Raw genomic sequence first — 129526 nt, forward strand, 5'->3', positions numbered from 1 at the left:
ATAACATTTCGACGTTCTCTCAATAGCCTGACTATGTTCTAGTGGCAAAGGTCCCAGAGTGGTTCCCTGGTGCTGGCTTCAAACGCCTAGCCCGTGAGTGCCGCGAGACCGCCGAAGAGGCGGCTGCTGCACCCTACATCTTTGTAAAAGATCAGATAGTAACTAAGATTTTTAGTTTTCCCGCTACGCCCTATTGATCGAAATCTACAGGCTGCTGGCATTGCCCCGAAATCTTTTGTCTCAGATTTGTTCAAGGACCATACTTTGACTGCGGAAGAGGATTACGTTGTGAAGTGGTCTGCTGGATCTCTATTCAGCGGTGGTTCCGACACAGTTCGTGTAGTCGAAACTATCACGTTTTTAAGCTAACACTTGTTTGCTCAGACTGTTTCTGCGAACTACTCTTTTTTTCTGGCTATGACACTTTTCCCTGATGTGCAGAAGAAGGTTCAGGCTGAAATTGATGCTGTTATTGGCCCTGATCATCTTCCCTCCTTCGCCGATCATGCCTCCCTCCCCTACATCGAGGCACTTACCAAGGAGGTCCTCCGCTGGAATGCCGTCGTACCTATTGGTATGTGTATCTCATTTGTCGCAATCTGACTTGACCCACGGTGCGCGATGTCAGTTGAACACAGCGTCACCGAGGACGACATCCACGATGGGTATTACATTCCAAAAGGTTCTTTGATACTCCCTAATATATGGTTTGTACCTTCCTCATTGCATATCCACTGTATCAACGCTTTGAATTGTGACAGGTTCATGCTCAATGATCCGCAGACATATACCAACCCCTCGGAATTCAATCCTGAGCGCTTTTTGACCAAGGATGGAAAAGAGCCTGAGGCAGATCCTCGCAAGGCATGCTTCGGTTTTGGTAGACGGTAATGATTAAGTCGCTGTTATATTTCTCAGTGAAATGCTAAGGTTCTGTTCCTCAGGCTCTGCCCAGGTATGCGCAACTGACAGGGCGCTGACTGACAAGACATTTTTCTGACCTTGGTTGCTTTTGACTGCACAGGTCTGCATCTCGCTGATGCATCCATCTGGATATGCGCCGCGATGTCACTTGCGGTGTTTGACGTTTCCAAGGTTGTCGAAAATGGCGTTGAAATCACCCCTGAAATTGACCCCTCATCCGGGTCGATCAGGTATGTTGTGTATCTTAATATGACCGTGACCACGGTGCTCTGAACATACGTACTCGCAGCCACCCCAAGCCCTTTAAGTGCTCGATCAAGGCTCGCTCTGAAAAAGCCTTGGCGCTCATTCAAGAAGATACTTACTAAGTATTGCTAACCACCGGTCAAACCAAATATTAAATGTGTAAATCTAGTAGTCAAGTAAACCGCTATGTACCATTTTGGCCCGAGCCGAGGTAGTGCGAAAGTTATATAAAACACAGCAACACAGTGCCGATTGCAGCCTTGCCACACAAGTAATAAATTTAACCTACGCCACACTTTAAGCGTTTTTTCTCACTGTTAGTGAGCTCGCATGAGAAAACCTTTAAATAACGCCAAAACCATGTGCGCAACACATGGCTCTTAGATGCGCAAACCACACGAGCTTGCGAGACCCTCCTCCCCCGTCCTCCTTTACTTTATAGGTGAAACAAATTTCCCGAGGTAAGTATGTGACACATGCTTATATTTAGCGGGAGCAGAATTAGATCCGTCTCAATTGCCACAGCTACAATGCCGAGAACTCATAGGTTCACTGATGCGGTGCCCTAGGTGTCTATGAAAATAAGGCATGCTGGCAGCATAAAATGCACAATACAGGCATCTCAAAAATACCCTTGATTCCTCCAAAGTCCACCTGGACCGCGCCCGACCCCATCAACCTCCGGCAAAATGCCGAAGCTCATTGAAATCACTACACCTTTGCGAAAGTTTAAAGCCCATGGAGATGGCATAAGGGCAGTCGCGGTGTTCCCCGATGGACAACGGATGGTTACGGGATCGTACGATAGGACACTTCGTCTGTGGGACTTGAAGACAGGCGTTATGTTGAAGAAGATGGAGGGACATCACAGTGAGGTGTGGGGATTGGCAGTATCACGAGATGGGCGATTGATAGCAAGCGGTGATTTTAACGGAGAGGTCATTATCTGGCACGGAGAAACTGGCGAGTCACTCACCCAAATGATCGAAGCCCACTCCGATTGGATCTCCTCGCTAGATTTTTCTCCTGGTGGATCAGTGCTGGCCACTGGTTCATGTGACGGGATGATGAAGTTGTGGGACACCAAAACCTGGCAGTTGCAAGGAAATAGTAGTAGTGAAGTCCGTTGCGTACGGTATTCGCCGTCCGGAGAACTTCTTGCCATCGCAGCAAAAGACATTATCCACATTTATAATCCAGGCACGAGAGAATGTATCGCATCCTTCAAGGCTCACACAAAATCCAACTTGTCACTTGCATGGACACCAGATGGCACACGCCTTCTCACAGGTGGCGGTAGTTCTGATCCCACCATACGCGAATGGGATACAACAACCTGGCAGCAGGTCGGTGATCCCTGGATGGGCCATTCTAGCCAAATCAATGCCATTGCCGTTAATCCTGCTGGAAAACTCGTCGCATCCGCATCTCATGACAATCATGTTGGTCTCTGGCGGCTCTCTGATCGACGAACCGTTGCTACCTTCAAGCACGCATCCTTCACGAGTTGCATCACTTTCTCAGTGGACGGTAGTCACATCCTCAGTGGAGGTGGCGATTGGATGGTCTCGGAGTGGGCAGTACCTCAGGGTATCAATCCGAAGGCATGTTTTCGTCTTTGACGTATATACCGTAATTCGAGCATGTTTCGTACAGATCCTAGCCATCACAACAGCCCGTGATGCATGCATAGATGGGCACCTATCTACCGCTGAAGAACTGCTCACGCAAGATATCAACACTGATGCCAACCACCATACTTCCTACGCCCATCGCTCATTCGTGATGGCCCGACAACACAACTGGGACTGCGCCCTTCAGGACGCAATCAAGGTGAGTTATATGCACTGATCATGCCCCCCTTACAAAAGGCTAACTCGATGGTGACATAGTCCATCAGCATTCAGCCCTCATTGACAGGCTACATCTCCAAGGGTATTGCCCTCTGCGGAGAAGGTCGCGTCCCGGATGCGAGGGCAGCATTTGATGTTGCATCAATGTACACGGACCAGGACTCACAAATCCTCCATTTCCTGCTCTTGATCAAAGTATGTTACATTTACCTCCTTATACTTTCTACTTCATCGTGTATTTCAGGCCATTGCCCTTTTCAATGCAGACCAACATGACGAAGCAAACCTGCTCCTCAAAGAACTCGCTGCTGGCTGTCCAAGTGCCGATACTCTCGCATGTTGCGTCGTGCAAGTAAGTATCATCTGTAGGTCACCAACACTAATCTTTGCAACTCGACTGACATGTTAGGCATATATGCGTCTTCAACTCGGAATCAAGGCCTTGGATGGCGTACGTCACGAAGAAGCCGCTGACCATTTCACTGCCGTTCTCAACTCCAGCGCTCTCTCATGGAGTTCACCCATTCATCTTATGTACGAGGACTTGGTAGTGGTAGGTGAATACAGATCCGACATTCTTTTCATAACTGAGTCCCTTGTCCAGCTATTTGGCTGGGATCTCAAATCGTTGCGGCTTACTGCATACCAGAAACAGTGCCAGGCTTTCCTTTACGCAGGCAGAGTCGATGAAGCACTCGAATCACACAAATTTATGATGGACAACGTTGACGAAATAACAAAGGCCAGCTGCCTTGACTGGTCCGCTGGCAAGTCTTCAGTGTTATCACCGGAGGTTATAGTCCTCACCCACATTTCACTCAGCTTTCAAGCAAGAATATAGCACCCTCTTTCTTACCAACGGAGATACTGCCCTCGCTGCAAGCGACTATGACAGGGCTATTGACCTCTACTCGGCAGTGATTGACATGAATTCTGCATCTTATGCCATCTTTGTAAAGCGCAGTGAGGCAAGGTTGGGAAAGATGCTATGGACGGAAGCACTTCTTGATGCGCAGAAGGTGCGATCGCATTTATCGCTCTTAACCTATACTTATCATGGTTACACCTAGGTCACCGAGCTCAACTCTTTATCTCATGTCAGATACAGTTTGGAGTATGCAGCGCTTCATGGTGCACAACGCTATGATGAAGCGATGCAGGCATTCGAAGTCATGCTTTCAAAATTAGATAACGCTCCTGACAATGAGACACGAAGTAAGCCTCAGAGCTCGTGCATCGACACCCCTTGACTATTTCTGCAGAGTTGCGCCAGCAGTATCTCAGTCCATCCCAAGTAGACCGTGCTATTCAAAAGATCATCGATGCTCAACTTGACAATGCTCCGCTGCGTGTAATCGACACTACCAACGGTCTCTTATGCGATCGAGAGACGCAGATACTCACCTTCAAAACGAGCATAGAGTATAAGGAGCTTGTATCATCAACAATCGCGCATCGAGATGTCCAGATGAAGCATGTCGAAGAAGTGGTGACGACATACTTCCAATATGTCATGCTATCGCACAGATGGGAAGGCAATGAGCCGCTGCTGCAGGATATCCAGGGCAAGGACGTCTATAACTTAAATCCAGTTGGTGGCATCAAGAAGTTGCAGTCCTTCTGCCAAACTGTCCGTGATTTCGGGTGTCGCTGGGCATGGAGCGATACATGCTGTATCGACAAGAGCAACAGTGTTGAGCTTCAAGAATCGGTCAACTCTATGTTTGTCTGGTATCATCACTCCACGCTCACAATCGTATATCTCTTGGATGTTTCACCTTCGTCAAAGCCTGGCGCACTGAAAAAGAGCGCTTGGAACACCCGCGGATGGACAATTCAAGAATTCCTTGCCCCCAATGCCATTATATTTTACCAGCAGGATTGGACTCCTTATCTCGGCGATCGCACTCCCAACCACAAGGATTCCATCACGATCATGCAGGAGTTGGAGGATGCGACAGGGATAGATCAACGAGCTGTCGTGGCCTTCCGTCCCGGGATGAGAGATGCCTGAGAGAAACTTCAGTGGGCATCAACACGTGTTACTACATTCCAAGAAGACATTGCATACTCATTATCTGGCATCTTTGGTGTCCGCCTACGTGTTGATTATGGCGAGAAGAGGCAGAACGCGCTCGGGCGGCTCCTGCAGGGAATCATAGCTCAGTCTGGTGATATTACTGCCCTGGACTGGGTCGGAAAGTCGTCTGAATTCAATAGCTGTTTACCAGCCGACATCACTTCATATGAAGCTCCACCATGCAAACTACCATCTCTATCTGAAGATAAGATTCAGTCATTGGTCTCCTCACTGCAAGGTGTTGTGGCTCTACAGTCGGTTTCGGAATTATACCAGACCCTTGACTCCCTGAGCGCTCCCCGTTTCGCGCACCGCCGGTTGCATTTGCCTTGCATCGTATTCCCGGTCACAGAAGTCAAGCGGAGGCCAGCTCATGACCAGGATATATATACGTATGAACTCAAGTCAGATGGGCTTCGCAATCTGCAGGTCACCACAGAGGACAAGTTCACCCCTTTCTCACCGGCAAGGCTGCTGCCCACCTGGCAGACGATATTGCTCGTTCGTCCTTGGAGTCGCTATCTCCTCGGGCTGCATGACACTGCGGACAACACGCAGAGCGTGGACAACTGGCCTGTCTCTGAATCTTTGTTGTACAATCCACCCGCTGCACAAACTGGGCTGATTAATTCAGATTGCGACTCGCGAGCGTTGCGGTTGATTATTCACCTTGGACAGCCCTTTGGTGCATTTTTGTTAGTGCGACAGCGTGAAGGAGAATATAAGAGGATCACATCGAATGATGATATCATTGCACAGGTTAAAGACATCACTTCTATTAGCTACTTAATGAACATCAAGACACTAGAGGTACTGTAGCTGCTCAGCACATTACTTAATCTAAGAAGTAAAGTACGACGGTTTTCGGAAACGTTCGCGCGCTCGCGTGGCTTTCGCGTATTTCGCGTATTTCGCTTACCTCGCTTAAACCTGTTTTTGGAAATCTCGCGTGGTTTTCTCGCGTGGCTTTCGAGCGCCGACTCACTTGCCCATTAGAGCAGCGCACTACGCAATACAAGTATTTTCCTTATTGTAATGTAATTGTTTATGTTACATGCATACAGTAAATAATAAAATTGAAAATGGAACAACATGATATAATTTTGCAGACAGGGGGACAACAAATATATGTGGTGACAGGAAATGAATGAGAAAAGGTTGTGAAAAAATAAATAAAAAATAGAGAAAGTAGAGACTTGACAACTGGAGAACAGGAGATAGTGAGGAGACAGGAAAATTGGGAATGGGAAACAGGGAGAATGGGAGGAGATAGGAGAACAGAAGATGGGGAGGATGGGAAAATGGGAAACAGGGAAACAGGGAGATCGGGAGGATGGGAGATGGGAAACAGAGAGATCAGGAGGTCGGGAGATGGGAAACAGAGAGATCAGGAGGTCGGGAGATGGGAAACAGAGAGATTGGGAAGATGGGAGATGGGAGATGGGAGACGGGAGACAGGAGACAGGAGACGGGAGACAGGAGAAGGGAGATGGGAGATGGGAGACGGGAGACGGGAGACGGGAGACGCACAATTTATTAGGATGCAGCCTGAGGCCAGGAAGCCAAAGGAGGGCGTAGCCCTCCTTGGCTTCCTGTGACGAAGGAACAACACTCATTTTTCTCCCCTGAAGGAGCGCGTAGCGCTCCTTCGATTTGTGCCGAAGGCACAACGGGCGTGAGCTCATTTTATATCAAGGCATGCAATTTCAGTGACCGTTTCTGAATTATGTAAGCGACACTGTCACATGGAATAAGGCCGTTTGTATTGTGGGAAATATATTAGATGGATCAAATATTGTCAATGCAAATTACAAAATTGATGTTGCGTAAAATGTCGTCGAGATCACCTGTGACTCCCACATAAGGGCTGTAGTTACAGGTGATAATAAATAGGGTTCGCACCTCTAACACGAGGCAAATACAGCCAATCAGCACCTCCTGCAATATCTTTCCAATAATGGGGGACTTTTACATAGCGCTGTAGATCCATAGGCTCTTACTGGGACTGGGTGCCACCGGCATAACGGTAAATGCCGTGACGTTGCTAACGTCGTTTAAGGTCCGAGCTCGCTGTGCGACATGATGAGCTCGCGCATCTCGATATTGTCACAACCCCTTAAACGAATTAACGCAGGGCAGAGACTAGGACTCAAACAACAAGATAGTCACAAAGAGGATAAGGCAGCAGGTACGTCTTGGATTGCTCACTTGGAGATACAAGAGGTTTGAACTAAAGAACTACTGACTACGACGAGCTACCTATATACACATATTGAAACTGAGACTGAATCTGAGTATGAACTAACTAACCAATCAGAATAATTAAAGGTATCGTACGATTCTATATATAACTATGATGTCATAACATGTGCCGCAGCCGCAGTAAGACTCTGGAACATTCCAAGAGTGTCGCGAGGCATGACGTCAATGTCTTCGGCATTGTCCGATAGATCACGTGACTCTGGTAATTCTACAATAGACGCAATAATAGGAACTTCTTCAACAGTAAATACATTCTTAGGAACAGGCGCTGTGACTGGGCGTTTAAAGGACTTAGAATTTAGGAACGAATAATGGTTTGTATTTGGAACTCATGACATTACCCCCTCTCTAGGATGAGCGTCATCACGAATGAAACTAGGACGGATAAACTTCTTGCGCCATTCCAAAAACTCTTGGGTTTCGAACACCGATTTGTTAATTTTGCGGGGATTCAATGCCTTCGGATTTTGCCGGTGAAATTCTTGAACTTTCAACCGTGCATTCTCAAGGTTTTCCTCAGGTTTCCATGTCGCTTCTTCTATCGGATATCCTTCCCACTCTACTAGGTATTGGAGTTTTGATCTGTGCAGTCTCGAGTCTAGGACTTTTCGTACTGTCCATTCGGAATCGTCTTCTGATAAGATCTCTGGCGGCGGACGATGATGTGGAAGTCTTTGGATTAAGGTCGAGGGGGAATGCGGAGTGAGTAATTCTACGTGGAATACCGGATGAATCTGATATTTTGCTGGAAGGTTCAGGCGGTAATTTACATCACCCGTCTTCTCTAGCACTTCAAACGGACCAAGTCGTCGATCGGAGAGTTTCTTATTTGGTCTTTTCTGACGGATATTTTTGGCATTGAGCCAGACCAGATCTCCTTTCTTGAATTGTGATGCGTCTTTTACTCCTCTATCGTAGAATCTCTTCATCCGCTCATTCGCCATTCGCAGCATACTTTCTGCGTCTTCCTTCGCCTCTTTCATTACATCCACTCATTCATCAGCTGCAGGTACTTTAGAATTGGAAATTGGTGAAAAAGTGAACTCTGGATCGTATCCGTAGAGTACTTTGAATGGACTATGACCCGTTACAGTGACAGAGTTATTGTGAGCGAATTCTGCTATCGGAAGCCAGTCTACCCAATCATTTTGGCGGTAAGACGTGAACATTCTCAGATATTGCTCTACTTCTTGGTTGATTCTCTCTGTTTGTCCGTCTGTCTGAGGATGATAAGCCGTTGACATGTTCCATTTTATGCCTAGGCGTTTCGACACTTGTCCCATAAACTTGGAGACGAATTGTGTTCCTCTGTCCGATATCACCTGTTTCGGAGTTCCATGGTGTTTCCATACGTTATCTAGGAAAAGTTTCGCGATTCCTCGAGTGTCAACTTCCTTTTTCGTAGGCATGATGTGCGTTTGTTTTGTGTATCGATCAACGACAACAAAAATAGAGTCGAACCCTTCGCTTTTAGGCAAATCTACTATCAAATCACAAGTGATTGATTGCCAAGGTCCCACTGGTATTTCATTTGGTTTAAGCGGACCATGTGGTTGCGTTGGGTGAATCTTCGTTGCTCTGCATCTATCACAGCCATCTACGTAATCGTGGACATACTTCGTCATTGAAGGCCACCAATAATTTCTGGAAATCAATTCTAAGGTTTTGGCACGTCCAGGATGTCCAGCCGGTGGAGAGTCGTGAAACAACTCCAATATCTCTCGGCGGATCTCTTTATCGTTTGGAACGTAAACCAGTCCTCGGAATAACACCAATCCATCCTCCACATTCCATTCTTCAACTCCTCTACGCAATTGTACCGGTGCTGCTTTTAGCGTTTGTAGCGCTTTAGCGACTTCGGGTTCTCGTTCTGTGCATTGCCTTATCTTTCTCAGCAATTGTTTTTCTCCTTGCACTAGAACTTGACCTCTTTTAGCAGCTTTTACAGTAAAAAACTCCGGTTTTAACAAAATACGATCAGAATTGTCGTTTTCTACCCCCCCTCTGTGGTCTTCTCTCCGAGAAAGCTTATCGGCCTTATCGTTGACTACACCAGGCTTATGTTGGAGCGTAAATTCATACTCTGCCAGGAACAGACTCCATCTGGCTTGCCTTCTTGTCAACTTTTGGCTCGTCATAAAGTACTCGAGATTCTTATGATCCGTCCAGATCTCCACATGATGAGGTTTTCCCTGCACATAGTGCCTCCACTCTTCTAACGCTCGAATGATTGCGAGTAACTCTTTGTCATGGATGTCATAATTTCTTTCTGCATCGTTCATTGACTTAGAGTAATACGCCACGGGGTGCCATAGGTCATCTTCCATCAGTTGAGATAGAACCGCTCCAGTTGCGTAATCAGAAGCATCGGTTTCTATTTTCATTTTCTTCTCAACGTCAGGCATTACTAGGATCGGAGCTGATGTAAACCTTGACTTCAGTTCATCAAAAGCATCTTGCTGTTTCTCCGTCCAATCCCATTTGACATCTTTCCGTAGTAAATCATTCATTGGTCTAGCGATGTCTGAGAACCCGAAGATAAATCTTCTGTAGAAGTTGGCGAAGCCCATAAATGCTTGTATATCTTTAACGCATTTGGGTACAGGCCATTTCATTACTCCTTCTACTTTCACAGGGTCCATTCGAACACCACCCTTCTCCACTATCAACCCGAGGAACTCGACTTCTGTCTGTTCGAAGCTACACTTTTCAGGCTTCAGATACAGATCGTTCTCTTTTAGTCGTTTTAGTACCTCTCGTACAACTTTTCGGTGTTGCTCCCTATTGCCATTTGTGAACACGAGGATATCATCGATATAGACAACTACAGTCTTTCCATCAATTAAATCTCTGAATATCTCGTTCATCATGGTTTGAAACGTGGCAGGGGAGTTTGTTAAACCGAAGTACATCACGGTTGGTTCATGGTGACCAAACGGCGTTTTGAAGGCCGCCTTCCACTCATCTCCTTCTTTCATGCGAATATTATTGTATCCCCATCTTACATCCATCTTGGAGTACATCGTGGCACCGGTTAAAGCATCAATCAAATCTTGAGATCTCGGTAGCGGATATGCATTTTTAACCGTCTTCTCATTGAGCTTTCTATAGTCCATCACCGGTCTTAACTTGCCATCCTTTTTGGCCACAAAGAAGAAAGGTGCTGCCACTGGAGATTGTGAATTTCTTATACGTCCCAGTGCAGTCTCGGCTTTTAACCAATCTTTCAAAGTGTCCATCTCCTTGGGTGATAAGGGGTAGGGTTTCGCATTCGGCGGAAGATCGCCATCATCTTTAAGATCTATCGCATGATCCCATTTCTTTCTTTCAGGGAAGCGCTTAGATTCTTCTTCTGAGAAAACTCCCAGGTACTCGTGAAGCCAATCGGGAACCATCTCTTCAACCGATTTCTTCACCTTCGTTGCTTCTTCTGCAACCTTCTGCTCCGTGGCAACCGAGGCTTTATACTTGATCCATTCTCCAGGATACTCTTCATCTTCTATTTCCTCAACTGTCGCCCTCTTCATCGCCATGTCTTCTTCGTCATCCTCTTCTGTGGGAATCAGATCTGGCACTTCTTCTATCTTTTTTTGTTCTTTTCTTTTTTCTTTATTTTTTTGTCTTTGTTCTTTTTTAGTAATACATTTAACCGGGCAACGAGAAAGTGCAAAACGTCCAGCGTTCCAATCTATTTCTGGGTTGTGATATCTTAGCCAATCTATGCCAATAATAACATCATCGCTTCCTAAGTCCGTAACCATGAAGGCTGCTTGATCCTCAACATGGTCACCGATCTTTAGACCTAATTCAGCGTAATGAGTCATTGATCCAGCGGCATTTAACGAGCCATCGATATTTTTAACCGGAATGGGCCTTAATAATTTATGGCACCGGACTTCGTTCTTTTTCACAAACTTCTCGCTAATAAATAATGTCGATGCACCGCAATCTACCAGTGCTTTCACATCTGCTTGTCGGTTCTTTCCCTTCAACATGATCGGAATGTAAAAATGTTCAGATTTGGATCTAATATATACTTCTGATACATCCGAGAACGTAGATAGGATGGAGAAACAATTGTTCGGGTCTAAGTTCGCAGACTTTGACTTTGACCCCTCTAAAAACCCTTGCCTTCCTTGGAGCTGACCCAAGCTTTGAACCAACTCGGAATAGGGTCTTCTTCTTTTGGCACTGTAGTAGCCTTCACCTGCACCTTTGGTGCGACTGCGTCTTTGCAGTTTCTAGCCATATGGCCTTCGCCTCCACAGCGGTAGCATTTGAAGGATCCAGTCCTTCCTTGAGGTTTTGGAGCACCTCGCTGCTTGTTGGCGTCGACGTCCATAGCGTCGCTTTCCCTGCTTGGACCAGGTTTGTATTCAGGGGTCCTGGGGCCTTGTTTAGGGGTCCACCAGGTCGTCTTCTTCTTGTCCGTGTCTAGCTCCTCGAAGTTGCGTCCGATTTGGATCGCATGTTCCACCAGTTTCTTCATGGTGTTTTTGTCCTCGTAACGGACATGAGCGAGCTGTATTTTGACGCGATCTTGAAGTCCCAGTCTGAACTTCTGTCTCTGGTCATAATCGGAAAATGAAGTGTGTGCAGCCTTTTGTCTGAAAGCGGCTGCGTACTCTGGAACTGAGGAAGATCCTTGTCTAAGGGATTCCAGTTCTCGGATCGCTTTTCCTTCACGATCTTCTTGCCCCCACATGGCTTCTAAGTCTTCCAGGAATTTCTCCACGGTCAACTTCTCATCTCCGGTCTTTCCAAGTTTGGTGATGTAAGGTTGCGCCCATTTGGCTGCAGTACCTTTCATGAAGGAGAGCATTACTCCAATTCTTTGGCCTTCTTGGATGTTGGGCCATTGCGCAGTGTATAGCGCTACTTGGGATATCCAGACCATGAGTTCTATGGAGTCTTTTTCTCCAGTGAAGTCTTGGGGTTTGGAGTATTTGATGGAGGGGGAATGATTCGATGAAAGTAGACTAGCTCCTGCAGAGCCGAAGGATGGTTGTTGAGACTGTATTTTCACAGTCTCGTCTTCTTGCATTTCTAGGCGTACGCCCAGGAGTCTGTTTGCTTCTTCTAGAGCCGCATTCTTGGCTTCTAGTTCTGTGATTCTGACCCTGAAGCTTTCCGCTTGGTTTGCAAGTGACATGTGAATGTACTCGACAACCTCCTGTGGAGTGGATGGTAACACCACTGTCGGTGCAGACTGTGTAGGAGAGTTTGGTAATTCAGACATAGTGCCAGTTGTGTTCTGGAACCCGATTCACTGATGTCTGTTGAAGAGCTGCTCGTAAGGGCTCTTCCGGAAGGGAATGATGGTGAAAAGAAGAAAGTTATGTAATGGAAAACTGAAGCGGCCCCCGATATCTGATCGGATCTACCACGTACTTCAGGATCGAAGGGTTCTTTAATCAACCCAACCGATGCTTCCCTAATACTAACTAAAAAGGATATGTAACTATACTCGATCGAGTGGGAAAAACTAGGGACAATGCAATCTCCGTTCTGAGGGTACAAGCCTAGGACAAGTTATCACTCTTCCAGCCGAAGCTTACAAGTGCGAGTCTCACTAGGGTATGTCGCTAAATCCTCGTAGGTCGAAAGCACGGTTTGTCGTCTAGACAGTTCCGCTATTGACTCGAAACGAATGCCTACGTGCGTATGAAGAAAGGAGTAGGTAAAATGAAACTATAGTAACGTTGAGCAGGCAGGGTTTTGGGCCAGCACTCAAAGTTGCAGTGACACGCCTAATGTCGTGAACACCTCCGTATACTGGCGGCTGCGGTAAGACAGGGCCTGGTATAGGACTACTAACTAAGAAAGATTATAGGTAGGAAAATGCGCTCAAATGAGCAAAAGGATGAAACAAGGATCGCGGCGGTTAAGCCAGGCAAAAGTATAACGGTTCTGTTTCGGTTGATGGTGTGGTGGCTACCAACACGACCAGGCGAAAGAGAAAGAGATGCGAGAGTGTAACGCGAGAGTCGGAGTCTCCTATAGTTCAAACCTAATGTCACAACCCCTTAAACGAATTAACGCAGGGCAGAGACTAGGACTCAAACAACAAGATAGTCACAAAGAGGATAAGGCAGCAGGTACGTCTTGGATTGCTCACTTGGAGATACAAGAGGTTTGAACTAAAGAACTACTGACTACGACGAGCTACCTATATACACATATTGAAACTGAGACTGAATCTGAGTATGAACTAACTAACCAATCAGAATAATTAAAGGTATCGTACGATTCTATATATAACTATGATGTCATAACATGTGCCGCAGCCGCAGTAAGACTCTGGAACATTCCAAGAGTGTCGCGAGGCATGACGTCAATGTCTTCGGCATTGTCCGATAGATCACGTGACTCTGGTAATTCTACAATAGACGCAATAATAGGAACTTCTTCAACAGTAAATACATTCTTAGGAACAGGCGCTGTGACTGGGCGTTTAAAGGACTTAGAATTTAGGAACGAATAATGGTTTGTATTTGGAACTCGTGACAGATATCTCGCGCCCAGATGAACGTATTGACGACGGGTTTTGACGGCCCGTGCACAGGCAATGACTAAGATGCGCGACTGAGTTGTATTGGTCTGTAGACTAGACTAAGGTAATACAAACTACTACTAGTCGTCGTCACCCCCTTCATCAGACGACTGGACAAACTCAGCACTTTTTGGACCTCGAGGAAGCTGGGCAGAATTCCTTTTTGCTCTTTTCAACATCCGTTGGTTCTCCTTACTAGGACCTGTGCTAGTTGCAGCTTTACGTTTCCGAGGTACCCCAGCGTCCGAACGCTTTTTTCGCGGCTTGTGAACAACATCTCCAGCTGAACAGCGCGCTTCGAGTTCGGCAGTGTGAGCTTTGATTTCCGCCGGTGAGAGAACAGTCCAGTAGCACGTTCGCGCCTTCAGTGCATCTCGCAGCTTGCGAATGTCGCCCACAGTCCTGATGTTCGAGGGGCTAATGAAATTAACACCGTGGGGCCACCCCACCAGGCGTACACCATATGTCTCGACGATGGCTGTTTCATAGTTATGGTAATTCATGCCGATATCTTTTTTTCCAGTCACCTCAACTACAAACGACGTCAATCAAGGACAGCACGTACAAAACAAGATCTCACTCACCAAGACCACGGATGATCATTTTACGTACCTGCTTCCATACCATTTCCAAAGAGTCCCGTTCGTTAAGATCTGTAGGATATTGAATAGGCTGGTAGTATACAAAAATGTGAAATGCGCACTTTGATTCTGGGTGCACGCCCATTGCTCATATTGCCTGAGGAAATCAGCCATAGGATGCTCGTATACGTCCTCCCAGAAGTCTTCTGAGTTATCAGTCCCATGCATCGCACTTTGAACTGTGTCGTTAATGTGACCGCGAATGACAAATAACGTTGCATAGACGCCAGTCCGAACTCGCAGGTCGTCCAGCTTTGAAAGAGTAAAGTATGAGTTTCATTCATTGTAGTCCAGGTTCGGGCAAACTCACCTCTTTGACAATCCTATCCGTCGTAGCTACAACATCACGCGCAGCTGCTATATTGTTCGACCGAACACCAACCGACTTTTTTTCACGATGCTCGTCGAGTGCTGAAATGTAGGCGGCCTCTTGTTCCCTCGTCAAGTCTTTCATCTTGGGGTCACTTGCGACCATTTCGCGGAGCTCCGCCAACGAATATCGAGACCCTACAGGTAGGTCTAATTGACATGATATAAGCTTTGCGGTACCATCAAACAAATGTATTTTACGTACCTGCGTTCATCTCCTTTGACTTAGCGTGAACAAGCGCATTTTTCACCTGCATCTTGCGAGAATTGCGATAGTGTGTCTGACCCCCGATGATGTCATTGATTACCTTTGGAGTCACACTATGAGCTCGTGAGAGCGCTTCGATCTTCACTCGTTGTTCCTCCAGGTATTCAGCGACAGTGTTATGTAAGCACTTCCTTTTCTCCGTCGTTTGGTCCCTCTTGATCTTATGAGACGCCTTCTGGGCATCTTTCAGTCAAGGGGGCGGCGTCCGAGGACGGATGGTGGCTCACGTTGGGTTTCGTGCTGCCCATGTGGACGTGTTTGCTTCACGTTGGAGTAACTCTGGCACCTCTCGACTGGTGTCCGACACCTCTGACTGGGTGGGACTTACCAGGCCTTGATCATGGATTTCAGAGGGCTTAGGTGAGGGCGTGCAAGCAGAGGAGGTGCTCGCACCAGCAACATGTGTGGGGGGAGGCAACTCTGGAAGGGGGTGGTTTGTGGCCGCTATGTCGCGAGTGAGAGCTGCAATTTCATCATGGGTAAGCGGCATGGTGTACAACGAGGGATCGTTCCAGTCGATATTGTTAATCAAGGGAATATGTCTACCACCTTCACCGGGTGGCGTATCTTCACCTCTAGCTAGTGGATCCAAAAACCGGCCGGTTGAGATAAAGTTGCCGTTGGCATCAAAATCATCAGCTGAATATAGGTAGCTCATATTTGAAACTGTAAGCAGAAACTCTGTAAGTGTAGACGCGAAGTTTAAACCAACAAAAAACGTGCGCATTGACATGTGATGGACTCCATGGCAAATAAACAACGCGTGTCGCGTCGCAAAAATCCTATCATTGCCAGCCGGTTTCTGGGGGAGAAGATCCAGTGGAATCAGTGTAAGATCTTGAGGCTGATATTCATTTGAAACCGCGGTTAAGGTCACATGTGCATCTCAGAGGCAGTGCAGATCGGTACTGATCAGACCTACCACAAGCCGAAGGATCTATCGTCCTATGGAGGATGCAAACAGACCTTCCATGAGCCGAAGGGTCTACTGTCCTATGGAGGATGTGGACAGATGAAGGGTCTATCATCCTATGGAGGATGCGGACAGACCTTCCATGAGCCGAAGGGTCTATCGTCCTATGTGGGATGCGGACAGACCTTCCATAAGCCGAAGGGTCTATCGTCCTATAGCAGATGTAGACTCACCTTCCCAGTTGAAATGGAATGTGCCGCGCGCCACGTAGAGGCAGTGGGTGCCTTCTGGGTTGAAATGGAACATGCCATGCAGGCAGTGGAGGCAGAGGTATCCTCCTCGGTTGAAATGGAATGTGCTGTGCGCTTGGTGGAGGTAGGATTCTCCTCCCTGGTTGAAATGGAACGCACCGCATGCCAAGTAGAGGCAGTGGGTGCCTCCTGGGTTGAAATGGAACGCGCTGTGCGCTCCACCACTTGACTGTTTCACTGAGGTGCCAGGGCCTGGGCTTCCTGCGACATTGAAGGACTGACATGTACTTATACAACGTACTCTGGGGCTGGTGAGAATGGAGGGGAGGGACCAGGAAGATTACCATCTTGCTTGCAGGCAATCAGAACTGTTGAGTGCGGTAGTATACTTGGACCTATAACAGTCTACAACGGTTCCCTAATTTAGATGAATTAGTAATCAAGATGACTGTACAAGCGGCAATCCTACAGAATCCTACTCCGTGCCTTTCAATCAGATCTCGCAGCGTTGTCAACCATATTGCCTGGATATCAACCCTCATTTTATTGATGATCTTGACCATATACCTAGGGATGACCCCAGGTCATCTCTCCTTCCTTCATTTTTTTGACGACATGGTAAGTTCAAACTCACGTTAAAGGCTGGACTATCTAACATATTTTCCAAGGCTCGCCGAGGCAAGAGCAGATCCTGCAGTCCCGTGTCGAAGCAGCGGATAGCCACAGAGCGCTGGCTCGTGAAGCCAGGGTGAGTTCAACGTCCTTAGTCACTGGTGAATTCTGCTTACCTGCCCTCACTGCAGAGTGCGAGAAACTCGAAACGAGAAGGCTCGCATTCGAGCTGCTCGGTGAGTTCATACCTATCCTCAGTCTTATGTGCGCTATATAATTGATTTTAGGAATAGGGCAAGGTGAGAATGCCTAACTATAGGAGTGTGCTAGACTCACTAACCGACTTTTGCACAGGAAAAAAAGGGTTCTACCTTGCGACGCGCATGACACGCCTGTCACTGCCTCGGACCATGAAGACTATCATTCTCAGTATGATGCCACCGAAGCCATGCTCACCTTGGACCGTAACAATTCCGAGTGTGATGACGATCTACCTTATTTCGCAGACACCAACCTGCCTTCTCCTCGCAACTCTCCCTCGCTGCAAGCGATTGATGAAGAATACGATCGTTCATTCGATCCTGACGAATCTATCCTCACGATGGACAACAATTTATCGTGTGCATGTGACTCTCCGTCACTGCAAACGCTTGAGATCCTCGTCGGGCAGTGGCGAAAGGAGTGGGTGTCTGAAGAAATGTGGAATGAGGCATACGATGAAGCACTTCGTTGCGCCCTGAGCAAGGGGGAGCACACTGTATTTGTTGAGCAGTGTGCACAGCATGCTTCAGAGGGTAGATCACTGCTGGAAAGTATCAAGGACGTCATGCACACTCATTGCCCGTGTTGCAGGGAACGCCTGAAGTACAATACAATATTACTATATGATTTGCTGGTTAGTGTCACATCAGAGGTGAAATTTTTCGAAGTCAAATTAGTTGTAGACACCGTCTGTAACTAGTAGTATACATATTGTGAATGTAGCTCTGAGCATCTCATCATCAGACACAGTGTGAATGCCTAGTCATGTAGCGAACGTATAGTGAACAATAGCGACCGTATATGGAACAATAGCGAACTTATGGTGAACTTATGGTGAACTTATAGCAAACTTATAGTGAACTTATAGCAAACTTATAGCAAACTTTCATTCTCGGATGCTCGGGACTGTGAATAACACCCTATAGCAAAAATTTGAAGATGCAGAATGCTTCAGCCACTTGAACACGATATACATTATCAAGCCGAAGCTGGAAAAATGTGTGTTGAGTAGTGTAGAGCATTTATGATGTTTAGGATACTCGTTTGCAAATGTGATGCACTTGCCAATCGGAATACCCCTCTAAGGGCAGCAGCAACAACAACTTACTTCTGATCTGTTCTCAATCACGCTGGTTCCTTCTCACTCTCACTTCCCAGTACCGCAGGTTCCTTCTCACTCTCATATGGCCACCACACATAATATTTATCAGCCGCATCATAACAGTACGAGCCATCTACTCCTGATCCGTTCCCAGTACCGCAGGTTCCTTCTCACTCTCACTTCCCAGTACCGCAAGTTCCTTCTCACTCTCACATGGCCAACACATAATCTTTATCAGCCACATCTCATAGTATGAGTAAGGCAAATTCAATTTCTGTACTCTAATTATAAGTACCATTCGCAAACTAGACTACGTAGATTCAAATTTATATTGACTCATGGTGTCCGACAGGTCTTCTACTTGCGACCACAAATCATCCGAGTCTATAGACAATGTGGGAGATGTAGGGGGAGGGGGAGATGCTGGGGACACAGGTGAGTTCATAGGCCAGAATGGGCCACCCGGAATCGGAACTGCATGGACGCTGCATTCATTATACTTGACGGTGTATGCGTGAAGAGCTTGCTGGAAAGATGGGTATCGTTTCTGAATACTCCCGCTAACAAAATGTGTTCGTTCCGCAACATCAGCCCTAAGATAAACATTGTGATTATAAGTGAGATATAAGTAAAAGAGAGCGTGTAACACTGACCAACAGTAAAATACACCGACTTCTTGCCCAACGATGATGACCCAGAAGCCCTCAGGCTTGAGCCCAGCTTGTGGTGGGCGGATCTCATCTGGGGTTGGAGCAAGCGGAACATGGGAGGGGATTGACACCGGATGCGAGGGTGTTTGAGCTGTCGAAGTGGTAGGAAGAGGCACGATCCGTCCATCGGGAATGGTGTTGTGCGCGGATTGCGCGCATGAGTTTCTTGAGAGTGTGATAGACTCTTCTGTAGTCTTGCGCTTCCAAGTAACAGTACCGACCAATGAATCTATGATAAGTGATGTGAGTAGACAGTATTTTGTGGATGTTGAAAGAAATACATACCTGCTAGGCTCATACGATCGAGCAAATTCTGTAGATCTTGAATGTGATCACCTGCTTGGGAGTCAGATCAAGTTGATGGATGGCTGGACATAGCAGACGTGATGATGTATAGGGACCCTTTGCGACACTACTGATCATCAGTCACGTGAAACGAAAAGATATTCCTTACTAACATGAAGAATTTGTAGATAATGCAAAATACCATAGGACGCCAGCGAATTCGAAGTAAGCTCTCCCTGCGATCTATCCGGCACATTGGACCGTCGAAGAATAAAGATGGGCTGCCGGTCAACAGCAGTGTGTCGAAGGTGCTCAAGCACCGGGACTTGGTGGAGCAGGCAGCAAGGTCCAACGAGCGATGGAAAGCACGTCTGCAAGGTATCTAATGTTAATTGAAATACTCGACAAAAAAAACTCACCTCTTGTAAAGCCATGAGTTCGGATGAGCGTCGTGCTCTCTAAGCACTCAAAGAGGACAAAAATGCCACCATTGACGATTGGCAGGAAGGCTGCGATGATAGCTTTGGCGATGTCTGGAATGGGACTGAATCGATTGCCATCAGTCACGCTGGTGGCGAATTCACTGACCTTGCAAGAGAGGTGTTGGGAGATTTCTGGAAAATGTAAGTGTCAGTGAGTGTTGACTATTGATATGTGAGTCACATACCTTCGTGAACAGAAACAATCGTGTTCGACGCGTGGATAACCGCACTCATCGTGATCGTGTCCTCCGCAGAAACCAGGCATTTACAGAGCAGATGCCTGCGATGATCGACGCTTACCTTGCCTGGAGCCTGGCAAAATCCAAGGAAGAGTTCAAGAGTTTTTTTGAGAGATTGCGGAATGAGGAGCTGGAGAACAACTCGGACTATGGTGAATGGTCAATTAGTGTTATTGACGTGTTCTGTGAGTGATCTTGTTGTTGTTTGCTTACTTTTAATATTGATGTTGGCGTGACTCATTGTATTAGACGCTTCGAAAGTGACTCTTCGAATCTTACCAATCGACGCCACCATCTGCTCTGCAATGGTGCGTCAAGGTGTCATGCCCTGTTCGCCGATATCGCCAACTGTAGGAATCACTACAGAAGCTCTTGACTTATACCGTGTCGCCCATCTTAGAAGTCCTCATTTGTCTATTCAAGCTTTCGTGAAAACCGTGTGCGACTTGCATGGGGTAACTATCTTAATTTGTCTAGTTATTGTGCTAATCATATGCAGGTGGAATTTCATAGACATCTCTCGCGTCAATTTTCTATCGCGTTCGACTCGTATCTTCAAATTCGACGCTCTGTGGCAGCTCTCATAGCCGAATCGCTTCAGCGCAACTCACCTGACTGGCGCCTTAAACACGCATGCCCTACATGTACATATGAACTCACTGACGAAGAAGCACTAACGTTTAGATTGCTATATTCTATGGACGGTAACGACTCTCTAAAACGAGTCCTGCGGAGGTCTTTAGACCATGACACTGACGACTCTCTCGCTCCCTCATCTGAAGTTCCTACCAGCCAACAATTCACAAGTGACCGGTACCTACCTCGTGCATTTGTAGACCGGTATTCTTGAGAGTCCGAAACGACAACTACTGTAGGTGACGAGGAAGATGCAGCCGCTGAAGACTCTTGCGCAGGACGATGGAAAAATATGGACGACACTAAAACAAAGAAAGCGTGGGGGATATACGACGAAACAGGTATATTCGTGGCTGTTTGCCGTCACGGATTTGTGTTACTTGTCGCGGACATGGTACAGAGCGGTGAACTGTAAGTAGTGCCTATCGTTTTCTCAGCTATTAACGAGTGTTTGAATAGTGCAAAGTATCCCCTTGCTGTCGTTGCAAAGTTGCTGGACGTATTCGGGAAACGATTAGGGAGTGGGTATGACATTGGTTGCCAGTTTAAGATGACACTCGACAACAGCTCACTTGGACCGCTCGCTTCAACACACCTGCCTGGTTGGCGCCTTCCATGGACATGCTCACAGGCGCTTGTGCCAGCTGTTCTCACTCACAACGTACATCAAGGGTCTGGGCCTCGAGGATCTCGAAACGTGTGAACGAACATTCTCGAAATCGAATTCGCTGGCATCTGCGCTACGCTATGCAAGTGTGTTCCATTGGCAGCAGGCTATCGACTGTTATTTCGAGCACAACAACGATTTTGAGGTCTACGCTAATCTTTGTAAGTATAGCTAGTACATAAATCGAACATTAGCTGACATAATTATCGTATTAGCCAATTTTTTGTACTGCAACTACAAACAAGCACTGGACATCTTGAACGATGGCGACACAACTCTACCCAAGCTCATGCAAGATCTGGGACTCGCGGACGAGAGCATTTTTGAGCGCTGGCTAGAGGAAGAGAAGACCTACCTCCAAGGTCTAACGCGAGAACCCGAAGATGAGACCTTGCAGATGGAGTATTGGCAGAAGTTGGTAAATTTCACCGCAAGCGAGTGAGTGTAGCTTCCAAGGTATACGAGTCTTGTGTTAACTGACACTTCATTCGCTTAGAGAGGCTCTTAATGCTGCGATGGAAGCCTTTCAGGTCTATTCTCACCATGAGGCCGTGTCATATGACGTTCAGATGCGAGATACTCGCAAAGTGGAGACTGCACGACGTCACGCTGTCGAGGACCACGAGAGGAATTCGAAACTTGTTCAAGCACTCGAACGCAAACTCGAGATCACAATGCGCTGGACCCCTGAGGATGCAGATTGGCAGAGGGTGGGGAGGCTCGTTGCTCATAGGAAGTACCAACGTGCATTGGATTGCCTCGAAGGACTTATCGTTGCGCGCATATTTGAACTGACGAGGATGAACCGGGCAGCTACAGGTGAGTTTGTTTAGACGATGTCTTGCTTGCGTGTCGATTCTAATATCACTCAAGGCTACAAGCTACGTAAACACATCGCCAAGGCATTACAAACACGCTCCATCGCCATCCGAACTGCCCTCAACACATACAATGCCATCGCCGAGGCAATGCACCCTCCCCACAAAACACTTAAGTGGGACGAGGTCGTGGAGTACGCGTTTCTAGCCGACTTTGACCTCTTACGCGACACGCGTGCAGACGTGTCGCAATGGCCTTGGGCATCGCCTGTTGCTCGCAGGGCGATGGACCTGTATTTCAAGATGTGCCGGGCGCGGGAGGAAATTCAACAGTTGAACGTGGAGGTACGGCGCCTAGTGACGTACATCCAAGACGAAGAAAAATACCTGCGGGCGTGCGAGGGTCAGTTGAAGGCTGTCAGTCCAACTCTTGCCCATCAAGTCGCTATACATCGAAACGTCTGAGGACGGTTCAACTCACGCCACCTAAAGCGGGTCCATGAGATATCGACACTTCCTGGCTTCACCGGGACAATATCCCCAGGTATAAGCACTCATACAGGTCTCGGAGAAAGCTCCAGCGCGCCGAATGCGCAGATCCCATCACAATTAATATGCTGGTAGAACACTTACCTTTTGATAACATTAGACGACCTGCAGTGGCGCCGGATACTCCGGATGAGTTAGATGAGGAGGAGCAGGAAGAGGAGGTGGAAGAGGAGGCATCCAGAAGTTTGCAGGATGTGCTCCGTGTTGCTGATGATCTCTCGCGACTGGAACTTCATGATCATGCCGATGAGCAGTAGTATAGCTTAATTTACACATTCTATGGACACATAAGTCAGATCTACGTATGTTAATGGTCACTCGCGCATGGGCCGTCAAAACCCGCTGTCAATACATTCATCTGGGCGCGAGATATCGAGATGCGCGAGCTCATCGTGTCGCACAGCGAGCTCGGACCTTAAACGACGTTAGCAACACGTCACGGCATTTGCCGTTATGCCAGCGGCACCCAGTCCCGGTAAGAGCCTATGGATCTACAGCGCTATGTAAAAGTCCCTCATTATTGGAAAGATATTGCAGGAGGCGCTGATTGGCTGTATTTGCCTCGTGTTAGAGGTGCGAACCCTATTTATTATCACCTGTAACTACAGCCCTTATGTGGGAGTCACAGGTGGTCGAGATATCCTTTTAATTGAGGTCCGTCCCAATCCGCTTCTAAGTTTTAGTCAATCTTCACCGTGACCAGGATCGGACATTAATGCACTGAGTTTAAGCGACAACTTGGGTTTGTTGTCCAGCGACGTGCCAGCACCCTATTGCGTTAATCACGGATGGCATGAACGATACTCCATAACATCAAGGAAGATAAAGTGTGTCATTAAACCTTCGGTTTCGTACTGGTGACATTCAAATGCCAGCAGGATCCCAGTGCCTGACCTAATGCGTTGATAACAAATTGTCCATCCCAATCGGAGTGATAAATCAAGAAAGAGATATAAGATGTTCTTCCGGTTTACATATTCAACCCAGGCACTTCACTTGGCATCTCTTGCTTGATGACCACGCCGCCTTGCTCATCTCTTGCTCATTATCTGCTAATAGTTATCCATGTCGACACTCGCCGTTCTTATCTTGCAGTACCTTTGTCTTGCTAGCGTCGGAGTGTATCTGGTGAAGCAGGTAATATTCGCCAAGAAGAATCGTGCACCATATCCACCTGGTCCTCGAGGCCTGCCTCTAGTTGGGAACCTTCATGACATACCTCGTGACAAGTCCTGGCTCACCTTCACTGAATGGGGCAAGAAGTATGGTAGTAAAAGCTTCTCGTTTTTCCAAAACCATGCATTGTAATGCTCTTGCGCGCAGGTGATATCTCGCATATCAATGTTCTGGGTATGCATATCGTCGTGCTGAACTCCGTCGAAAGTGCGGTGGAAATGCTGGACAAGAAGAGCTCTATATACTCTGACCGTCCGGTTGTTCCTATGACTGGTGAACTGATGGGCTATGGGCAAACTCTGGCTTATCTCCGTTACGGCGAACGCTTTCGCCTGTTCCGCAAGAATTGCCACCGCATCTTTGGTAGTCGCGCTGCCTTGGTTGACTACCACCCCATCGAGGAGATGGAAGCCCAACGATTCCTGAAGCGTGTACTAGCGAAACCCGACCAACTGCAAGCATATGTTCGACTGTGTGTATTTTGTAGTACTACTGTTGGCTTGATTTTGATTTTGATTTTGATTTTTATAGCACCGCTGCCGCTGTCGTTCTGCGCCTTTGTTATGGGTATGAAGTCAAGGAGGATGACGATCCTCTCGTTGACATTGCAAAACGTACTTTAGACCAACTCTCGCGGTACAGCCTCACTGGTGAATTTATGGTCGACTTCCTGCCATTCCGTAAGAATATAACATTCGATGTTTTCTCTCAATAGCCTGACCGTATTCTAGTGGCAAAGGTCCCAGAGTGGTTCCCTGGTGCTGGCTTCAAACGCCTAGCTCGTGAGTGCCGTAAGAACACCGAAGAAATGGCTGCTGCGCCCTACAAGTTTGTCAAAGACCAAGTGGTGACTAAGCTTTGTAGTTTTCCCGCTATGTGCTATTGATTCAATTTCTACAGGCTGCTGGCATTGCCCCAAAGTCGTTCGCCTCAGATCTGTTAAAGGACCGTACTTTGACCCCGGAAGAAGATTATATTGTGAAGTGGTCTGCTGTATCCCTATTCAGCGGTGGTGCTGACACGGTTTGTCCGTTCGAAACTATCATATTTATGGATTAACGCTTGTTTTCTCAGACTGTTTCTGCGATCTACTCATTTTTCCTGGCTATGACACTTTTCCCTGATGTGCAGAAGAAGGCTCAGGCTGAAATTGATGCTGTTGTTGGCCCTGATCGTCTTCCCTCCTTCGCTGATCGTGCCTCCCTCCCCTACGTCGAGGCACTTACCAAGGAGGTCCTCCGCTGGAATATTGTCATATCTAGTAGTATGTGTATCTCGCTTGTCGCGCTCTTTAGTTGACCAACAGTGTTCGATGTCAGTTGATCGCAGCACTATTCAGGACGACATCCACGATGGGTATTACATTCCAAAAGGCTCCTTGATAATCATTAATGTATGGTTGGTACTTTCCTTGTTGTGTATCTGGTATATTGACGCTTTAGATCGTGACAGGTCCATGCTCAACGATCCGCAGACACATGCCAACCCCTTGGAATTCAATCCTGAGCGCTTTTTGGCCAAGGATGGAAAAAAGCCTGAGAGAGATCCTCGCACAGTGTGCTTCGGTTTTGGCAGACGGTAAGGATTGAATCACTGTTTTATTTTGAGTGAATGCTAAGGTTCTGTTCCACAGGCTCTGCCCAGGTATGCGCAGCCGACAGAGGGCGCTGACTGTCAAGGCAGTTTTCTAACCTTGGTTGCTTTCGACTGCATAGGTCTGCATCTCGCTGATGCATCCATCTGGATATCCGTCGCAATGTCACTTGCGGTGTTCAACGTTTCCAAGGTTGTCGAGAATGGCGTTGAAATCACCCCTGAAGTTGACTGCACATCTGGGGTGATCAGGTATGTCGCGTGTCTTTATGTGACCACGGTGTTCTGAATAACACTCGCAGCCACCCCAAGCCCTTCAAGTGCTCGATCGAGGCTCAATCTGAAAAAGCCTTGGCGCTCATTCAACAAGATGCTGACTGAGTATTCCTAACCAGCGGCTGTAAAGATAATATGAGGATAAACCAAATACACGTTGCGTAATCTCGTAGTTGATAGGTAGTACTTGTGTAGGATACTTGAGATCAAGGTTAAGTACAGTGGAAGAAATTCTTGAGCAACAATAATGTACATTGTCGTCTTAGGCCATCAGGGAAAGCCTCTGCCAGGAAATTCACCGAAATATTCAAACTCGAGCTTAAAACGGTTGAATTCCAGGAAATGTAGTATTTTCACAGAAATCATTGTATTTCAGATGAATGTAGTCGATTCTAGTACTAGTCAGATAATAGTTAAATAAGCATGCCTGTCGCTGAACGAGTTTATGAAGAAGGTAGAACAAAGCTCCAGAACGGTACTACTGGTCCATTCACGAGGTGCTACAGGGCCGAATTTTGGAATAAGATGTACACTCCTGCGAATATCAGAAATGTCAATGATGCTTGCCAGACGCTCTCCATTACGAATGAGGCGGGAAATTTTATACAAACCATGGTTTGCTTCAGGCTGCCCGAATGGCGTGAACCATTCCACATATGCAAAGTGGGTAGGCAAAATTCCAGGTGTGCGAAATAAGGCAGCTGTAGCCTGGCTTGTCAGCGTGAAGATGCGCACTTGTGCAACACGATACCCTGATATTGATGATCAAATATTAGCATGATGTTACAAGGGATTAGTACAAAAAACACGCACCATCAACACCTGTCGTCCCACCACCATCTTCGTTAACTAAAACCGTGTCGAAGCGCGCAGGAACTATCTGCCTTCTTTTGTCCTTTCGTGGTGGCTGACAGTGCACTGAATCCACGGTAACGGTTGAATCACGATGTCCGTGAGCATTGATTGCGTGGAACTTGACCCTATGGAATGCGGTGTAGAGAATCATGCCTCTCATGGCGTGATATGGTAGTTTTCACCAAGGAGTATACAGCACGAACTCATAGCATTACTCTGTGCGCTACCCGCAGCTATCTCTATATGAGGCGCAGCTTTCCCACGCAACGCGCGCCATGCGCGCACCATTCCCGCGCTTCACGATGTATACGCGCGCGCGCGTTCCCGCGCTTGCGCGCCCTATAGCGCCAGCCATCCAGATGCATCCATCCACTGTCCACCAAGCTCCCTAGTATGTATATTTCCATTTCCTTTATTAGCATAGTTCCACCTTTATTTTTATCATAGTTTCCCACTCATATATATTTTTACATACCTACTCGGTAGCGCTTCGGCTCCGCATGAGCGCGCTTAGGCACGCTATATAAGCGCCAGCAGTACATACTTTTCACCTGAACCTACTTTTCCTACTTTTCACTTACTAGTTACTACCCACTTACTACTTAGCAGAATATAGTAGAAAGCTATTCCTTTACATTTTGCACTCTTATATCTCTTATCTTGCTTTATATCACTACTTAAGCTTAGTTTCTCATTTCTGCATACGCACGCGCACTTTCCCGCGCTTCGCGCTAATACGCGCGCGCGTTCCCGCGCCTTTGTACCTTGCGCGCTCCTGCGCTTTCTCGCGCTTCGCTTAAGGGCACACTTCTAGATCCTTGCTGCACTCACTTCCCCTATAGGGTCGAACGCACTTGCTTCTCAAGTAACGCAGACTAGGCAGCGCGCGACCTTACAACTTTTACAGATACAGTCAGGAGCTTCTTTTGTTCCTCATTGTATTGTTGTTTCTACAGCGGCAACAGTCTGGAAGGGAAGGATGACATGGGAAGCTTCTTGTTCAAGTTGCGCTGGAGAAAGGCCAGGTTGATTTGTGCGAACGACATAACGAGCTAATGCTTCGGTGAAAAAAGTGGCGCCATAGTCGCGAACTACACTATCCAATGGAACACGTCTAATAGTTGGGTGTTTCGTCATCTTGATCGAGCGACGATAGTCCATGTCGGGCGGTAACCTGTCTTGTGGAGGAGGATCGCCAGCAAGGCGCCATTGGACAAAATTATTGTGCCATAACATCTTCTCGCGTCTTTCAAGCCAGAGTGTCATTTGCGTATATTCGTCTTTATGGTTAGTAGCTCTGTAAGCATCCTTTGCGAGATCAATATGTAAGCGTTTGGTGTACTCGGTGTTGTAGTTGTCAGTCGTGCCATATAGTTTGATCATATGCACATAATGACGGAAGAAATGGAGTTTTGGAAGGTTGAAATTCGCTCGAATGCCGAGATCGACAAAGATGCTTTTGTTGTCATGAAAGCGAGTCAGGGCTTCAGTGAGAAGCGCGAGAGTTTGATCGGTGTGGCAAGGGTACTGAGCGAGGTAAAGGAAGTCGAGGATGGCACGAACAGCACAAATAAGGCGACCACTGTCAAGATTTCCAGGCAATCGGATATCAATGATGATACCGAGCAAAAAGCGGCAGATTTGGTTGTGTTCTGTTCCACTGACACGAGAAAGGCCACTGAGATCATTCTGGTGGTAAAAAAACAAGGGCCATAACAAAGACAACCTACAGCCACAAACAAAGCTTCAAGCAAAGTTCAGCGGACTACGAACTTTGTCAACCCTGCCCCAGCGCAACCCTGCAACCCTGCCCATGCAAAGTTCAGCGGACTATGAACTTTTTTCTTTAACACTGCCCACCAACTTGACCGCTACATTCTTTTTACCCTCAGCGTCCTGTATCATTCAATTTCGTAGCAGTACACTCTTTGAAAAGAGAAAACACTCATTCACCTTTTAAAATGCCTCCCCGTCCATCTGAGATAGCTGCTCAGAAGCGGAATGCTAAAAAGAAAGAGAAAGTAGCAGCGAGACAAGTGTCTTCCGGCGCTGAGGTCGTAACCCCAGACATAGCTGATGACATCGCAGATAGCAGTGAGTACAGAGGCTGTCATAATCAGACCCAAAAAAACTCACATTCTCGCAAAGAGCTGCAATGGTCTTCAAAGAAAAAAGCACTGGAGCGCAAAGGTGAGCGCCTAAACCCATATTGTGCAAAAAAAATTATGCTACATACCTATGTCAGTCTGGAATGATACAACCAGCAATAATCGCAAGCGTGCACCAACGGTGACTGAGCTTCTGTCTGCGCCTGCAACAAAGTCAGTAAGGAAGACACTGAAAGCAGTCAAAAAGACACAGAAAGCAGTTGAAGGTGGTGGTCGTGAGAGAAGCAGTATGTGTGGCCTCTTTAAAACCGAGTCGAAGTGATACTCAACTTAAAATAGGTGTAGCTTCCACTCTCACAAGTCACAATGGTGTGTCAGTTGACACCGACGACTCTGCGAGTGAATATGGTATCAGCGACTCTGAATCCAATAAGTCAGATGTCAATGTGGAAGTTGAAGACGACAGTGATATCTCAGACTTACTGTCTAAAACCCCGGAGAATCTTCATGAGGTACTAATGAAAGAGGTGCATGAGATTTCAAATTTACTAGCTGATAGTCACTTACAAATTGGTACAATGTCAGATTCCGCGTTTTGTTCCACCCCGCCTTGCTTCACGTTACAGTGATAGTTCAGCCGCTGCATCAACGTGGGATGATGATGATCCGGCGGGCCAACTCGTCACGGTCACAGCTGACTCAGTCAAGGTCAAATGTGAGCCTGACGAGAAGAAGAAAAGGAGCAAGCTCGAAGGACGACAACAGATTGAGGTGACCTAACAATCCCTTTCACTGGCCCGATTCACGATTATTTCTGATTTTTGCTTTGTAGAGACCACAGTTTGCACAGCCGTCACATGACTTAGATGATTCCATCGCTGTCACAACCCCTGGACCGGAACCACGTGACACATCCAACACTTATGCGCCTTTCAAATGGCCTGAGTTCACTAATCTAGTTTACGAAGCAGACGGCCCCATCAACCTCAAGGCTCAGAACACACGCATACAGATGGTTTTGAAGACGGCTGTCTTTGAACTCAAGAAATCTGCTATCTTCGAGAATGCATTCCCTACTATCACCGAGAAATGAACCATGGCTATGCAAGCAGTCAGTAACGCTGCCTACAAGCATAAAGAAAGGGCTATATTGAAGAGGCTTAAACACGACACTGACTTTGCAGTTGCTCTTGCTAGTATTGTTCGTGTTTGTTTTTGGTATGAACTCGACGCTGATGCTCTTGCTTGAAGCCTGAGGGACGGCTTAGTGCTTTCCACACTGGTATCAAAAAGCTCGCTCATCAAATCGTTGTGTCTCGATTCGCACTTCGGAGAGGTTGTTCCAATGAGGTCGAAGAGCTCCTGAAAAGTCACAAGTATATTTTTCCGACTAACCAAAATGTGAGTGGTTAGTGTCATGTTTCATTGTCGATATTGATGTCACTGCCCAGGGTAAAGTCCTTGGTGATCAACCTTTCTGCGACGAGGCCATGATCGATACGCTACATCAGTCATTGTTCGACAGCAAGAACTCGATTGGAGTTCAATCACATGAAGATTTTGTGTCGGTCTTAGATGGCAATGATGAGCCGGAGCTCCCCATAGCTATGGTTGCCTTGATTGCAACTGTTGTACGTTTTTTATTTGTATTTTCTAGATGAATACTTACTAAATGTGATGGTTGTTGCAGATCTATGCCATACTGATGGACTGGAGGAGCGGCAATCCACCGTCGAGCTCTCAAGTCAAATCATTCAATGCTACTGTCTACATTAGTGTTTACAAAGCCCATGAAGCAACCCTCACTCGGATCTTTGAAGGCGGTAAAAAGAAGTATCATGCGCTGATGGCACGGCTTTACAAGGCTGTCTGGTGCGTTTCATCATCCTCTGATCGAATGCCTGCCATTAACATACTATGTTAGTGTGTCGGACAATGTGTTGCTGCCATCTGGTGCGCTGAGCAACTTCGACTACCTCGATCTCAGTGCAATGTCCGAGGATTGAACTAAGGTTGTTGTGCCATGTGCACCCGCGGATACCCATGTATTACTGATCTCACTTTGTACATTTTGATAGTCGTTCGTACATACTGACAGGCCATTCTGATCCAATATAATGTTGATTTTCGTGTATTTTGACAATGACCGACGAGTGAATTCGAACTAATTCATTAGTATTCAGAAGAAATCACTTGGAATTCGAACTAATTCATTGAAACTATGACCAGACTTAAATAAAACAGTAAAACATGATTTCACTGAAAATCAAAGGAAAACCAGGGATTTACTGGAAATTACCTTGATTTCAGGGGGAAGGCTTTCCCTGATGCACTAGTGATACTAACTAGTTAGCAATGCGACGCCTAATGTCGGACCTCTGACAACGACAGGAAGGAACTCGTGTGAGTTTAAGTCGTGTTCGCCCGAAAACCTAGACTGGTGACCAGCCCCTCTATGAGGCAAACCGTCGATAGAGGGACTGGTAAATCTGGGTTTGAATTTGGATAGTGCGTGCTTTGGAGTCGTCACATGACGGAAAACCCTGTTCGGGACTTAGACCTTGCTTAGATAAGTCTGCTAAGTTATTTGATCATACATTACAAGTACCGTTGTTCTATGTAACGTCGCTCGTCGTCTCCAGCAGTGATCAGCTTTCATTCCAACTGCTGCGGGGCAGCCTAACGTTTGAGATGTGCTCTATTTATGTATTCTGCCTCAAATCAATCTTTTTTCACTGTGTCTAGTGGTCCTAACTTTCAAGCTCTTCTTGACTTGGACTCAAGGATTCCAGGATGTCTCAAGGATGGCTCGAACGTGACGGAGACCTCTCGGTACTTGCTGAGACTGATCTAAATCGCTCCGTGGACTCTGGCTTTGTCGACATTACCATGGGATCTCCAGCATCAATCCCTACACCGAGTACCAGACGAAACCGGATGTCTACTCACGATCGGATCAACAGCGCACTCCAAACCGGTAGGGAGCCGTTCTTGTATCAGCAAACGAGCAAATGAATCTAGTCCTTCCATCGAGGCTTCCTGCACAGCTTGGATGATAGAGTTCACGTCCATTGGAGTTGTAGAGTAGATACATACATTAATGACGCGACCGTGTATACATCGCATCAATATGAATCAAACATTAATTTCAACATTTCAAATATTCACGTCGAAAATTTCAGTTTTCTTATTGGCTACAGGTCATGTGACGACTCCAAAGCGCGCACTATCCAAATTCAAACCCAGATTTACCAGTCCCTCTATCGACGGTTTGCCTCATAGAGGGGCTGGTCACCAGTCTACCGAAAACCCACCATGACAATATCATGACCTTGGCGATGCACACCTTCAATCTTAGATTGGGATGCATCTTAACCGCATTTTGGCAGCTGTCCTCTTTCTGGTGGGTACAGTAGAGCTGACACTCAGCCCGCTGCATCAATCGCTTGATAACTGTCTGTCTCATGTCCAATATTTTTTACCGTAAGACAAGAAAAGTTCTTGAACACAAGAGCGAGTAAGTGAACATTAAAAGACGCTAAGAGACCCGGTGTTTCCTGATGCTACATACAAGTCTAGTACTTCTAGTGACCACATTTGATTTGTTTGGTGAGATGAGGATGCAATATAAAATTACAAGGGACGGTTGATGAGAAAGAGAAATTTTGAAGAGAAATTTCAAAAAGGTATATAGGGTCATCTGCAGGGTATTGATATCATCATTGGTGTTCAAAAGAGCGCTCTGTGATGTGGCTGTAACTATGACCAATGCAAGAATATTTGACCAAGCACATGCGAAGAATGAGAATGAGTATCAATTGCCGAAAGATGCCTCATTATCTCTGCGCAGTAGTTGTAGGGTTACTGGCCTACTAATGGTGTAGGCGAATTATTACATGTGAAGAAGCGACGTGTGAGTGAGAGAAAATTAACATGAAATATCGACCGAGTACCTGTATATCGGAAATATCGACGAGAATGAGCATCAGTTTCTCAACTTTACCGCCACCCTGGCAATGTCAGTGCAGGTTCAAATGATGAAGCGATGAGTGAGAGATTGGGATGAGAGACTGGTGATTTGAGCGTGGTTGCGAAGGCGATCGTCGATGTCTGTATGCAGGTTATGATTCGATGTTCATAACCAAATGGATACGTTCCTGCGAGTTCTGCAGAGATTTATGCCATTTGACAGCAATAACGATTCAACGATTCTGCCAGATTGATCAGGATCATTCCCATAAGTGTATGCAGGATATAAAAGCTGGCCATCGTCCTACAGTGTTCCCTCATCCGAGATTCACCTCAGAAGATTCCATATCACCTCGCATAGAAAATGCGCGTTTCCCTCCTCGCCATTGTGGTTGCTTTGACAGCATCTATGTTTGTCAGTGCATGTTCGAACCTGGATGAAGGATGCAACGATACTCTCAATTGCTGCGAAGGCTATATTTGTTACAAAGGTGGTGTGAGTATGAGCAGTTCGCTGTGCAACCAGAATTCAACTACATAACTCATCTGCGCGCCTTAGTTCAATGGAGGCAAGATCTGTCAATAGTAGTCGATTGAAAATCGAGGTCGGCAGCCCGAGGGTCAGAATGTCACAAGTCTGTGAGCCCTGTTTTTGCTTTCGTGATATCATGGTTGACGTTGAAGCTTGAAGCCCAGTGAAATCGACAAGAAAGAGGTAGATACGTGTCGATATAGATCGAAGAAAATAGAACCTATAAATTACGAGTTCAGAAGAGCCTCTGTAAACCTTGCCGACGACGATGAGGGTAGAAAGAGTCCTTCCACTGTCAGTCGGTTGCATCTCCTGAATGTAATGAAGGATTTGTAAAGTTCTTGAACACAAGCGGGCGGGCCGCGCCAGCCATTGCCTTGACTTCAGATGACACCATTCACAAAGCAAATTGATGCACTGCCTGCTGTACAATCCGATGTGATGCTGAAACTGAGTCAAGACTGTCTTCCGCTTAACTGTTACGCCAAAAGACAGTGGTGTCGTTGAACGAGGACCTTGAAAGAACTTGGAATGATGTTGAAAGCACAGCCTGCAGGCTACACGTGAACTTGTTTGTTTCTCAGCAGCCCTGCAAAACTGCGGTTGGCACTCCATTCGTAAGGAGTCTTTATAGATTTGTGAGCCCAGCTGTGACTCGTGCAATTCGGTACTATCACGGTGTATTCGGATGACTGAGGTTGGAATGGAGGCTTGGATAGATCGCCTTCTCCCATTCCACCGATCAACAAAAACAGCTCCATATCAACAGAGTGCAAGAGTTGTTGCTCAGGAAAGCCTTTAAGTTGTAGACTTGGTTGCTGAGTGCTTCGAGCGTATGGGGCCAATGACTGTTTGTAGTTATTCGAAAATCGAAACGCAAAGTAGAGTGGCGCTGATCAAGTGCATGTGACTGAGAGTGGGGCATCGACTCGTCCGTGGTTATATAAGCCAAGCTGTTTTAGGTGTAAATGAAACCAACTTGAAAAGGTGCCAGTGACAGTATCACAAATTAGTCTACGTAATGAGTACTGAGTGCCTCCTGGTCATGTCTTGTACAGGTATTGTTGATACGAACATCTTGGATGGTAATCCTTCTATATACTGTAGAACCAATACTCATCCCGCTCCATCAATCGATTTCGGATGGTTCTAAATTGTCTCCCTTGCCAGTTTTTAACCAGTATTGTTTACCGTAGCACAAGAGAAGTTCGGATCCACGAGCCACTGCCTTGGCTTCAGATAATACAATTAGTAGAACGACTCGGTAAACCATCTGGAAACCTTACTGGTATAAAATCCGATGTGATGCTCCCCGTTGACAAGAAGAACTCGAGTGCATATCATTCAGCTGATGGGTATAAATAGGCTCCACGTCGAGACTCACCTTGTGCTACACAATTAGCCAGTTCCGCGTTGGAGCGGGGCGTCCCATCAGACCTGGGAAAGTCCGATTCCGATTCCGATTCCGTTTCGTTTTCAACGGGCGCGTGGTTTAGGAAACGAGTAGCATTTCCGACTGGCGCAGCATCAAGCATCTCATCCCCATTGGCGTTTGAAAATTCGAAAAAATAATTGCGACCGCTATATTCGGTAACATGACTGCATGAAGTGAGGATGTTTCAAGTTTCGTCGGTGTTCAATAATGCGAAGGCGTACTGTAGAATCTCAACATGGTCACTCGTCAAAATGCCGCCGACATAATCTAAGCAGAAACATAAGCTGTTAGACTCCAATGTCCCAAGAAACGCATCACCTCCGATGAAATCGCCAGGCTTCATATCTTCCGCCGCGAAAGCTCCTAGGCCATGTTTAGCCCGCCTGATCTCGACCGCCTGACCAGTAGTGAGTATAATTCGTGGACGACGGGCGTCTTTACCTTGGTATCATTTCGCTGAAGCCTCGTGTTTACGCATGGGTCGTCAGTTGCGCCTGATTAAAGTTCACTTGCACTGAGTCACGCGCGTAAACGTGTTAATATCGTAGTCTGACCTCTAAATTGGAATTCAGCCCACTTCACTGAATGTTTAAATGCTGTACCCTACCTTGCATCGCATTTATTACATATCCCGGGCAAACATTCTCGAAGGTTTTTAACGCACGGGCAATTTGAAAGGCAGCGTTTGCACTCGCAACCGCGATATTGACGATTGCCTGAAATGATTTAGAACCTAACCCGTATCACAAATTGAGTCATGACCATACGGACAATTTACACCACACCGGCAAGACAGCTGACAGTGTCGTTTCCGACGGTAGCATTCACACCGTTCTTTTTCACAGGGACCCTTATGCTTGCAAGGCTCGAGGCTGCATCATGAAGTATCCCATGATTTACATCTGTTTGATCATACAAAGGAACTTACGGGACAAATTCTGCATGATCAGGATCTTCTTCTGCGATTGATTGCGAGTCAGAAACCCATGGTCACCCAACAGAAACATTATTGGTGTACCAAAAATGGGACGAGGCTTTCGGCCCTTTTTCTTTGTTTTGTTCTTTGTATGACTTTCCACGTCGCCTGCAGGGTCATCATCATATAACATGTTATCAGGAAATATGTGAGATCGCTGAACAAAGACCTTGAGAGAAGTGAGATTGGCAGCATATGGTACATGTAGACGTGTTTACTTCTCGGCAAGGCTTGAAGCAGAGATCCGCAAGCTGACAAGGAAATAGATCGGGTGATATTGATAAGATTGTTTTCAATGTCTCTAGGTCGGATTCATTCTCCCAATAGACTTTGTCCTAAGGACCACACGGATCAGGAATGAATGTTGTGGGGTGCTCAGCGACAGCGGTTACCATGTAAGATTCGTCTGTTAGACGGAAACATTCTTCACCACAGGGCTCTCCTTCACTGAGTCGCATGCTTTGATTTGTCACCTTGGGCCTACCGCCTCCGAACGACCCGAACTGAGGATGCTCTAGCAGACCACATGAATAGAATAGATTGAAAATTTACAGTGGAACTTACTATGGGTTGTGCACAGAGTTCGCAAACAATTAAGGTTTGGACAAAATGTCGCAAGAACAGATGACAACCTCTCACGGAGATCATCAGGTGCGGGCTCGATGCAGGCCCCCTCCATATCATCCTCAGTTCCACCAGGCCAGCGAAGGAAATCGCTGCATAAAACAATGAGACCGTCCTCACGAGGACGTGAATCAAGCAAGCTGACCGCTGAAATCTTTGCCATAGAAGACCATCGTTGTACGATTCACGGAGTGGTTTGGGGAATACGCGTATCCGATCAATGTTCGTTATCGAGATATTCGAAGCGTTGTGTAGTCGGCGGACAGTTTCTATTTGGATCATTTCCGCTGGGGATGCAATCTCTAGTGGCGGTTTCAGCATGTTCAACTGATCGTGGCTTACAGTCTGGATCAAAATCTTCTTCCCATGCGAACGACTCAAAGTTGTCTAGATGTTCCATGACAGGGAATTTCTCCTCATCGCCATACGGAATGAATGCAGCTGCATCGTGCACTCTCAAGTTTTGAATGCTCTGATTGACTGGTGGACAAGACTCGTAAGAAGGGTGGGCCTCAAAAGCAGGATCGACCGAGATCTCCTCTATCTCTAATGGGTATGATATGCTTCGACCCTCGGCATCGAACTGGGTCACTACCAGCAAAGGTTGGTTTGGGTTCTCTGAGTCGATCCGCATCTCCGAATCTTGAAGAGTCCCGGGGTCAAGTAGCTGGTCTATCGTCTTATTATAGTTTTCCCTTTCTCCGGGGACCCGGCGGCCGGCCAAAGCGTGGATTATTTGTTGGCACTCCCTTGGTTCCCATTCGTAAAATTGTTTCCAGACTTCTTTGTAGATTCGCAAGCCCAGCTCGCGCAGTTCGGTATATGTGTATTCGGATGACTGAAGATTGTTGGATAGATCGCCCTCTTCTGTTCCATCGCTCAATAGAATCGACTCCATATCCAAAGAGTGCAAAAGTTTTGGCTTGGGGAGGTGTCAGAACTTCCAGTGTTACAGCCCTGCGGTGGATTTCGTCACGAACTTCATGATGTTTGTTGTTGTTTGAAATGTCAAGTATTAGTGCTGCCACCAAAGCACATTACGCCTCATTCCGCTACCATGGCAGAGAAGTCAAACGCCAATATGCTCTTCGCTAACTTCAACCAAGATTTCTCGTAAGTCTTAGACGTATAAAGGAGCGCTATCTCGAACCGCATTTTAGATGCATATCTGTTGGAACTCGGAAGGGGTACAGCATAACTAACTGTGATCCATTCGGGAGAGTCTACACGATGAGTGCGTATTTGTCATGTCTTGTACTGGTGTTGTGGACACTGAAGTGGCAGGAACATCTTATGCTTAGATGACGGCGCACGTGGCATCGTTGAAATGCTCTTCTGCACTTCGCTCATTGCGCTAGTCGGTGCCGCTGATCAACCCCAGTCTAGCCCACGAAAACTACAAATTGTCAATACAAAGGTGCATATTCCTCTAAGTGTTGATGTAAATCGGAATGTCATCTCTTCACACTGACAGCGACAATCCATGATCTGCGAACTGCTGTTCCCGTCCTCCATCCTTTCTGTCAAATTGAACAGGAAAACCCTCGTCATTGTGTTGGAAGTCGAAATATATATTTATGATATATCCAACATGCGTCTTCTGCACATCATAGAGACTACACCGAACCCAGAAGGTGAGCGCGCTACCTACCGCTCACCAACGATCTACAGCTGAGCTGTGCCAGCAACATGTGCCCTCTCACCATCCGCTGACAATTCCTACCTTGCTTATCCTTCTCCTGTCCCTTCCCCTACAACTCAATCGCCTAGTCAGGCTTCTACGTCACAGGCTCCATCATCCAGTCACCAATCTGGCGACGTTCTCCTCTTCTCCACACGCACATTGACAGTTGCTAATGTAATCCAGGCGCACAAATCGCCAATCTCTTTCCTTTCCATCAATTCAACAGGTACTATGCTTGCGACTGCATCCGACAAGGGCACTGTCATCCGTGTTTGGAGCATCCCTGGGGCAGAGAAATTGTACCAATTTCGTCGGGGGACACGCGAAGCACGAATATATTCGATTAACTTCAATGTGGTGTCATCTTTGCTTGCTGTCAGCTCGGCACATGACACGGTACACATCTTCAAACTTGGCTATCAAAAAGCTCCGTCGTCCTCGTCCAGTAAGAAGAATGATGCCCTGTCTAGCCCGCCGGAGTCCATTGATGGCAGGGAGGGGTCCGCAGGGATGGATGGAGGGTATGAAGCATTCGCAGACGAACGCAAGAAGAGCGGTGTTTCGTACGTTGATCGTATTCTTTCGCAGTGTAAAATTTATTTCTAATGTTGTCTAGCTTGAGTCTTCGTCGCAAGTCGATGCAAATGACCAAGAGTCTGTCGCATTCAGTTGGGGGCTATCTCCCTAATACATTGACCGAGATGTGGGAACCATCTCGTGACTTTGCGTTCCTGCGGCTACCGACAAGTGGAGCAAGATGCATTGTTGCGCTCAGCGGGTATGATCAAATTTGTTTCTTTGCTCCTGCCTCAGTTTTCTCATGTTTGGTGCAGAACGCTACCACAGGTCATGGTCATCTCGTCCGAGGGCTATTTCTACTCGTACAACATTGATCTGGAGAACGGTGGTGAGTGTTCCCTAATGAAACAGTATAGGTGAGCTTTTCATGTGCATTTCATTGGCAGAACTAACCCCAAGTAACAGCTTGCTCGACCCTGATTCGGCTGGTATGGAGTGATGTTTCTCTTCTGTTCTCTTCGCATGGATGGCTTGAAGTTTGAGTGTCGCCTTGTATAATTACTCACAGCTTAGTTGAATGAGAAGTACTTACTATACAAGAACAGCTGTACTTTTCTATTCGACTTATTTTGAAGTTAACTACTAGCAACGGCGGTATTCTCTTACCGTTTTGAATCAATAATTGAGGTCAAATTCAGCGTTGCACGTGTTTGTGCTTTTCTGAGCCTGTGGCAGGCCGGAGTTTGTTACGACTGTGACTACGACCTCTCGGCGGAACCTATTTGTTGACTTACACACATTGCGCTGGCGTTGTACCGGAAAATCATACCCTCACACACCGCAACTGTCTGGATCAAACTCATGGCTGTGGACAATTTCTCCTACAAGGACAGCATACGAGCTGCTTTGGCCTCGTGCATGCCATGCTTTAGTAGCATAGCGCCTGTCAACTCCAATGATAATGCCCATAGCGATGCCAGAACCCATAGGTTGCCATCAAACGAACTCGAAGGGCTCTTGCGTGACACAAACACAGAAATAGAAACGCTCTCTCTGCACTCAAACATCGGTGCTGGCCGGAGAAAGCCTCGAAAGCGTCCTGCATTCTCACTGACACTCTTTGGGTACACATTATTCGGCCGCCCGCCGATTTACCTTTCGGATGATGAAGAGGAACGAGGATGGAGGAGGAGAACACTTGGCACTGCATCATCATCCACGCTAGACTCGGATGCAGCACCACTGGATGCATCGACTATTGCTCGCCTGTCGTCTCCAGACCGCGCAGAAGCCGAGCAGCACAGACGTGATGAGGAAGCACAGCGGAAGGCAGAGAGGAAGGCACGGCGCAGGGAGCGCAAGGAGCGAGAGCGCATGTCTACTTTGCTCTCACTCAATGGTAACTCTGTTGTAAAAGAGAGTGGTTTCGAGGGGTTCCAGGGCAGTGGGGAATCCGCAATACCCTCGCTGCCAGCCAGTGAATTTGGGCCATTTATACGGGGGCAAGAAGAATTGTCAGCCATAGGGGGAGAGGGGGAAGGCTCTGAGGACGTCGACGATGCTGACCTTGGCGGGGAGTTATACACCCGCAAGAAACGGTATTCTATTTGGAGTGGTTCGGGTTCAGATTCTCGCTCTCGGACATCTGCTTCAGTCTCCAACGGAGATGCAAATTTAAATTACAACCATCATCAGCCTGAGCTGGCACAAGCTGTCCCACCGTCATACCCACAGACCGAAATGCAGCTGCCCAACTCAGCCAAAAAGTCAAAATACCGCACGTCAAAACGCTTCTCGCCACTCTCGTCTTCAACAGCATCACAGTCCACGGCACCTTATACTCCCGCACCGTCCATTTCTGTGTCTCCAGCCGTTGCTGCATTCCCTGTCCCCCATGAGCGCATGGGGCTCGCCATTGAGGGAGAGGTTGCACGGGGATTTCCAAGCGTTGGACTGTCGAGCGCAAGAGGGAAAACGAGAGAGATGGGTGTGTTCCTCGCTAGCCGAGAGGCTGCTCAGTCGTGATTGGGAGTGTAAACAACAGCATGCTTTATTTTTTGGTATGCACATCTACATTTATCATGTATGAATACTTATATTGTTCTGTGGATGGGATTTATGCTATGATATCAGTGTTTTTTTAGATGCTTTGAGCTTGCATCTTGGTCCGAGAGAACGCTTGACGACTCGCTAAACAAGTTGCGCGAGCGTTATCTACCTTCGTGAAGGGAAAATTGGGTTTGTGCTGTTTGTGCCAGTGGAGATCGCGCATGAATCTGACCGATGCACGTGCTAAGAACACTTGACATATGTCAAGGACCGGAACTCAGTTTAATGGACCATCTTCTCTAATTCCATCTCGTAATCACTACCATACAGTGCCCAGCGCAGATCTCGAAATGACTAGCTCAGTTTTGACACGTTTTGGGGTTCGTGCCCAAAGCTATAGGAGATCTGGGGCATAACCGCATACAGCAGCGAGGCAGTGACTTCTAAGGTACGTTGCAATGTGACGGACGCAACTTGATTCCAAACTAATATGTACTGGTCAGAGCTATCTGCGCAATATGCCGTCCCCAAAATATGTAACTCAGGGGTTCTGGATAAAGTTTCCAGCAGGCCCATTCGAAGCTCACCGCAATGAGCAAATCTTCGAAACTCAATGCGATGCTCAAGCGGTGCTGCAACACGGTACCAGGGGTTTAGGGTCATGGTTTGCACTACATACACAGGATCGCAGAAAACCTGTACTATATAACGAGGAGTGAAACCTCCTTCATCGACGTGACCATCATTCCCTTTTTTTCTTAGAACCTTCACCAGACCGCTCGCCTTAGTTCGACTGAAATGGGTAACTTCTTTGAAGACCTTGTGCACCAGGTAATGGATATCACCATGGAGGACAATGACCAAATGGCACTCAAGGTGAGGGGTAACGTTGCTGAAGTGGAAATTATACTGTCTTATGGAGAAATGTATTTTGAAAGGCAAAATTCCACAAGTTGAAGCGAGAGGTCATCGATGATGTCCGCGATATTTTTCCTCAGGGACAGATAACTGTACGAGGTTGTACCGGCTGGTGTTACATTTCTAACCTTCTGCTAGCCGCCCACGTTGGGCATTAAAGGCCTTAGAGTCAACCTTCCACCCAAAAACCCCAACGATAGGAGTGGCCCAGATCTCCCGGTTAGTGTTGCCTCTCACTTTGTTACACCTGGCTCATGGTTCATGATAGGACTCTTCCACTAAGTCTGCAATTCCCGAGGTTATGCGCATATTCAGTACATATGTGCAAAATGAACTGCCCACGTACCTCATTTACGTGCCAGACAAAAGACTTGTCGGCCGCAATGAAGTGAAGCAAATGTTCCGCAAAGAGGTCGCCTTGATCACGGAGGAGGTTATCCACAATCGTCTTGTCGATTTGAGGGAATCATGCCCTACAGCTGAGAGGGAGGACGCGATCAGAGATATCGTCAAGGATACTCTGAAATTCGCTGTCCTCTCGCACCGTTGGCTAGACACCGGCGAACCCACCTTCTCCGACATCTTGAAATCTTTTAGACCGTACGGTTATGAAAAACTCGTGAAGTTCTGCGAGAAAGCCAACGAGTTCGGGTGCCGACTGGCATGGTCCGATACATGCTGCATCAACAAGGACAGCAGTACCGAGCTCGAAGAGGCCATCCGGTCGATGTTTAAGTGGTATCGTGATGCCTATGTCTGCATCGCATACCTCGCTGATAGCACGTCGGTCGATGATCTCCACGACGATGTATGGTTCACCCGCGGGTGGACTCTGCAAGAGCTGCTTGCGCCATGGAGGATGAAGTTTTACGTCAGAAACTGGGAGCCGCTCACCAGTAACTTCAATGACAAGGAAAATTTAGAGGTCATGGCTGTGCTCTCGCGCGCCACGAGGATACCTCTCGACGACCTACGCCATTTCCAGCCAGGCACACGCAACGTCCATGAGAAGATGATGTGGGCCTCTACTCGGACAACTACGCGCATCGAAGATGTCGCTTACTCCCTCATCGGAATCTTTGACGTGAGCATGATGGTAGCATATGGAGAGGGGAAACGGGCGTTTTACAGGCTGATGGAGGCCATCATCCTCAAGTGCGATCAATGGCAGATCTTCGCTTGGGCAGGACCAAGTTCTTCCGACAGCCCTGCATTCCCAGAATCGCCGAGAGGTTACCGTCCCCTTAATCCTGTGGATAGCAACGACGTTCTTCTGCCATCCACAGTGTGGCGCGGCGATCGGAACATCGTCATGACCAAGCGCGGGTTACAAATTCAAGTGTTCCTTGTTGACTTGTCACAACAAGAGGTGGCCGTTTACGAGAAGATTGACACTGATGACGTCGAAACCGACGCGTACTCCAACTATTCTGCAGGGGTCGTGGACTACTGGTGCTACGATACTAGTGGAGATGGCATTCTTCAGCCGGAGCAGGAGCATCTTTGTGTGTTACTTCGCCCAGACCCTCGTAACCCATATGCTGGTTGGCGCAAGGTTACGACACCTAACCTTGTGACCATACGCACAAAGAGCAAGCTGCGGAGGACTCTGACGTCGGTTTGGCTATAGGGAAAAACCATGGCCTCACGGGGCGGATGATCAACTTCTTTCCTATGCTTTTGGGGGTGACTCGTGTATACGACATGACGGACGCTGGTAGTAAGACTTGACGTGCAGAAATTGAGTCCAAAGCTTTACTGGGTTGCGTCTTCACTAAATTCTACGGTCTACGTCATCAAAGTACATTATGGATACATTTCTTTCTAATTCTCTCTTTGATTTCGCCGATCATTTCGATCTAACCACTAACCATTTCTTCTCGTTGCGCGTATTAATGGTATCGTATAAGGGCTTCAGGTCGTCGTGTCTCATCGTCTCGCTACCACCCTGTATTGTAAAAACACTAGCTTCACTTAAGCGCTCTTGCCCAGCGCTTGTGTGCGACGAATATCGCAGCGTTACAGTCATCAGTCCGAACATAATACGTCAAACAATACAGGTCCCAATGCGGGTCCCAATGGTATTCGTGCGTACGTATTTTTTACAGAGAGGTGCGAGGTCATCATGAGACAGTACTAGTGAGAGAAATTGGATGATACACGGCAGCGGAAAAGAAAAGAAAAGACTCCGTCATTTGCTTCGAGGCGATTACATAAGTAGGTAAAGCAACAGTGTTCAAGAGAAGTACATCAAACTTGCCATGTTGGCATGTAAGGGCTTGAATCCACGTTTGTACGCCTCCAAGGCGCCCTCAGCCTGAGCTGTGTCAAGTTGAGTCGCAGAATCAGAGAAATCTACATTCCCTTGAGGGTCGTAGTGATTCTTGGCGCGCGAGCAGACAATATCTGCATCTGATGAATAGTTCAGTCACGTCGTTGCCGGCGAGCGCCTTGGACATGGACTTACAGTATACAGGAGCGGGTATCGAAACAGACCGAGTTGACCGTGCATATACATGGCACAAAGCGAAAGACAGAGATTGCAGACCATCGGCGCTAGATGCATAGCCATTGTCAGCATACAATCTACTACATAGGAGCATGGAGGTGAGGTCACCTAAATTCGTTCTCATCGTAGAGCACGTTGTAGTGCGCGGGGCGACTCGTACCAAGCAGACCGCCATGGCTCTGCAGATACCAGTCGAACTCCGTGGGGTGGGCGACGACCTGGTCGACAACAGTGCCTGCAAGGCAGTTGCCGCTCTTATCCTGTTCATTCGATCCTGAGCCGCTTGGGAAGAAGCGAACGTGGTGACGTTTCGCAACCACGATGATTGTAATCTTTGGGTTGATCTTCAACTCCGCGCAAGCGTCTGCATAGGTTGTCAGATTTCGACAGTCCCAAAAGTAACACGAACTTGCCTTTGATCGCCTTTAGTTCAGAATCGAGAACTTGCTTGAATTGACCTTCAGAAACACCATCTACGTTGTATGCTCAGCATATGGAAAGGGTATGAATGGCTTCTGCAACGAACCTCTGTAAAAGATGAGACGCGTAGGGGCAAGATTCCCTGTCTTCTTCTCCGCGAACTGGCGATACTTCATGTACATACTCAGGACGTGCTAAGAGTGCACAATTAGTACAAGCAAATTATACGGAAAAAATGCTCACCTTTGCCATGTCCTGGAGATCTTCGATGATCTCAACCCGAGAGGCCTGAACACGGCTTGTAGCGATGTATTTGGCGGTATCAGAATCAACATTGCCGACCAGTGCCGTGAATGAAGGACGGCCATCAGAGCCAGGCGCAGGATGAATCACGTCGGCACCTGGTGGACTGTTTCACTTCAATATAGAAAAAAGTAACAATGGGGCTTACCCATGACGATAGTAGGGTTGCGGGGGTCAGTGAGAACTGAGACCGACTGGGGATCTGGAATAGTGTTGATACCACCCAGCTTAACGTTGACCCTGTAAGGAGTAAAACATTAAAGCGAAATTTAGTGTTCGATTAACAATTACGTACTTAAGGCAGACGTTTGCGTAATATTGTGGTTTTGCACGGAAGCACTTCTGACTCTTCAGGCATTGGGTCGCAACACCGACCTAAAGTCATATTTTCAGAGGTCATATAACGGGTCCATCGAGCAGCCTTACTGTAATGTCCCCAAAACTATACAGAAGACCATGAGTCATTGATACAACACAATGCCAAGGAACTTACTGTTTAACCGCAGTGTAAATGTCATTGCCGTTCTCGGGAAGCACTACAACTATGAGTTGTGGGCGCTGTTTCGTCCTTTGGAAACACTCAGTGCCAGCGGCACGCAGTTGCTGAAGTAGGCGTTCGAGTCAGATTCAAACAGTCTTCGCAGAACACAACTTACGTCCGCAATCCGGCCTTGACCGTTTTGCCAGGTTACCATCGGCTTATCGTCGGTGATACGGATACCTGTTCGAATGTGTCAAAAATTTGACCTGATATAGTCATATGAGCCACTGACCAACGTCTTTGAAACTCCTCAGCATGCCATCGATCATGTCTTGTGCAGCCTGTGGGTTAAACCGCTGCTGCCTCTCGTAAACTACCACGATCCACCTGTCAATAGCTGCAGGTCTGAAGAATCGCTTATCGATCCTGGAAACCTATGAGCAACGAAGAGATATCGTATAACAACACTTACATATTCCACGCGCCGTTACTTGGTGTCTAAAGAACAGGAAAATATCAGTACGCAGCAATGCAAACAAACTATAATACTGACAATGGTCGGCTGCGCACTACCTGGGCCGTACTTCAATTTCGGCGGTTGCAAGACACGGGCCATTACGGTCAGTGGTCCGGTAGTATCTTCGACGTGCATGCCGAACTGGCGCACGTATTCCGACTGGCCGTATTGAAGGACCTAACAAGACTGCTGAGTATAGCGCGCTGTAAATGACGAAGGTCATACCGAAAGACCGTTTGTGATACTAGCAAGGCGGGCTTCAGGTCGCTTTGTAGCGAATTCCAGAACGTCCTTTGTTTTCTCAGGTGGAACCTGCTTCCGCATGATTTGACCTGGTGGAATCGTGCATAGTTCCACAGGGATCAAGGCACCACTGCCAACCTACAAATCCCGATAAGATGTTTCAAGACCCCCTGCGAACAGACTTACCTCAATGCAAAGATTGTTCGGGAACCTCAGAGGACGGTTTAGGATCGTTTGGAAATACTGAGCCACGGTCCTACTAGTTCCATCCCGCAAGGTGAAACTTAAATCTGCAGCGCCTGCACTGCTCAATTTCTTGACAACGCGAGGAGTTTTGTTTTCGCCGGCGTATGTTGTTTTAACTCGGATGCCTGAAATAAAACGTTGCAAACGGATTCGCTCACGATCGGGCAAACCGCTTCGCGGGCTGAGTAACGCGTGTTGCCCAGGTCTACCTAAGAACTCGAGACAGACATCCATCAGTGCTCCAGACTTATACATCGTTCCAGTCGAAATATCAACGTTGACGAGTAGTTGTCCGATTGCGGGCCTCACTGATTGAAAATATCCACGCCATAAGACAAGGCCGGAACCGATATCCTTAGTCTCCCGGTCGGTGAAGAAAGACCGAACATTAAAGGGATACTTCATTGTCGGTTCCATACGGACGACAACGTTCAATGCCTGTTGCGACGTCAACCATCAATTCAAGCGTCCCTTACAAAAACACCTACCGTCAAGGCGGTCAAAACACTGTTATCATGTGACTGCTGTCCAAGAATAAAGCGTTGTAGGACTCTAACGAAGACAAATTCAGTAACGTGACGTTTAGAAAGATAAAATAACCTACTCAGGGTTGATTTGTGCAACTTTCGTCAGTCTGATCTTGTACACCTTAGGACCGCGGCCCCCCGTGTTCTCCCCAGGGCTTCCGCGATTGGGGTCATCAGAGAGGCATACATCAAACTACATAGATGTAAGTGATGAGCATAGTAGCATATCAGATAAGCACACCTCTTGGCTGTTCTGCGGACCGAAAGGCAGTTCCCTGGGGGCGAAGAGGTTCTTTCGCCCATCGTAAACGGCCCGGGGAGTAAAGACATCGACGGCATCGATAGTTTGAAGGTGATGGATCAAGTCCATGTTTAAGCGTGCTGGAAGTACCTTCTCATCAGGCGAGATCACTGATCACATAGATTGACGCGATTATCAACAGCAAGTCACACAGAGAATCATGAACTTCAGCACTTACCCACTGTGTCGTAAAAAAAGAAAAATGAATGAAATCAGACAAAGGGACGAGATTTGAAAAGAGCCAATACCAACCGTCGTAGTGATGGATAACGCTTTCCGGGAGACTAATCTTGAAGAAGTTGGAGTATACGGTCACTGCTCTGCCTGCCGTTCCATATCCAGGTCGTTTTACCCCCACGGCCTGAACATGGCTTCCAGGCAGAGCGGCGGGACCAGTGGGAGTATGAACTGCTCTTCCCCCAGCTGGGCCGCCGCGAGGAGGTGGTCCACCGCGAGGGCCGCCGCGACCACCGCCACGACCACCTCTGCCGCCGCCGCCCCCCACACCGCCTCCACGAGGCTGACCAGGAGCTACTTTGGGTGGCATGATTGAAGTTCAAGTAAAAGAGAGAAACTGATAACTAAACAATAAAGCGTGAAACCTTGAAGGAGTGCCTTTTGTTTGTTCGACTTTAGTCGCATGGTTCGATACAAAGGCTCCGTTTCAAATATACATAATCATACATTAGCATCGGCATGGAACCTAGGGCGAACACGTTGCCTCGTGCCGACCTCATGATGCAACTCTCTCAGCGACTTCTATGTTATCGCCGACTATGAACCGGGACATGGGATAAGAACTACTTGATTTGAATCATGTACATCGGATCGAATAACTTCCTTTGTAGCAGGTCAGGTGGAGTTTGCTTTTGGAAACGACAATCTACCCTTCATAGACCTCAATCTTGAATTGTCGATGCCCGCAGCGCCGGTATAAGACATCGTATGTATGAGGACCTCGGACCGCTCAATGCAGGGGCGCAGCATTATGCGACTTCCGAAGACCATCTTGCACAGGATTCCATCGACTCTCCACACTTAAAAAAAGCTATATCGACATCTTGCCGTTATCCAGCAGCACGGCATTGGCAGGGCTAGATTCTTTGCCTAGCGGCCTGTCAAATCCTGAGGGTGCACGAACCTATGACCAAAGGTATGAATTATGATGGATAATGGTCGCGACGTTGAGATGTTGTCTCTGGAACTTACTGTGAAAGTGACGCATCCGTACACATAGAGACAGGTGAAGTATTCTTTCGAGATACCTCGGCTGTGCGATCAAGTAGCTGGGGCTCCAGACTCCAAAACTGCTGAGTGCATTTCTGAATTTGGCGTGGGCGACGGCCATGCGCGACGCTGGGCGTTTAGATGCCCATGGGAGTGTTCTTGCATACAGTGCTGCCGAACAGGTCCGCAGTCCGTTAATTCTGCTTTACGTCTGCAAAGAGAACTAGCTAGTACACAACCAAAATGTTGGACGACTGTTCGCGCAGCGATCGAATAGTTCTCCGCTATAAATTTCTCACGAGCAACTCGCCACTTAAGGCTCCTCCTAGCTCCTCCTTCAGGGATTGCTCCAGATGTCTTTCGAGGAAGACCGCAATGACGGAGACGCGTCTGTTACAGAGAAATTCAGGGAATCCATTTCCAAATTCACATTAATCTCAACCCCATGCCAACCACAGCTCGATTCCGCAGTCGCTACGGTCCATAGGTCCGAGCTACGACGTTCCTTCAGAGTTGCTGCGGCCGTGAAATCTCGAAAGCCAGAAGTCAAGTGCCACGTCGATGCCTTGAGTTCAACATCACCTGGAAAGGGTAAGCGAAAGGCACCCAACGCAAGTCTGTCCAAGAATACCGCCAAAAAGCTCAAGCGCGGATATGCTCCACCGGAAGCGTATGCCCATTTATCACCCCTCACAGATTATCTAGCCTACGGGCTCGACGGTGTGTAATAAACCCATCATTCCAAATTTTGCCTAAGGTGTTCTGTGTAGTCGTTTTCTGCGGAATTAAGTAGGTCGAGTATCTTTTGCATTATGCTTACTTCTGATAGGACCATTGTAACATCCATATCATTCTTAGTCCAGGTTATATGTCCGCCAAGAGAGGACACCACTTTGCCCACCCGTCGAATCATTTCTGGAAGTGTCTTCACCAATCTGGTATGTCGTCTCCATCGATGACCAGGAGAAGCTCTTGACTATAGACTTCTTAGGGTTTACACCTAGGCTACTGCCACCCTCGGAGGATTCTTCCTTACCAAAAACATTCAACATTGGTTTAGTCAGCTCAAAATATTCACTATGTTTACTACCTAAACTGACGTATATCAATCGTAGACAGATCTAGTTGACAGACCATCCTCGGAGGTTGGCACGGTACTCGTTTTTCAACTGCGTGCTAACGTGTTAATCTCAGGCATCAGAACTGTCCTGTTCAGAGCGTGTCTCGTCTGTACCTATCCTACTCGGCAAGCTCGCACTCCACCGCCCTAGATTTCTCTGTCTCGTCGGTATATCCAACTGGGAGATACTCCAAAAGGCGCTTTTGCAGATGACGACCGGACCATCCAAGGCCTCTGGATCGTCAGGCGCGTCAAAAGCATCCCGGGCGTCAGAGAAGAACGTTGGATTACAACCATTCAAGCTATGCTATCCGACTATCGCAGATCCTGTCAGCGATACCTCCTCGAACATAAGCGAAACGTTATTATTCGTGGTTCCTAGTACGTCAGGCCTTGTAACACAATATCAGGTCAGGATTACAACGTCATTTCATAAAATTTACTCGATTTTTGATACTTTGTACAGCTCCCTGCTAAAATCAAACTTTTTGCTCAGTTGAAGAGTTTGGTTGATCAGTCGCAATCGGAATTGGATACATCAGAAATGAAATGCATCGCCGTTTCCGCATGATCCATAATCTATGAAAGCCATCTCGATGCATCCGATCATCACCGTGTGCACCGCTTTTATTTTCAGAGGCAGCCAATCATCACTTACTACGATGGATGGCATATATTTATCGCCATCCATGGGCAGTATCCATGGACCCATATCTACCTGCACAATACTGTCCTCCAAATATAATACTGTCAGCGTCGCAGTTTTGCCGTGCCACCACACTTTGTGTACGAGAGACTTCGAGCGTAAACGGGTGCGCTAAGATCATCACGATGGCAATATCGGTATGATACGTGCACCAATAACAGCCTGAGGCTTATCGCCGAAGGAACAAACCAGCTCGCACGAGGAACCAGAAGATCCATCGATGTTGTCTTCCTTGAGTACGTGTTTCTAAATTTGAGCCTGGTTTGGAGCGACCCCATATTTACTGCGTTATCTGCTACGAAAGGGACCTTATGACGAACTTGTGAATGGTATCGATGCAAATTCAAGAACTAGAGCCGCCGCTGCCTGAAATGGAAGAATGGGCTGAAACCGACCTGTAACAAACATCTCGGATGTTATATTCACCAACCACCTTATCCGTAATTCCGCGGCAGGTAAGGACGCAAGACGCGTACTGAAGTTTCGAAGTTCAGCGTGGAACGTTAATGTCCATAACTTTGTTCTCGCAGATTGACATGTCATCATGCCGCATGCCAGGCATTGCCAGCGCCGTGCCAGCGATAATGATTCTGGAACGGCCCGAACTTGATTCCTTGCGTTTCAGCAATAAATAGCCTAATCAATGAATCATCTAGCTATGCGCTTGTGACTCACTGATCATTGATGTGACCGAGGAAGATCTATTCCTGTGTCTACGACCTTTCGAGCTAACTGCACGTGTTTGTCCCCTCCGGAGTTTGCATACATTAACGTGGTATATAATTCTGGATACTGCCCCAGACATCATCCACGCCCCTTCTTTGTTGCATAGCATGGATGCCACCGAAAAACAGCAACTGTAAGTGGTACACGTACGTATCCTGATCCTGACTTAACACATTACATTTCCAATTTACCAGGGTGAGGCACTTGTACGTCATCCTTGTGGCAAACAGTACTGGAGTTTTCCTATCTTTGTCCTCAGAATGATAACACGATGTTCTAGGTATCATGGTGTACGACCATATGGCAACCCTCACAGACGAAATCACTTTCATTTGGCGTCGTCCGAAAGCCCTGTCTGCAATGTCATTTCTTATCAGCCGCTATCTCGCGCTGGTTGGCAATATCTATGGCTTATATGTCGATTTCACGCTCATTCCAGATCAGGTTCGATCATCTCATTATATATGTGGCAGGCTCACAACTTAGTTCTGCAGAGGTTTGGTCTCCTAACTCTTGGATATTTGTTCTTTCGTTTAACAAACACTTAGCTGTCCGAAATACACGATGTCCAGACAGCTGTTTATTTTTCTGCAACAATTCGTCATTTGCGGCAAGTTCAACTTCTTTTACCAGTAGAATTCATAGACTGAAAAATTTCAGTCATATTAATCATCCGCACTTATGCTCTCTACAATCGTAACAAACGCCTGATTATTTGGGTTACATTCATCCTCATTGTTCTTGCGGGAGGCGCATCTGTACGTGTTCGATCTAATTTTGGACTCTTCCATTTGGAGTCTACTGATCGTTTCTAGGCGACAACCTTTGGACAGTATGAAGGGAATTTGATGATTTCGCCAGGAGTTGGCTGTTTCACAACATACACAGTAGAGATGTACGTCACGATCTTCCATTCTGCGAGTCTGCTCAAAAGTCTTTGCAGATCTGCCCGTTAGTGAATTCCAAGTCACGCAACTTGAGGTCATGACTCGATACATCTGCAGGTTCGGGGCTAGCATGGCTAGCCATACTGGCCTTCGAAGCACTCATCTTTGTCCTCACAGTTTATAGGATATGTAAATCTAGAGGTTTGTCGCGGTTACGTCTGGTCACCAGGAGAAATATCCTTGATGTCATGTTTCATGATGGTAAATGGTTTGTTACTTTCGTATTGTGAACACTGAATAAACTGAACATAGGTGTGATGTATTTTGGGTGAGGGCGTTAATGAACCCGTGATTCGAGTGGATCTATTGATACATTCCTTCAGAGCCATGACACTCTGTAATATACCGAACATTGTGATGTTCTACGTGAGTCGACATCCTACTAGTGGAGTTACAAAGCGCTCACAACTTGGACTTGACTCAGTATGGATCAGTGAGCATCTTGTGTGAAAGTTGAGTATTTCTTAACGGTTGGCCAGGCAGCTATTAGGGGCAATGTGGGTCTGGCTACATTCACTAGCTGGTGAGTGGTTGGTGCGATGAACGTTAATCGGGGTTTGACTATACCCCCCAGCATGTCCGTTACTCTCATTTCTCGGCTGATACTTAACCTGCACAAATCTGTGGACTCTGGCATTTTGTCTGTCCCTGCCCAGGACGACGACTACTGCCTCTCAGTCTTTACTACTAGTATCAGCATACAGTCTGCGATTGCCTAGATATCGCCATTGCGAAGGTGATGTCAGGCTCCATTTCTGTATGCCAAGATGTAGATATTCTTGTCATATGAACAACAAGTACATTATATCAGTTAATACGTATGTGTTAGACTAATAGACCGGTAGCCTGAAAAGCAGCAATGAACATGCTATATTATACGATGATGTTCATGAACTACTGTACGCTGCAAGACGCCTTCGTCATCCGTCGGTGGCCCTCCACTGTGGCTGAGCCTGCTGCCCGTAACATCTACACTCCGGCTCCGGCAGCCGGCTCTGACTACCCTCTATAGCGGTATGATTTCTGATTCGTTCTGACGATATATTTTGGGGCCTGGAAAATTTGCTACGCAAACCCAAATACACAGCCGGGGCGATAACGAGCGATACGATTATTGTGATCGACGAGGAATTCGAACAAACGTTGCTTTCATTTCCGCATAATACAAAAACATCTGACATCTTCGTGCTCCAGAAAAGATCCTAATAACATGATTGAAAAGCCCCTACTGTAAATCTCGAAGTGTACTTAGTTTTGCAAGGTATTGCGCACATACATGTCATTACAACCCAAGAACTTCCCCAATAGTCAACCAGCGATGTCCCTCCCACAGTGAATTGTCCTTGCTCGCCAATTCCGCGTCATCCATCTTTCTATCGGGATCCCAACCGCAACTTGCTGCTCCGACGTCAAAGCCCTGCTGGTAGCTCGTACGGACGTCCGCAGCAAGTACACCTTCTATAGGAAGGGCATCACAGTATACCACAGGCACACTGCCTTTGTATAGGGCACTGATCTCAGAGAGCGTTGCACGTTGTCCTTCGATGCGAACTTCAACATCAAGTAAACGAGATCGCGGTTGAGTAGTAAGAATATGAGCCACATATCCTGCAACATCGGATATCGCAGTGAAGGATCCCGGCATGTCTCCTTTGCTCGCGATATGAAACTTGCCAGTTTCAGTGAGTGCAGTGACCCAGGGAACAAAGTCATGAAATAACCCATTCTAATGGATCGTGTTCAGTGCGTCATGCTTGGAGCAATATCAACAAAGAAAAACTTACATAGACACGGAGAGTGGGCAATCCAATCGACTTCGCATAGACTGTGAACGGAGGATGAGTCTACATCTTAAAGTGCTACCATTGGCTGTAATCATTCACCTGCAAAGGCATGCTTCTCATGAGCCAGACCGGCTGCTGGCGGTGATACGCCGAACTCGCTGGGTACAAAGAGCTTCACGCCCGCCTCCTTTGCAGCGTCCGCAAGAACGTCCTGTACAACTACGCCTCCGAAAAAAAATGTAACGGTAGAAATGAGGACGTCCACTTTGTTTTCACGAAGGATTGCCGAAACCTCGGATGCAGATGTATAATCTGCGCGCACAACCTTCAGGTTGGGGTCATTGTCAGGGAGTGCAGAGGTGTTTTTGGAGGTCGGCCGGGCGATGACGAGAATGGGAGTGCCAATGGCCAGGAATGCCTGACAGAGATCATCGCTAAGGACGACACTCAAAGATAATACTATAATGAATGCTTGCCTTCACGATAGGAATCCCGATGTGAGGGCCTGCGCCGACGATAGCAAAGGACTTGAAAAGCGCTTCAGACATGCTGCAATGTGTTGTGTTACTGAATTTCGGATTTTGCAATTCTAAATGTCATCAGTTTATATATCTTTTGCCAGGTCCTGATTTCCAAAGCGTGCTGTAATCATACGGACCAGTTGCGCTGACTGAGTCCTATGGCATTTAATCGGGAGTTTACAAAGCTGTACGTTTATTAGTACATAGTATGTCATGCATTCATGGGCTATGACGATGCATGAGTAAAGTATTACGTGAACAAAAGGCAACCTGTCAGCTTACAAGTACCCTTCAAGAACGCTACTAGTATTGTTATTCTCTAAACGTTTTATAGGACGAGACTCGGAGACATTCCCGAAGATTGGGAGCAGGAACTTGAAGGGGATAGCACTCTGAGCTGATCACTATGTTGATATATCCCCTCGCCACCGACCGAAGTTGTAGATGCTGGACGAGTCATCACAGACTCGCAACAAGTATATCAAACTTGTCCTGAGTATATGAGAGTAGCGGGCGTGGTGCTTGGAAGTCATTCATGGATGCCATGAATTCGACTGAATCCAGCTGAATCAGCCAATGAATTCTAATACCTAATTCGCTTGCCTGCAGAGGGGGAAGTATTGTTCATATTCATAGCGAAGAGAAAATGATATTTGCTGTACCTTTTGCCTTATTCCTCGCTGACCACACCGTCCGAATGTCGTGACGTTTCCGCACTCGGTAGAGAAGTTGACTATGTGCATAATGCGTCTGTGCGCGAAGGTCGAGCACAGCGCGTTGGAGAGAGAGACCTTGTGAGGCACAAATACGACAATTTTCCAGAACTGCTTCCTATCAGCATAGATGCATTCAGAATTCCAATAATGCTGTGGAAAGAGCAAGAGGAGTCAGGACAATTTCCTGTGAAAGAGCCTAACTTACGGCACAGTACAGAATCCAAATCGTCGAAAACGCTTATGAATTGACCGCATAAGCAGTACCCCATGAAATGCTGACATCCCGGTGAAGCACGCCTCCCTTTCAGAGGGCGCAATGGCCTATCAGAGTAGTGGGGTGGATCATAACGAGAAGTAAGATCGACGAGTGTGGAAGGTCCTGAACGGGGTTGATGGTAGCGCCTTGGATTGTGTCCTCATGATCAAAAAACTAGATGTAATTATAGTTGTCTGAGACGAGTGCCCACTGATTTGACACCAGGTCAATAGCTCATCACTGTTTTAAACTATTACGCGATGCAATTGAAACTCATAGGGTGGTCCTAGCAGGACAAACATTGATCAACAACAAGGTCCTGCTGGATGTTCAAGTTGTTGCATCGTCCCGTCTTCTTTCTTTGTGAGTCAAACCTCCAAAATTACACATAGTAATCACCTTTCAGGTTACTGTTTATAACCATGACTAGGCGGTCCCGGTATGAACATCCCAGATATCGTGTTCACCGTATAGACCGTTCTTGGGGTCCTCATCGTTACACAGACATAACGGTAAGTTATATAGAAACTTAGATATTACCGAATGCTCACTAGCCCACAGAACCCCTTACCAGATGACGATTCCACCGTAAAGTTCACCATCTCCTCTGACATAACTGGGAGAATCATGGAATTGCGTGGACACCGCGTCCACACCCTGGAATTTCTACACAGCGACGGATCTCGCGCCACCAATAGTGATCTAAAATTACTCCAAAGAAGGAATGATGGATCCTCGGCGCCTATTTCACCTCATACCCAGTTGTTCCCTTCTTCCAACCACCTATACTTTATTTCCCCAGATGACCGAGTTTATGAAGTACATTTTGCTAACCACCTTATTTACACCCTTAGCTTTCCACGTCAAATTACTGTGGTCATGAAAGAAGTTGTCACCGTGACAGAGTGAAGCATCTACATATGTAGTGTCGATTTTTTAACATGTGAATTCTTGACCAATTGTCTTTGTGGAACTTCCCAGTGCTTGTCCTCCAAACCAGCCATGGATGTGAGCGTGCACTGATTCCTTCCAACATACGATAAATAATAGTAAGTACAAGCGCAGTCGCAAAGATTATGTTGTCCAAGGCCGCTGGTGTTTGTGTTATATACCATGTGCGCAGGACATTACCCTAGTATTCACGTAGTATGTATCCTCATTGTCATGCCCTACATATCCTGACGATCGCTGACAGACCGAAATACATTTATTTCATTACAAACACAATGGCTGGTACACAAAAAACGTGGGCACTCGGTAACAAACAACAAGAAATGCATGATATCAACATACCACCTCCGTTGACCAGAGCACGTGAGGCAGGCCTCCTTGTTCTCTAGCGAGCACATCATTTTGGCCTCTTCGAGCTTGCTCTCCCTTTGAAACCCAAGGGCAGCGGCGTACTCAGGGTCAACCTTGTTAGCTCCACTGGGGCCCGACGAACTTGGAGTAACACCGTTGTCATTGAAATTAGATGGCAGAGAGACTCGGTGAAGAGGGGAGGAGTAGGAATGCTAGTAGCAGCCTTGTCAGATTTCCCCTGTTAGCGCCTTAGCTACTTTGAGCAGGTTCTGGTCAATAGTGAACTGAACGGCTTGCGCCGCAGGACAAGTGCCCAAATAGTACATGCCGATCTCACTTCTAGCCATACTCGTCAACTGGCATACGGTAGGCGACTGCAAGTGAATGTTTAAGCTCTGACTGAATGCTCCACGGTCGGCAGTAAGGTCGATGACTTCCTCTGCGAGATCTCCCAGATAGTTTTGTAAATGGTTTTGGTATCATTTGGTATGCTGGAGATGTTGGTGACGGAGCCATTGTGAGCAATGATCATGTTCTTCATGTCGTCATTGCAGAGCCCACAGTCGACGAGGTTCCTGAGTAACCACGAGCATACAATCTGGAATTCACCAGCGAGGACACGGCGAGTGTAGATACTATTGATCGAACACGTCAGCTTGTACAGTGTGACAAGGAAGTCGAACGTACCGGATGTAGGGCCCAAAGCACCATTGAAACTGAGAATTTGACTAGTTGAGACAGTCGGCATGGGTGCAACCAACAACGAATTCCACAATCCAGTTTGTGCGATCTTTTTGTTGAGACTTGGTCCAGTTTGACTCTCAAAGATCCGAAGGGCGTAGATGCATTCAGAAATTCTAATAATACCGTGGAAAGAGCAAGAGGACGATTTCCCGTGAAAGAGGAGCTCACAGCACGGTACAGGGTCCGACTTTATTACAGGCTCGCAGCGCCAAGCATTAGATACCTTGTGGGCCACTTGAACGCTGAATAATGGCTGTCCCAAAAGCGGAGTCGGGATTATGAGTACCCGGTACCTGTTAACAGCTGAATCAGCTCAGCTAATGAAATGTTTCCGACAGAGGGTACTGTTGTTTCTTCTCTGTCGTATGAGCTTAGAATCTACTATGACTCTGAGGCTGAAGACCAGAATCGATCAAGTACCACCATTCCAGATGGGCCAGGAGTTAACAACGTTCAAGCCTCCCGGCCCCCGAACTCAAGTCGGCTTCTCGAGGATTCTCGTGGGTACCTTTCAAGTACATTCGTAAGGCTTATTCACATGGATGGTAAGCAAGACTGTTGATGAACTTCATAATATTGACGCAGATTTCAGTCAGCAACTGACTGAAGCGATGCGACAACAGATGTCACAGAGTCCTACCGTCTCACACATAAATATGAGCACCCCTTCGCCTGAAATCACCCAAAATTCTATTCAATCATCATCACCACAATGTCTGAACAGCTCACTCTATACCTCCACCCGGTGAGCAACGATACAATTTGAAGAGAAAGACTTGTCTGACCCATAACTCTTTAGCTCTCGCCCTATAGCCAAAAGGTGAAATGACTGCTGACATTTTTTCATGAGTCTCTGACACGATTTAACAGGCCGAATTAGCTCTCATCGAGGCCAACGCACCCTACACAGGCTACAAAATCGATGTATTCAATAAGCCAGAGTGGTTTGTTAGCAAAGTGAACCCCGTTGGCAAGGTATGCGTGATGATATCATGCGTCTATTATGGAAGATTGATGTAATATCACATAGGTGCCCACTGTAGCATATGGAGGACCCAGCGTTAACCCCGACGAACCTTCACCCGCTTCCAGCAAAATCACAGAATCGAATGTCATCCTCGAGTTCTTGGCGGATCTCTATCCAAACTCTGGCCTCCTGCCAAAGGATCCTGTTTCACGCTCCAAAGTCCGTTCGTTCCTCGATGCGAATAGTAAATCCATCGAGGAGCCGCTTTACGCCTTCCTCGGAGGGGTGGGGTCATATGAGAATGTCTTGAAGGGCATTGAAGCCATCCAAGGACTTCTTGAGGAGGACGCAGATTTCGCAGTTGGAGTTCATTACACCATTGCAGATGCCTCCATCTCGCCACACATCGCAAGGCTCAGGATCATCACCGAGACCGACGCAGGTAAAGTGCCCGCATTTGTATACTTTTCGAAGAAATTGACGCTGATTGATGGAAATAGGCCGATTCCCTGCCGGCATGGGGATCAAGCTGGGTGAGGAGCTAAAGGGACCCAAGTTTGCTAAATTCACGAAATACGCCGACCGAGTATTGCAGCGTGCAAGTTTCAAGCAAACCTTTGATCAGGTGTGTATTCCGCTGCCCTGTTAGTAGGTCAAAATGACTTATTACTACACTGCATTTAGGAGGGTGTGGCCACATTCTTCAAGACGTTTTATGCGCGCGCGCAGTGAACATATACCTGCTAAAATAGAATAGAATTAGCTTCGTACGATATAGCTTACTCAGTTTGCAGTATATCCAGACGAATATTAATAGACAAATCTTACAATTAACAATCGGCAAGGAAAGCTGTACGACAAAGACAGTAGAGATACATCGAAATCTTACATGAGCACACCAACTACTCCTCCATCTCATCTCCACTCTCATCATCGCTGTCGCTGTCCTCGCCCTCCGCAACATCAATAGGTTCCAAACTTAGATCATGATCTGCGCCAACGTACGCATCGCAGATGACATAGAGTTTTAAGGCGTGCTCGCCTTTCGGTAGCGTGAACTCCAATTTCACCGAGAGATTTTTGGTGACAGTGACGCGCTTGATTGATAGCAGTTGTTTTGTGCTCGGCTCCCCAACTACGAGCCACCAGTTTGCTATCTTTTTCGTCGGGTAGAAAGGTGCGACAACAGTTTGGTCATCGGAATCCTCATCATCTGCATCGCGGGCAAGAGAAACCTGCATGGTGATGGGTGCACCAGCAGTATATTCTCCCTTCTCGAGCTTGAAGGACACGTCAAGGGTCGGGTAAGAGTTGACAAATGTCGCTACATCACGCCTAGACATACTGTTAGAAACGGTTAAAATGGATACATACAATAGAACTCACATTTGACGACCATCCATTTGCAAAAGTTCGGTGCGTTTATCATCTTCCATCTCCATGACATCGTAAACAGACACAATGCCGGCATCCTTGCAACGTTTGATGGTCTGTTTTAAAATTTAATCAGTAACGAAGAGTACCGAGAGGAATGGACATACCTCGGGCTCAAAGTGGGGAATTTGCTTGAGGGGCGAATCAGTCTCCCACATCGCCTGTACACACATCTGTGACAAATCCATTGCTCCCAGTGCATTCAGCCATGCGTTCGAAGACATGACATCCACACATGCTGATAGTAGGTTCAAAACCTTCTCCAGAACTAAAACTTGGTCCGCCGCCAAGTCTGGTGGCAGCTGGATACGAGAGAAATGAGCCTGAAGTAGAAGGAAGGTCTTGAAGTGAGGTGCCTCGAAGTCTGCACGATCGAGCTTGACGGGAACACGGTCGTAGATGCGGCGGAGTATGGTGTCTTCGTGACGCCTGATGGGAATTGACTCGAACTCTGCAGAAGAGGCAACAACTTCCAGGAGACCTTTGAGTTTCGTCCGCTCCTTCAGCGACAGGGTGTACACCTCTACAGTGACGTATGAGATGTTATAGTACGCCGCTATCATCCCGAGGTTCAGTGCTGAAACATCCATTTCATCTTCTATCGAAATGCACTTTGAGTTAACCAAGTCTTGCAAGGTGTTCTCCACGAGTTCCGACAGGTGATCTGACAAATGCTGATGGCTGACATTGTGAAGATTGTAGTAGTTGGGGTTTTGAGTCATTCGGCGGTAGAAGTATGTCCATGTCAGGATATCCATCGCATCTTGCTTGTTTTCAATCGTCTTGACAGCGATCTCGGCAAGGAAATAGTCGTGCAATAGATGGGTAGGCAGGTGGGACTCGATGGGCAGACCCTCTGCAAGGAACTTCTTGTAAAAGTCCTTGCGCGTCTGCTGGCACATGAGGACACATCGGCTGCGATCATCTTCCATTGGCCTGCAGGCACGACCTATCATTTGTAGGACGTCCATGACTGGGTAGTCGACATATCGATGTTCTTTGCCCTCGTAGTATTGCACGCCCATTATGATCACCATATAGCTTGCAACAGGTAGACTCCATGCAGTGTCCTGCAGACGCTCAGTTGCTGGTCAATGGTAGGATCGTGGGTTACACACCTTAGATGCCACCAAAACCTGGACTGCTCCAGACTGGAATAAGCGTTCGACAATGCGCTTGTCTTGCTTATCGAGCGCCTCGTGATAATACCCAATCCCATGTTTCAGGCATTCAACAAGACCTTTGTCGCTGATGTGGTCGAGGTGAGGCTGCAAGTCAGCTTCTTCGATATTCAAGAAGCGATCGGGGTCGCTATCTGCTCCGCAATGGATCAACAAGTCGTCAACCGTCAGCCGGCACTGGCGTCTTGATGGAACAAATATGATGACAGGTTTGGTGGGTGAATGCTCAACGATAGAGAGATAGGCAGGCTTAGACATGGCGATCATCAGTGAAGGGAAATGAGGGATAGTAAAGCTTTGGAGATGTATATCCATATCCAGCGGCCTCGAGCTACAAAACATCATTTAGTAGGTTGAATATTGATTACAAGGTGCAAGATGTACCTAGGCGAGAAATTGAAAATTGCATGCGATGGCGCGCCCATCCATTCACCGAGATCTCTAGCATTAGCGAGCGAGACACCACAGGCGACGATACGAGTCTTAACCTCCGTCTGCGCAGCGACGTAGCGGGTCCTAGATATCACCACTTCGTACGTCGGACCGACTTCCCCACCTACAAGCTGGATTTCATCAGCAATCAATAGGCCGATGTTCTGCACATTCTTGCGCTGTCGCCATCTCCGAGACAGGATATCCCACTAGAAATATCGGTTGAGTGGAAGATTCACGACATGATTGAAGAAACTAACCTGCGATGGGGTGCAAACAACAACATCCCCCTTCTCAAGAAGTCGAAGGTCAGCGCTGGTGTCTCCTGTAAGGCTTACTATCTCTTTGCCGCCCTGCAGGCCGCTGAACTTCCGACGCCACTCTGCAACACGTTGATCAACCATCTCCTGGTAGGGCTCGATACAGACCGCCCTGGGCTGCTCGCGTTTGCTCCAAAGGCGGAGCAGAGCAAATTCAGCACAGATAGTCTTGCCGCTTCCAGTAGGCGCGCCAATAAAGACATTCTCATCAGATGTGTAGAGAGCCTGGAAAACCTGCGTCTGGATCTTGTTGAATGTTTGAATGGTGGATGAGTAGATGCTCTCGAATTCCTTGTTGTGTAGGGCAGACAGCGGGAGTGGCTGGAGTTCGAGAAGAGGAGTGGGAGGTGGGAACTTTTCTGGGAGAATCAAGTGTTTGAAGGAGATCGGTAGTCTGGTCTCGGCATGTAACCATCGGTCGGATACAACAGATATGTAGTAGTTCGGGGGGACGGGTTCAAACATCGGAACCGTGATGGTGACGTTATGTTCATCCTCTGCATAGCGCTGGCGTAAAACGAATGAGTCGTGAAAAAGAACAATCTCTCCATCGACGTCTTCAACCATGATGAGGAACGTTTCAGCTGTTCCGTGGGTCTTCTCATCCCATCGGAAGTCAGGAACAATAGACAAGTCGATACGAAGAAGAGAACGGGTGATAGGCTGCACTTGCGCTTGCAGCTGCAACTTGGGGAAGCTGTGCACCAATCGATGCACGAGCCTTCCGGCGTTTGGAATGCCGATAAGCTCACCAATTTCAGGAGGGTCGAGATCAAAGTAGCGATACCATGGCTAATGAAAATTATCTTAGCACGTCCCTTACTTGAACTGATGCAAACTTACGAATTGTTTGCCCTCTGCTTTTCGGATGACCTCCTGTGGAACACCCTTGAATTGGCGAAGCGGTGTCATGGAGCCCCACCTGAAAACCAAATAATCAGTTGATGATCAACGACCTTATTAGAAACTACCAACATTCGTCGCTCGACCATCTTACATAGGTCAAGACATGCACGCGCTGGCACTGCCCACCCTCGCTTCAGGCAAATCTCAAACATAGCACGAAGAATACTGTAACATGTGTGAGTTGGGTAAACTGACTTAAAACAACACATACCGGCCAGCAGATTGCTGAACAAAGACCATATCGGCCACGAGAGCAAAGCCTAATCATCCAATCAGCACAATATGGTAGACGGCTGAATTGTTACCAACCGTCAAGTTTGAGTTGCGATATATATGCTTGTAGGAGGACGTTGATCTTCGCTGCAGGTTCATCGACGCCTTCCTTCACAGGAATGGGCACACGTTCTAACAGTTTACCAAGTTCAAGCTTCTCCTCTTGACGCACCTACAAAAATGAATATAAATGTCGAGACTCATATTACAAACAGGAAATATGTGACATACCGGCAGAAGTTTGAACTCGTTTGAGAGCGCAAACACCCGGAAAAGTTCCAGTGTCGACATGGTTGGCCTAAGATGCTGGTTGTACGTAGCCATCGAATTGTATGTAACATAGTAGTGAGACGCAATACGACCAAGCTCGGTGCTCTGGAAACGACCAGATGCACGTTCGTACTTGATGAGATGACATTTCTCCAGCAGAACGGCGGCAGAATGGGCAATATCAGCACGCTTCTGGATAAGACCATTGTCGTCTTCCTGGTAATCCACCCCAACACCATACAGTCCTGGGGACTTCAGCATGCGGACATAACTGAGAGAAATGTCAGCACTTTTACCGCTTTGAGAACAAGTGAGCTTACAGATAAGTGTACCCCAACCACTGGACGGCCTCATCACGGTTGCGAACTGTTCCAAGAACAATCTCTGCGTTCAAGTTATCCGCCAGCTTCGACACGAACTGAGACTCGATCGGCAGTTGCTGGTTCAGCAAGCTGAGGTAGTACTGCAGCTCGGCGTGGTTCGTGATGATGATGCCCTCGCCATACGTGTCATATTGCGGACGACCAGCACGACCAAGCATCTGCAACACATCCTGGGAAGAGAGCTCAACCCAGCGGCCTTTCTCCGGGTTATAGATCTGCGTGCCCTTGATGATGACGGTGTGTGCCGGGAGGTTCACACCCCATGCGAGCGTTGCCGTGCAGACAAGAACCTGGACTGCACCATCTGCGAAAAGCTCCTCGACAAGATTCCTGTCTTCTCTAGTCATACCGGCGTGGTGAATAGCGAACCCAAACGGCAAGAGGTCGCGCAGATTGCTATCTTTGACATTGCCTGCTTCCTCCGTGAGGATCTCACGCGTCGCTGAGTCAGGACGGACGAACTGCGTTATCGTCTCTTTCTCCATGGCCATGTCGCGGATGAACTTGGCGGTCTTGGCGGTCTCCTTGCGAGAGTGCACGAATACAAGGGTCTGATTTTTTCCCGCTTGGTCAAGCACCTTCTCGTAGCAAACCTCATTCATGACCTGGAAACGCTTGATAGCCTTCTTCTCTGTGACACCAATGAATTGTTGCTGAAGCGCACATGGACGGTACGAGGCATCAAAATAGAATAGGCCTTTCGATTCGTCCACGCGGAGGAATGTCGCAACATCTTGGTAGTTTGGAAGTGTAGCTGAGAGACCGACCAGGCGAACGTACTCTCCCGTTTGCTCCATCCTCCGTATCGTACGTGCCACAACGCTCTCTAGCACGGGTCCACGCTCATCGTGCAACAGGTGAATTTCATCAATAATCACGAGCCGAACGAGGTTTGTATAGCTCGTATCGGTGCTCTTGCGCGTGATGACATCCCACTTCTCGGGTGTGGTAACAATGATCTGGGTCTCCGAGATCTGCTGTTTCGTCATTTGAGAGTCTCCTGTGAGCTCGCCAACCTTGATTCCGAAAACGTTCAGCCGCGCGTTAAAGTTTCCAACCATTTCTTGAACAAGAGCCTTCATGGGCGCGATATAAACAATTTTGAAATCGTCGAGGGCAAATTCGCCTGTAACCTCGTCGCGATATTTGGACAACTCATTAAGGATAGTAAGCATGGCGACGTTGGTCTGCAAGGTCAACTTAGTGCCTGAAAGATGAAAAGTATAACACAACACCGCTCACCTTACCAGCGCCGGTAGGCGCACAGAGTAAGAGGGGCTCATCCGTCCCGAAGGCAATTGGGTAAAGCTTGCTCTGAACTCGATTGAGCTTGGGCACAGTGAATGCCTTTCTTGCCCACTCTGGCAGTGCAGTAACAGGTACAAGCTCTTCCTCGCCACCTTGCTTTTTCTGGGGTGCAGGGACATGAATCTCCTCGTATCCCTTGCGTGCCCGCTTGAATGAGCCCTCAGGAAGCTTGCACTTTTTGTTGGACATCAGATGTCCCCCCTGGCTGAATGCCATGCTCTCTAGATCGACCGTGCGCTTTGGTTGCACTGTAGAGCCTGGCGCAAGAGTTGCTGTTTTTGGTACCGTTAGCTTCGTCTCGTCCACATCCATGGCATCATCCTGCGTCTTCTTGGCCTGGCGGTCTCCAGCAAGCTCCCGCGAGATCCAACCAACACCCTTCTCTCGCATAGCAACCTCGACATTGATCCGCTCGTCTGCGTCGCTCCGCATGAGTTTCGTACACCATACTACCACATCCCGATTTTTGAGGAACTTGGTGATCACGTGGAAGCTCTGGAACTCGAACAGCTCCATCAACTGGTTCTCACAATCGCGCAGGCCTGATTCCGAGCCGAGAATAGAGAGGACAGACGCTGCTTTATCCGCTGCAGTGACTGGATCCGGGTAAACTTCAGATATCTGACGTTGCACCCAGAAGCCATCGATCGCGTGCGGCGAGACAATGTCTTTATCTGTTTTGGCCTTTCCAGTTCCACGAGCTGACGAACCGCCGATGACAAGTTCCTCGTCACCTGCTTCCTCAGCCACTTGTGAGGTTTCATCTACTTCGTCCTCCTCTTCGTCACCTTCCTCGTCTGAACCGTCCCGAATTTCGTAGCCTTCTTCGTCTTCATCCTCCTGTTCTTCGTCGTCGAATACGACTGCAACTCCAACTTCATCATCAATTTCTGCATCCTTGCGCTCCATATCCGGATCTGCCATCGTCTCATCTTCAGCGCCATAGTCGGTGATTTTTTGCGCTCGGGCTACGAGCTGAGAAAACACGTCGCTGGAGATGGGACCCAGTACCTCCTGAACCTCTTTCTTCTTGTCAAAGTCCTTCATAGACTCATTCTTGAGTGTTTCAAGGACGGCGTCGGTTGCACTGCGAACAATGTCCTGTGCTTGGTCGCCCAGCACCTGGTGCACCGTGGATAGCATGACTTCATATACCTCACGTGTTTCGGCAGTACGGGGGCGGTATGAAAGTCCTTCAACATCTTGTGTCGCGTCGATAATGTCTGTGTACCCGAAACCAGCTTCTGCACGTCGTTTCACGACCTTTTCTGGAGCTTCCTGCTTGCCCGATTCTCCTGCTTTTTTCTTCTTCTTCTCAACATCTTTGGGCACTTGACGTTGAACGCGTGAACCCATCTCGCGAGGGTCAATTCGCCCTGCGAGGGAAGTAGGTGCGCCATCGGGCTCTCTGTCTCTCCTGGGCAGAGCGGACCTGTCAGCGGTCAAGACAAGGGATGAAATAGCACCATAGTTGTAGCCAGAAAGATCTGGCTTGCCTCCTGGCCTCACAGACATTGGTCAAATTTGGTGGGGATGGAAAAGGTTGAGAAAATCACGAACAACAATCGACTGTCGTCGTCGTTGACGCTGAAGACGAGCAGACTAAATTTCCAGTTTGTGTTGAGTAAGCAGTTGATTACGTGATCATGTGGCTGTGTCGACCAGAAAGCGCCTCATCAACTGCCAGCGCTTCAATTGAACGTTCTCAGCACTCCAGAGTCCATTCATATAAGCTTGGTGCTACCTGCGTACATATTCCCTACTACCCTTTCCAGCTTTAATAACTTTACTTAAATCTATGCAAGATCTCGATGATGCACCAACAATACACTCGAAGTTATCTTGTTTCTTCTGACCTGCGAAAAATCTTTCTGTTCAGTTCAATTCTCAAACGTCGCAATATTATGAGGTCGAACGTTCAACGAGGCACAAATAACCAACATCACAGGGCCCCATGCATACAAAATAACCAGCGATAAGTATACAAAGTGATTAAACGTATATCTAAAGCATCCTGATCAACAGTATGTTCTACCTTGTCACGCCGGTAGTGTTCTCGAAGTTCAGGCTCACAACTAACTCAAAACTGCTCAAGGACTCAAAGGGAGGGCAGGTGCACAAACCAACTGTGATTTGCTTTTGCGCTAAGAAATTGGCCCACAAGCCGAGGCGATGTCTTGCTGGTGGCTAAGTGGCCACTTTCCGAGTTGCAGCGTCCACAGGCTGGTTCCTTGATTCAAGTATCAAGTAGATGGTGAGACATAACAATGTCATTATAAATATCTCGTTAACTAATCATAATCCCACAGACTTAGAATACTTATGTGCAAGTGTGGAACACGCGAACAGGGCCAACGATGAGCGCTTGAGCAGAGGGGCGTGAAATTTTGGCCTAGCAGGGCTTTGCCCAGTGAGGCTAAGATCATTTGTGTTGGAATAGGAATAGAGTATTGTATGACGGCTCGATCGATCAAGAAAGCAGTCGGTGCTTCACCTACAGCCATCGGTCATTGGGCACAATCGGTCCTGGCATAGGGAACATCTATCAGATCGTAGGAAACTCGGGCGACTAGACCCTCAACGTCAGACACAACCAGCCTCTCGAAAACCGAAAGGACTGGCGAGGAAGTTTTATCGTCGGAACAGTCATCTGGGTGGAGTTCGGCGAAATGGAGAGAATCCTTGCGACAGTTAATATCACGCACGATGTTCCCAGTTGGAACAGCCATGATCTGGGTTATGTCCGCTACGGTCTCACTCTCGGGGTCGGGGCTACCAGACGTCATGGTCATGTCCCAAAGCAGGTTGCACGATCTGCATGACAACGCGTGCTGGCTGCTGGAAAGTTGGTCCAGGATTGAGAATATGGTGGAATATGTGGGCGGCGAAGATCTCACATGTATAGTGAGCAACAAGAAGACGCACAAATGGCACTGGAGCGCACCTGATCATGACTTATGTGGTGTACGCGGACTACGTACATAGAGTATGTACGTATATCACAAGATCACCAGCCCAGTCGTAGATGAGTCGAAAATCAAAAGCAAAAGCAAAAGAGTAGTACAGAAAGTCCTTCAAACCATCCATCATGATATCACCAAGCATAAGTCGGTAAGAAAGAAGCTGGTATCTTCAAGAAAACCGGGTAAATTGCCACGATCCACTCCCTGCGTGATCATCCTCTACCATGACTCCGATTGCGCTAGCCCGAAATTTCGTGTCATCATGCACAACAAGGCACAGGCACGTCCCTCTATGACTTGCAACTGGCAATCTATGCAGTCGCGCCTGTCCTGTTCCGCTGTGGGTGGGTACCACTGTTGTTCCACCCTGGGAGCGCATCACAACCAACTGTGTATTTTTCCAAACCTTTGCTGCCATGGATGCATAAGCCGTGAACCCGTATCCTCTCGTATATGGCTTGTTTCCAACCAAATCATCCTCTGAGTCCTCCAATCTGATCGTGCCGTCGATGTATCCAGTCGCCAGGTTGAGCAACGCCTGAGCTAACCCAGATCCTCCCACGGCTTTATCGACGTCGCACGCAAATCCGACGTGTAGGCCAAATAATAAGTTCCATATGTCTTCGGGGCCGTAAGACAGCTTTTGGAGCATGTTGATAACTCCCTTGATGTCTTCCGGTTCTGATTGCCATCTTATAACGCCAGTCGACCGATGCGGAATGCAAACACCAGCGGCTCCTCCACGGACAACTGACATCTGAGGAACTTCTACGGAACGCCACTCCGTGATAGCACTGGCAGGGGTTGCTAACACAGTTGCAGGTACGGGCACCATGGACATTCCTTCACATGCGGCGTCTCTGTCGACTACGTGGCTCCATCTAAGCCAGGAAAAGTCCCCTTTCGAGCTGGCTTTGTCCACAAGGTCAGCGAACACTTTCTCCACTGAAAGCCGATAGTCAGGCGTGATTGTCTCTAGACGACACACGCCAAGCAGAGAGTACGCCATGTCGTGAGTGACGGTAGATTGACGCCTCCATACGCTCGATATAGCTGTCCCGAGCGGCATGTATGCCTTCATCGCGTCCGACATGGAATGAACCGAGTCCCAAAAACTAGATGATTGCCCCAGCAAGTTGTCTTTCTTCTGTGTCGCTGCCCGTCGACTGATCGGGTGAGAGATTTTGAGGACGTCGGAAATGGGAAGAGTTTCCTCTTTCTCTCCCACCAAAAACGTTATGTGGTTAAGAACGGCCTCTTGAAACGTCCAGACACGCGTCCACCACCTGCTGCTGAATAGCTTGTACAACGCCTTGTTTGAGCCTTGGGAAGCGAACATGTACATCCCATGCGTGTCTCCAGCTTGTTCAAGTGCACGGAACCCATCTAAATCTATCATTCCGGTTCCATGCTCCACGACTCTTCTTGTCGTTTGGTCTATCTCCGGTACAAGGCATAACACTGCTGTGGCCCCGCGGTATATATCCGCCATCTTCGCAAGCTCAACCATCTTTACTGGTTCATTGTCCTGGTCAATGCAGATTGCATCGATCCACAGAGCATATGAGGTGTGTTTCGAGAGTCGGTCGGCGATGTGTAATGCTTGCTCTGTGACCCGCCTGCCTTCCCATTCTTTGAAAGAAGGACGGATGTCCCACGCATAACTGATTGCGATATAAGGTTCAGCAGAAGATGCAGAGTCGACCAGCTTTCCGTCCCGGATGCAGTTCTGGGGCCGCGCATAGGTCGTAGCGACCTTGACGTTGCTCCTAGGATTGTCTTCAACTTTGGTTAGCTTCACCATAGGTTTGTGCCATACTCAGCGTTTTTGATAATCTGATGCCATGTCAAGAATGATGTCTTTCGCTCTGTCACGTTCTTGTAGTCTCTCAAGTACGCTCTGCACCTGGGGATGGCGGCATTGTGCTCCATCATCTTCCCGCATTGATGGCGCTCGTTTTCGCACTTCCAAATGTTCATTTGAGATATTCCAGTGGGACAGGTTGGTATTTGCATGGTTTGTAATGATGCGAGTAGATACGGACGAAGCTGCGAGGGGCTGTGAGAGACAAATGAGGGACTCAGTCTGAGTATAATAGACTAAGGTGGAACGACGAGGGATGTCGATGGAGGATTATATACCTGTCTGCGTTAGCGATGATCCGTCTATGAGCTATGGCATGCTGGCACTTGATCCCTTAATAACAGCAGGCGGCTCGGTGGCTATGACTTCCACCACATGATGCTATGTTGCTACGCGTTTGTTTGCTGTTGGTCTGTAGCGCACATCTCTCTTCGTGTAGTAAGTGCGTGTATGAGTATCAGCGAGCAAATTACATAATTGTCATGCTTCTCGCATTCAACCCTCCAAATAATCCTCTGAGAGTGCTCAGAAAATGACATTCACTCAACCAAGACATTCACCGTCGATACATCTTGCATAGATGTCAGTAACTCCGAAATGCCTGCTGCCTCAGGTGCAACAGACGACGATGACTTTGCCAAGCCAGTGGCCACCCCTCGGACTCCCAACTCGGTTCCCTAATATACTCGCCTATGTTTCCTGCATCAACACCTGCCCGCCCGGACTCTATCATCCTCTCGCACGAGGTAGCACCCTAGGCACCAAAGCCATGCGGACGGAGTCGTTCACCAAAAGCTTTCCTACTCCTTTTTCTCCCTGCCCCGCCTTCAATGACCGTCCCACCCGTTCTACAGCTCCCAGTCTCTGCCTATGAATCGCGGCCATCACTATGTGACATGCCTGAACAAGCACAACCGCCATTATGAATGTATACTCTACAGACGCATACCATAGGCGATCATGATATGAAACAGTGTTTCCGTTCACATTGTGCTTATCTAGATCTTGTCGAACGTTTTCGGAAACAGTTAGAAAGTTAGAATCAGAAGTCGAAGTAGGGGGTTTCACAAGGGATCTAGGTGTGTTTTATCAGGCACAGATACTTATAATTATATGATCTACAGACTCATGTCCATTATGACGTTTCAGCAGGAGCAACAGTCACAGACGCTGCATCGTGGACTGATCTGTACGGAAATAATATTGTCCTCGCATGTCTTATCTACCAATCTCACAAAACATCACGACCACTCCACCTGACGATGCATCAAATCTACAAATTACTAGTAACTTGCACGTTAGTCATACTGCGCCGATGTGAAGGCAGAAACACGACCCACTGTACAGAAAGGAAACTTCTGTCATGCAAGTGAGTCACATTATCAAACCAGGGAAATCACTGATACTTACGCAAAGCCCCCAAGTGCAGTGCTCGCAATTTACGTTAATCCAGCAAAAGAGGGGACATTTCTGGGCACTATCTTCAATGGGCGTCGCAGAGATTGATGATGCTAAAGTAGCAGTGATGGCAAGGACAATTGCAAAGGAGAAACGCATCGTGTGTGAGGATGTGATATGAGATGAAATAAACCTTAATGGTTAGTACGAAGGAACCTCACTTTTATATGCTGAATAACATTTGAGGAAGAACTCGTCCACCATTGATACACTAGAATCCCCTCAATAACCCTATATTCGACCACATAATGTCTACAATGCCAGCAGAGTATCTTCTGGCAATTTGGTATGGATCCAGTGTTTGAAGCTTCCTCCGCCGGTCTCGAAATCTCGTACTCCTGTACATCATGCATCATGATTGAAACGAAGACATCTCGATCCCAGAATATCCACCTCCAACCCCATCCAAACATCCAAACTCCATTTGCATTAGCACAGTCATCGTTTCCATGCACTAATCTAAACACGCATTTCCAGCGGCTCGGTGTGTGCAACCATCTTCATATAACGCCAAGGGATATTGATACATGTGGAAAAGCTGGTACACTACTACATACTTGCCTCCCTACTGTTCCGCAGCCAATGATTGATCCACCCCCAACCTTCCTTCGCATCAGCCCGAGATGTCCACCCGATCCTATCTACAGTTCCCAAAACGAGATGTGACTCCTCCGCGCAAGCACCGACTCTGACGCCCCCCGGTCATCTCTTGACTAGTTTTTAAGCAGCTCCCACTCCTCCTTTTCATCCTCAAGCTCATCTGAAGAAAGCGCCGCGATCCCACCTTTCTCCCTCTCACGCCAAGACCTGAAACCCACCAATTTCGCAGTCGATGGAGCTATCCCACGGTATTCTGACTCGCTGCTGGTCCTCCATGCACGATTCTGAATTCGTTGCGTAGCGTGTCTGTGTCGAAATAGAAGTTGAAGTTGGAATTAGGATCAGGATCGGTGGCGCCTCTTCCACTTGCGATCATGTCTACACCCTCTTGTTCTTGTGCATCACCAACTTCACAAACGTGGACCAACACCCAGACCCGAACGCGCGTGCAGAGTCTGTACAAAATGCTTCTAGTACGAATGGTGATCCCACGACACCTCCCCACCTAGTGTACCCACGCCCAAATACATCCCCCGCCAGGACTCGCGCTTGTCGATGTCTTTGGGGTGGTCGTATAGTGGGAGCTGTCTGGGAGGTCGAGGAAGCCGATTCCTGTTGACACGTTTCCGAGGACTTGATGGGGGGCCGGGTTTCGATTTTCGTGTGTGCTGCTCTGAGTTTTTTTTGTGTTCTTGTTCTCACTTTTGTTGAATGTATGATGTCCCTTTGTTCTCGTTCATGACGACGACGGTTCGTGTTGTCTTTCCAGTCTCTCAGTCTCTGACACGCTTGCTCTGACACACCTTTTCATTCCGTCACGTTTCTGCTACACTACTAATCACTCTCGACGCTAGGCAATAAACCTATTTTAAGTCACTTCTCAATCGACAGAAAGTTACGCCAACTTCCGACGGTGCATCGATCAAAACTACAAAGTGTCACTAGAGTAATAGCGAGACTTGCCGCATGTTACGTCCAAATATCCAACATGTATTACTTGGCAGGTATTATCGAATCAAGCGCCAGCGGAGTGGTACACAAACAAGTATTCGAGGTCCTACAGAGGATCTCGTGATCAAGAAGAAGAAGCGTCAAAATTGAGCACAACTGTGAGCGCGACTGTCAGGGCCATACGAATAGACGTTTAGTACTAGGAATTGAATTCTATATTTGGCCATCTACGCTCACATAAGCATATATTGTATAAGTCACGTGTAAACATTGTTGCCCACTACTACTAACTAGCTTCAAAGTAGTGCGCCGGTTTCCCAATAACTTCCTTCATCACCCTACTCGAGCGCGCTCTGCGCGAGCGCACTTTCCGGAAGATTGTCACAATGGCAGTTCAGACCACCTCCGATCATCCCAGGAAACTCGCTGGGTACGACTTTTACCACCAGATCCTCGGTAGCCCAAAGCTCATCGTTGCGCCGATGGTAGATCAAAGTGAGCTGGTGAGTAGAACTCATGTGTATTATCCATTACTCTATGTTTACTTGACTCAGGCCTGGAGAATTTTATCACGCCGATATGGTGCCCAGGTACGTCTCCGATCGGCATCACTTTTTATCCTTGTCATTCACTTATTGCATCTGCTCAGCTTTGTTACACACCCATGATAAACGCCAAGATGTTTTCTCCCGCTTCTGCACACGCATATCGTGCTCAGGCGTTCAATACCTCCTGTCTCGAAGAAGGCTCAAGTACACACGACCGCCCGCTCATTGTTCAATTCTGTGCCAATAATCCCTCACAGCTCCTCACGAGCGCACTTGCTGTACAAGATCACTGTGATGCCATTGATATCAATCTTGGGTGTCCTCAGGATATCGCAAGGAAGGGGCACTACGGGAGCTTCTTGATGGACGAATGGGAGTTGATTCATGACTTGAGTGTGTTTTTATCATTGTTTGATATTAGAATTCTAATTTTCAAGGCTAATGACGTATCCGTCGGAACAGTCAACGTACTTCATGAAAACCTTTCCGTACCCGTTACCGCCAAGTTCCGAATATTTCCCTCCGTAGAAAACACAGTGGCTTACGCCAAAATGCTGGAATCCGCAGGGGCCCAGATCCTCACTTGCCATGGTCGCTTGCGCACACAACGCGGACAAAATACTGGGCTCGCAGATTGGTCACACATCAAAGCCGTGAAAGAGGCAGTACGGGTGCCTGTGTTCGCAAATGGTAATATTTTATTTCACGAAGATGTAGAGAAGTGTCTGAGAGAGACCGGCGTGGATGGGGTAATGAGCGCTGAGGGGCAGTTATATAACCCTGCCTTATTTGCTCCTGCACCATCTGGGAATCCATCATCAACTCTGACAGGTGCACACCCGCCCCATGCGGACCTCGCGCTTGAGTACTTGGCTATCGTCAAGAACCTCAAGACCCCAACATCGACGAGCGCGGTCAAAGGCCATTTGTTTAAAATCATGCATCCCGCTCTGAGCAGGGAGACCGACCTGAGGGAGAGATTAGGACGGATAAGAGGGTCGAATGTCGTTGAGGAATATATTGAGGTTGCGAAAGAGATGAAGCAGCGTATGGAGAGGGATGCTGCGGAGGCGATGAAGGAGGGACAACTGGTCGACGATTTGATCACGATCGAGCCTACGACAGGGCTCAGAGTCCTGCCACATTGGCTCTCTCAACCGTACTTCAGGCCGCTCAAGTCTCCCACAGAAGCTTTGAAACGAGCATCTTCACCGATACCCTCTCACGAGGACGTGAAGCGGGCGAGGCTTTCTGGGCAATCTGCCGTAGGCGATGCAGATATCTCTTTGTGATTACTGCATCTTTCAGCGTTCTTTGATAGAATAGATGTTTGCACACTGCGTAGGTCAAGTCTGGAGTGTCAGTACTTCAGTCCCTAAGATCCGGATGTCGTCGCATGAGCAGGTCACAGCGTGTGCGATTTACGGCTAGAACGCGCGGGATTGAAGGAGAAGATGCGCTTCGAATCTTTGGTGCAGAGCGGTGATGCGGACTGGGGCATTTCGTATTAATTCGTTTTCGACAGACATGTTTCGTTGTATTACGCATCATGGTGGTGAAAGAGTCGCATTCTGAATGCTAATAATACCGCGGAAAGAGCAAGGTAACGCCATATGTACGCCCCTGGAACCGCGGCGCCGCGCGTGCAAAAGTCTCAGAACACGGACCTCAAGTAAAGCGTGAAAAGAGCTCGAGTAGAGTGCACACGTGTGAAAGCGAATCAATGCCGCGGGATCTCGAGCCTATCGGCCACTCGATAGAAATCAGTCTGAAACGCTCAAATGATGGTTAATGGTGCGCAAACGTTGTATGTTACATATGACAATATCCACTTATGTGCTTATTTAGCCAAGCCGAACCTCTTCGTGAAAATCTCTGCCACAACGTCCTATCGGCAATTCATTATGATAGCAGCAATCATCGGCAGAGTAGCGGACGCACCTCGTGGAATGTGGACTTGAAGCTCTGCCTTGCTAGCAATCTTTGCACATAACCATTAAATTTCGCATACTTAGGGTCCTCCAGAGCTTTCAAGAAGCTCTTCCTTTCCTCATCTTTGTAGGCACCAATTCCCTTCTGCACCATCACGGTCAATCTTGCCCAAAACGGGGCCAATGCGATGTCTGCAATGGTGTACTGGTCGTTGACAGCATATTTTACCCCGTCAGGTAGAAGGTCCTGAATGGCATCCACGCCGGCCAAGAGAACAGTATGGGTGCCTTCCGGGTTACCGGATGCAAACTTCATGAAATTGGGACCGAACTTGGTGGACACGACCTCGATGAAGAAACGGGCCTGGGCGCGCTGCACGGGGTTCGCAGGTACGATACCGGAGGAGGGGTACAAATCGCCGATGAACTCGACAAGGATCAGCGACTCTGCCAATTTGGTAGACTCGGGAGAAGGATTTTCTGGGGGAACATCGGGACCACCATAAGCGATAGCTGGCACCTAGTACGACGAATCTACTTCAAGATGTGATCACTTCGCAAGCAATAGTGTAGCGCATACCTTGCTGGCAGGGTTCACCTTTGGGGCGTACCACTCTGGCTTATTCCCCAGATCGATCTCGTATCTTTTGAACGGGGCACCAACCTCAGCGAGGGCAATTTCAGTCTAGATTGGTTGAGTTATGACAGGTACAATTGTCAAGGCTGACAAGCACGTACCCTCTGAGCGTAGGGGCATATCTAGTATGTGCATGGGTTAATGTCAGTAGATGGATTCATAGCGTGATGCAAGTATACAGTACCTTCGCGGTGTAAAGGGTGATCTGTTCGTGAGGCATGTCGTCGAAGTGGGAGATTCGATGAGTTGGAAACACTAGCTGAGATGCTTATACATGGGTTGAGATGGTGCATGACTAACTGAATGATCTCGAGGACTGATCGGGATATCTATACATGAGGAATATGTGACGAGTCTGACGCAATCATGATTAGTTGCTTTATCAGCGAGCGCCACTGCTGCGGTATCTGCCGCGGCGTTCGGGCCAATTTAATCTCAGTGGTGTTCTTCTGAAGCGTAGTCGGGTACAATAGCATCGTTGGGGTCTTCTTGGAACATAGTAGGTACTAGATAGGATGCAAAACAGAGACCTAGAGGCTAGGACTTAGAGTGAACGACGATTGCGAGGTGGGCAGAAGCAAAACGCGCTGCGCCACCTCGCTTATTTTGCACGTAGATGTCCGAGTTTGTTTCAACTCAGTTGTCGTCACTCGAGAGTAAATTGCTTACCAGAAAACAATTTCAGTCTCTAGCCTGATGCTACCACTTGCCCCCGCTTGAGTACTGTCAGGTGAGTAGTGCGATAGGATACCGTAGAATACGACCTGTAGCAATGACATGCACTGCTTGCAATCCAAGATCCATGATGTACATGCTATCATATTATCAGTGTGATGTTACTTGGATATATAACCAGACAATTAACAGGCGATAACGGCTTCAGTAGTCGATTGAGGTGTCGAGGTGTGAAAATTCAATGGTACTACTTCATGTAGATGGTACCATTAGACAGGTGACCCATCGATTATGAATAGCTTCGAGCGTGTGTCATTAGTATGGCCGCTTCAACTGCAGTTCGAACGGCAGACTGTAACGGTCACTCAGTTGACACTGTCGTAACTTCACCCTTGTTTCTCATAAAGACAGTATATTTCATATTGACCATCTCCTTGTTAGCCAAATGCAATTAGTACCATTGGCTAGACAAAGGATAGACAATGCCAAGAACTCAATTGAATCAACATTTGACAAGTCGTACCTGCATCACCGATGAAATGAACCCCTCGCTCCTCCTCGCTGGAGGTTCTCTGAAACACATCGTGGCAGAATACTACCTACAACGAAACCCACCCTGAAAGGCCTTCGGTACCTTCTCCGAGTGGTGTCAAGGGTGCAAAGAGTACACCAGTCGCATTCCATGAAATTCTTCGTAGTTTGTCTTCTGTCAAAAGGCCTCCGACTATAAATGTCAGTCTAGAGTGTCAACTGTGGGAGAGCATGGAAGCCGCTTACACACCTGTGGGACTTCCCGTTGCCAGCAGCATACATGGCGGCCAACTCGTGGACATAATCAGCAAGAACAACGAGATGTCGTGAGACGACATGGTCAAATGCTCGAATGTATACCTCGTAAGCTAAGCAGTCCCACTGACCGAAAGGCACACAATTTCGAGGTCTACCTTCTGCGACAGATGGGACGAAACACACCGGTACGGAATGAGTGGCGCACTGGGGCACGATGATTAGTCGCGAGGTAAATTTTTGGGTGTTCCCTATCACGCGGGTCCAAGATTTTGTCTCACTCACCAATGTTTCCTGTAGTAGAAGCATACTGAGCGGTTTTATTTACTGTGGCTGGAGGATCCACATGGACATCACCTCGAGCCTATAGGGTCACTCGATAGAGAATCAGTTCGAAACACTCAAATGATGGTTGATAGTACGCAATCGTCGTTATGTTACATTATGATAATCATGTGCTTATTTAGCTAAGCCGAACTTGCTGCTGAAGACCTCTGCCACAACGTCCTATCGGCAAGTCATTATGATAGCAGCAATCACCGGGAGAGTAGCAGACGCACCTCGTGGAATGTGGATTTGAAGCTCTGCCTCGCTAGCAATCTTTGTATATAAGCGTTAAATTTCGCATACTTGGGGTCCTCCAGACCCTTCAAGAATTTCTTCTTTTCTTCGTCTTTGTAGGCACCAATTCCCTTCTGCACCAACACGTTCAATCTTGCCCAGAACGGCGCCAATGCGATGTCTGCGATGGTGTACTGGTCGTTGACAGCGTACTTTACCCCGTCAGGTAAAAGGTCCTGAATTGCATCCACGCCAGCTAAGAGAGCGGCATGGGTGCCTTCCGGGTTGCCGGATATAAACTTCATGAAATTGGGACTGAACTTGGTGGACACGACCTCGATGAAGAAACGGGCCTGGGCGCGCAGCACAGGGTCCGCAGGTACGATACCAGATGAGGGGTACAAATCGCCGATGAACTCGACCAGAATCAGCGACTCTGCCAATTTGATAGACTCGGGAGAAGCGTTTTCTGGGGAAACATCGGGACCACCATAAGCGATAGCCGGCACCTAGTAGGACGAATCTACTTCAAGATGTGATCACTTCGCAAGCAGGAGTGTAGCCCATACCTTACTGGCAGGGTTCACCTTTGGGGCGTACCACTCTGGCTTATTCCCCAAATCGATCTCGTATCTTTTGAACGGGGCACCAACCTCGGCGAGGGCAATTTCAGTCTGAATTAGTTGAGTTACGACAGGTACAATTGTCAAGGCTAACAAGCACATACCCTCTGGGCGTAGGGGCATGCCTAGTATGTGGATGGGTCAATGTCAATAGATGGGTTCATAGCGTGCTGCAAGTATACGGTACCTTCGCAGTGTAAAGGGTGATCTGTTCGTGAGGCATGTCGTTCAAGTGGGAGATTCGATGAGTTGGATATAGCTGAGATACTTATACATGGGTCGAGCTGGTGCATGACTAAATGGTCTCCGAGGACTGGTCGGGATATTAGAATATACGATGAATCTTCGGACGCAATCACGGTTGCTTTATATATCAGTGCTGACTGATCAAACTTGCAACTGCCAATGTGCGGGCTGCGGATGAATTCAGCTTATTAATTGTTTCAAGGATATCCCAGATCCAATATCTCACCTCGCAGGTTGCAGCGATTCAGATGTTGAGTGGTGCCACGGGTCGGTGAGTACTGAGAATCGAGACTTCAAGTTTGAATGATAAGAAGCGCTCCGAGCCTCCAGCCTAGACAAAGTCCGGGGACCCCAATTGATTTGATACAGCGTTGGAACTTGAAGCTAGTAGTTGTACATGTGTTCTTTGAGAGGTCTGCCTCACCGTGCCCTCACGTCGATGGGCATTGGGGACGTTTCTAAATTCTCAGGCACGGTGAAAGCTGGTGAGAGATACACCGTGAGACTCGTTTCAACATGCCATACTCATCTCCACTTCACGTCCACTTGCTCTTATCCAATAAAGTACTCTCGTCCATCGATATTTACTCTGTATGCCTGCCTGGACAATAATTTCGCCGAAAAACCCAGTGAACGATCCGGAGGGTCATCCAATGCGGATCAACGTATACCGGGTGATGAAAGCTGTCTATCATATCTTAGACCCATCAAACGAACCGAGTTCCACGATTGATGAAGTAAAGCACATCGCAACCCTCGAATACGCACTCTCGCAAGAAAAGGAGGGTCCTCCTGAAATATCAAGCCTCGTCATCCATCTGCGCCTTTCCGCACAGACTGATACACGCTTTGATGTTGTGCTGCATGACTCGGACATGCAGATCAAAGACAAGGTACAGAACACGTGCATTTCGCTCCCTGGAGAGCTTGCCCTGGTTCTGATGGACATCTCCTGGTTCATTCGCGAGTTCGTCATCAGAAGGTCAGCTATCGAGTGGACACCAGGTCCGGACTGCCGTAGGATATGGGAACAGATCCAAGAGGAGGTAAGCGTTGCTTTGTATTCATCCACTACCATAATACAAATCAAGTACTCTAGAAATACAATCAGCGTGTTTCACAGCAGGAGACTGCTGGTGGCACAGACACCAGTAGAATCGGATGCTCTTCATGCCCCACCGGTCGCTGCAAAAACTGTAAGGTCGTATCGTGTTGGTCGGCCAATTGCTGTGAATCTTCCGAACCCCCAATCGTACGGTGCGCTAAGCATGAAAACAATGTTTTATGCCTTCCGTGCCTCGAAGAGCAGGGGTCCAAGAGAGAGCTAGAGAAATGTCCTGCGTGCAAATCTTGGTGCTGTCCCAGGGATATGAGAAAGTGTATCGGTTATCCCGTTACCATCCCTTCGGTTTCTCATGCATCCTCTCCTAATCACTTCCAGCATATAATGACTATCTACCTCCAAACAGCTAAAGTCCACCCTCTCAAGTACGGTTCTTGTGGCCAATGCGAGCTTCCTGGCTGGCGGAGATGTCCAGGTAACTTCTGTTGGTCAAAGCACAATGCGATCTGCCCGGAATGCACCAGCGGTGGTATCATGTGTGCGTGCCAGGAAGTGTGGGCATGTGGTGTCTGTGCGGAGCACGATGGCAGCATCTTTATTCGTTGTCCGCGCTGTGACAGGCGGTTCTGCACCTCATGCACCTATATCGACCAATGCATGTCGTGCGCCCATGTTACCCTCTGCTATGACTGCGCTGAAGAAACGTCGGAGGTGGGTGATGGGGTAGTAGAAATGTTTGTTACACTCGCCGCAACATGCGACAGCTGCGGGAAGAAGGTGTGTAGTCGCTGCGCGCCACATATAGGCCGGTGGTCTTCATGCCTGGGGTGCTTGGCGATGGAGAACCGTCGTACTGGACGTGCAGATACCCAATACCACGTCCCACATCATACAACACGATTGTAATTCACAGGTCGCTCCATGCATATGAGAACAGAACGTCTGATTCCGCGGAAGCAATTCGCGTGACTCCCATGGATGTGCCCCAGTTGAGCTCCACTGTTCCCTGTTTGTGTTGTATAATTTGTGTATGATGCACCTCTTGTCATAGCTTGCTGCTGTGTTGCTGGTAGTACGCCTCTGCGGCAGTCAGCCCTTTCCATGCTGTCATCTCCTGTGTTGAAGCGCCCATCTTGTACATACCGTATTCTCAGGAAACCTATTCCCTCAAAATTAAACATTTGTTTGCTTCGACATAAGCACTTATCTTATGCTAATTATCAGGAGAGCTCAAAGTAGGCTGCCTTTCCGCTGTCGCTTTCGCTTTTGCCGCTGAGTGCAAACATACTTATAAGTAGCAGCAAAGCTCACACTTACGTTGAACACACCGCCTAGCAAGCCCAGATGCCTACCTACACAATCACGCTGGTCTGCGCCAAAGTAGGGCGGACACGAACACTTGCACATCTTAGTGCTTTTGCTTTTTGTCCGCTTTCTCTAGGAGTCGAAAGTAGGCCGGTGGTTTGTACAGACATCTCAGCGTGCTTATAGCTACCACGCGCATAATATTGCCAGCAGTGTATAATATATCGTTGACGAGTGCTCGCATGACTTTTCGTTCTTGATCGATATAATTTATCTGCAGTCGACTGATCGGTCGAAAATCAAACAAGAACTCGACAAAAAAGTATTATGATGAGGGACAGGAACACGCACACCAAGATATGAATCCCAAATATGATCCTAGTCTTCAGGCTTCAGGCACCGCTGCGAAATTGATAAGTAGAGACGAACAGAGCAGAGTCTCGAGTTCAATGATCCCGTCAGATGAGTCAGAATGAATCGATCAGCACGTTCTTATGTCTCTGTATGTACAAGGTTGCAGCCGCTTTATCAAATGCACTTTGATTGAGACAGACGGTGATGAGATTAAGAATACCGAAGCACCTGTTGCACATCAGCATAATGTCTTGAAGGGCATCTCTGATGAAATTAGTTTTCGCTACGAATCAGCAGTAACATTGCAGGTTCGCCAAGTCTGCTGGTCGGTGCATCGTTCAGTCGGACAACTATAAATTCGGGATCGGTGCTAGGTATAAGATAGGAAGGGAATCATAAAATCAAATGGTACACTCGATATTGCAGCAATAACATCATCGTTACGTGGAGCTGGAGGGATTGATGTTAGCGACTCCGAGGACGGATGGTAAAGACTAGGAACTCACGCGTCTCGGCAACTCGACCAGCACGGCCCATGTGCCATGACGCTCAAATCAAGCTCAACACCTCTGGGTATAACCAATGACGTCCAAGGAGTATAAAACGCGTGTCGGGAAGCGGGAGGTACCCAGAAAAGGAGCTCATGATTGGGTCCCATGATCCACCCATCAGGCTGCAGCACGAAAGGGGTTAGAATGATGACCAGAGGTGGGTTAGAGCAAGTGGGGGGGGGGGGGGGGGGGGTTGGGCAGGGCGTGTTTTAAGCAGGGCGAGAAGGAAATGGGGGGATAGTCAAAAGCATTGGTTGGCGTGATATGAGTCTCCTGAGTGGGAGGTGCGGTACAAATGGTTTATAGCGCATCTTGATTTTCAGTGAACCGAACCGAAGCGTATTATATATGAAAATTCACGTGATAAAGTAGAAAGGAAAATATACTATGGACAATGACGACGCAATAATTGCTTCCCAGTGACTACGCCTGCGCCCCCTGCATAAACCATGCCGCTGAGATCAAGTGTTTCACCTTTGAGCATATGAGTCAATGCAAAGACAAAAGCGTGTCAGACTCCTTACCCGTACGTTGGACGAAGACTGCCACATCTCGATCGACTTGGTCCCGGAATTGCTGCATAAGGTCGTCCAAAGTCTTGCTGTACTGTTTGATGACATTGTCAGTTTCCGACAGAACGTTTTTCCCGAGTCTCTTCCCTATGATAGTACTATAAGATTCATGCACGAAACGCGATAGCTTGGTGACCCACAAAAGTTCTTTGTTTCCGAGTAGTCCCTGATGAAACGGGCGCACTCATGAGTCTGCTGAACGATCTTTCCAACGATACCGCGCATCGATTCAATCTTGCTAAGGCTGTCATCTCGAGTCATGAAGCGATAAACTTCTGCCAATTTCTCGAGAAGACTATAGATCGATTTGTCCCGCTCTGCTTGAGCGACTATGATCTACAGAGTTATGACGTCTGAGCGGGAGATTGCACTCCGGGAGAAACTGCACATACTTTGAATGCAGCAGACAGCACACCCAGCGCCATCTTTGCGTATGGATGTATCTATCCGACTTGATTAGTTCGCTTCCAATAGACAAGAATAGCACTTACATCCCCGATCTTCTCGAGGGCACCATCGATAATCTTCAGGGGTTGAAGATACTTCGTCTCAAAAATATCTGCGGCAGCGGCAAGACCCCCTGGGTCATTATTGGCGGCCGATGCCATAGAAGTCGCATATTTCCCGAGTAATCCCATGTTTTGTGTACTATCACAGGCACCTTGAAGTTCAGCATCAACTAATTGGGGATCAGGACCTTCTTCCTCGCCAGAAGGAGTGGCCTGAACCTGCGGTACCACCAAAATTAGAGAGGAAAGTCAAAGCATGTGACGAAAATACCTGGGAAGCAGGCTCTTCGGACAGCCCACGGTTCACGGAGTCACTGGGAATCTCAGATGTGGCGGGATGCTTGTTGTTGTCGGATGACTAGAAACGCCTCTAAGAAAACCGAAGGATTAGAATAGTAAGTTCGAGCACTTACGTCAACTTTCTGACTTGATGAAGCCCCTTCCATTTCGACGTTCTGGACCACAGTGGTTGAAGCATCTCGAAGGTCTACGTTCTGGTTCGCAGGAATGCGGTTGCGGGAAGACTTGAAGGGTTTCTGCACAATGTCAGCCATATTCAGAATCAGGAAACCCAGTAGTCCACTCACAGAAAGTTTCTTGGCCACGCGTTTCACAAATTTCCGAATACCCTGCTTGACTCGAATACGAGGTTGGCTCTGAACGACGAAAGCGTCAGAAGCAGGCATGAAGGCTCATCCTCGTTGAGTAAGGCCTTGAGACCACATACCGAATTTTCACCAACGGGTGCCTCGTAGGTTTCTGGAGGATCTGGCCTGTGGTCTCTACTCATCACGAGTAGTTGATACTGTAAGTGAGGTGAGGGTACAGAACCTCAGACATGAGCTGAATACCCTTGACCAAAGCATGGCCAACACGTTGACTGGCTTCTTGAGGCGCTGATCATGATTAATCGGCAATAGCCCATTGCCGAAGGGAGTATAAAGCCTTGAGGGGGCAATGCCATCAATCTGCATAGTCGTTCAGCACACTTGCTGATTCACTGAGAGAAGCGAGAGAAATGGTTGGTTGTTGCGGGAGATAGCGTTGAGGTTGTGACTGAGTTCATTGGGGAATGCGTTGACGAAGAGTTTGAAGAGGGAGATGCAAAACTTTCGATAGGCTTTTCCGTGTAGGGCCGTTCAGGTTTTGTAGGCATTGAGCAATAAAAGGGTACATGGGCTTTACATACGGAAGTGAGCAGCAACTAGGCATACCAGTGGAGGGTGCATCGGCGCGAGTGTCATCGAATGGTTCAATTGTTGAAGGATGAAAGGAGTGGTGAAAATAACATTGAAGCAGGTACAAAGAGAGTAAGATGAGGGAGGCAGCGGTAGCAATGAGATATATACAAAGGTGGAGAGAAGTGAAATGTGAAAGAATGGAGTAGGAACGGAAAAGATGGACCGTCCAGTAGTGCGTACTATGTTGCGATGGTTGAAGTGTCAGTCCGAGCGAGGGTCCAGCGCCAGCGGCCACAGCCATAGGCTTCCTTACATAGTCGAGGAGGGGGAGAAACAGTTGTTGTAGAAGTCGAGAAGGGAACGAAATGGCCGTTGTTGTGGGATGTAGTCGAGCAGGAAGATAAATATCGTTGTGGTAGACAGTCAGAATTCACTGAAAGGGAAGGGCAACATCCTAGGCGCGAGTTGCAACGTTGAGTACTCAGCTTCATCAACGGGTTGGATCGTGCTACAGAATGCTACAGAGCGCTCTGTAGCACTCTGTAATCATGTGTAATGAATTATGTTTCCCCGATGCTTGTACCGCCGTGAGGGAATTCACCGGGTCCTACCTTTACTAAATAACGTTAGTCAAATGGTACAAACACATATGGGGAGGTCACTTGTTCACTAGCACTAGTAGCAGTGCACTCCATCAACACGATCCGTTCCAACTCAAAATTACAAATGTATAGAAGGTTCTACAGGCGGTTTACATAAATGCCGGTCTCCATCATGACATCCATCGAAGGCAGGGACATGATCTGTCAATACGTCATGCATTCATGGGCCATGGATGTCTCAAATCAATGCCTTTCTGGTACAACAACTCATCCCCTATAAGATATCCACGACTATGTCTCTGGGTGACGACGGTAACATTTCTCTATGAGGTCGAGAGAATCTGACACTACAAGACCCACTACACAATGCAGCGTTAACATTCATGCATTGTTACAAATGACCCGAGAAGCACGAACAAATTACTGGCAACAATCCTGCAGATGCTTACACGTGCCATTGGCGGAGTCATGCTCAATACCTATATTCGTATTGTCAACTCGTAAGTAAATTGGCTCAAGAAGGAGTGAGCTAGCCCGACGAGTTTCCCGAAGCCGATAAGGCTGAAATGAGACAGGCCTTTCCATGTCTTGCGAATCTGAGGGTCACGCGGCGCTCCAGCAGGCTTGTCTATCAAGACCCAATATTTGAAGATGATCACTGCAAGTGGTTCCGAACAGAAGGTGAACTTACGCTGATCACAGTACCGACTAGCGCTAACAGCCCAACTGGTACAACCTTCAGCTGCACAACGCTCAGCCATAGTGATTTGTATGATATGGTATGATGTTGAGAATAACAGTGATAACAAGATCAGTCTGCCTTCATGCATGTGGATTGATCACATTATTTATATGGCAGCGGAGTGGGGCACGCCACATCAGGGAAACGTAATTCATTACACATGGTTACAGAGTGCTACGGAGTGCTCCGTAGCACGATCTAACCCGCTGATGCATACCTCGATGGCGCATCAGTAAACCGGTGAGTTCTTGCTGGGGATTATGCTGATTATGGTGCTTTTACATGGTCATATATTGCTTTATATCACTTTATATTACAATGTGACGAAAACCTTTCCTATATATTATGATATATAACGATATATGACGATATCTTCTTCTCTGTAAGCACGCTGGCTTACCTACGACACCGATGACGCAGTGCTATGACGCAACGCTATGACGCACACTGTACGCCTTTGATGATTGGACACCGCAGATGTCTACTACGTATATATAGATACATACGTGCGCCCAGATACATTATCTCTTACTGTACTCTCGGAATCCCATACGCTCTTCCTTTCATCGCTGTCCGAAACACCGTTAGTGTTGTCGTCCACCGCGACGACCTTCCACTTTTTTTTTGAAATCAGCTGAGCGTATCAGATATCTGTGCGCACCTTCTGTTAAACTGTTCTGTTCCGCACTACCGCACTAGCCGTTCGGGTTGAACTTCGGTCAACCCACCGTATCAGTAACAAACTGCCTCGCTACTACCGTGCTGTCCCTCCTACGACTGTCCTCACACGCAGTCGTAGCAAGGTGTTGACTACGACCTCGACATCGAACGATAGCACCTTGACTTCCGTTAATACCACGACTCCAGACCTACCGTCGGATTCATCCTCACGAACTCCGGCTCCAACAACGCATACATCCACTCCTTCCGAGTCCTCGGATTCAGACGACGAGACCTGCACTATGGCAACTACGACTAAGAATGCACGCGTAGAACAGGCGTCGGCTAGTAAGCCACCCTTCCTTACGGCAGGACAGATCACGCCAGAGGCTCTACGTGGTTGGGAAATGGGTTGTATGCAGTTTTTCTTACATAAAGAGGTTAAGGACGACGAAAAGGTGAAGAAGGTAGCCTGGGGGATGCAAGACCCCATCGTGCAAGACTGGTACCTCAATAACCAAGAGGAACTGGACGGCCTGAGCTTTAGGGAATACATCACGGCGGTTCGTAGCTATTGGCTACCTACAGATTGGGCAGATACAGTATGCCGCAAGATGTTGGCGTCCGTCCAAGGAAACCGTCCCTTCAGTGAATGGGCTGTCGACATTCAGAGTCAGAACACGTTATTACGGGACACTACATCCCACCTTACCGACGTCAACATCCTATACCACTTGGAATCGCACATGCACCTGGACCTTGCGGCAGATTACCATGCGGAGGGTGTCACCGAAAGGGACCTCCGCAAGTGGATCGAAAAGGTTAGACTCTTGGACGAAAAACGCTTACGCTACCTCCTCAGGCAGAAAGAAGCGGTAGACACTGCATTACGTGCAGAGCGAGCTCGCAATGGTGGAGAGAAGAAACTGACCTCCAGCAGTCGCTACAATGCCAAAGCAGGTCAAACCGTCTCCGCTTCCACCACAAACAGCTCGAAGAGCTTCATTCGCCTGCCAGCATTGACCGAGAACGAGCGACAATTGCTTCGCGACAACGATGGTTGTTTTAAGTGCCGGGAACCATTCGCTGGTCACACATCAAGCAACTGCGTTAAAGGCTTCCCAGACGCTAACACCTACAAGACGCTGACTTCGGCAACGGTCACGTCAAAGAAATCCAGGAAGAATACTGGTGTAGTTGCGTCTGTAGAAGTGGAGAACACTGTCGCAGTTGTGATGCTGTCGGCTGTACTAGGTGACGGTACAGACTCTGAGGAGTGCGTGGCTCCATTACAGACTCCTCACTTACGTTGGGACTGTCTCGTTGATGGACCTGCCGTTTCATCTCCTATCCGTATATCTGCACTTATTGACCACGGATCTTCTTTAGTTCTGATTGACGAAGGCCTTAGTACGAAACTTGGACTATGCCGTCATCAGCTCTCAAAACCGCTGCCCATAACTCTCGCATTGTCTCAAGACCGAAAAGAATCTTTCCTCCTCTCGCATTATGTCAAACTTTCTTGTTCCTCGCTTGATCACGCATTTTCTTCGCGCACTGTTCGTGCTGTTGTCGCACCAAACCTCTGTACTCCCATACTTCTAGGAGGGCCGTTTCTCCTACATAATCGGATTATCATTGACCACGAGCTACGTACTTGTGTCGTGAAAGATACTAACTACGACCTTCTCAATCCAGCAGAAACCACTCGAACATCGACGAGATCCAACTCGTCGTGGGGACCTAAGAAGTGGAAGGTCGTCGCGGTGGACGACAACACTAACGGTGTTTCGGACAGCGATGAAAGGAAGAGCGTATGGGATTCCGAGAGTACAGTAAGAGATAATGTATCTGGGCGCACGTATGTATCTATATATACGTAGTAGACATCTGCGGTGTCCAATCATCAAAGGCGTACAGTGTGCGTCATAGCGTTGCGTCATAGCACTGCATCATCGGTGTCGTAGGTAAGCCAGCGTGCTTACACCCTTCCCCACTATGTTTTTGAAGCCCTTTTCTCCCAGACATCTAAAGCCTCGCAATCTTCCAGCTCCCGACGAGCAAGCCATTCGTCGTCTTCTTCACTGAAGCCCACCCATCGGACCAAGTATCGCTTTCCACGACCGACTTTCCACTCGTCCAGGATCTTCTCTATGAAGTTTTCAAGTTGGCCATCTTCTGTAACAACTGGGCCAGGCCGAGGATGTTTGCGGGAAGGGAATAGAGTTGCGTCGTTCGGATGATAGGCACGGAGCTGGCTGGTGTGGAATGTGGGGAAGATGTTGGGCGAGTTAGGGAGATCCAAGGTGTAGGTCGAGCTTTTTGGGTGCGCATCAATGATAGTGTACGGTCCGTCGTACCGTGGCATGAATTTAGCGACCCGTTTGTCCCCTTTTTGAATGTATTCTCGCCTTCGATGCTTTGTTGCGAGCATGACACGGTCCCCGACCTCCAGGTCTAGTGGTGGCGAGCGTTTCTTGTTAACAGATGAAGCTTGAGCCACTGTAGGGATTCATTTCTGGCTGGGCTTGTAGAGACTGTTTTTACCTTACCTTATGTTGGCACTTTTGTAGCTTACATAATCAATCAATCTTTTCACCAGTTACCAGTATGAGTCTGAGTGCTCAGCAGTTTTCTATGATATTTCCTCTCCTCTGAGCCTTAAGCCTAGTCCAGAAACCCTTTAGGGTCGAATAGCAGCTAGGTTCTGCAAGACCCAACATATTGTTCAGACTCACCATCTGAATTGTTGTACCTTCACCGCTTTAGCGGCGAGTAAGTTGTCCTGTGCTTCTAGTAAGTCGCAGTGTAGCTTTGAAAGTAGGTCCCGGGCGCGTGTTTCTTTGGAGTCTTCAGGACCTGTTTTTTGTGACACCAGCGGAGGCAGCATGCGAGGCGAGCGTCCCAGGTGCAACTGGAAGGGCGCGAAACCAGTACTCGCGTTCACACAACTCATGATGTGAAAACGTACGCGTGGAAGGCCCTTTACCCAGCCCTTATGGTTCCTGTCGACGTAGTAGCGTAGACATTGTGTCACAGTCTTGTTCGTCCGCTCGCTCGCGCCGTCTGTCTCTGGGTGGTAAGCCGACGACATTTTAACCTTAACACCAGTTAGCCTATGTAAACAACACCAGAACTTCGACATGAAAAGCTTATCATGGTCAGATATGATCTCTTTTGGCAATCCATTTTCACAGAACCAATGGTCGAAAAATAGGGCTGCAAGGCCCTCCGCCGAGATACTGTCTCTACACGGCACTAGTCTGACGTCAGCGTTCAGCCTATCCGTCATTGTGACGAGCATGTTGTATCCTGCGTCTTCCGGCAGCGGACCAACGAAATCAATCGCGACCGAATCACCACGAGCATCTGGAACAGGTAATGGATGTAGCGGTCCAGCCGCTGCGGTTGTCTTTGACTTGTTGCGCATGCATTCGGCGCAAGAGGGAATGTAAGAATTGACAAGGTCTCGTCGCATATTCGGCCAGTAGTATGATCCTCGTAGGAGGCTGTAAGCCTTGTCGGCGCCGAAATGCCCTGCGGCATCGTGTGCGGTGTGGAATAAGTGTTCACGCAATTCATCCACACGCGGAACAATCAACCGATTAGCAATGAAAAACAAACCATTGTCATCTTGAGAGAGACCGGGCAGGGAACCCAGGAGGTCCTTAAGTTTCCTGCACCAAGGATCATTAGCGTACCCAGTGACAATCCGTGTGCGAAGATCAGTGTCTGCGCCAATACTAAGTATTGCAGCGCAGGTCGCCGTGGTGGTTGCAAAGTCCGTTCGCCTGGAAAGAGCATCCGCAGCGCAATTGTCCTCTCCCTTGATATAGTTGATGGTGATGTCGTATTGGGACATGTACTCCGCCCATCTTGCTTGACGACATGAGAGGTCCCACTGAGTGTTGAAATTTTGTAGGGTCCTGTGGTTGGTGAATACATTTACGTGCATTCCTAATAGGTCCATCCGCCATTTCTTCAACGCCCGCACGATCGCCAGCAACTCCTTCTCGTGGACGGGGTAGTTGAGCTGCGCAGCCTGCAACTGTGTCGAGTCAAATGCGACCGGCCTAGCCGATTCTCTCGTGGGTCCCCATGAGAGGACTGCACCTGTAGCATAGTCAGATGCATCACAGGTGATAAATACCTTATTCTCTCCCGGGTTATCGTGGTCTATAGTAGTTAGACAATGTGGGCTGACGACAAGGTCCTTGATCGATTGGAAGGCTGCGCTGTGATCCGAAGTCCATGTTGGGAAACTCAATTCCGCCGATTTGGTAGTGAGGGGCATTAAGACACGCGTGTACTCTGCCATGTTTGGCAGATGATCTGCCAAGTACCTTACTATGCCCAGGAAGGCACGTACGTCGGTGGCCTTCTTTGGCACCGGCCAGTCCAGAATCCGCGCGATCTTTGACTTGTCAGCATCAATACCTTGAGCCGAGATGTGGTGGCCTAAGAAATCAATGCTCCTGTTGAACAAGGAAGTCTTCTTTGATGAGCAGTACAGGTGGGCGTTCCGTAGTGCAAGTAAGACTTGGCGTATGTTGTCTTCATGCTCCTGCAACGTCTGCGACCAAATGATGATGTCGTCAAGGTAAACATGGCAAATACAGCCGATGAGATGTCGAAGTGCAGCGGTCATACGTCTCTGATGGACAGCAGGTGCGTTTCGCACTCCCATCGGCATCACCGTCCATTCATACTTACCCCAGGGGGTATGTACTCCCAGGTACTTCATATCGTCGGGATGTACCCGCGTTTGAAAAAATGTGTTAGTCATATCCATTTTCCCGAAAAACTTACCTTTAGCGCAATCTTTCAGAATCTCGTCGATGCGAGGCAGAGGGTGGTTATCCGGCACCGTGTTAAGGTTTAGCAGCCGGAAGCCGTTGACCCAACGGGGTAGGACGGTCGGATCAGCTTTTGGAATAATGAAAGCGGGTGAGGAGTATTCGCTTTCGGAGTGTCGTAGACGACCGCTCTCGACATGCGAATCCAGCAGAGTCTTCCAGGCAGCCCGGTACTTCTTGGGACAGTCGTATGAACGTTTCTGAATAACTTTGTTAGCATCCTTTAATTGTACTCGGAAGAGTACGTCTGTGGGTAGTGAGTCGTTGTGCGGGATATCGACCGGAAAACGGTCTTTGAACTCATTCTTGAGCACCTTATCCTTCCTCTCAAGTTCTTTTTCGAAGACAAGGTCATCGATGCGCGCGTGTATGGCTCCGACAATGTCGACACCACGCACAACCTCGCACTCACTGTCGACGATAGACCTGAGTTCCGGTAGGATTTGGTTCAATTCGTTGACGAAGGATAAGGTGCTCAAGAATGAGTTCAAAGACCGTTTTCCGGTCGATATCCCGCACAACGACTCACTACCCACAGACGTACTCTTCCGAGTACAATTAAAGGATGCTAACAAAGTTATTCAGAAACGTTCATACGACTGTCCCAAGAAGTACCGGGCTGCCTGGAAGACTCTGCTGGATTCGCATGTCGAGAGCGGTCGTCTACGACACTCCGAAAGCGAATACTCCTCACCCGCTTTCATTATTCCAAAAGCTGATCCGACCGTCCTACCCCGTTGGGTCAACGGCTTCCGGCTGCTAAACCTTAACACGGTGCCGGATAACCACCCTCTGCCTCGCATCGACGAGATTCTGAAAGATTGCGCTAAAGGTAAGTTTTTCGGGAAAATGGATATGACTAACACATTTTTTCAAACGCGGGTACATCCCGACGATATGAAGTACCTGGGAGTACATACCCCCTGGGGTAAGTATGAATGGACGGTGATGCCGATGGGAGTGCGAAACGCACCTGCTGTCCATCAGAGACGTATGACCGCTGCACTTCGACATCTCATCGGCTGTATTTGCCATGTTTACCTTGACGACATCATCATTTGGTCGCAGACGTTGCAGGAGCATGAAGACAACATACGCCAAGTCTTACTTGCACTACGGAACGCCCACCTGTACTGCTCATCAAAGAAGACTTCCTTGTTCAACAGGAGCATTGATTTCTTAGGCCACCACATCTCGGCTCAAGGTATTGATGCTGACAAGTCAAAGATCGCGCGGATTCTGGACTGGCCGGTGCCAAAGAAGGCCACCGACGTACGTGCCTTCCTGGGCATAGTAAGGTACTTGGCAGATCATCTGCCAAACATGGCAGAGTACACGCGTGTCTTAATGCCCCTCACTACCAAATCGGCGGAATTGAGTTTCCCAACATGGACTTCGGATCACAGCGCAGCCTTCCAATCGATCAAGGACCTTGTCGTCAGCCCACATTGTCTAACTACTATAGACCACGATAACCCGGGAGAGAATAAGGTATTTATCACCTGTGATGCATCTGACTATGCTACAGGTGCAGTCCTCTCATGGGGACCCACGAGAGAATCGGCTAGGCCGGTCGCATTTGACTCGACACAGTTGCAGGCTGCGCAGCTCAACTACCCCGTCCACGAGAAGGAGTTGCTGGCGATCGTGCGGGCGTTGAAGAAATGGCGGATGGACCTATTAGGAATGCACGTAAATGTATTCACCAACCACAGGACCCTACAAAATTTCAACACTCAGTGGGACCTCTCATGTCGTCAAGCAAGATGGGCGGAGTACATGTCCCAATACGACATCACCATCAACTATATCAAGGGAGAGGACAATTGCGCTGCGGATGCTCTTTCCAGGCGAACGGACTTTGCAACCACCACGGCGACCTGCGCTGCAATACTTAGTATTGGCGCAGACACTGATCTTCGCACACGGATTGTCACTGGGTACGCTAATGATCCTTGGTGCAGGAAACTTAAGGACCTCCTGGGTTCCCTGCCCGGTCTCTCTCAAGATGACAATGGTTTGTTTTTCATTGCTAATCGGTTGATTGTTCCGCGTGTGGATGAATTGCGTGAACACTTATTCCACACCGCACACGATGCCGCAGGGCATTTCGGCGCCGACAAGGCTTACAGCCTCCTACGAGGATCATACTACTGGCCGAATATGCGACGAGACCTTGTCAATTCTTACATTCCCTCTTGCGCCGAATGCATGCGCAACAAGTCAAAGACAACCGCAGCGGCTGGACCGCTACATCCATTACCTGTTCCAGATGCTCGTGGTGATTCGGTCGCGATTGATTTCGTTGGTCCGCTGCCGGAAGACGCAGGATACAACATGCTCGTCACAATGACGGATAGGCTGAACGCTGACGTCAGACTAGTGCCGTGTAGAGACAGTATCTCGGCGGAGGGCCTTGCAGCCCTATTTTTCGACCATTGGTTCTGTGAAAATGGATTGCCAAAAGAGATCATATCTGACCATGATAAGCTTTTCATGTCGAAGTTCTGGTGTTGTTTACATAGGCTAACTGGTGTTAAGGTTAAAATGTCGTCGGCTTACCACCCAGAGACAGACGGCGCGAGCGAGCGGACGAACAAGACTGTGACACAATGTCTACGCTACTACGTCGACAGGAACCATAAGGGCTGGGTAAAGGGCCTTCCACGCGTACGTTTTCACATCATGAGTTGTGTGAACGCGAGTACTGGTTTCGCGCCCTTCCAGTTGCACCTGGGACGCTCGCCTCGCATGCTGCCTCCGCTGGTGTCACAAAAAACAGGTCCTGAAGACTCCAAAGAAACACGCGCCCGGGACCTACTTTCAAAGCTACACTGCGACTTACTAGAAGCACAGGACAACTTACTCGCCGCTAAAGCGGCTCAAGCTTCATCTGTTAACAAGAAACGCTCGCCACCACTAGACCTGGAGGTCGGGGACCGTGTCATGCTCGCAACAAAGCATCGAAGGCGAGAATACATTCAAAAAGGGGACAAACGGGTCGCTAAATTCATGCCACGGTACGACGGACCGTACACTATCATTGATGCGCACCCAAAAAGCTCGACCTACACCTTGGATCTCCCTAACTCGCCCAACATCTTCCCCACATTCCACACCAGCCAGCTCCGTGCCTATCATCCGAACGACGCAACTCTATTCCCTTCCCGCGAACATCCTCGGCCTGGCCCAGTTGTTACAGAAGATGGCCAGCTTGAAAACTTCATAGAGAAGATCCTGGACGAGCGGAAAGTCGGTCGTGGAAAGCGATACTTGGTCTGATGGGTGGGCTTCGGTGAAGAAGACGACGAATGGCTTGCTCGTCGGGAGCTGGAAGATTGCGAGGCTTTAGATGTCTGGGAGAAAAGGGCTTCAAAAACATAGTGGGGAAGGGTGTAAGCACGCTGGCTTACCTACGACACCGATGACGCAGTGCTATGATGCAACGCTATGACGCACACTGTACGCCTTTGATGATTGGACACCGCAGATGTCTACTACGTATATATAGATACATACGTGCGCCCAGATACATTATCTCTTACTGTACTCTCGGAATCCCATACGCTCTTCCTTTCATCGCTGTCCGAAACACCGTTAGTGTTGTCGTCCACCGCGACGACCTTCCATTCTCACAGGTTCTCTGATGCGCCATAGTGCCAAAGTTTCTGCCGTGCGCCACTCGAGCCCTGGGTCAAGGTATTCCCATCGCCATAGGTTCCTATCTCGTTAGTGACTCAGTACTCATTGAGTGCGGCTGGGAACGTTGACCCACACTGACCAACATATTTGCCATCAAGTACTGATGCGCCCTGCACATCAATCACTGAGCGCTGGTCCCCGAATCATTTTGGATCGCTCGGTGGGAATTGCACAAGCTTGAGGCATTTCTTATTGGATGTGAGTCACTGGCATTAATAGCGATTATGGGCTGCTGATGCGTGATTGATTGATATCATAGATGTCTTCGACTTCGACCGCCCATATGCATGTCAATTGTACTAGAAAAATATTATAGGCAAAGGCGTTCTAAGAGAAACTTTTCCAAGTTGGTAATGACTCATTTCAATTTAATAATAAAAAAGTCTCGATTCGAGACCAGAAAAAATGAAGAGCGGCTACGTGTACTTATAGAGTGCCAATTCACGATAAGGTCCGTTACAACGCCAAATATCAGGTAGGATTACAATGTACGACGGGGAGGTCTCAGCTAGTGCAGGACTTGATTGTCCAATAAAGCCTGAAGAGCATGTTCGGACTGATAGATCCGCAAAGCATCAGGACGCCATGTCTCCCACTCCCAAGATTCGTTTCCCAACAACTGAAACAGTCCCTTCATATGTGGCTTGCATGCCTCGGGACGATCACCATTGTCAAGGATGAATGAGATTCGGTGATAGGCACGTCCATGACGAACACACAACGCCATATCTGACCGACCAAGCGAGTCGAATATCCTCGCGAGTTCCTCTTCATCCTGTGACAGAAGGTTATTGCCATTATCGAATTCGAGTGGCAATAGCATCAGAGGCGCAGCAAACGCGAATGATTTCGCGACAACTTTTGACCACTCCCAATCAATGATGCCAATGACATCAAGCTGGTCGTTGACGAGTATGTGGTCACCTTTGTCATCTTGATGGCGCAGACAAAATAAATCACTGTTCATCGATTCGGCTGACAGGATGCGAGGATAGGTATCCAGCACAGTGCGATATATGAGGTAGGATGTCACAGGATCACTGACAGCCCACTGAGAAGATTCGATGAGGCGAAGATAACAACCAATTGTGTGATCTAGGTGTTGACGAAGGCTGGTGAACGGCCCCAGTAGGTCAAGTCTCTGGGAATAATTCGGTTCAAATATCACGCGATCCGCAAATGCGCCGATAGACGCATGCGGCTGAATAATAGAACCGGATTGTCGAAACGAATGATGATCTAGTGTGATGAAGATGTTGGCTAGTTGATGGAGTACCCGACGACGCTGGTCGGAACCTAAATCGTACCATTTAAGCGGGGAAGCTTGCAGCTTATCCATCAGGATATAGTTGACGTCGACACCATTTGGATCAGCTGTTATGCCATATCCGTGAACGACAGGAGTTGGCACTCCAATGCGGTTAAGATACAGCAATGTCGCGAATTCACTGAGCAAAATGTGGTTTTGCACAGCTGGGGGAGGTGTGACTGCAGTTGTTCGTTGAATGCGAGCGAGCCAGACGACATTATCATCAAATAAGATATCGAGATGAACGTTCATTCCCCCCATCATCTTCGAAAGCTGAGGGCGGTTGGCTGTAGTTGCGACGAGAGCTGGAATGGTGCACGGGATATCATTGCGAAGAGATGATGCAATGTTCGCTAGCTGAATGGGATCGATGCGTTGTTGAAGCGTCACAAGTTCAAAATTTTCTGTCTTCACGAAGGCTTTGCAAAACGCATCCCAGTCCTAGGATCCATTGATTGAGCAGGAAAATGAAAGAGTGGCTTGGACTAACATCTTCGCTCTTGGGGCAATCGTGAAAAGGAGGACTTTGGTGTTTTGAACAAAGGCGACGGTGACAGCAACCCATAGCAATACTGTACCTGACTGGTGCATTATGGCAGTCAAGAATATCGCAAGTGAGCATCTTTAAAGCAAACATAGCTACTCCCCAGACTCCTACCCATCGGCAGTGTGTTGAGAGTACATCCGAGTGCCGCCACACAAACCAAATACGACCAACAATAATTCAAACAGCGCAACTTTGGACTCTAACACACTTGGCCGACTGGCACAAGTTGTTGGTGGCGCGAGAGTTTGACCTTGTTTGTATCTCCCGTTTGTATCAGCTCAATAATAAAGGCAAGGGGAAGATTCGAACGCGGGTCGTAAGGCGAAAAAGGTAGGATAGCTTACCACTACACCATAGTAGCTTTGCTTGGTGACATTATGATAGACATATCACCCATTGGCAAGCCGCTCACCAGTATATTGTTTTAACAACAGCCGGATATTGAACTCATTGCACAATTGCATTTATATTAATATACTCGGTGTATGAGCCAAAATAATAATTGACTCTTGGGCTGATCTGTCTACTTATTGTGATACTTGTGTATGTGAGCCGGCCCAAGTATGTGTGGCAGTCTTTGTCGGAAATACATATTTTGGGTTGCCATTCCTTAAAATAGATTGAAAGGCTTCAATTTGCCGGCAGCATTACGATTGACTTGCAAGAACACCCGAAATTGCCATAAGCCGGTTGGCAGTGACCCATTTGGTCTTGTGTCTGCCTTCCAAGGCAGTGCTAAAATTTTAAGTGACATGCCTTGCAAGGCATCGAAAGACAGTTTCAAGTGCTAAAGTGTCTTCCAATAATTTATTTTTATTTCAAGAGAATTTCGACATGCAGCGCTAGTTTCAATTCGACCGGTGAAATTCAAACTATAGAAATCACATTGAAACTCTCAGAATTGAATTGCGGGTGGTTCAAAATACAGAATGGTTTTTACTAATAGACTAGTTGTTTATGGTATGGTAGACATAGCAGGAGAGCGGATAGGAAGATATAATGATGATGGAGTGCACCAGCACCAGAAATGATTGAGGGCAGCTGGGAGTAACGGCAACAGCAACGAGAGGGTGTAGATCTGAATCGGGAGTGTCAGAGGCAGAATATTAATTCAAACGAAAAAATACCTGTTTTGTTATTGCTGTTGTTGCTGGAGCTGGAGCTGAATCAGATTCCTAATACCGCTCACAGACTGGTGGTGATGGCAATGAGAGCGGGTGGACAATGGTGAGGTCAGAGGCGATGGGATAAATTTTAAAAAAAATTAACAGTACCTTTAAGACAGTAGACTGCGCTGCTGCTTAGACTGTTGTTTGTTGGTGGATGGTCCAGTCTAGAGGCACATTGATGATTCAGAGCTGCAGCGACGTTGACGTCGAGCGAAATCGTAGTGATTATAATGATTGTCGATGGACTTAGAGAAATTGTGGTAGTTGGATTTCAAGAGACGAGGTAAACTTGGCATGACTGGAAATGTAGCTGCTTATTCAGCTGTTTGGTTGTATGTACTTCTAACCTAATTTAGTAGTGATTCTGACTGACGTCGTATCATAGTAAAGAAGATATTTGAGCGTGCAGAAAAAGATTGAGATAAACAGCGTGTGATCAGAATGAATCATTTCTTGCGGCCAGACCTACGGACCTCAGCACCTGTTTCGTCCTGGACCGCCTTGGCTTTAGTATGCCTTGGCTTTGGTTTGGGCTTTGGAGGGATAGCACCAACCGCAATAGCCTCGTCTGCCAACGCAAGATCTTGCATTGCCGAAGAAATGGAGTGAGTTTGTGCCCCAATGATAGGAGTAGGCGAGTGCAAGATGACGGGAGCTGTCGCAGAGACAGGTGGCAGTGTGTCAGGGGTGGTGACAGGAGTAGATGCTGGTAGTGCGACCGAGGCAGATGGGCATGCGACCAAGGCAGATGGCGGGTGCGCAGCAGAGGCAGATGGTGGGTACACAGCAGAGGAAGATTGCGCAATATCCTGAGGTGCAATGATGGCAGTATCAAATGGAAAAGCAGGCCCTTCACCTCCCTCTTCCATAGCGCGCTCGAGTTCCTCTTCCCAGCTGTTGTAGGAGGTGCCGGTATCTGCCACATCCAGAGCGGCGTGTGAGGATGAGGTTTCAGGAAAGAGGGCGTTGTTGAAAAAGTTTGTGATGTCTCGCACCTAGGCACCTCCAGTCATTAGACGTTGGCGATAATAGTTGTGATATTGTTGGTACAGTATGTTGCTTTTTTCGCCTTTCGCATACAGATCCTTGTCACCTGAAAGAACAAATATTGCCTATCAGTGGAATATTAATCAGCGCACACTCAGAGATACGACATTAAATGAATACTTACAACAACAGCAGCAGCAGCAATCATACCTGGAGTCGTATTCCGTAATTGCCAAAGTTTGCCCTTGGTCTTCGGGGCTGGAGCGTAGGTGGCGGAGAGGGAGGATTTCCCGAAAAGTGCTACCTTTAAGACCTAAGTGTAATTGTAGAAGCGATCAGGACTTCGTTAATGTACATAGAATAACACACGCACCCGAACAAGCTTAGCCGTTTTGAGGAACTCGTCTTTGTTGGGACGCTCTGGATGAAGAAAGAGTACCAGCGCAAACTTTGTGTATTCGCCGTGGGGATTTACAAGCAAAGTTCGGCACTCTGGCTGGGTATCGCGAGGGTAGCCTCGGACAAAAAATTCAGATTTCAATCCGAAAATAGCACCTGTGCAAGACTTGACGTCTGAAACCATCTCTGAGCGAATGCCGCTGACACCCTTTGCAAACTGTCAGAATTGAAATTAGTTGCAAGTTAATTGAAGTAAGCTGAGACATTCCCTACATGCGGTGCAAAGTTCTTGTAGCCCATCAACTCATGATCAATTTCTGGGATGAACTTGAATAACTCAGCCTTTACGCCGTCCTCTATTGACTGTGGCGACAGCCAACGCTCGCTACCAAAGAGTTCAATGTTAGGAGGCACACGCAGAGGAAAAATCCCGGCGTTAATCCATAGACAGTGTGTCATAGAATATTTACGCCCGTGAGCCCGTATAGTGTCTTCTTTGGCAGAGAGTGCAAGATCCTTGGCAGTCAAGTTTTTCCCCCGTCGTCCTTTGGCTGTAGTAGCTTCGAGAAGGGCGTTTCGTTTCAATAGTTCTCGACATTTGCCACGCATATTCAGCAGCAGATTCTGTGCCATTTCAAGCGCCTGTATGTATGTGAGTAGCGGGAAACGACACCGGTCACAACCACAAGACACACCTGTCGGACTTCCTGAATAGTTGCACCATCTCTAGCAGGCGCAATAGCAGCGCGTATCTCCACGAGATCTTCATCCGAGTCAGTGGAGTCAGAATCGGTCGAGTCCTCGTTGGCGTGTGAATTGCTTTCGAAGTCTGAATCATCTTCAGCAAATTGGTTTCGCTGTGGTTGAGGCATGGTTCAAAGGGCGATGAGGTGCAACTTGGCCTGAGACTATCAATTTTTCCATAAGATATTTATATACAGTATAATATACAAACACGTACTGAGGCTCGTGGTCCATTGAATGTAATGTAAACGCACACCCTATTACTTACCTCCATGAGTCTAGACCAGACACGTCTTATCGCTGGCAGGAGGAAGCACGACGTAATCGATACTTAGGTGAGGGTGTTGAAGATTTGATGGGTGCCTGGCGGATTCAGAGATTATTACTACATCACGACTGCAGTTGTAGATACGGGATCACACACCTTGACACTGCATCAAATGAGCAACAAATAGGAAGAGTTGTACGTCATTGTTCGTGTGACTTTGGAGGCAAGGATAGCGGATACGAACAAGCGGTGACCCGGGGATCCCTGGGCAGTGGAATTCCGGGAAAACAAGAATCTGGGCGCTGGAGAAGGATGAGCGCCATTTCGTGCGGTGTAAGGTGTATTAATGAAAGAGGGAGTTTGACAAGGATTGGGGATGGCATGAGGGAGTTTGACCTTGTGAGTTAGATGAGGATTGGGGGTGGGGGCGCAGGAAAGTGTGGGCCTCCATTACCCTAGAAGGACCTCAAAAGTTTCGCACGGAGGAACATGTCCGTGTCAACGAGATCGACAAGAAAGAAATCACGATCATGATCATGATCTGGCACAAGTAAGGCGCCGCGAACGATAGACTGCAGAGAAATAAATTCCGAGGAGGCTAGAGGTCGTGCGCGAAGGCGAGTCAGCCCCAGATCACGATCCACACCACCTCTGGAACCAGTGGGAGCATCCATGGGTAGGACTAATGCGAGTTCGAAAGTGTGATTGCTGACCGTGAACTTGAACATGAACAATAGCCGAACAAAGATGCACTTGTCGATCCCATCCTTGTCTAGAGTGCGGATCAAGGCACAATCACGACGTTCGCACCCATGGAAGTTCGGATTACATCGGAGGTAGTCAGTAGTCAGTTTCCAGTCGACAATAGACTCATAGTTTACTTTGAGGTAGCGATGTTCTTGGAGCTATGATAAACCATAATTAGCAGATATTCAGAACGATGCGGGTGAATGAACGAACCTTGTCGTTAGCTGTAGGCCGCAACCACGTAACACCATCAGCCAAAGGAATATCGTTTGATGCAACGAAAGTGTTGAGAAACTTGGTGAATTTCTTTCGGAAATCCTGGAAGGCACGGTTAGATGTGTTGCCTTCCTCCACTGCAGCGAGAGTGACAGGAACTTGAGGAGCGCCAATATGAAGATGGCCTGCGAATGGTTGATCGTCTAGTGTATCCTCATCTTCAAGTTGTCCCTGTGACATTGTGCGTTTGTGCCGATCTTCATTGAGGTAGGAAATACGACTGCGGATTAGTTCGGAGACCAGACTGATGTGATCAAGCTTGAGGACCTGTGTGTTGGTGTTGGTGTTGCGGGCAGTTTTAATTAAGGGACAATTGCGCACCTGATTGGCAACATCCTTGCGGTTTGTTTGGCGTAAATATGCTCGCTTCAATGGTCCATGTTGTTTCTCGTTCGGTCGAGTACTGAAGTTGCGGACCGCTCCTTTCGCGTGAATGTCGGGGAAAGCATGTGTCAGAGCATGCACCTTAGGGAAATTCCAGTTCTTCGTCAAATCTTCGCCCTGGATGTCGATATATGCCTGAAAATATGTTAGATACAACTAAAAGTCAAAGGAAAATGGTATATACATACATGTAAGCGTGTCCCGAATACTCGAAGCTCTGCTTCGCCAGCAGTGAGTGTTGCTTCGGTATGCACATCGAGCGCTATGTACATAGTCAGTCGCAGGTAGCTACCTATACACTGCATTAGGGCATAGCCAACAGGATCTTCACTGCGCTTCAACACATTTTGTGCTGAGTACAGCATTTGCTAGAGTCCAGAGAATGTTAGTAGGTATATTGATATACAATGTCGAATAGTGTACCTTCGCAATATCTCTGAGTTTGTTGCCATCGCTAAATGATATTGTCATGACGGACTTGAAATGATTCAAGTCACGCCATCTTGGAAACGCTTCGAACCTGCAGAGTCTTGTAAGCGATATTAATGTAGAAGGTAATATGAAATATACTTACTGTTTATCGATTTTCGCCTCGGCCTCACGACCAAGTGCCTTTGCACGGACTTTGAGCTCCCCGAAAAGGTGGTTGCCCCAGTTACCAATGTCATTGACATGTAAGGGATCGAATGAGAGCGTCTCATGAGGATCGGAGTTGTTGACTTCCCAGAGCGCATTCTAATGGTAGTCAATTGAGTGAGCTTATGAACGAAATCAAAACACAAACCGCAATGGGGCGTAAACCATGCACCTTCAGGACTTCTGCCCCAGCAATGCGGTCCCTCAAATACAGCTCTAAAAAAGCTTTTGCGTCTTCGACAGTTCGAGTAGGATATGTTGCATTGAGGTCAGAAAGTTTCGTCGAGGGAATACAACAGACAGGGCAGGGACAATTTGAATGTAGCCCACGAATTAATGCCATCACGCATCTGTAAAATGTTAGTTAGCATGATGTAATACAAGCCTCAAGAATACACACTGTTCTTCATAATCTGCGGACAGAAGTAGGATTAGTGGGTATAGCCATCGCATGATGGCGTCAAAGCATCTGTGCGCAAAGCCTGTTTTGGAGTACAGGATGATGGATTCCAACAACTTGATGAACGCCTTATGCCAGACAACACGTTTCATGTTCGTGTAATTGAGTTTTCCATCTTCATTGGAATCTGTAGGAACCTGTTGAATTAGAACTTGTTATGCGTACCTACTAATATTATGATTGATACTCGAACACTCACAATCGGCAGCCAGCCCACCACACGACCTCCTCCAATTCCGTCACTGTTTCTTATGTGAACGGGAAGATTTGCGCAACGAGCTATCACTGGGTATGCCTTCACGTGCCCAGATGAAGTGAGATGTGTTTTGTCAGCGTAGAGGATGAAGGCGAATGGAACACCGTTGTTCGGCAACGATGACTATGATAGATCGAGTACAGATATAACACATATATTAGCAGCATACTACAAAACATGAATACATAATAGTGCATACTTGAATTCGCCACCACCGATCTGCGGTCCAAGGCTCGTGAATAAACTGTTTAAAGTCAGTACCATCGTGCTTGTACAAACGTTGCGCGTCCCAAACGAAGTGTGGTGCCAACAGGGGATCTTGCAACAAGTCCATAGCCCAATCCCACAGCGGCCGTGTATGTACGTCGAATTCGATTTCCTCCTTCTTGTAAGGGACGGAGATGACGTGCTTCTCGAACTGTACGAATTATACCTGAATACTCAGTAAGCAGAGTGAATGAAATTTAAAACATCTCACAGTCGTCATTTGAGTGGCTGCTTGATCCCAGGCCTTCGACACTTCAGTGTGAGATCTGAACGTAAACTTCGCTTGTCCCTCAGCAATCTGCCATATCAACTGCAGCATTTTGTCGGTTTGATCCTTATTGAGTGCCGCTTGGTGGGCAAGTTCTGCGAATTCGAAATCTGCGCGGCATGTAAAGGGTTGCCAAGGTGTGTTGTCGACGATGGGCGTGGAACTGGCCTCTGCCTCAACAGGGTGTCCAAAGGTGGAAAAGGTCTCAATGGCAGGGGCGCGTCCACTGTTTGGGTGATATTCGGTTTTGAATGTATCACAAGCGATAGGGACTGCAGTTGCTACCGCAGACCTGCTTGTCAACATGCTTGTGTCTGAGCCCGATCCTAATAATAAAACATTATATGTAAGTTAGAAACAAAACGTGCAAGAGTGATACACATACGTAGACAGGAATCCCCCCCAATGCTCATAACACCATCCTCCACGTCACCAAACGCGTTGTCGTCAGCACCTTCGACATTTTCTATGTCATAATTGGCATGCTGATCATCCACTGGCTGTGAAGGTCCAGTAGTGTCAGCCACAGCTACCTTGTGTCCATTTCGGAGGTGTCGTTTATCCTTTCGATGTTCTGATCAACATATGTCAATATAAAATCTGACGCATCGTAACGTTTGAAGTCCAACGAACTAAGTAAATGAATTGGAACGATGGCGTACCTTTCCTTTGGGCCTCAACTACCTGAGCTGCAATATCAGCAAACTCCTTGTCGCACCGTTTCTTCTCCCGCTTGCGTGAACAGCTCCCCTCGTGTGACTTGATGCCACGAGCAGAAAATGATCTCTGACAGAGCTTACATCGGACCTGTGCAGAGGATTGAGTTGTTGACTGTACATAGGCCCGTTCTTGTGTAGATGACATCTAAAATACAGAATTAACAAGAGATTGATTGATGATTGATGATCGAAGGCGAATCAGTGATTGCAAGTGTGATGCGGCAGTCTAAGGGCAATATGATATTATGATATGTCACCAAGAACGTTGATGCGGCTGATTATTAATATAAACTGTATAGTCCTTCTAAGCCAATTCCAAGCCCCTTGGACCTTTGTCAGCCTGTTGAAACGCAGCACGGCATCTTGCGAGGCACCAAAAGAAGTCGGTGCCTTTGCCAGACACTCGAAATAGACTCGGTCCGACTTGAAACTCGGATGCAATGAGGTTGGAAGGCATCACAATTCAGTCCAAATATAGCAGCCTTCCAAGCCCCCTTTAGAAATTTCCGACATTGCCAATGGGTGATATGTCTATCATAATGTCACTAAGCAAAGCTACTATGGTGTAGTGGTAAGCTATACTACCTTTTTTGCCTTACGACCCGCGTTCGAATCTTCCCCTTGCCTTTATTATTGAGCTGATACAAACGGGAGATACAAACAAGGTCAAACTCTCGCGCCACCAACAACTTGTGCCAGTCGGCCAAGTGTGTTAGAGTCCAAAGTTGCGCTGTTTGAATTATTGTTGGTCGTATTTGGTTTGTGTGGCGGCACTCGGATGTACTCTCAACACACTGCCGATGGGTAGGAGTCTGGCTACTCCCCATAATAACTTCAATCAAGTTGAGCCTCTGGAATAGTTACGCTGATCGGAGTTTCGATGAGTCAGATGCCATCGGGACTCGGATATTCCCTTGCCAAGGCGCTTCTTGCTAGCCGTAAGGGGACTCTCAGATCTCGTACCCGGTTTCTACTACATAAACAGTTAGTATGTGTATAAACAGGCCCCTGCCCCCAGTGACTGTCGCTTCCAACGCCGAGGCTACCTCCCCAGAGCTCGAGGTGCGCCAACATGTCACTGGCATCACATGTAACCACTGCTCATCATTTCTGTAGAGTTCGAGTTATGTAGCAGCTGAGACACTCGGTGGTGCTATGCTTATTTTATTGTCCGCGCAGATGCTTGTGCTGGGACCATGCCTCATCGTTAGCGTTCGACAATATCACTCTAAACTCGTGGCCCAATCCGACGCAGAAACCAGCATGAATTTGATTGTCTTACAGGAGCGCGTACATGTACCGACTAGCAGTACTGTGTAGGAAATGGTTGCCGAGTGTTCCGCATGGAGGAGATATTTGGTCGAGGATCTTCGTGTTATGATGTCAAAGTATATTTTAGACGAGGTTTATGTAGACAAACCCATTTCTTGTTGTATCGCTACTGGGAGTCAGTAATCCAGACTTGCACCAACTAGCAAGCTGAAAAGCATGGTAAGAAGATGAAGATGAAAGCCTCGAGTACTGATCTGTCAACCTATTCATGAGGTATTGACTACACTTAGTCGCACCATCGTAGCGTGGCGCGCATGCGACTGCAAATCGTGTGTCGAATTTGCGTTTTTGCAAGATCTGTTGCAGCTCATCCTGCTAAGCACGAATAAAGCACTGAACAAGAAACATACATACATACAAATATTCATCATCGACACCGACGTTAGGGCCAGGAGATAGACGATCGAAAAGACAGCGTATCACTTCATGTGATCATCTGCCAGCTCAAGTACGTGGGTCTAAATTCGAAGATGTTTCAAAGGAACATTATAGGGTACCGTAGATTAATGCTTCTCACGTGGGCTGTTGTGACAACCAATTAAAGAAGATAACTTGTGAATAACAGGTGATATGCAAGACCACTCAACACAAGATGATCGTAAGGAGAGTGAGTGACTATGATCAATGATTCTATGGATGGATGGGGACACAAGGTATATCGATGATGAGAAGGCTCGGATACGATGCTTGGATGTTCAATTATGGCGGACAAAGTCCAACTCCATACTGAATGGACGCATGATGAATCAGAAGAGTGGGATGATCAGATAGGCTAGATAAGGCTTCGATCGGATACATCAGATACACAAACTTGAAGGGAGAGCAGGCAGGCATACTTGCCGAGAGTATCTGTCAAATGTACCAGGAATCAGATCCCCGATTTGCTACCACTTTGAGTTTTTGCGGCTGGCTCTGTTTTGTTTATTCGAGTTTACCTAAAGCCAGCGAATTCTCAGTGACACGATACGACAGAGTCTTGCTCGGGACTTACATGGTTGACTCAGGGCGTGCATAGGAAGCTATTGGATAGTCTCTAAATGGACTCGTCGCTGATGGCCCTTCTCCACGCTGTCCATCTTCGATGGCGTCCTTGAGTCAATCGAATCCTTTATGCTGAATGACTGAGGGTCGTAGATGAGAGTGGAACAAGCCAGACAACAAGCCAGACGCATGCCCACCCCGATATCATCCATCTGGGCAGTAGGGAAGTAGTAATGAGTCGTGCGTGAAGGGTGAAGGTCGGCTGTCAATGTCCTCAGAAACTATTGGTATGGATTGTTGTGATGGGCGTCACACCAGATCGAGATCCATTCTGTTTTGGGTGCTACTGGCACAATCAATCGCTGATCGACGTCTATTCAAGCATGATTCGACGATATCGAGCATGACAATTTAGAACAGACTTACGGGATGAGTATATGCCTGGCCCTCTGTCAAGAATGTATGCGCATGGCAAGGGAATGAAAAGTGCTGAGAAAGGAGTATAGATGGGAAGCGGGCGTCAAGTCAGGACTTGGAAGGTATCAAACGCTCCTGTAAAAGTATCAGTAAGGCGCTGACTACAATATTTTGATATACATACTTTGATCAGATCACATCGACTCTATCATGTCACTACCTGAGCAAAACAAAAGAAGAAGTGGCAGCGAGCCGTGAAACCTTAGACGGCTGATACTGTGTCAGATCAGCACGCAGACTATCTGTGCTGGGCGAGGAGTAAAGCGCACCCGACAAAGTATCACTAATGCATCAGTTATCTGAGGACAAAAAATGTGGAATCATTGACGGAAGATGGTTACCTTGTGTCCCGTGTTGATGACTACCTTGTGTCCCGTATTGATGGTTACCTTGTGTTGATGGTCTAGATTGAGTCTCGAGGCATGTATGAATGATGAACGCAAAGTGAGGATAGCGGCTGTCACAGAAGACGACACCATCGTCTCAAGTAAACACAGTTCATGCAGGGATTAATGACGGCAGAGAGTCGGCCCAGGTTTGATTGTGCAGATGTAAGTAATTTTTTACAAGATGATGAAGGCGCAGACGGCGTTCAAGTTGCTGTCGACATTGTAAAAAAGACGCTATAAAGGTCTCTAAATCGGGTCGTATAATGGACTATCAGGTCGGAAATTGAGTTGGAGCTATGCCAAATAACGGGACGTATGATACTTACACGTGGATTTTAATCTGGTGAGCGGTGAGGCCGGGTCGGTGCAAACTTGCAAAGAGAGATTGAGTGGTATTCCTGGTATTAAGACCGGGTACTGGTTAGAGAACGTTCTGGATATTGAAAGATGGAACGTTGACCGTCATGTACCCGCGAGGAGGAGGGTAAATTAAATAGTTTGTGGAGTAGGTGAACTGGTATCATGCCCAAGTTCTTGTTCCATAGAAAAAGTGCACATGACCCTCGCCGCCCGCGTGAGAAGATTCAGGCAGTACTTCAGTAGTGCAAATTAAATTCTACTTTCAAATAGGCCGATCACCATCATGCCGATTTTAGCAAAACAAGCTGACCTCTGGTATATAAATGCTAGGTCGTCATACACACCCAATATTAATATCCCCCATCCTCAAATATGACCGTAGTCTCAAATAATCTCAGTTGGTGGCCCGTCATCAATTTCAGCATTTTGTTCAGCTATTGGATAGGTTCGCCATATCAGTTGGTTATGTCTTGATTTTATATCGACTTTTGGTTTCGCAGTTGCTGCAGCCTTCGTGGTGGTATACGATTGGGGTGAGCAGCACAGTGTCCTGAAATTGCTGATATTCTCATGGTATTTCCAGTATTAACACTCGCACAAGAGGTAGGTTGATGCTATTGCCGTCGGCGCACCCAACTTGCTGACAATGGTGTCATAGATTGACCTCATTTGGGTGAGTCACAGAGTCCCATATCAGAACAAAAACAATGAGTTCGTGACAGACCCAACGCTGGTCTTTCATGACCGTGCTGTACCTAGTCGTTCGTACCTCATTTTATACCATAGCATCGTTGGTGGTTGTGCTGACTCCAAATTGTTCTAGATACGCTATGTGGGAATATTGATTTCTGTGTATGTTAATCAAGGCCAAAAAGTAGTTGCTGTACTGATAGCCATCTCTCATGATCAGTGCTGGCGTTCTGGGTATGTCTCATATCCATCATGTTTCATTCTTTTGACCACCGGCGCACAGAATACGTGCCATTGGTCTCGCTGACAGATGCAGTGAGTATCCCGCAACCATCTCATTTCCATCCAATAAATACATTCATTTGTAGGAGTGAGTGCGATTTGACCATTAGACTTGGCTCCACATAATGACTCAATAGGTGTGAGTCGGAGCGTTTTATCCTAGTACGAGAGTGAACGCTAATCGGGTGTTTCAGGCAATATCATAAACTATGCAACAAATGGGGCAGTTGTGGTCACGACTGCCATGTTGGACGGTGAGTTGCCCAGCTGCGATACCTCAGTGATACCGACTCGACTGAAATATGATACAAGTCATCATGATTGCTCGTTTGCATGCCATGTACCAGAGATCTAGGAGTATGCTTATCTTCCTTGTTGTCATCTTCCTAGCTGTAAACTTCGCCTGCGGAGCAATCGCGATCATAGGACTCAAGTATCATTTCGTATCGGGTAGGCTTTAGTCGTTGAATTGAAGAACACAACTCATTGGACAAATACCAGAGGATCTCATACTCTCTGGTATTCATATATACGCTGCCACATATGATGGCGATTCCCAGCTTCTGGTGTCAATGATCTGGATGCTCAACACTGTTTGGGAGGTCCTCGCACTGTGTCTTTCAGTCTGGATCGCTGCAAAACACTTCCGTGACCTACGACGACTCGGCCCATTGACGGGATCAACCATCGGGGACTGTTTCAGAGTGCTGATGGAATCTCACGTGCTTTATTTTGCAAGGTGAGCTTGTAATGCGAATGTGCTTATGGTCTTCCGCTCAAGTTCCGCATGTGCTAGCTTTGCCGGTGTCTCTTGCCTCCAGCTTGTTGCCCTCTCTTCGGAGCTCCAGGTGCGCCAACATGTCACTGACTTCTACATGTAACTACTGCTCATCATTTTTGTAGAATTCGAATTCTGTAACATCTGCGACAGTCTATGGTATTGTGGCAATTTTATTACCCGTGCAGATGTTTGTGCTGGGACCACGCCTTATCCTTAGCGTTCGACAATATTACGCTAGACTCGTGGCCGAATCCGACGCAGAAACTAGCATGAATTCGATTATCTTCCAGGAGCGCGTACATGTACCAACTAGCAGTACTGTGTAGGAAATGGTTGCTGAGTGTTCCACATGGAGGAGATATCTGGTCGAGGATCCGTCGTATTTATTTTGGTTATGGCGTCTCAAAGTATATTTTAGACGAGGTTTATGTAGACAAAACCCATTTCTCGTTGTATCACTACTTGAAGTCGGTGATCTGTCCGCCCACACTCGTACCGGGCGGCAAGCTGCAATTACCCGGCACATCTAGCAATGAACCCGGCCCTTGATGCCCAGACAGCTGATTCTACGTGTTTGCGGAATTACTTTGTCTGAGATGACTGTAATTCATCGTTGCTCAGATGCGCTTTTATCCATCTAGGCCACGGAGAAGGAACAGGAATAAATCGCGCGGACTCATGGTTCCTCTATCGCGAATGAACATAGCAAGAAGATGAGGTGTGCTGAGCCGGGACTCGGAGTAGAGACTTAAAGATTCGGAGCTGACTGGACATTGCATCCATACATACGTTTATCGGAGCCGCGTCATCACCCATGTGAGTGCAAATCGTGCATCAGGTTTGTGTCCTTGCAATGATCTGTTTGAGCCCATCATGCGACGCACGGATAGCAGAGTAAAGTACTGATCGAGATACATACATGCATATACTAGCCACCATCTGGACGGAGCGAACGGAAAGCGAGGCAACTGTAAAGTAGAAGTAGAGTATTTGAGCTCAGACTGTAGACAACTTATAAGCCAAGGGTTCCGCAGCATCATTAATATTGGACTCTCGCCTTCAAAAGTAGCTGTAAGCTTTCGTGCCAGTGGAAGGTAGTACGTAGAACCCTTGTGACTTGAAGGACCGACTGATCGGAGTTTTGATGAGTCAGATGGCATCGGGACCAGACGGTTTCTACTAAACATTTACAAATAGGCCCCAGTGACCATCTCTTCCAACGCCGAGGCTACTTAGACTCGTAACTAGTCTGGCTATCAACTATACGCCATGCTGGTCACGAGCCTAGAGGCTACTACCCAACAGTCTACCACAAAAGACGGTGATCACAGCCACGCGTGGGTTGCACATCCACTGATTTGTGATCAGCGACTTGCACGACTTTTAAGGTTCTCCCTTCCCGCATGGTGGTGTCGGTGTATCTACCAGTCATGTCATTGATGATAACCCTGTCAACGCCTCGTCGCGTATGCTTCGTGACATCAGTGTGCCTGACTTGAAAATCACTCGCATTTTTGCAGAGCTACACCCCCAATACGTCAGTCAATTTGAAGTAGAAGATGCTAGTCGACTAGCCATTCACGCCCGACTGGAGAACACTCCACTTCGTCTAATCAACACCTCTACATGCGCAGATCAACGCATCTACGGAGAGTAAAGAGTATAAAGAGCTTTTACATTCATCAGTGCCTCTCCAAATGCAGCCCATCAAAGAAGCGGTCACGCAGTACTCGTGGGTCATGTTATCGTACAGGTGGGAAACCCAGGAGCCAACGCTGTACGACATTCAGCATAAGACCATATACGATTTGGACCCGGCTGGAACCGTAGTGAAGTTACAGAAATTCTGCAAAGCTGCTCGCGATGCGGGGCATCGTTTGGCGTGGAGCGATACGTGCTGCATCAACCGGCTCGACATTGTTGAGCTCCAGGTTTCAGATCACTCCATGTTCATCTGGTATCACTGCTCAGCACTCACCATTGTCTACCTATCAGATGTTCCTTCTTCATCAAAGTCGGGCACGCTCGCAAACAGAGCTTGGAACACGCGAGCATGGAGTATTCCAGAACTCCTGGCCCCGAAAGTCATTTTCTTCTACCAAGCTGATTGGACTCTGTATCTCGACAACCGCTCATGCAACCACAAGGAGTCTGTCAGTATTATGGAGGAGCTGAAGCATTCGACTGGCATAAACCCGCGGGCGCTCCTCGCCTTCCGCCCGGGGTTGAGAGATGCCCAAGAGAAACTTCAATGGGCATCAACGCGTATCACTGCGCGTGATGAAAACATCGCGTATTCGCTGTTTGGGATATTCGGCATCCACATTCCTATAATCTATGGAGAAGGAAGACAGAAGATGCTAGGACGTTTCTTACAGGAGATCATAGCTCGTTCAGGCGACATCGCAGCCCTTGATCGGATGGGACAATCATCCGACTTCAACAGTTGCCTCCCAGCCAACATTTCATCATACAAGGCTCTGCCATGCATGTTGCCATCTCTATCCGAAGACGAAATGCAGAATTCAATCTCGACGCTGCGAAACAATATCGTGGCTGTGGAGTCGGCTTTGAAACTGTATACCACTCTTGAGAACCTCGACAGACTGCGATTGCCTTGCATTGTATTTCCTCTCACAGAAGTCAAGCGGAGGCCTGGTGGAGACGGGGACAAATGTTTCACATATGAAGTCAAGGCAGACAGGCTACAAGACCTGCTGGTCATAACAGAATACAAGCTTGTTCAGTTCTCGCCTGCAAGGCGTACTCGGCAGACATTTCTGCTTGTCTATCCGTGCAATTGGCATAATCTCGAGGACTCTACAGACGAGTCGTAGAGCGTGGATGATTGGTCTGCTGAACCTGGAGATGGTGAGCTGGTTACCAGAGGGTTGAAGTTGCTCGTTCGCCTTGCTCGTCCTTTTGGCGCACTTTTGCTAGCGCAACAGCGTGGTTGGGAGTATAAGAGAATTGCTTCGGATAACAATATCATCGCACAAGCGAGGGACATGATGAATGTCAGGATGCTGGAGATATTGTAGCTGCGAAGCATGGGTCATTAACATTTCGACATGAATAGTATCTGCATCGTATCAATCTCGATATCGTATTATATATTGTCTCGTATACAAACAAGCTGATCCCAGAGTCAGACGTTAGGGAAGGAGAGAAAGCTCCGGTGCAAGCACTTCCTAGAACTGTAATTGTACATTCATTCGGTCTTCCTAGCGCGCAAATTTAAAGTGCGACGTTGATGTCAAAACTCGGCAGTTCGCCAACAGTCTACAAGGTCTGAATGGACGCGCGACCGTGCTGAGATACTGCAAGGGAAGGCCGCGGGACAGCTGAAGTAACGAAGCTGTTAGTAATAAGAGAATAGACCGACACAAGGGAGTCAAGTACCGAACCACTCCCGTGGTGAACGTGGGAGTAAAGCTGATCACTTTGCCCTGGTCATCTTTGGCAGAAGAAATATCTAATGTGGCCAGCATGGTCACAATGGCAGACCACACAGAAACATCAGCGGTATACCGCCCTGAGTAAAGTCTATTTATAACGAATTTTTTATCCAATTTAAGTGACTTAGCGAACCTGGACATATACGCCGGCCAAAGCCGAAGGAGTATTGTGCGGGGTCATCACCTGTTAACGCGCCATCAACGTCAATGAACCTCTCTGGTATAAAGCGAGATGCGTCGGGGTACCGCTTTTCATCCCGTGTAATGCCCCTAAAATCAAGTCAGTGTTACAAAAGCTTGGAGGAACATATCGGACCATATGTTATACGTGATGATTGTGCCTGATGTACGGTATTATAAATGATTGTTGTATTGATGGGACAACAACAGCGGACCTTTTGGAATGAAATAGCCATCGTATATGTCATCACTCGAGGTGGCATGTGGTATGCCTATGAGATTATCTTCAGTACAGGCCAGATCAATTGGCAGGGAAGAATACCAAGGGGTCCAATGGGCTGCCATCGGAAAGTCTCTCGCACAAGTGCATCAATGTAGGGTAGTGACGCTCTGTCCTCAAACGTTGGCAGCCGTTCTCTTCCAATCACCGAGTCGATTTCCGCTTGTGCGCGGCTCTGAACGTCTGGATATAATACCATAGCCAAAACGAAGACCTTCAAGATTGCCGAGGTCTGTAAAGAGGATAAAGGGCGGATGTCATGATGGAGTTACCCGCCTACCGTCTCATATGAACCTGTGTGATATTGGTTTATGTCAAGGACACAACGTTGCTTGTAAAAAAGTTTACTTACCTATAATAGCAGTAGTAGCTGCTTTCTTTAAGGCATTCTCGAATGCAGGATTTGATACCTTCTCTTGCGTTTCCATCCGTCGCAAATTTTCTGCAACCATCGAAGATCGAGCCAGGATCGAACTGTCTGCCTTGGCAAGGGTCGGACCAATGTCTGGATCCAAGAGAAAAATAAATACCTACCACGTGCTGTTGCACATATCGAAATGGCGCGTTGGCCATTTCATTGATGCGCTCGGTCGAAGATCGAGCAGTACGCTTGATCGATGATCCCCAGCACCAGTCAGGTAACTTTAGCACTACATTCCACAAAAGTGCAGTCATGTTAACGCTCTCTCATCTAGGAGAGTTGAGCCCTCACAGAAAGGGAAGGTCTTAAGCATCAATGCTCTTTCTGGGGTCAACATGGCCACGCCCGAGATCAGTGCCTTTACCACATTCTGCACAAGAGGATCATCACGAGCACTGGCATCGTAGCCATATACAGTTGACATCACAACAGATAACGAGAATCTGTAAATAGGTAAATAAGCGTTCAATCTATAAAGGTAATTTGCTGACGTTGCGAAGTGGTCATGATAATGTTGAGGGTCATTGATTAGGTTGTTGACCATCTCATGAGCACGCCTGATCTGCATTGGGCGGAATCTTACTGCAGACTCGGAACGGAAAGTTTGGTGGAAGATTCGTCGGCAGAGACGCCATTCATCGCCATAACCTATGAATCCAAAGTTGATTGACAAGCCATACCTGCAAGAGCCTCAGACTGGTCGAGTAGAAGAATACTGAAAGAACGCACGGCTCGAGTGTGGCTAGGTAAGGCCTATCAGAGTAAATCCGAGAACGCTTGTCCAGTAAGGCTTCTGCAGTGTGCTGAGAATTGACCACGACCATTTCCTCGTCTATCATTTGCACGAAGACCAAGTCCCCTGTTATAATGTTTTGCAGTGCATATACCCTATACTATTTTTTCACGTACCATACGCAGCACACCATTCGGTATAAGTCAGCCAAGGCTCCTGAGCGTTAACAGATAAGACGTTCCCCAACAGTGGGAGCGGCACTGGGCCAGGAGGAAGAGAAGGACTATTCTGTCGCTTCGTGATGAACCGCCTCAGTGCCTTGACGGCGACAAAGGAAAGAGAAATGCCGGCGATGATAGCAAAGTGACCGTCAACTGCAGGAGCCATGATTTGAGCAGTGGGTTAGCAAATCGTATATCATACAACCGACCTTATAACCATGGGGAATTAGTAAATCGCCGCCGATGATGCAACTCAGCGATGTGTCTCTTATCGCTCCATATGTATATTGCTTCTAGCTCTTACGGGCTTATAGCAGCAGCAGATGCCATCTAGCCAGACGGGGTGATTATCGGACCGCCTATTGCAAATGTTGTGTTATCGGGTGAATAGATCACCCACGGAGGGCTGTGTCTCTGCTCTTTACATCTCATATTCCAAAGTGAGTCGTATTTGCATAACACCTTGTAATCAATCGACTCCTGCTCACTGGTCGGGGAAGACATGGTCAGCATTCGATTACTACAGCACATCTTGACTATGCATGCGAGCGAAGCCCACAAAAAATAGTTGAATGAAAGGGCTTGTGTGGCAGGGATTGCTGGTGAGTCTACAGGCCCATCTTTTGAGATAGTGGCGCGCAGAACGCGTTGCTCATGAGACAACATACATGCATGAATTCAATATTCAATTCTGACTCACAGGACCGCGTCGGTACTATATATCTGGCAGTTCCTCCGGTGTTATTTGAGTATTCAGATATATTTGCGAATACAAAGTTTCCAACGGCGAGGCGGAGGCAGAGCGACATTACGGTGAAGACGCCTGGGCTTTGCAATCCGACTGGCTGTGATGTTGCTGTGTTCATTTCAGCTTGTCATGTTCTGGCCGCCGAGCAACAACCAGTGCCTGGACAGAGACTATTGTCCACAACAGTTGGAAGCGCATGCGAAGACATACCTTTCTGTCCTGTACGATAACAACTTCAATAATATAAGGACGACAATGAGAGAAGGTAGACCGCCTTGAGCATTGCTGGAATTCGGTTGCTCTATCGGTATTGGAGCGAGTGTGGTTGAAGAGCGATGAAAAGTCGCCGACGGGCGCACGTGGTTTCACAGAGAGACTCGGAGGGAGTACGGTGTGGGCTATGTGTAGAACAACGAGGATGGGTCTGCTTGCTGAAAAGCACTGAGCGCAGAGGTCAGACCAAGAACTGGTCAAGAAATGCAGACGACTCATCTCGTCGCCATCGAAAAAATCTGGCAGTACTCGGCTGCAATCCCTGAGCTTGGCTAGACCGTGTAGCGTCACTGTGAGATGTCCATGTCAGAACGGTTGAAAGATCAAGAACTGGTCACATACATTCATTAACAACTTTTGAGCTAGGACCTGCAACTTAAAGCGGGGATTAATTTGAAAAGCCATATGATACAAGGGATCGCGATGTAGTATCAGTACGTCACATTCGCAACCAGTGACTGTGTAATCTGGTTCAACAGCAGGTCTGCGGCGGTCGTCGGCCACTACTATCGAGTCAAGAATGGACTGGTTCGAGGCCCGGCAACTAAGTCGTTCCCGGGGCCGTATGTTTATTCTCCGCGTTATCTAATATTCCGTATATCACACGCTTCGACAGTACTATAGACGGGGGTTTCTGGTGACCTGGTCGTTGATCACATCCAGGAAAACTACTGATACTCACACAAACCCCGTAATAACAGTCTGCGCATTCTCCGTCAGACCCGCAAAACCAAGGACAGTCCCCGACGAACTGTCAACATGTTCAATTGAAGGTCCGTGCGTAATACATATCTTATTGCTCATGTATTTCGTACTTCGCCACACTCGAACCAACTTCAATATTTCAAAAGTCCACTTGCCTGCGACTCGAAGTTTTAATGAACTCTCCTCTCACCATCATCAGTGCATTATTACTATTGTCGACTGACTTACTCGTCGCCTGCCTACCTTGAATTCTCTCATCCCTTTCTTCCTCGTCACGACGACTCAAATGATGTGAGTTTTTTTGCCTTGGTCGTGTCAATACTAGATGAAAATGTTCGAAACAGGGCGCATATAACCACTCCGAGTCATTCAACTCAATCTTCTAGTACCTGACATGTCTCGTGCCACACCAGTACATTTGTTTTCAGTACTGCTACTCTGATTCACTGATCTGTTGTCAGCCTAGGTTTTGGATGTTGCTTCGAGCTTTGTGACATCATGAGGACTTCTGCTCATTATGGTTCGGGCACCAACGAATGCTGTCAAGCGGTATCATTTTCATTCATTTCATCGTGCTCTATTCTTATTGTTACAGAACTATGACATTGAAGCTTCGAATCTGGTAAGTACTGATCCTATTCCTATTAATGTATGCTCATTTGTGTATTCCATCTAGGTTACTGACCGCATGTCGTCCGCAAATACGGTCAAAGTCCCTGCAAAGTTCTCTAGCGGCACGTTTCATTAGCCGGGCACCGGGGTCGGACAATCCTAGAGCCTAGAGGGAGGAGCTCGCGCGAATGAGCGCGGGTAGATTCTATTCCCATGTTTTGTATTGTATGTCATGTTGCAATGCATCGATTTCCGTATATTTGCGTCGAAGCCAGCAAAATATCAAAGGGATACACAGTATATTCAAATCTACGGAATTCTATCCAGTAGTCAATGCATTGAAAAGCATACACCAGCGTTGATGCGCATCGTTTTCGCAGCTACGGAAAGCGCAGATACCGACGTGTATCTACGCAATAAGAAGTGTCACAGTATATCTGCGTTGCTGCGGGCAGTGGAAAACCGTATGTCCGACTTTCATTGGGCTTAAGTGCTGGCAACATGCTGGCATTGTAGATTGTTCGAGCGCACGCACGAACAGGCAACAGGGACTCCAAAGAAGAATATAAAAGCCAGCCGGCTTCCTACAATCGCCTTCAGAACTACCTGATCCCATATCACGAGTCACAAACAATGCGTTTCTCCTCTGCCGCAATCGTCCTCGCCGTCATTACTGCTCTAGTATCATCAACCTCTGCCATCCCCGTTACCGGTGATGAGGCTAGCGCCGATAAATGTCGCCCGTGGTGCATTCATGACTCACAATGCCAGAGCAACCTCTGCTACAGCAAACAATGCGTATGTATCAGCATCTTCCTGGACTTGATAACATGACTCACCTGCATACAGTTGCTCTTTATTTGCACCGTGAGTCGTGTTTTTGCTTTCACATCGGTGCAGTATGGCAGTTGACACCGACGCACGAATTACTAGTGATTTACAGAATTGGTCAATGCGCATAAGGAAATCACATGTCCACTTCATGCAGCTCTTCGCATATCGGAGTTGGCATGAAATGTTCGTGAAATATAGGGAATGTTGGACTGAGATAAGACGTGCAAGGACACAATAATTATACTATCAGGGGGCGTGCACAGCGCACCTCACTGTTGGTGTGATATAGACAGACTCAAAGATCAAATAAAAGTATGTGTGCGCATGATGGACCTAATAAAACACACCTAGGTCACGCATAATACCGTACAGCTCCCTACTCCAACTTTCAACCTTTCAACAACTTGAACACTCGAAAGGATCCAGGTAGGCATGCAATATGACCTGCTTCAAACCGTATCTTCCAATATGAAAGCAGAAAGATGACTCATTCTGCAGAGAAACCAGTCCTGTCGTGCAGGTGAGTCGTGTATCAAATTCAGGAAGACTACATCTGCGTCGAAGTGCACAGCCACGCGTGGGTTGCACTTCCATGACCCCATTTGTGATCAGCGACTTACACAACTTTTAAGGTTCTCCTTCCCCACATGGTAGTGTCGGTGTATCTACCAGTCATGGCATTGATGATAATCCTGTCAACGCCTTGTCGCGTACGCTTCGTGACATCAGTGTGCCTGACTTGAAAATCACTCACATTTTTGCAGAGCTACACCCCCAATACGTCAGTCAATCTGAAGTAGAAGATGCTATTCGACTAGCCATTTACGCCCGACTGGAGAACGCTCCACTTTGTCTAATCAACACCTCTACTGGATGTTTGTGCAATCGATATGCGCAGATCAACGCATTTACGGAGATTAAAGAGTATAAAGAGCTTTTACATTCATCAGTGATACATGTGCCCCACCAAACGCAGCCCATCAAAGAAGCGGTCGCGCAATACTTCGGGGGTCATGTTATCACACAGGTGGGAACCTAGGAGCCAACGCTGTATGACATTCAGCACAAGGCTATGTACGATTTGGACCCGGCTGGAACCGTAGTGAAGTTACAGAAATTCTGCAAAGCTGCTCGCGATGCGGGGCATCATTGGGCGTGGAGCGATACATGCTGCATCGACCGTCCCGACGTTGTTGAGTTCGATGTTTCACACCACTCCATGTTCATCTGGTATCACCGCTCAGCACTCATCATTGTCTACCTATCGGATGTTCCTTCTTCATCAAAGTCGGGCGCGCTTGCAAACAGTGCTTGGAACACGCGAGCATGGAGTATTCCAGAACTCCTGGCCCCGAAAGTCATTATTTTCTACCAAGCTGATTGGACCCTATATCTCGACGACCGATCACGCAACCACAAGGAGCCTGTCAGTATCATACAGGAGTTGGAGCATTCAACTGGCTTAAATGCGCGGGCGCTCCTCGCCTTCCGCCCGGGGATGAGAGATGCCGAAGAGAAACTTCAATGGGCATCAACGCGTGTCACTGCGCGTGATGAAGACGTCGCGTATTCTCTGTTTGGGATATTCGGCATCCACATTCCTATAATCTACGGAGAAGGAAGACAGAAGGCGCTAGGACGTCTCTTAACAGGAGATCATAGCCCGTTCGGGCGACATCACGGCCCTTGATCGGGTGGGACAATCATCTGACTTCAACAGTTGCCTCCCAGCCAACATTTCCTCATACAAGGCTCTGCCATGCATGTTGCCATCTCTATCCGAAGATGAAACGCAGAATTCATTCTCCACGCTGTGAAACAATATCGTGGCTTCGAAACCATATACCACTCTTGAGAACCTCGGCCCACCTCGTTTCGCAAACGCCAGACTGCAATTGCCTTGCATTGTGTTTCCTCTCACAGAAGTCAAGCGGAGGCCTGGTAGAGACAGGGACACATATTTCACATATGAAGTCAAGGCAGACAGGCTACAAGACCTGCTGGTCACAACAGAATACAACCTTGTCATCAGTTCTCGCCTGCAAGGCGTACTCTGCAGACATTCCTGCTCATTCATTCGAGGACTTTACAGACGAGTTGCAGAGCGTGGATGATTGGTCTGTTGAGCCCGGAGATGATGAGCTGGTTACCAGAGGGTCAAGGTTGCTCGTTCGCCTTGCTCGTCTTTTTTAGTGCACTCTTACTAGCGCAACAGTACGGTTCGGAGTATAAGAGAATTGTTTTGGATAACCACATCATCGCACAAGTGAGGGACATGACCTTTGTTGATGACATGGTGAATGTCCGGATGCTGGATATAGTGTAGCTGCGAAGCACGGGACATTTTCATTTCATACATTGACAACATTTCGATATGAACAGTATCTCTGGAATTTTGCATTGTATCAATCTCGATATATTGCCTCGTAAGGACTCCCTAAAACTGTACACTCGTTCGGTCTTCTTAGCGCGCAAATTTGAAGTGCGACGTTGATGTCAAAACTCGGCAGTTCGCCAACAGTTCACAAGGTCTGAATGGATGCGAGACCGTGCTGAGATACTGCAAGGGAAGATCGCAGGACGGCTGAAGTAACGAAGCTGTTAGTGACAAGAGAATAGAACGACACGAGGGAGTCAAGTACCGAACCACTCCCGTGGTGAACGTAGGAGTAAAGCTGATCACTTTGCCCTGGTCATCTTTGGCAGAAGAAATATCCAATGTGGCCAACATAGTCACAATGGCAGACCACACAGAGGCATCAGCGGTATACCGCCCTGATTAAAGTCTTGTCAACGATTTTTTTATAGAATTAAAGTAACTTAACGAACCTGGACACATACGCCGGCCAAAGCCGAAGGAGTATTGTGTGGGGTCATCACCTGTTAACGCGCCATCAACGTCGATAAACCTCTCTGGTATAAAGCGAGATGCGTTGGGGTACCGCTTTTCATCCCGCGTAATGCCCCTAAAATCAAGTCAGTGTTACAAAAGCTGAGAGGAACATATCGGACCATATGTTGTACGTGATGATTGTGCCTGGTGTACGGTATTATAAATAATCATTGTGTTGATGGGACAACAACAGCGGACCTTTTGGAATGAAATAGCCATCGTATATGTCATCACTCGAGGTGGCATGTGGTATGCCTATGAGATTATCTTCAGTACAGGCCAGATCACTTGGCAGGGGAGAATACCAAGGGGTCCAATGGGCTCCCATCGGAAAGTCTCTCGCACAAGTGCATCAATGTAGGGTAGTGACGCTCTGTCCTCGAACGTTGGCAGCCGTTCTCTTCCAATCACCGAGTCGATTTCCGCTTGTGCGCGTTTCTGAACGTCTGGATACAATACCATGGCCAAAAAAAAGACCATCAAGACTGCCGAAGTCTGTAACGAGGATAAGGAGCGGATAACATGATGGGATTACCCACCTACCGTCTCATATGAACCTGGGTGATATTGGTTTATGTCGAGAGCACAACGTTGCTTATAAAAAAGCTCACTTACCCATAGTAGCAGTAGTAGCTGCTTTCTTTAAGGCACTCTCGAATGCAGGATTGGATACCTCCTCTTGCGTTTCCATCCGTCGCAAATTTTCTGCAACCATCGAAGATCGAACGAGGATCGAACTGTCTGCCTTAGCAAGGGTCGGACCAATGTCTGGATCAAGAGAAAAATAAATACCTACCATGTGCTGTTGCACATATCGAAATGGTGCGTTGGCCATTTTATTGATGCGCTCGGTCGAAGATTGAGCAGTACGCTTGATCGATGATCCCCAACACCAGTCAGGTAACTTTAGCACTACATTCCACAAAAGTGCATGTCATGTTAACGTTCTCTCGGCTAGGAGAGTTGAGTTCTCACAGAAAGGGAAGGTCTTAAGCATCAATGCTCTTTCTGGGGTCAATACGGCCAGGCCCGGGATCAGTGCCTTTACCACATTCTGCACAAGAGGATCATCACGAGCACTGGCATCGTAGCCATATACAGTTGACATCACAACAGATAACGAGAATCTGTAAACAGATAACGAGAATCTGTAAACAGGTAAATAACTGTTCAATCTATAAAGATAATTTGCTGACGTTGCGAAGTGGTCATGATAATGTTGAGGGTCATTGACTAGGTTGTTGACCATCTCGTGAGCACGCCTGATCTGCATTGGGAGGAATTTCACTGCAGACTCGGAACGGAAAGTCTGGTGGAAGAGTCGTCGGCAGAGACGCCATTCATCACCGTAACCCATGAATCCAAAGTTAATTGACAAGCCATACCTGCAAGAGCCTCAGACTGGTTGAATAGAAGAATACTGGAAGAACGCACGGCTCGAGTGTGGCTAGGTAAGGCCTATCAGAGTAAATCCGAGAACGCTTGTCCAGTAAGGCTTCTGCAGTGTGCTGAGAATTGACCACGACCATTTCCTCGTCTATCATTTGCACGAAGACCAAGTCCCCTGATATAATGGTTTGTAGTGCATATACCCTATACTATTTGTTCACGTACCATACGCAGCACCCCATTCGGTATAAGTCAGCCAAGGCTCCCGAGCGTCAACAGATAAGACGTTCCCCAACAGTGGGAGCGGCACCGGGCCAGGAGGAAGAGAAGGACTATTCTGTCGCTTCGTGATGAATCGCCTCAGTACCTTGACGGCGACAAAGGAAAGAGAAATGCCGGCGATGATAGCAAAGTGACCGTCAACTGCAGGAGCCATGATTTGAGCGGTGGGTTAGCAAAATTTTATATCATTGTACAATCGACCTTATGACCATGGGGAATTAGTAAATCGCCGTCAATTATGCTGTGTCTCCTATCGATATATATGTATATTGCTTCTAGAAGCTCTTATAGGCTTTTAGCAGCAGCAGACCAGACGGGGTAATTATCGGACCGCCCATGTGTTATTGGGTGAATAGATCACCGACGGAGACATCTCCAAGGCTGTGTCTTTGCTCTTTAAATCCCACATTCCGACGGGAGACGTCGTCCGCCAGGCACACCTTGTACTCAATCGACTCTTGCTCACTGGTCGGGGAAGACATGGTCAGCGTTCGATTGCTACAGCACATCTTGACTATGCATTCGAGCGAAGCCCACAAAAATAGTTGAATGAAAGGGCTGTATGACAGGGATTGCTGGTGAGTCTACAGGCCCGTCTTTTGAGATAGTGGCGCGCAGAACGCGTTGCTCATGAGACAACACCACCAATGATAGGTGACGAAGAGACCAAGGGAGACGACGAACAATGCCAGGGCAATGGCACCACCCACGGAGAAACCTCCTTGCGAGTCGGGGGTGGTGCTGGGTGGGTTTGCTGCGATCTAGAGCCAGGGAAAGGGTCAGTACTCTGTGTCGAACGGTTCCGGGGGCCTAAATAAGGAAAGCACGGTCGAAGTGTATGGTGGACGATAGGTTACGGTTCGATTTGCCGATTTGCCGTGATAAATTTCGAAGTCCGATCCGCGATGTTTGTTCTGTGTACCCAGAAATTTGATTAGAGAACGCGTATCTATGTATATGTACATTTATTTTAACCAACATGCAAATGATGCAATGCAGTCTCCAATCGACGAAAACAGCCGCGGGCGCGCACCTCCATTTGGTTCAGTCTTCAGTACCAGTGTCGTCGTTTACGGACCCTAGCCTTCGTTGTCAGATGGCATCATGGAGACCACTGAGACTACTGAGTCTCTTGCTTTGGACACAAACAAAGGGCTGGACAGCTGCCATTCTCGTTATTGTATTCCTGAATTGGAGTGTTTTCACTAGGCTGGAGCTTGTGGGTTCAGGTATGTCCATGTTCCGCTGCCTTGGGGAAGAACGAAGACACTGACTAGTACTAGCGCTCCAATTCATTCCAATATTTGTTGTTCCCGTTTATGCTGATTGACCAACGCCGCGTTTGTGGATTGGCCCTCGACATTTTAGATCCCAGATTGTTGTGCACAGCGTTCTCGCTTCGCGAATACTATTTAGTCTTCAAGCGAACAGCCTGGGAGCAATCGGTCATCCCCACATACCTATCGACGAATGCGCCGGAAATGCAATCGATTCCAGATGGGTTTCAAGCGTGGCGTGAAGGCAGGGAGACATTTACTGGTGCTGGCCAACCAGATCAAGCTTAGATGTGCTAATAATTTTGTGGGTCCCATGGATAGTATTGTCATTTTAGTTGGCTGACTATGAATTGCTCGTCTCCTAGTTTCCCTTTGTCATTGCAACGGGGATGTCGATTGCAGTGGTCCATGGAAGGGATAGTAGCGTAGTCGGCCAATTAACATCGTTGACCGGTCAAATCATAATGTCAGAAACGGCTTTAGCTGGAGCTCTGTTGAACCTTCGACAGCCCCTCGAACTCGACTTGAAGCTCAGTGAACCACGAGTAAGACTAGGCACAATCGATCATTTTTCAGATAAGTTCAAACATCCACATTGCTCGAACAATACAAAAACTTGTCCCAAAACAACTGTACTGATTGACTGCGAACTACTAGGCATTGCACTGTCAACCATGGTACCAAAGCGAAAGTAGAAGCATGACTTCTGTCCGCACGTGCCCTTCGTACTGCCGGCTCAATTTTGTAACCTAACTAACAATCAAGCTCCATCCTAAGGCGCGCAGGTGAGTCATGCGGTTGATCCTGGTTGCACAGCGACCTGCTCATACTCACGCTAGGTCCACAAACCGTGCCTGTGCAGCAATCCGCAGTAGTTTTGCAAGGTGTGTTCAAACACTATGCACTGACATGCATAGATGCTGTCAAAGCAGCAACAATGGCGATGAAGGAGAAACGCATTTTCTGTGCGAGATGATATGGAATCTTCTGAGGGGATCTTGAATGGTATCTCTGAGGATGGGGGACACTGTAGGACGACGGCCAGCTTTCATATCCTGCATACACTTATGGGCACGATTCTGATCAATCTGGCAGAATTGTTATTGCTCAGGTCAGACGGCAGAAATTTCGGTAGAACCTGCAGAAATGTGTTCAATTACGACCCTTGTATCACAACCTGCCATCACTGGGGCCATAGTTCATGATAGTGAGTTCTCTGGCATAAATCACTCACTTGAACCGTCTCTGGCAGCACTCCACTCTTTGCAATTCAGAAATACAAATTTCTCCACTCAATCTATTTGCGTGCTGCTAGTCTTGAAAGAACAACCGGTTCATTCTGCGACCTGGTGTCCACTGCCTCATTCATTTTGGCCAGTCGTGCCTGCCGCGGACGTGACACGACTTGCAATACCAGCTTCACTAAAGATTAATTGATATTGATCTGTAAGTATCGGCGAGAATGATGCTAACTTCTTGACTTTGTCGTTGCACTGGCAGGGTCAGTGCAGGTTCAAATGATGAAGCTTTGAAGCGAAGAGTGAGGGGTTAGGACGAGAGGCCGGTGATTCGAGCGAGGGTTCTGTCGTTACAAAGAAGAGAATTGTCGATGCCTGCAGGCAGGTTATGATTCAGTGGTCATTGTTAATCGAATACGCTCCCGCAGGTTCTGCCGAAATTTGTTCCATGTGAACAAAGTTCGTATTATTGAATGGATACTAACTGCTTATACATAGGCCCGACTCAGCAGACCGCGAACGAAGCAGTGGTGCACTGTTCTTGAAGAAGCATATCAAGTTGCACTCTTCAAGTTCTAACTGGCTTACCGATGCTGCATATTTGAACCATGGCTTCGTTCCATCGTCTCTAAGTCCGTCTGAGTCAGGCTGGGGTCGATCGGTCGGTACTAAAGTTCTGGAGCGGTCAAACTATGTCTATTGTAAGTACCCAACCGCTTGTGACCTCCTGTGACCGCAATATTTGAGGTGTACTAACAAATAGTTCAAAAGACTAGAACAAACAGTGATCGGACTTCGAAATAAGTTGCGGCAAATCGGCAAATCCAACCGGTAACCTATCGTCCACCATAGAAGTGTGACTGAAGCGGATGACGTTCCTCGCTCACGTCATCAAGCAAACGGCGTTCGCCGAAGCGTCGCGCCCGCCAGCGGACGGTGTTGTTTTCGAGAGAAGTCTGGCTCGAACCAGCTCGAGCTGACTTAAAGACTGAAAATGCGGCTCCATGGACCAGACTGTCAAGCGGTATCATTTTCATTCATTTCATCGTGCTCTATTCTTATTGTTACAGAACTAAGTATGACATTGAAGCTTCGAATCTGGTAAGTACTGATCCTATTTCTATTAATGTATGCTCATTTGTGTATTCCATCTAGGTTACTGATCGCATGTCGTCCGCAAATACGGTCAACGTCCCTGCAAAGTTCTCTAGCGGCACGTTTCATTAGCCGGGCACCGGGGTAGGACAATCCTGGAGCCTAGAGGGAGGAGCTAGCGCGAATGAGCGCGGGTAGATTTTATTCCCATGTTTTGAATTGTATGTCATGTTGCAATGCATCGATTTCCGTATATTTGCGTCGAAGCCAGCAAAATATCAAAGGGATACACAGTTATATTCAAATCTACGGAATTCTATCCAGTAGTCAATGCATTGAAAAGCATACACCAGCGTTGATGCGCATCGTTTTCGCAGCTACGGAAAGCGCAGATACCGACGTGTATCTACGCAATAAGAAGTGTCACAGCCACAGTATACCTACGTTGCTGCGGGCAGTGGAAAACCGTATGTCCGACTTTCACTGGGCTTAAGTGCTGGCAACATGCTGGCATTGTAAATTGTTCACGTTCAGGCAACAGGGATTCCAAAGAAGAATATAAAAGCCAGCCGGCTTCCTACAATCGCCTTCAGAACTACCTGATCCCATATCACGAGTCACAAACAATGCGTTTCTCCTCTGCCGCAATCGTCCTCGCCGTCATTACTGCTCTAGCATCATCAACCTCTGCCATCCCCGTTACCGGTGATGAGGCTAGCGCCGATCAATGTCGCCTGTCGTGCATTCATGACTCCGAATGCCAGAGCAACCTCTGCTATTACAAACAATGTGTATGTATCAGCATCCTCCTGGACTTGATAACATGACTCACCTGCATACAGTTACTCTCTACGTGCACCGTGAGTCGTGTTTTTGCTTTCACATCGGTGCAGTATGGCAGTTGACACCGACGCACGAATTACTAGTGATTTACAGAATTGGTCAATGCGCATAAGGAAATCACATGTCCACTTCATGCAGCTCTTCGCATATTACATATTGGAGTTGGCATGAAATGTTCGTGAAATATAGGGAATGTTGGACTGAGATAAGACGTGCAAGGACACAATAATTATACTATCACGGGGCGTGCACAGCGTGCCTCACTGTTGGTGTGATATAGACGGACTCAAAGATCAAATATAAGTATGTATGCGCATGATGGACCTAATAAAACACACCTAGGTCACGCATAATACCGTACAGCTCCCTACTCCAACTTTCAACTTGAACACTCGAAAGGATCTAGGTAGGCATGCAATATGAGCTGCTTCATATGAAAGCAGAAAGATGACTCACCTCTGCAGAGAAACCAGTCCTGTCGTGCAGGTGAGTCGTGTATCAAATTCAGGAAGACTACATCTGCGTCGAAGTGCATCATCAGCCTCCGCGCACATAGGAGTAACAGCGAAAGCAGTGAAAGATTGACTGCATAGTATGTTATCCTACTGCGAGAAAATCGGTTATATGGATGTGCCGCGCCATTCACTGGGTCACTGGTAACACATATGTGGGAACGGTGACTGTGCCCAGTAACGAGAACGAGTCGCTCCCGTTGCGGTTTTCCTCGTCTATATACTATTCAGATCTGTATCAGCATGCCCTCGCATCAATCGAACATGCATCTACCCTGTCATCCTGCTGTGCCCCTTATCAAGCGAACTGATTCATGAGGCGTTGCTATCCCCGCTCACCTTTACAAACCGGTAGCGGGCACCGCTAAGTATCACGACAGAGAGTCTTTAGGATATAGTGATGCTGGATGAGATCAGTCCGAGCGTTACAACGATGGGGGCGATTGTACGAAGTGCGCAAAGGCTGTAAGATTATTAAGGATGTGTTTGCAAAGCATACTTCCTCAGACTCACAAGAAGATGAACGTAATCAAGTCCCAGATGGCGAGGTAGATCCCGATGGCGTTGTAGAACTCCTGCCCAACAACCCCGTCAATGGTGTATGAAGCCCTGGAAAATATGTGAGAGGACATGCATCAATAACAACATACACGAGGCCGATTTGAGGCAGGTAGAGAGCACCAAAAGTGAAATTGAAACCTCCGTAGGTAGTAACTTGAAAGACTGTTACACTGAACGTGGAAAAATCCAAGTGGTAGCTCTCTGTGACGTTGACTGTTTAGCGTGTTAGGCTCGACGACAACGGCACACAAAAGAGAAGAGTGCGTTCAAACAAAGTGACAGGATCAAAGTCTGAATTCTGGGGGTTCAAACGACACTAGTGTAACTCTACGACTATGGACAGTATTTAAGTCAACAATACGTCCGATATCGGGTGGCTTCGGAAGAGTAAATGCTGGCAGTCGATGGATTACTTCCACTCACTCCCCACAAAATAAGCGAACAGAGCGGATGCCAAGCGACAGCGACTAAATAAGCGCTCAAACATGTGAAAATAAATTGAAATGACCTACCTGCATTTAAATTATATAATTTGCACCTAAGCTGCCGTGTTCACTGGTAGTACGCTTCTGCGACACTCAACCCCTTCCATTCTATCGTCTCCTTTCATTATGTACATACCATATTGTCAGGAAACTCGTTCCCTCAAAATTGAACACTTGTTTACTTCGACTATCATGATTGGATTCCGAATTTGATTGCCAGCACTGGTGGTTTGTTACTTTGTATACTCTCCAGTTTCATCGTCAAGATCAGCCAAGGGCTAAATGCATCCTAGTTACCTAGCACTGTCCATTTGGGCACTGTCATGCCGTTCAGGCCAGCCAAATTATTGATGCTGGTGGGAACACTTGCCAAGTGAAGTGGGTACGTACCCTATTGGCTAGATGACTGATAGCCAATTGAGTATCCATGTCGTGGCGTTACAGTAGTATCGTGCGGTGTAAGCTGGTGAATTTTCTTCGTTCAGAATTCTAAGTTTATACACCCGCGTAGGCTATACTTACCCTCTACTATCTACCAGTGTACGGACATGGCTTCAGAGGACCTTCACTCAATTTCCACCGATTGGCTCAAAAGCCTAGAGGTTGCATCGTCCACTGCAGACACTGTGTCATTTGTGAACCATTTCCTCTCGGACGGGTGGTTCAGAGGTCAGTGCTTGTCCAAGCAAGTGAGGCGCACTAGCTTATAAGTACCCTCAGATCTTCTATGTTTCTCTTGGAATCACAGAACACTGTCAGGTCTAGAAAAAATACGCGAATTTCTCTCGCAGGTTGTCGATGGAAAGTCGCGACTTGAGTATTCTAGTCTTCGTGACTTCAAGATAGACGATCACACTATCAATGCTGCCTTCACCGTTCAAGTTACCGGGCTCACAAGGCATCGAAGGAGTGCAAGGTGCTTTCACCTTCAGTATTACGAATCCGGCTGCACTCGGACGAGGTTTCTTCCGTCTGGTGCAAGATGCCGATAAGAAGTGGAAGGCTTTAACTCTTTTCACAAACATGCAGGACCTCGTCGGGCACAAGGAGTCTCCTCCAAACCAACACGGTTTATATGAGGATCGCGAAATAACTTGGGAGGAGGATGTCGATGCAAAATGGCGTGCTATCGAGGCGGATCCCACTGTTTTAATCGGTGTGCCGTTTCTTTTATGAATCGTGGTGTCTTGACGAGTCATAAAAAGTTGGTGGTGGACAATCTGGCCTCATGTGTGCTGCGCGGCTACGTATGTTGGGGATCCGCGCACTTATAATCGAGAAAGATGCGCGTGTTGGAGACTGCTGGAGGCAAC

At 47.6% G+C, this 129526-nt stretch overlaps 42 protein-coding genes across 42 annotated transcripts in view; 22 read left to right on the plus strand and 20 right to left on the minus strand.

Annotated features, from left to right (window-relative positions):
• Positions 1-1292, plus strand: part of F5891DRAFT_1278318 (cytochrome P450) — a gene marked incomplete at both ends in the record, with an annotated part of 2077 nt that extends 785 nt beyond the window's left edge. The window contains 8 exons of the mRNA XM_041370312.1: positions 43-158; positions 211-333; positions 385-574; positions 629-707; positions 762-887; positions 945-955; positions 1025-1154; positions 1214-1292. Of these exons, the coding sequence (XP_041225998.1) occupies positions 43-158; positions 211-333; positions 385-574; positions 629-707; positions 762-887; positions 945-955; positions 1025-1154; positions 1214-1292 (854 nt within the window). The remainder of the gene's footprint in view (positions 1-42; positions 159-210; positions 334-384; positions 575-628; positions 708-761; positions 888-944; positions 956-1024; positions 1155-1213) is intronic.
• A 12706-nt stretch (positions 1293-13998) lies between these two features.
• On the minus strand, positions 13999-16415 carry F5891DRAFT_1227064 (uncharacterized protein; the record flags this gene model as incomplete). Its single annotated transcript, XM_041369517.1, has 10 exons — positions 13999-14450; positions 14503-14571; positions 14622-14811; positions 14870-15078; positions 15134-15249; positions 15424-15835; positions 16119-16141; positions 16163-16189; positions 16247-16313; positions 16343-16415. The coding sequence occupies 10 exons, from the start codon at positions 16413-16415 to the stop codon at positions 13999-14001; spliced, it is 1638 nt and encodes a 545-aa protein (XP_041225999.1).
• Positions 16416-17573: 1158 nt separating this feature from the next.
• F5891DRAFT_952321 (uncharacterized protein) lies at positions 17574-17933 on the plus strand (the record flags this gene model as incomplete). The annotated part of the gene is made up of 1 exon (XM_041375105.1): positions 17574-17933. The coding sequence occupies one exon, from the start codon at positions 17574-17576 to the stop codon at positions 17931-17933; it is 360 nt and encodes a 119-aa protein (XP_041226000.1).
• A 712-nt stretch (positions 17934-18645) lies between these two features.
• F5891DRAFT_952354 (uncharacterized protein) lies at positions 18646-19068 on the minus strand (the record flags this gene model as incomplete). Its single annotated transcript, XM_041375108.1, has 2 exons — positions 18646-18928; positions 18983-19068. Coding segments are annotated over 2 exons (369 nt in total), but the record flags the coding sequence as incomplete, so codon positions are not given.
• Positions 19069-19521: 453 nt separating this feature from the next.
• F5891DRAFT_1128589 (uncharacterized protein) lies at positions 19522-22978 on the plus strand (the record flags this gene model as incomplete). The annotated part of the gene is made up of 13 exons (XM_041364296.1): positions 19522-19708; positions 19839-19953; positions 20010-20236; positions 20301-20506; positions 20551-20883; positions 20905-21098; positions 21147-21223; positions 21255-21515; positions 21570-21792; positions 21851-22173; positions 22228-22631; positions 22665-22734; positions 22797-22978. 13 exons carry the CDS (start codon positions 19522-19524, stop codon positions 22976-22978), a joined length of 2802 nt encoding a protein of 933 aa, XP_041226002.1.
• Positions 22979-23786: 808 nt separating this feature from the next.
• F5891DRAFT_952395 (cytochrome P450) lies at positions 23787-25871 on the plus strand (the record flags this gene model as incomplete). Its single annotated transcript, XM_041375110.1, has 10 exons — positions 23787-23991; positions 24045-24369; positions 24429-24577; positions 24629-24744; positions 24798-24920; positions 24972-25167; positions 25217-25295; positions 25350-25475; positions 25581-25742; positions 25793-25871. 10 exons carry the CDS (start codon positions 23787-23789, stop codon positions 25869-25871), a joined length of 1560 nt encoding a protein of 519 aa, XP_041226003.1.
• A 297-nt stretch (positions 25872-26168) lies between these two features.
• Positions 26169-26781, minus strand: F5891DRAFT_1227069 (uncharacterized protein; the record flags this gene model as incomplete). Its single annotated transcript, XM_041369518.1, has 2 exons — positions 26169-26518; positions 26580-26781. The coding sequence occupies 2 exons, from the start codon at positions 26779-26781 to the stop codon at positions 26169-26171; spliced, it is 552 nt and encodes a 183-aa protein (XP_041226004.1).
• Positions 26782-27554: 773 nt separating this feature from the next.
• Positions 27555-28436, minus strand: F5891DRAFT_1227073 (uncharacterized protein; the record flags this gene model as incomplete). The annotated part of the gene is made up of 2 exons (XM_041369519.1): positions 27555-28310; positions 28395-28436. 2 exons carry the CDS (start codon positions 28434-28436, stop codon positions 27555-27557), a joined length of 798 nt encoding a protein of 265 aa, XP_041226005.1.
• A 44-nt stretch (positions 28437-28480) lies between these two features.
• On the plus strand, positions 28481-30735 carry F5891DRAFT_1278321 (uncharacterized protein; the record flags this gene model as incomplete). Its single annotated transcript, XM_041370313.1, has 10 exons — positions 28481-28715; positions 28770-28811; positions 28867-29016; positions 29069-29241; positions 29315-29500; positions 29562-29744; positions 29981-30130; positions 30181-30360; positions 30420-30601; positions 30654-30735. Exons 1-10 carry the CDS (start codon positions 28583-28585, stop codon positions 30733-30735), a joined length of 1461 nt encoding a protein of 486 aa, XP_041226006.1. The 5' UTR covers positions 28481-28582.
• A 2187-nt stretch (positions 30736-32922) lies between these two features.
• Positions 32923-34103, minus strand: F5891DRAFT_314185 (uncharacterized protein). The gene is made up of 3 exons (XM_041371314.1): positions 33241-34103; positions 33031-33172; positions 32923-32940 (listed from the first exon to the last, which is right to left on the minus strand). Exons 1-2 carry the CDS (start codon positions 33843-33845, stop codon positions 33157-33159), a joined length of 621 nt encoding a protein of 206 aa, XP_041226007.1. The 5' UTR covers positions 33846-34103; the 3' UTR covers positions 32923-32940; positions 33031-33156.
• An 84-nt stretch (positions 34104-34187) lies between these two features.
• Positions 34188-37242, minus strand: F5891DRAFT_1034001 (uncharacterized protein). Its single transcript, XM_041361736.1, has 15 exons — positions 36608-37242; positions 36411-36552; positions 36206-36357; positions 36034-36155; positions 35860-35976; positions 35684-35810; positions 35594-35624; positions 35437-35537; positions 35273-35381; positions 35107-35161; positions 34984-35062; positions 34887-34932; positions 34615-34829; positions 34517-34558; positions 34188-34463 (listed from the first exon to the last, which is right to left on the minus strand). The coding sequence occupies exons 1-15, from the start codon at positions 37161-37163 to the stop codon at positions 34360-34362; spliced, it is 1998 nt and encodes a 665-aa protein (XP_041226008.1). The 5' UTR covers positions 37164-37242; the 3' UTR covers positions 34188-34359.
• On the plus strand, positions 37243-39147 carry F5891DRAFT_1034016 (WD40 repeat-like protein). The gene is made up of 8 exons (XM_041361737.1): positions 37243-37378; positions 37426-37499; positions 37567-37682; positions 37740-37899; positions 37951-38512; positions 38566-38727; positions 38783-38884; positions 38934-39147. The coding sequence occupies exons 1-8, from the start codon at positions 37323-37325 to the stop codon at positions 38965-38967; spliced, it is 1266 nt and encodes a 421-aa protein (XP_041226009.1). The 5' UTR covers positions 37243-37322; the 3' UTR covers positions 38968-39147.
• Positions 39148-39226: 79 nt separating this feature from the next.
• On the plus strand, positions 39227-40943 carry F5891DRAFT_314461 (uncharacterized protein). Its single transcript, XM_041371315.1, has 3 exons — positions 39227-40528; positions 40602-40706; positions 40766-40943. Exon 1 carries the CDS (start codon positions 39330-39332, stop codon positions 40491-40493), a length of 1164 nt encoding a protein of 387 aa, XP_041226010.1. The 5' UTR covers positions 39227-39329; the 3' UTR covers positions 40494-40528; positions 40602-40706; positions 40766-40943.
• A 499-nt stretch (positions 40944-41442) lies between these two features.
• On the plus strand, positions 41443-43154 carry F5891DRAFT_314475 (heterokaryon incompatibility protein-domain-containing protein). Its single transcript, XM_041371316.1, has 3 exons — positions 41443-41527; positions 41574-41654; positions 41704-43154. The coding sequence occupies exon 3, from the start codon at positions 41737-41739 to the stop codon at positions 43063-43065; it is 1329 nt and encodes a 442-aa protein (XP_041226011.1). The 5' UTR covers positions 41443-41527; positions 41574-41654; positions 41704-41736; the 3' UTR covers positions 43066-43154.
• A 324-nt stretch (positions 43155-43478) lies between these two features.
• Positions 43479-47569, minus strand: F5891DRAFT_1034021 (argonaute-like protein). Its single transcript, XM_041361738.1, has 20 exons — positions 47235-47569; positions 46923-47092; positions 46759-46874; positions 46643-46706; positions 46095-46592; positions 45891-46046; positions 45702-45842; positions 45621-45646; positions 45441-45574; positions 45324-45388; positions 45161-45270; positions 45094-45109; positions 44963-45042; positions 44816-44907; positions 44608-44765; positions 44471-44558; positions 44358-44417; positions 44053-44308; positions 43903-43991; positions 43479-43847 (listed from the first exon to the last, which is right to left on the minus strand). Exons 1-20 carry the CDS (start codon positions 47527-47529, stop codon positions 43672-43674), a joined length of 2790 nt encoding a protein of 929 aa, XP_041226012.1. The 5' UTR covers positions 47530-47569; the 3' UTR covers positions 43479-43671.
• Positions 47570-48496: 927 nt separating this feature from the next.
• On the plus strand, positions 48497-50088 carry F5891DRAFT_314534 (uracil-DNA glycosylase-like protein). Its single transcript, XM_041371317.1, has 7 exons — positions 48497-48929; positions 48980-48998; positions 49068-49147; positions 49201-49268; positions 49325-49354; positions 49404-49739; positions 49796-50088. Exons 1-7 carry the CDS (start codon positions 48563-48565, stop codon positions 49898-49900), a joined length of 1005 nt encoding a protein of 334 aa, XP_041226013.1. The 5' UTR covers positions 48497-48562; the 3' UTR covers positions 49901-50088.
• A 637-nt stretch (positions 50089-50725) lies between these two features.
• F5891DRAFT_314616 (uncharacterized protein) lies at positions 50726-52550 on the plus strand. The gene is made up of 12 exons (XM_041371318.1): positions 50726-50894; positions 51078-51257; positions 51310-51371; positions 51422-51519; positions 51577-51656; positions 51705-51712; positions 51766-51909; positions 51961-51976; positions 52032-52074; positions 52133-52141; positions 52188-52231; positions 52283-52550. The coding sequence occupies exons 1-12, from the start codon at positions 50869-50871 to the stop codon at positions 52425-52427; spliced, it is 855 nt and encodes a 284-aa protein (XP_041226014.1). The 5' UTR covers positions 50726-50868; the 3' UTR covers positions 52428-52550.
• Positions 52551-52800: 250 nt separating this feature from the next.
• On the minus strand, positions 52801-54043 carry F5891DRAFT_1145920 (uncharacterized protein; the record flags this gene model as incomplete). Its single annotated transcript, XM_041365015.1, has 4 exons — positions 52801-53434; positions 53493-53533; positions 53592-53910; positions 53975-54043. The coding sequence occupies 4 exons, from the start codon at positions 54038-54040 to the stop codon at positions 52991-52993; spliced, it is 870 nt and encodes a 289-aa protein (XP_041226015.1). The 3' UTR covers positions 52801-52990.
• A 2111-nt stretch (positions 54044-56154) lies between these two features.
• On the minus strand, positions 56155-57035 carry F5891DRAFT_980381 (uncharacterized protein; the record flags this gene model as incomplete). Its single annotated transcript, XM_041376994.1, has 6 exons — positions 56155-56173; positions 56279-56499; positions 56545-56661; positions 56688-56862; positions 56883-56922; positions 56975-57035. 6 exons carry the CDS (start codon positions 57033-57035, stop codon positions 56155-56157), a joined length of 633 nt encoding a protein of 210 aa, XP_041226016.1.
• Positions 57036-57264: 229 nt separating this feature from the next.
• Positions 57265-58815, plus strand: F5891DRAFT_314788 (uncharacterized protein). The gene is made up of 7 exons (XM_041371320.1): positions 57265-57576; positions 57624-57776; positions 57831-57851; positions 57902-58006; positions 58062-58440; positions 58499-58623; positions 58683-58815. Exons 2-7 carry the CDS (start codon positions 57744-57746, stop codon positions 58728-58730), a joined length of 711 nt encoding a protein of 236 aa, XP_041226017.1. The 5' UTR covers positions 57265-57576; positions 57624-57743; the 3' UTR covers positions 58731-58815.
• Positions 58816-58835: 20 nt separating this feature from the next.
• On the minus strand, positions 58836-66089 carry F5891DRAFT_1278331 (putative RNA helicase). The gene is made up of 13 exons (XM_041370314.1): positions 64440-66089; positions 63135-64384; positions 62776-63085; positions 62581-62716; positions 62483-62531; positions 62341-62436; positions 62209-62287; positions 61306-62157; positions 60998-61254; positions 60551-60944; positions 59540-60502; positions 59385-59488; positions 58836-59333 (listed from the first exon to the last, which is right to left on the minus strand). The coding sequence occupies exons 1-13, from the start codon at positions 66018-66020 to the stop codon at positions 58901-58903; spliced, it is 6504 nt and encodes a 2167-aa protein (XP_041226018.1). The 5' UTR covers positions 66021-66089; the 3' UTR covers positions 58836-58900.
• Positions 66090-67637: 1548 nt separating this feature from the next.
• F5891DRAFT_980384 (heterokaryon incompatibility protein-domain-containing protein) lies at positions 67638-69272 on the minus strand (the record flags this gene model as incomplete). The annotated part of the gene is made up of 1 exon (XM_041376995.1): positions 67638-69272. The coding sequence occupies one exon, from the start codon at positions 69270-69272 to the stop codon at positions 67638-67640; it is 1635 nt and encodes a 544-aa protein (XP_041226019.1).
• Positions 69273-69286: 14 nt separating this feature from the next.
• On the plus strand, positions 69287-69703 carry F5891DRAFT_1034082 (uncharacterized protein). Its single transcript, XM_041361739.1, has 2 exons — positions 69287-69527; positions 69611-69703. Exons 1-2 carry the CDS (start codon positions 69313-69315, stop codon positions 69621-69623), a joined length of 228 nt encoding a protein of 75 aa, XP_041226020.1. The 5' UTR covers positions 69287-69312; the 3' UTR covers positions 69624-69703.
• A 2921-nt stretch (positions 69704-72624) lies between these two features.
• F5891DRAFT_315106 (dihydrouridine synthase-domain-containing protein) lies at positions 72625-74219 on the plus strand. The gene is made up of 4 exons (XM_041371322.1): positions 72625-72844; positions 72896-72931; positions 72991-73282; positions 73352-74219. The coding sequence occupies exons 1-4, from the start codon at positions 72728-72730 to the stop codon at positions 74179-74181; spliced, it is 1275 nt and encodes a 424-aa protein (XP_041226021.1). The 5' UTR covers positions 72625-72727; the 3' UTR covers positions 74182-74219.
• Positions 74220-74584: 365 nt separating this feature from the next.
• Positions 74585-75873, minus strand: F5891DRAFT_315085 (glutathione S-transferase C-terminal-like protein). The gene is made up of 5 exons (XM_041371321.1): positions 75642-75873; positions 75559-75579; positions 75401-75505; positions 74831-75340; positions 74585-74777 (listed from the first exon to the last, which is right to left on the minus strand). The coding sequence occupies exons 1-5, from the start codon at positions 75675-75677 to the stop codon at positions 74730-74732; spliced, it is 720 nt and encodes a 239-aa protein (XP_041226022.1). The 5' UTR covers positions 75678-75873; the 3' UTR covers positions 74585-74729.
• Positions 75874-77377: 1504 nt separating this feature from the next.
• Positions 77378-78325, minus strand: F5891DRAFT_1188771 (glutathione S-transferase C-terminal-like protein; the record flags this gene model as incomplete). Its single annotated transcript, XM_041367041.1, has 5 exons — positions 77378-77425; positions 77479-77988; positions 78049-78153; positions 78207-78227; positions 78290-78325. 5 exons carry the CDS (start codon positions 78323-78325, stop codon positions 77378-77380), a joined length of 720 nt encoding a protein of 239 aa, XP_041226023.1.
• A 544-nt stretch (positions 78326-78869) lies between these two features.
• Positions 78870-80605, plus strand: F5891DRAFT_1173189 (uncharacterized protein). The gene is made up of 2 exons (XM_041365619.1): positions 78870-79394; positions 79448-80605. The coding sequence occupies exons 1-2, from the start codon at positions 78942-78944 to the stop codon at positions 80315-80317; spliced, it is 1323 nt and encodes a 440-aa protein (XP_041226024.1). The 5' UTR covers positions 78870-78941; the 3' UTR covers positions 80318-80605.
• A 1645-nt stretch (positions 80606-82250) lies between these two features.
• On the minus strand, positions 82251-83042 carry F5891DRAFT_1145935 (uncharacterized protein). The gene is made up of 4 exons (XM_041365016.1): positions 82974-83042; positions 82685-82921; positions 82586-82636; positions 82251-82529 (listed from the first exon to the last, which is right to left on the minus strand). The coding sequence occupies exons 2-4, from the start codon at positions 82829-82831 to the stop codon at positions 82281-82283; spliced, it is 447 nt and encodes a 148-aa protein (XP_041226025.1). The 5' UTR covers positions 82832-82921; positions 82974-83042; the 3' UTR covers positions 82251-82280.
• Positions 83043-84777: 1735 nt separating this feature from the next.
• On the minus strand, positions 84778-85445 carry F5891DRAFT_1034102 (uncharacterized protein). Its single transcript, XM_041361740.1, has 4 exons — positions 85177-85445; positions 85020-85113; positions 84903-84964; positions 84778-84844 (listed from the first exon to the last, which is right to left on the minus strand). Exons 1-3 carry the CDS (start codon positions 85313-85315, stop codon positions 84958-84960), a joined length of 240 nt encoding a protein of 79 aa, XP_041226026.1. The 5' UTR covers positions 85316-85445; the 3' UTR covers positions 84778-84844; positions 84903-84957.
• Positions 85446-94704: 9259 nt separating this feature from the next.
• F5891DRAFT_1034107 (uncharacterized protein) lies at positions 94705-96473 on the minus strand. The gene is made up of 2 exons (XM_041361741.1): positions 96245-96473; positions 94705-96195 (listed from the first exon to the last, which is right to left on the minus strand). The coding sequence occupies exons 1-2, from the start codon at positions 96389-96391 to the stop codon at positions 94954-94956; spliced, it is 1389 nt and encodes a 462-aa protein (XP_041226027.1). The 5' UTR covers positions 96392-96473; the 3' UTR covers positions 94705-94953.
• Positions 96474-100323: 3850 nt separating this feature from the next.
• On the minus strand, positions 100324-104026 carry F5891DRAFT_1188778 (uncharacterized protein; the record flags this gene model as incomplete). The annotated part of the gene is made up of 13 exons (XM_041367042.1): positions 100324-100773; positions 100829-101158; positions 101213-101410; positions 101464-101643; positions 101699-101795; positions 101850-102010; positions 102060-102261; positions 102312-102508; positions 102571-102750; positions 102827-103045; positions 103106-103488; positions 103548-103736; positions 103825-104026. The coding sequence occupies 13 exons, from the start codon at positions 104024-104026 to the stop codon at positions 100324-100326; spliced, it is 2988 nt and encodes a 995-aa protein (XP_041226028.1).
• A 6360-nt stretch (positions 104027-110386) lies between these two features.
• Positions 110387-110851, plus strand: F5891DRAFT_1034166 (uncharacterized protein). The gene has a single exon (XM_041361742.1). It carries the CDS (start codon positions 110642-110644, stop codon positions 110828-110830), a length of 189 nt encoding a protein of 62 aa, XP_041226030.1. The 5' UTR covers positions 110387-110641; the 3' UTR covers positions 110831-110851.
• Positions 110387-112219, plus strand: F5891DRAFT_315534 (uncharacterized protein). Its single transcript, XM_041371323.1, has one exon. The coding sequence runs from the start codon at positions 110871-110873 to the stop codon at positions 112008-112010; it is 1140 nt and encodes a 379-aa protein (XP_041226029.1). The 5' UTR covers positions 110387-110870; the 3' UTR covers positions 112011-112219.
• Positions 112220-112455: 236 nt separating this feature from the next.
• F5891DRAFT_1188783 (cytochrome P450) lies at positions 112456-114632 on the minus strand (the record flags this gene model as incomplete). The annotated part of the gene is made up of 13 exons (XM_041367043.1): positions 112456-112531; positions 112576-112708; positions 112765-112901; positions 112948-112972; positions 113027-113083; positions 113134-113323; positions 113372-113385; positions 113444-113573; positions 113626-113741; positions 113804-113955; positions 114004-114192; positions 114242-114371; positions 114422-114632. 13 exons carry the CDS (start codon positions 114630-114632, stop codon positions 112456-112458), a joined length of 1560 nt encoding a protein of 519 aa, XP_041226031.1.
• Positions 114633-117364: 2732 nt separating this feature from the next.
• F5891DRAFT_1034196 (uncharacterized protein) lies at positions 117365-117804 on the plus strand. Its single transcript, XM_041361743.1, has 2 exons — positions 117365-117586; positions 117644-117804. The coding sequence occupies exons 1-2, from the start codon at positions 117438-117440 to the stop codon at positions 117714-117716; spliced, it is 222 nt and encodes a 73-aa protein (XP_041226032.1). The 5' UTR covers positions 117365-117437; the 3' UTR covers positions 117717-117804.
• Positions 117805-118279: 475 nt separating this feature from the next.
• On the plus strand, positions 118280-119328 carry F5891DRAFT_1145946 (uncharacterized protein; the record flags this gene model as incomplete). The annotated part of the gene is made up of 2 exons (XM_041365017.1): positions 118280-118348; positions 118403-119328. The coding sequence occupies exon 2, from the start codon at positions 118711-118713 to the stop codon at positions 119326-119328; it is 618 nt and encodes a 205-aa protein (XP_041226033.1). The 5' UTR covers positions 118280-118348; positions 118403-118710.
• A 299-nt stretch (positions 119329-119627) lies between these two features.
• F5891DRAFT_1034204 (uncharacterized protein) lies at positions 119628-120373 on the plus strand. Its single transcript, XM_041361744.1, has 2 exons — positions 119628-120222; positions 120281-120373. Exon 1 carries the CDS (start codon positions 119749-119751, stop codon positions 119962-119964), a length of 216 nt encoding a protein of 71 aa, XP_041226034.1. The 5' UTR covers positions 119628-119748; the 3' UTR covers positions 119965-120222; positions 120281-120373.
• F5891DRAFT_980396 (cytochrome P450) lies at positions 120161-122356 on the minus strand (the record flags this gene model as incomplete). The annotated part of the gene is made up of 13 exons (XM_041376996.1): positions 120161-120236; positions 120281-120413; positions 120468-120604; positions 120651-120675; positions 120730-120786; positions 120837-121026; positions 121075-121088; positions 121147-121299; positions 121324-121443; positions 121507-121658; positions 121728-121916; positions 121966-122095; positions 122146-122356. The coding sequence occupies 13 exons, from the start codon at positions 122354-122356 to the stop codon at positions 120161-120163; spliced, it is 1587 nt and encodes a 528-aa protein (XP_041226035.1).
• An 871-nt stretch (positions 122357-123227) lies between these two features.
• On the plus strand, positions 123228-126067 carry F5891DRAFT_1173197 (uncharacterized protein). The gene is made up of 12 exons (XM_041365620.1): positions 123228-123431; positions 123486-123783; positions 123845-124024; positions 124245-124264; positions 124296-124363; positions 124397-124444; positions 124591-124686; positions 124795-124828; positions 125216-125418; positions 125614-125653; positions 125788-125818; positions 125873-126067. Exons 2-12 carry the CDS (start codon positions 123673-123675, stop codon positions 125942-125944), a joined length of 903 nt encoding a protein of 300 aa, XP_041226036.1. The 5' UTR covers positions 123228-123431; positions 123486-123672; the 3' UTR covers positions 125945-126067.
• A 298-nt stretch (positions 126068-126365) lies between these two features.
• On the plus strand, positions 126366-126805 carry F5891DRAFT_1034223 (uncharacterized protein). The gene is made up of 2 exons (XM_041361745.1): positions 126366-126587; positions 126645-126805. The coding sequence occupies exons 1-2, from the start codon at positions 126439-126441 to the stop codon at positions 126715-126717; spliced, it is 222 nt and encodes a 73-aa protein (XP_041226037.1). The 5' UTR covers positions 126366-126438; the 3' UTR covers positions 126718-126805.
• A 448-nt stretch (positions 126806-127253) lies between these two features.
• On the minus strand, positions 127254-128075 carry F5891DRAFT_1034228 (uncharacterized protein). Its single transcript, XM_041361746.1, has 3 exons — positions 127681-128075; positions 127507-127630; positions 127254-127453 (listed from the first exon to the last, which is right to left on the minus strand). Exons 1-2 carry the CDS (start codon positions 127797-127799, stop codon positions 127555-127557), a joined length of 195 nt encoding a protein of 64 aa, XP_041226038.1. The 5' UTR covers positions 127800-128075; the 3' UTR covers positions 127254-127453; positions 127507-127554.
• Positions 128076-128761: 686 nt separating this feature from the next.
• The window catches only part of F5891DRAFT_1164246 (FAD/NAD(P)-binding domain-containing protein), a gene marked incomplete at both ends in the record, with an annotated part of 2362 nt that continues 1597 nt past the window's right edge, over positions 128762-129526 (plus strand). The window contains 4 exons of the mRNA XM_041365351.1: positions 128762-128882; positions 128934-129004; positions 129060-129369; positions 129419-129526. The exon at positions 129419-129526 is cut by the window's right edge and continues 1 nt beyond it. Coding sequence (XP_041226039.1) covers positions 128762-128882; positions 128934-129004; positions 129060-129369; positions 129419-129526 — 610 coding nt within the window. The remainder of the gene's footprint in view (positions 128883-128933; positions 129005-129059; positions 129370-129418) is intronic.

This window comes from Suillus fuscotomentosus (assembly GCF_016647785.1).
Source record: "Suillus fuscotomentosus strain FC203 chromosome Unknown F5891scaffold_27, whole genome shotgun sequence".
Taxonomy (NCBI): Eukaryota; Fungi; Basidiomycota; class Agaricomycetes; order Boletales; family Suillaceae; genus Suillus; species Suillus fuscotomentosus.

Bases quoted from the DNA above. Each gene is read 5' to 3' on its own strand.
- F5891DRAFT_314185 (XM_041371314.1), bottom strand. From the start codon at position 33,845: ATGGAGTGCCAACCGCAGTTTTGCAGGGCTGCTGAGAAACAAACAAGT.
- F5891DRAFT_1034001 (XM_041361736.1), bottom strand. From the start codon at position 37,163: ATGGAGTCGATTCTATTGAGCGATGGAACAGAAGAGGGCGATCTATCC. The intron at 35,538-35,593 runs GTAAGTTCCTTT...TTCATGATGCAG, and splicing joins GATCATGCAGAATTTGTCCC to CCTCGAGCCTTGCAAGCATA. The intron at 34,830-34,886 runs GTACGCCTTCGC...CACTTCATGCAG, and splicing joins GACCATGTTGAGATTCTACA to TCATGTTACCGAATATAGCG.
- F5891DRAFT_1034016 (XM_041361737.1), top strand. From the start codon at position 37,323: ATGGCAGAGAAGTCAAACGCCAATATGCTCTTCGCTAACTTCAACCAA. The intron at 37,379-37,425 runs GTAAGTCTTAGA...ACCGCATTTTAG, and splicing joins AACTTCAACCAAGATTTCTC to ATGCATATCTGTTGGAACTC. The intron at 37,683-37,739 runs GTGCATATTCCT...TCACACTGACAG, and splicing joins TACAAATTGTCAATACAAAG to CGACAATCCATGATCTGCGA.
- F5891DRAFT_314461 (XM_041371315.1), top strand. From the start codon at position 39,330: ATGGCTGTGGACAATTTCTCCTACAAGGACAGCATACGAGCTGCTTTG.
- F5891DRAFT_314475 (XM_041371316.1), top strand. From the start codon at position 41,737: ATGCGCATATTCAGTACATATGTGCAAAATGAACTGCCCACGTACCTC.
- F5891DRAFT_1034021 (XM_041361738.1), bottom strand. From the start codon at position 47,529: ATGCCACCCAAAGTAGCTCCTGGTCAGCCTCGTGGAGGCGGTGTGGGG. The intron at 45,271-45,323 runs GTAAGTTGTGTT...CGCCTACTTCAG, and splicing joins GTCAAGGCCGGATTGCGGAC to CAACTGCGTGCCGCTGGCAC. The intron at 44,766-44,815 runs GTAAGCCCCATT...ACAGTCCACCAG, and splicing joins CAACCCTACTATCGTCATGG to GTGCCGACGTGATTCATCCT.
- F5891DRAFT_314534 (XM_041371317.1), top strand. From the start codon at position 48,563: ATGTCTTTCGAGGAAGACCGCAATGACGGAGACGCGTCTGTTACAGAG. The intron at 49,269-49,324 runs GTCAGCTCAAAA...TATCAATCGTAG, and splicing joins AAACATTCAACATTGGTTTA to ACAGATCTAGTTGACAGACC. The intron at 49,355-49,403 runs GTTGGCACGGTA...TGTTAATCTCAG, and splicing joins TTGACAGACCATCCTCGGAG to GCATCAGAACTGTCCTGTTC.
- F5891DRAFT_314616 (XM_041371318.1), top strand. From the start codon at position 50,869: ATGGATGCCACCGAAAAACAGCAACT. The intron at 51,372-51,421 runs GCAAGTTCAACT...GAAAAATTTCAG, and splicing joins GCAACAATTCGTCATTTGCG to TCATATTAATCATCCGCACT. The intron at 52,232-52,282 runs GTGAGTGGTTGG...TATACCCCCCAG, and splicing joins CTGGCTACATTCACTAGCTG to CATGTCCGTTACTCTCATTT.
- F5891DRAFT_314788 (XM_041371320.1), top strand. From the start codon at position 57,744: ATGTCTGAACAGCTCACTCTATACCTCCACCCG. The intron at 57,777-57,830 runs GTGAGCAACGAT...ATAACTCTTTAG, and splicing joins TCACTCTATACCTCCACCCG to CTCTCGCCCTATAGCCAAAA. The intron at 57,852-57,901 runs GTGAAATGACTG...ACGATTTAACAG, and splicing joins TCTCGCCCTATAGCCAAAAG to GCCGAATTAGCTCTCATCGA.
- F5891DRAFT_1278331 (XM_041370314.1), bottom strand. From the start codon at position 66,020: ATGTCTGTGAGGCCAGGAGGCAAGCCAGATCTTTCTGGCTACAACTAT. The intron at 63,086-63,134 runs GTAAGCTCACTT...CATTTCTCTCAG, and splicing joins TGGTTGGGGTACACTTATCT to TTATGTCCGCATGCTGAAGT. The intron at 60,945-60,997 runs GTACATCTTGCA...GATGTTTTGTAG, and splicing joins ATTTTCAATTTCTCGCCTAG to CTCGAGGCCGCTGGATATGG.
- F5891DRAFT_1034082 (XM_041361739.1), top strand. From the start codon at position 69,313: ATGTCAAGAATGATGTCTTTCGCTCTGTCACGTTCTTGTAGTCTCTCA.
- F5891DRAFT_315106 (XM_041371322.1), top strand. From the start codon at position 72,728: ATGGCAGTTCAGACCACCTCCGATCATCCCAGGAAACTCGCTGGGTAC. The intron at 72,845-72,895 runs GTGAGTAGAACT...TACTTGACTCAG, and splicing joins TGGTAGATCAAAGTGAGCTG to GCCTGGAGAATTTTATCACG. The intron at 73,283-73,351 runs GTGTGTTTTTAT...CCGTCGGAACAG, and splicing joins GGAGTTGATTCATGACTTGA to TCAACGTACTTCATGAAAAC.
- F5891DRAFT_315085 (XM_041371321.1), bottom strand. From the start codon at position 75,677: ATGCCTCACGAACAGATCACCCTTTACACCGCGAAG. The intron at 75,506-75,558 runs GTACGTGCTTGT...CAACCAATCTAG, and splicing joins TATGCCCCTACGCTCAGAGG to ACTGAAATTGCCCTCGCTGA. The intron at 74,778-74,830 runs GTGCGTCCGCTA...AATTGCCGATAG, and splicing joins TCAAGTCCACATTCCACGAG to GACGTTGTGGCAGAGATTTT.
- F5891DRAFT_1173189 (XM_041365619.1), top strand. From the start codon at position 78,942: ATGCCTGCCTGGACAATAATTTCGCCGAAAAACCCAGTGAACGATCCG. The intron at 79,395-79,447 runs GTAAGCGTTGCT...CAAGTACTCTAG, and splicing joins GGGAACAGATCCAAGAGGAG to AAATACAATCAGCGTGTTTC.
- F5891DRAFT_1145935 (XM_041365016.1), bottom strand. From the start codon at position 82,831: ATGGGATTACTCGGGAAATATGCGACTTCTATGGCATCGGCCGCCAAT. The intron at 82,637-82,684 runs GTAAGTGCTATT...CAAGTCGGATAG, and splicing joins CCCTCGAGAAGATCGGGGAT to ATACATCCATACGCAAAGAT. The intron at 82,530-82,585 runs GTATGTGCAGTT...ATAACTCTGTAG, and splicing joins TGCTGTCTGCTGCATTCAAA to ATCATAGTCGCTCAAGCAGA.
- F5891DRAFT_1034102 (XM_041361740.1), bottom strand. From the start codon at position 85,315: ATGCATGAAGGCAGACTGATCTTGTTATCACTGTTATTCTCAACATCA. The intron at 85,114-85,176 runs GTAAGTTCACCT...GGGTCTTGATAG, and splicing joins TAGTCGGTACTGTGATCAGC to ACAAGCCTGCTGGAGCGCCG.
- F5891DRAFT_1034107 (XM_041361741.1), bottom strand. From the start codon at position 96,391: ATGTTTGCTTTAAAGATGCTCACTTGCGATATTCTTGACTGCCATAAT. The intron at 96,196-96,244 runs GTTAGTCCAAGC...AATGGATCCTAG, and splicing joins ATTGCCCCAAGAGCGAAGAT to GACTGGGATGCGTTTTGCAA.
- F5891DRAFT_1034166 (XM_041361742.1), top strand. From the start codon at position 110,642: ATGCTTCGTGACATCAGTGTGCCTGACTTGAAAATCACTCGCATTTTT.
- F5891DRAFT_315534 (XM_041371323.1), top strand. From the start codon at position 110,871: ATGCAGCCCATCAAAGAAGCGGTCACGCAGTACTCGTGGGTCATGTTA.
- F5891DRAFT_1034196 (XM_041361743.1), top strand. From the start codon at position 117,438: ATGCGTTTCTCCTCTGCCGCAATCGTCCTCGCCGTCATTACTGCTCTA. The intron at 117,587-117,643 runs CTACAGCAAACA...AACATGACTCAC, and splicing joins CAATGCCAGAGCAACCTCTG to CTGCATACAGTTGCTCTTTA.
- F5891DRAFT_1034204 (XM_041361744.1), top strand. From the start codon at position 119,749: ATGATTGGTCTGTTGAGCCCGGAGATGATGAGCTGGTTACCAGAGGGT.
- F5891DRAFT_1173197 (XM_041365620.1), top strand. From the start codon at position 123,673: ATGCGCCGGAAATGCAATCGATTCCAGATGGGTTTCAAGCGTGGCGTG. The intron at 124,265-124,295 runs GTGAGTCATGCG...CTGGTTGCACAG, and splicing joins CTCCATCCTAAGGCGCGCAG to CGACCTGCTCATACTCACGC. The intron at 125,654-125,787 runs GTGTTGTTTTCG...TTATTGTTACAG, and splicing joins GTCGCGCCCGCCAGCGGACG to AACTAAGTATGACATTGAAG.
- F5891DRAFT_1034223 (XM_041361745.1), top strand. From the start codon at position 126,439: ATGCGTTTCTCCTCTGCCGCAATCGTCCTCGCCGTCATTACTGCTCTA. The intron at 126,588-126,644 runs CTATTACAAACA...AACATGACTCAC, and splicing joins GAATGCCAGAGCAACCTCTG to CTGCATACAGTTACTCTCTA.
- F5891DRAFT_1034228 (XM_041361746.1), bottom strand. From the start codon at position 127,799: ATGTCCTCTCACATATTTTCCAGGGCTTCATACACCATTGACGGGGTT. The intron at 127,631-127,680 runs GTGAGTCTGAGG...ATAATCTTACAG, and splicing joins TTGATTACGTTCATCTTCTT to CCTTTGCGCACTTCGTACAA.